The sequence below is a fragment of the Acanthochromis polyacanthus genome, chromosome 9 (assembly GCF_021347895.1).
Source record: "Acanthochromis polyacanthus isolate Apoly-LR-REF ecotype Palm Island chromosome 9, KAUST_Apoly_ChrSc, whole genome shotgun sequence".
In the NCBI taxonomy this organism is placed as follows: Eukaryota; Metazoa; Chordata; class Actinopteri; family Pomacentridae; genus Acanthochromis; species Acanthochromis polyacanthus.
The window spans coordinates 35,390,955-35,500,495 of NC_067121.1; the positions used below are offsets into that span (position 1 = coordinate 35,390,955).

At 41.9% G+C, this 109,541-nt stretch overlaps 1 protein-coding gene across 1 annotated transcript; it reads left to right on the forward strand.

Annotated features, from left to right (window-relative positions):
• The first annotated feature begins 21,878 nt into the window (after nucleotides 1–21,878).
• On the forward strand, nucleotides 21,879–97,999 carry zswim5 (zinc finger, SWIM-type containing 5). Its single transcript, XM_051953260.1, has 16 exons — nucleotides 21,879–22,473; nucleotides 73,954–74,141; nucleotides 75,304–75,472; nucleotides 77,272–77,420; nucleotides 79,338–79,488; nucleotides 80,995–81,171; nucleotides 81,315–81,491; nucleotides 82,701–82,847; nucleotides 83,915–84,052; nucleotides 86,368–86,519; nucleotides 87,258–87,360; nucleotides 87,709–87,844; nucleotides 89,436–89,593; nucleotides 89,705–89,868; nucleotides 90,477–90,558; nucleotides 92,214–97,999. The coding sequence occupies exons 1-16, from the start codon at nucleotides 21,945–21,947 to the stop codon at nucleotides 93,074–93,076; spliced, it is 3,483 nt and encodes a 1,160-aa protein (XP_051809220.1). The 5' UTR covers nucleotides 21,879–21,944; the 3' UTR covers nucleotides 93,077–97,999.
• Nucleotides 98,000–109,541: the final 11,542 nt, after the last annotated feature.

The window sequence follows — 109,541 nt, forward strand, 5'->3', positions numbered from 1 at the left end:
CTGTCAAACCAGCTCTGGAGGGAGACTTCCAGGATCTGACACAACAGCTCTGATGATATCATCAAGGCTATTTTGATTGGGCTTGGAGAATATTAATTTATTATAGAAATCATAGTTTACAAACTGAGGCTACATTCACACTGATAGATTACAATTTTAAAATACATAACTTCTGCAACATGTCTGCTTAGTGTCCACAATATTCTGGAGTCACAGGACTCAGACAGAAAAGCTGCTGAACTTTTTAGCTTGATAATTCCAAGGATAAATTTTCGTATGGTCTGGACAGGCAGAAAAGAAGACTTCTGGAGCCAATGACAGACCCTCATGTTCATGTTCTAATGGCCATCAGCTGTCACTGCATGTTCTCAGCTTCGTCACGCTCCTATCGTGGCCGTTTTGCAGAAATAAATTCAGATACCAGACATTAGTTGTGCTTGCAGCTGTCAGACAGTTCAGGAAATCTCTGGTGTTACTCATCTCTTTTTGACAAAATTACACATGTATTTTTTTTATCTAAATCATCCCCTCATGCCTTAAAATTACTTACATGAAGCTCAACAGCTCCTATTCCTGTGCAAACCCTCGTAGTCATCGTTATGATACAACTTTCTCATCTGCTTGATTTGCTGGAAGGACTCAGTGGACTGACATCTCTCCATTCCTTGCCTTAAAACTAAGGCCCCATTTACACAGCAATAGTTTTAGGATGAAATGCAAAGGTTTTGTTTTGTTGCTGCCTCCTGTTTATGCAGAAATGCCGTTTTATGTACTATTCGCATGGGATTAGTATTAACTGGTGATTTATGAGTTAAGTCTATTTTACCCAAATTTACTGACATTACAACCCAGATATGATGTCTAATCTGTGCACCTCAAATGTTTACATGGAGAACAGGTAGTGTTCACGTTGGGTGTGCCTCTACAAAGTTACATCGCTGACTACCGGTGTAACATGCACACTACAGTGTTTTCAGTCCTTCCAGCGGTCCTCGTAAATGCTTTTTTTTTTTTCACTCCGTTGTGGTATAAACCCAACAAGATAAAGGAAATACTTTTGTGATTTTGGGTGAAATGTTGTTCTGTAAACGGGGCCCAAGTACGACTATAGAATAGAGAGATCTATTCAGTCCCTGCCTGTTTCTCAACCACTCCTCTGCCACTTACTGCAGCTCAAGGACACCAGCTCTCTTTTGACTCTGCTTGAACTCTGTCGAACTACTTTGTACGACACAGTGGTAAGCTCCAGAATACTGGAGCAGTTCTGTCATACATGTTCAAACTGGCAATTCTGAAAAAGAATAATAATAATAATAATACAGAGAGCCCCTCGTTAGAAGAGGACAAGGTCTGGACCTTAGGTTTGCTTTGTATGAAACTATCTGAATCTGTGCTTTTGAGCTCGGTACACTGCTGCTTCAAGGTGGAAATGCTCAGCTGTGGTCTTGACTGCTTATTTTGCTTATAATGTGTCTTCTAGCATATAAAAGAGAAACGCCATGTGGACATGTTAAAAAGATTTTCTAAAAATCGGAACACTTAGCTTGCAAAGACTAAAACTCAGCCCTTACAATTACAGTCTTGGGCCAATTCATGATTTCTTCATCCCAGTTTGCAGACAGCCGACATGTACGGAGCTCTTTTCTTAAAGTTGGTACACACTGTTGTGTTACGCAGAGGCCCCACATGCTGAACACTGAAAAACATACGAGCCTCCTGTGATTATTTCTGAAAGGATTTATGCTTTCTATGAGTTGTGTTGATTGCAGTTGGTGAACACAACACAGGATTTCTGGAGAATTTAAGACTTCCTATTGTGTTTGGGCACCATTGATGGATGTAGGTATGAATTGAAGTACTTCTGTAACCTGGTCGCTTCTACTTCAATTTCAACTTTTTTATTTATTCCTAAATATACAGTAAAGGTTCCCGCATCTCATTCATTGTCTATGTGAAACACACCGTATTGCATGCTGGTCCAGTTGCTGTGCATTTTGAGCTGCGACCAACTTCTACTTTATGCAAATTCGATGCGGCGTGCAGCGGTCTGACGCATTACGAAACTGTCGTTAAACGTCTAAAACAGCCGTTGGTGAACTAAAACGAGGATGGAGTCAGCTGCTGCACAGGTTATTTCTCGCCTCGAATGCTTTCAGAAATACTTTTCGCTGAACTGTTTGCGTAATAAAAGAGAAAGTTTGCGACCGAGACACCATGTTGGTCCGTCTTGAAAGAAGCAGACCCAAGTCGATACGTTTGTCCAATCAGAAGGGCGACAGGAATTGAACACCCGGCTACTGGCCTCAAGAACACGTCCACCAAGCGGGCTATTTGCAGATGCTGCGTGTTTCCATGCGGGAAAAACGCGTCCAGTCGACACGCAGCATAAAGGTGTTGGTAATGGAGAATCTACTCATGCAGTCTCCCTTCAAAACAAGCTGTTGTTTTAAGCACCATTTGTTTTCTTGGCACATGCACAGTCGGCATGCTTCCAGTGCAGATTGTCCAAGTGGTTGCAAATTCTGGGCCTGTGTGGAGCCTCGGACAGCATGAACCGGCCTTAAATAGTCACATTCACATCCGCTCCAGTGATACCTTCATAGCTCAGTGTTCCTCAACACCTTGACACAGAAGCACAACCAGAAAGAAAATCCAGCTTCCCTTCATTGGCTTTATCTGATCTGCATTGCTAATTTGCCTTATTTGTCTTCTGTCAAAGAACTGTTTATTGTTGATTCTCTCAATACACTTAATCCTATTTGATCATGCAAATGAGGGAGCGAGGAACGATACACACTCATACACACACACACACACACATATATATATATATATATATATATATGAACACAAACAGAAGGATGCATTCAAGCAAGCAACACGACCGCTAATGTGAGCGCCCCACTGCACACACACCAGGCGAAAAGTGTCTCCGGCTCACACAAGCCATTTGGCCAATATGGTGGCTGATGAGAGCATAAGGCTGCTGGGTGTGATATAATGTCCTAACACACACACATCAAATCATCCCCTATCACCATTAGAGGCATCATTGAAACACACACGCAGACACACACTCCAATCTGCACCCAATGAGCCTATACGGGGAAAGAAATGGGCAGAACACGAGGAGCTGGGGGGGTTGGGTGGAAAAAAGAACGGGATGGGAGACGGACTGATTTCTGCAGCTTTGAAGTAATGTCCGCAATTTCAAATATAACTCGCTCATTTGGTGGGAGGCCATTTTGTTGGAGTGAAAGAAGCTGACTGCAGGGTTGAAATCACACACACATACACAGTATAAATATATATATAAAGTATGTTTGATGTTGTCTGTTTCAGCTTTTGCCATTCCTTTTTGTCTTTACAAAATCTGCTCCTCCCATCGACTGGCTTGACTTGACAGTTACTTTTTTGTTTTCATGACTGGAGTATTTACGGACCCCTTTTTCTTCCATCTGAGCTGCTCATCTTTGGCCACTTCTGTCCATGATGTCATTCATCAGGATGCAGCTGAAAAGGGTGAAATTACAGCCACAAAATGAACTTCCTGTGCAGGGTGTCTGGACAGGGTGAGGAGTTCAATCACTCCGAGCAAGCGTTCGAGGTCCGACAAGCATCCGATGAGGACGCCTTCTAGACGCCACTAGATCGGACATTCGGCAGAAAAAAATGGGAAAAACCTCAGTGATTTCTTTGTGAAGGCTGAGAGGCAAGCATGGGCCTCTGGTGGCGACAACAGGGCAAATTTAAGAGCACTGGGATGGGCTTCAAAGTTTGGCAAACAACAAGGGCGGTGTAAACTGTATTTGTCTCAGCAGTGACGTTTATCATTTAGGAAAAGAATGCCGTGAGTCGTCCCCAGTTTGCGTCCCGGCATGGGCCTGGGATCTTTCTGCATGGAGTTTGTATGTTCTCCTTGTGCATGCATGTGTTTTCTCCAGGTTCTCCGGCTCGCTGCCACAGTCCAGAAACATGTTGAGGTTAATTGGTAACTCTAAATCGTCCATAAGTTTGAATGTGAGTGTGATTGTCTCTATATGTAGTCCTGTGATAGACTGGCGACCTGTCCAAGGTGTGGCCTGTTCAAGGTGTCCCCTACCTTCACCCTAAGTCAGCTGGGATAGACTCCAGCCCCCCTGCGACCCTAATGAGGATACAGCGGTGTATAGATAATGGATGGATGGATGCCACGGGCCGAGAAAACCTTAAGTACAAGACATTCACGGCCAGGATAATGATACAATGCAGAATATTTGTAATGAATAACGGCCGATTAATGAATTTTGGAACTGAAATACGTTAAATGTAATGTTTTAACGACATGTGATGAAGTGTAATCTAAGTCACAAATCAAGGGCCAGAGTTTAAGACTTGACCATGTTCAAATGTTAAAGATCTTCAAAAAAATCACCAGGAGAAGTCAGTAAAGCACCAGGATTTATTGTCGACAAAAATCCAGGAGTAGTTCTTAGCAACACCCCAAGAAAAAAAACGGAGATACTGAGCTGTGGACCGTCTTTATGCTGAGAGAGTTGGTCATGTTTTCACGCCTATAGTGCATATGATAGGAGTGACAGTTTCCTGGTTTGTGGCAACAGCTTGTGTTTCTTGTTCAGTTTTTGCAATCTCTGCTAGAGAGACATTTCTGAGACCAGAGTGACGACAGACAGAGAGAGGAGGTGGATGCATCAGGCCTGAAGTAAAGCATTTCATTTAGCAATTATTGGTCAATAAAACTGCCAATAATTGGAAGAATGCCAAATATTGGCCAAAATAATCTGTCAAGCCCATAACCAGTCTGTCCAGTTCCAGTGTGGTTTCGATGTCACAGTTTGCAGACCAACGCCTGAAGCATAACACAGCTTAACACGGACCTCCTCATCCATCCTTTGCTTCTTCTCCCCTCCTTCTTCAGCCCCACAGTTTGCTTTGCGGCCCTTTTTCTCCCACTGGATGCCCCACTGGGGGCTGAGCCTCCACAAAGACCCGACACCCAGAGTGAAGCAGAAAAGGACTGCGAAAAGAGAAAAGGGGAGAGAGAACGGCGAGGAGAAAATAGAGGGTGAGAGGTCACGGAGTAGAAGAGGAGCGGAAGAAGACGAGAGCAAGCGGAGAGGAGAGCTGTAAAGAGAGCAAAGAATAGGGAGAGAGAAAGAGTGAAGGCGAAGACTTAAGAAGACTGAGGATATTGAGAAAAGGAGGCAAATAAAAGGGGGAGCGAGAGAGATGGTCGGCGGTGAAAGAGATAGAACAAGAGCGGAGAAGAGGCAGCAGAGAGGATAATGGAAAGAAGACAAAGATGTGAAGAAGAGCAAAGAGAGAGGTAAAAGCTGGGAGGGAAGGAGGGATTGGGTTTGACACAAAAGAGTATCCAGCAGAGTAGAGAAGGTGGAGATGAGAAAAGGGGAAGAGACAGACTTGATGAAAAGAAATCAAGCTTTGAATGAAGAAGGGAGGGAGCGGGTCGGTTGCCTGGAGCCTGTGTGTGAGTGTGTATTGTAAAGGATGGAGAGTCATAAGTAGCTGCTAAAAGGCTTGTGCCACCTCTGCTGGAGGAGGAGCCCTTCAGAAAACATCTCGTCGACTCGATATGTGTGTGCAAGTCGGCGTGCAATTTGGAGAGGAAGTGTTTTCAGGCTCAAACTCTGCACTCACGGGTTCAGCGTGGGTTGGGTGATTGCACACTTCCCCTTCCCCCATGACACAGACACGCAAACGCAGCGTGTTGGCCGGTCCACAGCCTGTTAACACCTCGGTCTTAATCATCACCTCCGTGTTGAGGACGACAAAACGTACCGGTCTGATCTGGTTCTGTCACACACACACGCTGCGTTTACATGCGCTTAAGAAATCAGATTAATCCTGGCTTTCAGTAGTAACCTCATTCCTGACATGCTGTGCTTGTGGCGGAGACGGCCCGAATATTCGAATCCGTTCATCTGGTCTCACGGGTCCAAATTTTGCCTTCGTTTTGTCTTCAGTTAAACTGAAGAATTCCCAAACACCGGAGGTCTTCAGCATCTTGTCTTGTGTTTACACAACGAAGTGAAGCGTGACGTCAGAGTCGGCAGCGACCTGGCCATTCGGGTGGTGTTTACAAACACGAATGGAGGAGCCGAGATGAGCCGAACACGACGGGATGAGTGGGCCGAAGGCGAAGGCAAGAGACGAGCTCCGAATATTTTCGTCTGGGGGGAGGAAGGGGTGATCGCATAGACATATGTGTATATGTCATAGACATATGTGTATATTTTTATGTGATCACACGACGAGATGAGCCGATATGAGCCAATGTGGGCCGAAGGCGAAGGGAAGACAGTAACGCTGCATATTCTTTCCGCCTGGTAACGTCCGCCGTAGTGAACAAATATTCGGATATGCGGGATATTCGGGTCCAGCCCTAGTGGTTTTCTCTTTGCCACTCTACCAAAAAGCCTTGACAAGTGAAGAGCAGACAACAGTTGTTATATACACAGTGTCTCAATCATTTCTTGTATCTTGCATTTACTCTTGTCACTCCTTTGGAAGAATCATATGTGTCTTGGTGGCCTCCTTCATTAGTCTTTTTTCTTCCACAGCCACTTAGTTTTGGTTCACGTGTGTGCCATGTTCCATCCATTTCTTAATTAAGTCAGATGATCTCCATTTTGCTAATTATGTGACTTCTAGCACCAGTTGTCTGCATGTGTGATTAATGGGGTGAATAATTTATTTTAAAGAGAATGAATACTCGTGCAATCACTTATTTTACATTTTATAGTTTTAATTATGGGCTGCACATTGACTCGGTGGTTAGCACTGTCGCTTCACAGCTCGGAGATCCCCGACTCGTGTCCAGAGCTGGACCTGGGATCTTCCTGCATGGAGTTTCTGTGTCCTCCATGTGTGAGTTTTCACTGGGTTCTCCAGCTTCCTCCCACAGCCCAAAAACATGCTGAGGTTAGCTGATGATTCTAAATTGTTCATAAGTGTTAATGTGAGTGCGATTGTTTGTAAGTGTAGTCCTGTGATAGACTGATGACCTGTCCCTACCTTCACCCTGAGTCAGCTGAGATAGACTCCATCCCTCCCTAATGAGGATTAAGTGTTGTATAAATAATGGATTGATGGATGCTTTTAATTATTTGACATTACTTTGTATAAATCTGCTTGCACTTTGAAATGAAACAGATGATTCAATGTTGAAAAGCATCCATCCATCCATTCTCTATACACCGCTTTATCCTCACTAGGGTCGCGGGGGGTGCTGGAGCCTATCTCAGCTGACTCAGGCGAAGGCAGGGGACACCCTGGACAGGTCACCAGTCTGTCACAGGACTACATATACAGACAAACAATCACACTCACATTCACACCTACGGGCAATTTAGAGTAATCAATTGACCTCAGCATATTTTTGGACTGTGGGAGGAAGCCGGAGTGCCCGGAGAAAACCCACGCATACACATGGAGATGCAAACTCCATGCAGAAAGATCATAGGCTCAGGCCGGGATTTGAACCAGGGATCTTCTTACTGCAAGGCGAAAGTGCTAACCACTCTACCACTGTGCAGCTGTTGAAAAGCAATAAAGGAGAAAACTTCCAACATTTTTTTTTTTACCACCACTGTAAAGAAACCACAATTCTGCTTTGCTTTCAGGCTTGAAGATGTGGGAAGATTTTTGTTGTTGGGCGCAACAGAATAGACATTCAGATTCAGAAAACTTAATAAATGGTAAAAGTCACATTGACATTTAAGATGCACAGTGAATTAGTTTCTTATCTCTGCCTGGCCAATGTTAACTAATAAAGATGTCAAGGCAGCACAATATTCTGTCAGTCATCGTTCATTCTTCTCATGTGTCGTTATTTGTGCTGCATCCACAATGCCTGTAGGGAGCGAAAGCTTCCTTAGCTTAGCCTATTAGAGGAGCTTGACCTCTGCATGCACTGCAACTTCTTGTCAGAGGGGATGTTTCAGGGCAGCTTCATTTGCTTTGCACGAGTAAGTAAATGGAATCATTCAAAAGACAAACTACTTGTGTTCATCACATTACATAACCGTATCCAAACGGTATTTCTCGGTGTAGCTGGTGTTTCTTGTGCAGGTTCGGCTCAGGCATCCGTGAGACGCTGCATTCAGGAACAGGGTGGATGAATTAAACAGGGGCAGGGAGAGTCCTTCACAGTAGGAGGAAGTAACAAGCCTCCATAATGACCCAGTTGTTGAGCTGAAAATGTGTCTGGGGCTTCTGAATTTGCTGTCCTGTTATGTAGTTTGTTGCTTCGGTGTTTGCTGTTAGTTCAGATTTACCACATATCTAGACAACACTTAGTAGGAGTGAGCTGTGCGGTCAGCTTATAGAAATGTCATCGTTGCTTCTCTGAAGTCTCAAACCTTCGTTCCACCTGCTCAGCTCTTAGGTTTCCAAATATGACATTTCCAGTGTGATTGAAAGAATTGAAATTGACTGCAAATATGCTGCAGAAAAACAATGCATTTGTGTGCCATAGAGACGAACCAGCTGAAGGCACCGGACATTACAGAGACTGGAATATTGGGAAGGAAAAACTCAATTAAGTTGATGTTTTTTTGGAGCGACATTTCAAGGAAATTGACAGGCAATGTTGACTTCAGCAGGGATTGCGGTGAAAAATCAATGCCAATAACACTACAGATGTGAGGAAACAGAGGTGACATGAAAAAAAATCTTGATGAAAACTGGTGAGAAAATTGCACATCAGGAAAACCTCTGTGTGATTGTTTTCTGAGCCTGCTGCTACGACATTCCTGACAAAGGTGACATTCAATTTAAAAAAAAAAAAAACAACTGAAAATTAAAATAAACTAAAAATATAGAGGAACAAAGAGTCCAATGTTTTGTTCATCCATCCATCACCTTATATTTTGCAACTTCATAACAATGTTCCTTCATTTGAGTAGCATGTTTCTGCAGCACAGGTTACTGCAGATGTAGGGCTGCATTTCTCGGACCTTTGTTTTTTGTGACAGCCCATCCATTCAACATTAGTGGGAGCTTAATGTGAATCAAGTTTTATTTCCTTGATGTTAAACAGGTCAATATATAATTGAGGGGCTTTTAAAGTCCATGGGATATATCTTGCATACATTTTTATTAAAAGTTAAATAAAATGTTTATGTGTTCATTGTGATCACGTCTTTACAAATTTCTGAATTATTTATTATAGAAACCACTTATTAATAAAAAAAATGACTGGATATCACTAAAATGTGGACTAAATAACTGTACGAATTTAATAACAACCACCTTCTAATTAGCTAAACTATGATAAAATGAGCTTATTCAAAAATTATTTTGATTGTGTTCTTTTTATTAAGTTGAGATAATCATGACAGATGTTTCTTTATTGGAAATATATCAAATTTTACATGGAAAATAACAAATTGTATCTGTCTCTGAGAAATCATTTTCAACTAAGTTCCCATCACAAAAACACCTCTCAAGAAGTGTGTTCATTGCAAAGCAAAATCTTTTCTCCGAAGTTCGAAAAAGATGGATTTGTGTCTCGGTCCTCGTCCATACTTGTGGTCGAAATGTCAAAACTAACCGTGGTTAGCGAAAAAAACTCACACATTTTACAGTTTATTACTAGTACTAAGTGATGATGTACACATTTCCTGGAATGCTTTTTTTTTAACACTGAGGAACTTGTTGAACTTTATAAATATAAGACATTTGTCAGAAAGTATTTTTGGGTGGAATAAACCTTGAAAACTATCAAAACTTGGAGAATGTTGTATTTTGGGTGGAATGTACTGTTGTAAAAAGTAAGAATCCTGAGATTTCAGTCTTTTCTTCTGCCAAAAAAAATTGCCTCATTTCATCTTTTGTTACCATCGTAGTTGCTATGGCTACTCGAGGGTGTTGTCACAATGAAATGCAAACGATTAATAGGATTAACGGGAGTTTTTTTTAAATGAAAAGACTGGTTCAAAGTTCAAATATATCGCTTTAAGCCCGCTAAATGCTTTAGGTGTCAGTGAATGGGAAAAGGTTTACAGCAGCGTTTTGATGACAAATATCAAAGATAACTGACTCAGCTTCATTTATACAATGCAATCCGTAAAACTACTGTTTGGGGAAAAGGACGCAGAAAGAAGTAGAGCTGCTGAAAAACTATTGGGAATGCTAAAACATTAGAAGGACCCTGTCAAATATGTAAATGTTATATTCATTGTTCCTGATCCTTTGTTTGACAACCTTTTCAGTTAAAAATGAAATTTTGTTGACATTTTCAAATGAATTGAGCTTTGGTTCAAGGTCTGTATGTTTCAGTGCAGTGTTGTGACAGCATTGTAGTTCGTCCCGTCACTGGCAGTATCTATTTGACAGAAAAAAATTGCATGAATTGTTCTCAGTCTCTGGTTATTGTTTGGATGCAAGTCTAAAACCCGTCCTCAGCAGCACGGTCCACTATTCACTGAGCTTTAATTTAAAAATCAGGTCAGTAGAGACCTTGCGTTTGACCAAACACAGTAACATGCTGACACAGATCTATTCTGCCTCCTGCCTCTTAATTTGCAGCCTTTATATCGGTGTACAATGAAGTGGTGGCGCTCAGAAGGACAAAACTGCTGCAGAAAATAAATTGAAATGATTATAGTCGTCGGTGCAGAGAGAGAAAGAAAAGAGGGACAGAGGGGATAGATAGAAAGGTGGATATTTTTGCTCTATTGTCCCCATGTGATGAACCACTCAAGTGGAGTGTTTATGGTGAGGAAAGCATGTACCCGAGCTGTCAGCCCCTTGGTAAGCAAGATTCTGGGAGACAAAAGGCGTGTGTGCACGTGTCAAGGCCATCGGCGCACACACACGTTGTCTGTTGAATGTCTTCACACTGTGGTGAGGCCATGTTTTGCTCCCTGCTTTCACCGGCTACACACAGATCTATTTCTATTTTTCCCTCTCCCTTCAGAACATGACTCTTCTCCCACAGAGAGTGTGTATGTGAGTGTTTGTGTGTGTGGACCCCTCGGAAGCTACATAGCGATGGCCTCAGAGCAACGAACAGAGACAACAAAGAGCACGCCTACATATTATATGAGAATACGTCTGCATGTGTGTGGTTATAGTTGAACTGCTGAATGAGTGTGTGTGCAGTGAATTTGTGTAAACAATGGCTGGATACGGTGGATACGGTGGATGCACGGTAGTGGCATCATCATCAGCATCAGCCAAAAAATTGTCAGTATCAGCCAAAAATAAACACTGACAGGCAGATACAACTTCTTAAGTACATTAAAAACAAGAAAAGCACTAAGAGAGCGCAGTACTCCACCAAGGCCGTTCATTCTCCCATATGGCATTGTTAGAAAAGCAGCATATTTTTGTAGAAATGCCGCATTTTTATCATTATTATTATCATTGTTGATGATCAGAAATCACGGCACCATAAAATGTGGCTATTTATTATAGATGTACCCACAAACAAAAAGGCCTTTTACTGAGCACAGACGTGTGTTAGGCATGTGTACAATATGTATGGATACCGAATCAAGCAACCAACATATGTGTAAATTACTCTTATAAAGGTCTGTTGATCAGTTCGTCACTTTTTGCAAGGCTGTGTTTTGCTAGTGTTAAAATAACCGCTTCCTCTATGTTTTTATTTTGAAAGCATTTTTTTAAAATGTGACAGGCTTTTATTTTTAACACCATTCCAGCAGCACAGGAATAGTTTATCTAAGAAGCGGTTTCTTGACATGACGTAGATGCTGCTGAAAAGTCAGAAAATTCACGTAAAGATGGAGGGAAAACGGTGACACTAAGAAACACTCCCACAATTTAATCAGTTGTTTCTTGTATCATTTCTGATGTTTGAGTCCTGATATGTCAGTAGTAGAATAGCAATCATGTGATCATCAGCAGGCAGCTGAGGTAGTGGTCACTTGTTGTCATGGTTACAGTGATGCCCTGCCGGCCGCTCTCTCACAATGAGAAATCCTTAACAAATCCGTGGATCCAGATTTTAAGCTGCATCACTGCCAAAATCTAATCAATTGGTCCTTGTATCATATCTGACCTTCCCTGAAAATTTCATCCAAAGTTTTTGAGTAATGTTGCTACCTGTCAGTATGCCATTACCTAGGTTAATTCCACTACAATTGTCTGCAATTGCGTGGAAAACACACAGTAGGTGCATACATTGGGATTGAGATTTTATTGAGCTAACAGTTTAGGTGATGGCAGATTACTTTGCTGGATTCTATCAACTTAAAATGACACGTTTGCCCTTTAAATTGGTATTATTATTTCGGTGAAAGTGTGAAATTGGGTTTATTAGTCCTTTACCATTGCACATCTGACATTCTTGTTCTAATTTTTCTGCTGCAGATCTTCGAGCAGGAGTACAGAAAAGGACAGAATGAGAAGTGTAACGTTAAGTTTGTGTTTTGCAAAGGATTAAGTTGGAAAAATTGGAAATTTAAACTTGACTTCTATTTAAAATATAAATGCAGCAAACTGTTAATTTGAGTCAAATGATCTAAGTACATGTAATCTAAACCAGAGGCATTAGCTAACTAAATTTTTCTAGCAGAAGCTCAACATTCTCATATTTTCCAGCTGTGCATTCATTCCTTTCCCTACAATACCTTTGTTAGCTGCCCAACACAACACAATGAACACTTTGGGGCCACTGAGCTGACTCACTGCTGCAACTGGGAATTCATTGCCTTGCTCAAGGGCAAGTTGACAGCTTATTTTCCATCCTCCTCACCTATAATTTCTAATCTAGTCTGTGTATCCTCACCAGTGACCTTCCAATCATAAAGCAGCCTCTCTAACCTCAAGGCTCCTCCACAATAACGGCAAACACGTCATTACAGACACTCCACGTTTCCACGTTCCCTGGATGCAGCCTGGTTGGATGCGTCTGTTTGCGGGCTTCACACAGGGATATCTCGAACCCTTTACGGCTCTTCCCTGCATCGGATGATATTGAGAGGAATTGCACACAATAGATCCACTTTGCACTTTGGAGTCTGGAGGGAGAAATAGCAAGCAGGAGAGACAGAGAGAAACAGGATATTTGGGGAAAAGATGGGCTAATACGAGAGGAAGAAAGAGAGGAGAGGGAGTGACTGCAGGAGCAAGAAAGAGTGATTGCCTATTGACTTGATGAGAGAGGATGCATCATTATATAATTGTAAATCCCAGAAAGATAGGGTGTAATAGGACTTTTTCTCCTCCCACTGCTGCTTTGGTAATTTATCTCTCTCTCTTTCCCTCCCTTTCTACCTCTCTCTTACGCCCTGTCACCCATCAATCTTTTTCCAATTACCTGCTCTGTCTATCCACAAATCCATCATAATCATTTCCATGGTAACGGGTTGCATCCTCCATTGGCTTTGGCCTATTGTTCAATATAATTGCACGGCAAAAAGCAGTCTTTAGAAGAGGGAAGGGGATACACAGAGAGGCTCAGATCTGGATTGTCTCTGCGCTCGGCGACTAATGTCTCTGCCTCTCCACAGAGTCAACTTCAGTGCAGATAGTCTGCTTAATTTCAACCGTGGCATCCATTCATCAGACATTTTATTAGCCATTATGTGTGGATTGCCTTTATCCTGAGCTGATGAGACATCTTCCCAGTGTCACAATTGTCACTTATTGTGAAAATGAGAAGAGTAAATGCCCATGCAAAGTCAGTGAAGAACAAAAATTGTCTGTGTTTGTTAGGAATTAATGGGAGCTGTCCAAAAATATATGGAGGTCATAATGGTAAGTTAATACACACTGGTAATCTGGGAGCCCATGTCTGTCTGTTTTCACACATAATTACTAAATAAAAAACCTTGTCACCTGAAGAGCACTAAACACATTATTGAAGGTTCTGATTGGTCTCTTGACATGTACACCAAAATTATCCATGTTTGTCCAGCAGATTGTTCTACTCCCTTTGTGATAAAAGATTCTTTTTGTGCAAACATGATGGCTCAGACATGTTATGAAGCTTGTGCAATCATGTCGTTTCTATTTAAGACATATTTCAAAGATGTAGTGGAGCAAATTTAGGTTGAGTCTTCATATACTGATTGCTGGTACTTTATACTCTTGCTTTTACAACACACAGTTCAAAATGTTGCAGATATAAGATAAAAAAAGAAAGCAGACTTTATATATTCGACAGATATTGCATGTTGCCCATTGGTTTGTAGAGCATTGTTTTTAAGCCTTAAGTTTGGCATTTCACTGTCGCCATTTTGGTCTTTTGAAACCACCTGATCTGACTGAGAACTCGAGGACTAAGGAGGATGCAACTGTCAATGACAGCTTGAAACATACTCTGTTTTATCAACTGTTTTCCTCTCAATCGCACCATAATTACCAATTTTAACATCATGCTGTATTAATCCAGAGGGAGCTCAGAATAGAGCCACTGCTCCTTTGCGTCGAAAGGAGCCAGTTGAGGTGGTTTGGACAGATTCAGATGCCTCCTGGGAGACTTCTTTTGTAGGTCTTCCGAACACGTCCACCTGGGAGGAGACACCGGAGTAGACCCAGAACCCACTGGAGGGAATATATATCTCATCTGGCCTGGGAATGCCTTGGGATTCCCCAGGAAGAGCTGGAAAGTGTTGCTGGGAGGAAGAACGTCTGGAATGACCTGCTTTGTCTGCTGCCTCTGTGACCCCAGTGAGGAGAACAAAATGGATGGATGGATGGATGGATGGATGGATGGATGGATGGATGGATGGATGGATGGATGGATGGATGGATGGATTTAACAGTCATGCAAACCTGTGATTGAGACCATAAATTAGGAAAAGGTTTATAGATCAAGTCAAAGTCCATCTGAAGACCTAAGCACTAAACCCACACATGCTTAACTGGTGATGCAGCGCTAGTGTTTGAGCATGTGCATTCATGACAGCTCCAAATGGTATAAAAGGAAGGAATGGGATACACTGTAATGACAATAAACATTGTGTGGAAGCAATGCAATGTCATTATGAAAAATATTTGAAAAGGTGAATTTGGACTTGTGTTTCATTCAGTCTGTTTAGCTGCTTAGTTTGTTAAATGCTCCGTTTGTGACATTAGTGTTCATCCATTTTAGAAGACTACTAAAGTCAGGTGGAAGAGTGGGTTGTCCACTAATCGCAAGGTTGGCGGTTTGCTCTCCGCTCCTCCATGTCGAAGCATAACTGAGCAAGACACTGGACCTTGCATGGCAGCTTTGTCGCCATTGGTGTGTGAATGGGAAACCAGTATTTACCATGAACATCTCCAAATCTTGTACAGACATTTATCTGAAAATACAGATTTCCCCCTGACATGCATGCTTGGTTGTGTACATTTTGTTGGGAGCAGTAACCTAATGCACTTGACAATGGGACAGTCCTGAATTCTCATGTACTTAGCTAGAACATGCCTCAAAGTCCATGATTCTGTGAGTGTGGAGATTAGGATTGACTTCTATACAATCATACTTCTATTTACAACCTGTGGAGTCGCCCCTTGCAGGCTTTTAGAAAAAACGCAGGTTTAAGGCATTTTTGTGTTGGCTTCACTTTTAAACGCACGTGCTTCATCTATCTTTTATGTGCAGTCTATGTATAAGATATTGTGCTGTTGTGCAAGACAACAACACAATTAAATAGCAGTGACACTCCCTGAGCTAATACAATACTAAAAGCAAGCAGGCAATTAAGAAAGGTAACAGTACTTAAGTGTAGAAGCAAGACACAAGTAGTGCAAATAAATAATGTATGGCACTTCAATCAGTAGAGAGTTCAACATAGTTCAATCAGTACAACGTGCATTTGAGCAGATTGTACAGGTTGTCGGGCAATGATCAACAATTTGGCAGCTTGAGAGAAGAAGCAGTTTTTCAGTCTTGTGGAGTTTGCGTGATTTGCCCTATATCACCCATCGATGAAGAGTAGTGTGAAGAGGTCATGGGCAGAACAACTGTGTCCCAGTGACATTTTGGGACGTCTTGATGACCCTCTAGAGAGCTCTCTGGTCCTTTCAGTGCAGCTGCCATACCACGCTGTGATGCAGTACATCAGGAAATTCCTCACTGTGGCCCAGTAACCATTTCGTGGCAGGCTGACTCTCTTTAACTTCCTGAGAAAGTAGAGTCATTGTTGTGCCTTCCTGCTGACAGTGGAGGGGCGTATGGCCCAGGAGAAGAGTCCTCATTGATGTGCAACCCCTAGAAATTCACTGGAGGCTCTTGACTAAACACTGGGCCGTGATTGATTTCCTTTGTTTTCCTGAAGTCCATCATACTGTCTTTAGTTTTCTTGTCGTTACGAATGAGATTGCCGGCATAACACCACCCTGATCAGGTTTGGTACCTTATCCTTGTATGCCGACTCATTATTGATAGAGATTAAGCCCATGGCTGTTTCATTGTGTGTGAACTTGATGATGGTATTTGTTTAGTGGACAGGAAAAGAGGGCGTGCAGGAGACAGCTCAGCACACATCCCTGCAGAAAAATGGCACTCGAGGTGAGGGTGGAGGACAGATATTGGGCTTTTCGACTGTAGAGCTCGGACACAATTCTGTTGAGGATGACAGTGCTGAACGCCAAATCTGATTTTTGTGTCTGGTCTTTCCAAGTGATCCAATTTAGTATGGAGAGCAAGGGTCATAGCATCCTAACAATCTGTTTGACATCTAACGCTGGTCCAAAGTGGTGGAGGTGATACTTTGATGTCATCCTTTCGAAGCATTTGGCTGTTACTTGGTTGAGTTCTGCCAGCTGCGCAATACTGATTGTTGATTTGAGGGACATCAAGACAACAGCATAGGTCAGGGAATGGTTGAAAACGTAGTTGAAGACCTCTGCCAAGTGATTGCTCATAGCACATGCCCTGGGACGCTGTCAGGCTTAGACGGCTTTGTTGCATTAATGGTGTGGTTGTCCTCCTATTAATAATGATGGAAATTAGCCATTCACAGAAGACAAGGCTCTGGATGTTTGATGCTGATTTGGAGATGTGCTAGAGGCCAGCATATATCAAACACCCCATTTATGCAACAATCAATGAGTGTCAAAACCAGCGTCTCGCCCCGGCTGAGACGAGGGTCACAGCAGTTTGAAACACTCATCCATTGTGTATTTTTCTTGAATGCGTCTGCAAAATTTCCATGCTGCTCACAGAGAAACCACAAAGCACAGAAACCATTGCCGTGTTTGTTTGTGTAATCCATGTGCTGCACATCCCTCCTCCCTACATCTTTTCTGTGCTTTTCTGAATTATGACATTCCTACAAATGTATCAGGCCACAGTGACTCTGAGAGACACATGCATGATGTGCATTGAGATGCAACAAGTTTTTGCTCTGCTGCACACTGTAAAGCACAATCTCCATATTCAACTGTCCAAATCATATAAATCCCCCACTGTCTATGCATACAGTGTGTTGTGAACTTGTTTGCATACAGATTTACAGTGACCAGGGAGAGGAAAATAAATGACCCAATAAATTACTTTTCTTCCAGCATGGAATGGACTTGAAAACAGTTTTCATCCATTGAATTTCTAATGATCGCCTCCCTGGTGAAGTCTTTCCACAAAGGGCTGAGCAACTGGAAAGACTAGAAGATTCTCCCACGTTTCAGATGGAAGTCAGTCAGCATCTTTATCTCAGGAATATCAGACGTATCTAGCAATCGAGCAAAGGCTGTTCGAATAGAAATCCTCTGCTCACAGCGATCATTGTCAGAAGAATTTGTTTCTAAAAGATTACATGAAAACTGTTTTATTTGTTGTTGCTGGCTTGACAAGGCAAACCCTCCTGTTTTTGATTTATGTCATCAAACGAATGCAAGAGTGTAAACATGTGAATGGAAAGTCACAGTCGAAAAGTATAAATTTAACTGGAATTCTTTGTTTTTACTGACACATCAGCTTGTTAGTCTTTGGATTTTATGTATCAACAATCTTAAGAGTAGTTTCTCATTTTTGAGGGAATAAACACAAAAGTGTCCAAGATATAGCAGTAGGGTGTCAGTATATTACTACTGTGCAACTGCTGCTTTCTGGAATTTGTTGTAGAAATTGGAATTCAGCAAAGTCAAGCTAAATACAAACATTATTTTACAGTGATGTTAGGAAAAGAGGTGTAAGTCTGAATAAACACACGGGCAGAAAACATACAGTTATCTTTAAAGCCAAAATTATTCATATTATGTAATATATATACATTTAAAGTGAATTTATATTTGAAAAATAGGCTTCTTCTGGCCAGAAATAGCACATAGATGTGACTACAGCATTATTCATATCCTTTAAAACTGTAAATTCAAGCTTCTATATCATTCTGTGGTCCTGATCATTTCTACAATGTTCTACCAATGTAATATACTACAGCTGAGAACCAGATGCAGAGGTTCTCTAGTCAGTTACGCATCGATTGTAAGTCATTACTAAAACCAAACAGTTTAGCGAGCTGCTGTTGTGGTCCATCACTGACAAACAGTTGTGTATTGTGGCTGCTCACAAGATGAGAAAAGGCAATAAAACCATAACCCAGTGTTTTCAACTGCCGGTGGCCACAAAACAAAACACAATCAACAAATGCAAGGAGACTCACACATTAAAAACTCTTAAAGGGCATGATAGGAAGCCAGAAGTGACCCTTGCACTGACAAGAATGGTGGAGGCCAAGAAGAATCCACCAACAAAACCATTCTGATCGATCCGGTTTGGTCAAACAAAGGAGAAGCATTCAACTCCAAGAGCACCATCCCCACACTCAAATGTGATGCTAGAAAAGTGATGCTTTATGGGTGTTTACCAGGCAACCTTGTCGAAGTAAAAAGCACATTGAGAAATGAGGATGATGTTAAGATTCCATTGGAAGACTTCAGGTAGTTTGCAGAAAAACAAACTTTGCTTTTGGAAGCCCTGCACCTTCAGCAACATACAGTCAAAGAGGTGAAGAAATGGTTAAAAGAAAACAGCATTAACGAGAAACTGTGGAGGAACTGAAGACTCGGGTGATGGCAAAGAAAAATGAAACCTCAAAGATCTGGAGATTATCACAAACAAAATCTCAGTGCAGACATGAAAAAATGCATGTTAGCAACTCTACCAACCATTTAATTACTGTGGTAACAAATACAGAATTAACCAATGACTCCTGAAAAAGCTGATGTATAGTCTTACACGTGATAAAAATGTAATCAAACATCTCTAACATAATGTCTTACCAGCTTTTGCCACTTGTTTATGTAACTTCCAATCAGGAAAAAAAAAATGTTGGTCAAATAAAAATATATTAAAAATCAAATGTTTCCGAAGTCTTACCTGTACTTTCACGCAAACAACCCTGGTGCTGTGGACTGACACATTAACAGACCCGCAACTGTAGACAAACAGGACCACAAATTCTGCTTTGGCCAAAGAAAATGACCATATCAGTCTTTCTTTTCATTCTATTCAGTCAGTCTCTTTGGGGTCATAAATTATACCAGGATAAAGATAAGCCCCACTGTGCGCCTTTCTGTAAATACCATTTTCTTTTCCGGATTTCTTTCTCCATGAAATTGCTTAGTTGCTTTTGAAGTCTTTAGCATTCAGGTATAGCCTCAGGTAAATGAGCAGTGGTCTCCATTCTGATGTGAAATAAGCTTTAGCCGGAGTATTAAGTTAAACCCTCTGTGTCCTGCTGAGAGAAACAGACTCCGGTCTGCATGCTGCACCCATTCAAGCCAACGTGTATTTGCTGACCGGAGGTAATTGATATTTATAGGAAACATAATGGTGCGAATTTAATTAGCAAAACAATAACTTTGTTATTCATGAGAAGAGGCTGGGATCGTTTTCTGCTGTGGAGTAAAAAATGCGAGCATGTCAGGGAACTCACTGTCATTTCAAGAGGAAGAACAGAAAATTATCCTGAAGGAGAAATCGCAGCAGAAGTTTTCACTGTTGTTTGTTTCTATACATTATGTCATATGATTGCTTTCGATGGCTAACACTCATTTGTTTAAATAACAGAAAATGTTTGAATACATGACAGCAGATCAGACAGAAGTATCTGATGCACACACTGCTCAGAGGCTGAAGTGTTTTGTTATTTTGTTGGTTAGTGACACGCAGCATCCTCCACCTCCCATCAATCTACTGACCCCCTTCTCTCTCTTTACCAAACTGCATCAAGTCGCACAGACATACAGGCGAAGAGACAGGAAACCCAGATATTTCGATTTTAAAATAAAACACTGAAAGATCGGTGCAAATTTTCAACGTGATTTTCAGCATCAGTATCAGTGGAGAACATCAAAACCGAAGAATTGTATTTATTTTAAAGCATTCAGAGACTGATGGAAGGAGAAAGCTGTGTAGAAAAGGGAGACAAAGGCAAATATGAATGATAAAAAATGACTTTGGGGTGTGAAATCAGTGGGTTCTCTGCATGGTATTCAATATTTAGACTTAAACTATGGCTTAGCTTCTTATGATCTAATGCATCTAAATAGGAAAAATAATAATAAAAGAGGAAATAATGAAATTAATTTTTCTCAAATGTTTCACTGTGCTTCAGTTAATGACCTAAACGGACTGAAAATGGTTGATTTCACAACTTTAAAAATCCCAGGATGACAAAAACTAACAGGAATTAAGAGAAACCAGTCTGATTATGGGGTTAAATATTTTCCTGTAGCTGTAAATTTTATTTTTGCATCTTTTGAGGGGCTTTCATCTACAATAAATACAAAAAATACAATAAATGCATCTGAAAATGCTTCGTGACTATTAAAAAAGTTAAAAAATTTCCCTGGGACTGAAAATGTGAGTTTTCATCTATATCTCAGTTGACTTTGCAGCTTGAGGTTTGACATCTTTAGAAATGGGTCATTTTTAAAAAAATTATTATTTACTGTAGACGGTTTCAGTACAAATAATTCTACCTTAGAGGAATAAAGGCGAGCAAAAATACAGTAAATACATCATAAAATGCAGCATTTTTTTTTGTTTAACTGCTTGAATTTGTTTTCATTGTTTCTTTAATTATTGCCGTAAAGCACTTGAAGACTCAAAATTGGATTTTTGCATCTTTGGAGATTCAAGTTCAACATATTTAGAAAATAAACATGTTTGTACTGTTATTTACTCAAGATATTGTAAGGAGTGAATAAAAAAAACAAGCTAAAATACAGCTATTATTTGCTTGAATTTGTTTGCATTATTTGTCTAATTTGAGAGTTGTATTATTGTAAGGCACTTTGTAATGTTGTTTTGAAAAGGTGCTATACAAATAAAGTTATTAATAGAATAGAATAGAATAGAATAGAATAGAATAGAATAGAATAGAATAGAATATGCTTTATTGTCATTACACAATGTATAAAGACATTGTAAAGCTTCTCCTTTTCAGCGCAAGACATCTTAAAAAATAGTGAAAAACAGTCTATTTACAAATATACATATAAATATTATACGTATAATAATAATATACATATAATATTAATATGCTGATATTTTGCGATATTTTAAGTAACGTGACACAGTCATAACATGTATGTTGCTAAGAACAATGTAGTAATAAACAGAGTAAATCATATAAACAAAGGTCTAAACCTTCTTCATCCGTTTTGCAGGTGGCATTTCATTCATTTTAATAATAAAATCCAGGTTTTCACGCCGACAAACACTTTTATTTTTACATAAAATTTCTCAAAATAGTTTTATAATGGACATATATAGAAATCCAAAACGTGCAGTGAGAGTTTTGTGTTGTTATTGTTTAGTAATATGCTGTAAAATTGTATTTGTGTTGTATTTTGCAGGGTGAGATCGGAACTCCTGCCTGAGATGCTGTGTGGTTTGACTGTGCGTGCGTGTGCGTGCGTGTGCGTGCGCGTGTGTGTGTGTGTGTATCGGCTGCCTGCCTGCTGCTGCTGCTTGGTGTCCGCTCACCGTCCGTCTCGTCAGTGTTGATCGGCTCGCCATGGCGGAAGGACGCAGAGAACAGCCGCCTCATCCTCTCCTCTCCTTACCACCGGCTAGCAAGCGACCCTGCCTTCGCCCCGCTCCCCGAGGTCCCGGTCCGGGGCCCGGCCACGGCAGCGGCTTGCCCGGCTCCCGGTACCGCTCCCCGGAGTCCCTCCTGGACTGCGCCGCGAAGGCAGTAGCGGAAAAGTGGGCCTTCGAGAGAGTGGAGGAGCGCTTCGAGCGGATCCCGGAGCCCGTCCAGCGACGCATCGTCTACTGGTCTTTCCCCCGCAACGAAAAGGAGATATGCATGTACTCTTCGTTTCAGTGCCGAGTGGCCGGCGAGGAGGGTCCGTCCGCGGCTACCGCTGGAGCTGGAGGTGCCGGGTCCGGAGCTGCCACCGCCGGTGGTAGCGGAGGATCTACCGTCGGTACAGCGGCTACCGTCGGGGCAGCCGGAGCAGTGGGAACGGGAGACGGACTGCCGTTCCGCCGGGGTATCAGGCTGCTAGAGACCGGCTGTGTGGAAAACGTTTTACAAGTCGGTAAGTGGAATAATTTTTCTTTACAGCGACTCTTTTCTGGCTCTGATACCGAGGACTGCTGGCCAGTCTCCGCCGCTGCTGCTGGATCTTTACTGGGGATGATTGATGGAAGTTTTCCCTGCCATCGCGGAAAGTATGCAAAGCGTCTCCTTTCGGTGCATTTAAGCCCACACTTGATTTTATCAGTTTTTATCACTTTATTAGACTTAAAAGTGGACATTTATTGTATATTTTGTGAGTTTTTTATCGGGCTGTGAGAAAGGGGAAGCGGAGAAACGGCTGCCTGCTAGCTTTAGCCGACCAGCTGCTGTTTAAAAATTAAAGGGCTTCCTATTGTAGCTTTTCATTACTCCGTGGCTCTACCGCGGGGTACTGCGCCGTTTAAAGCCAGCTTTGCCTTTACGGGAACTCGCTTTCCCCCCTCCCGAGCCGCGTCTGGGCAACTATCCGCACTTTTCTCGCTCCTCTCCGGGGCTCCGCGTCGACGGCTGGCCGGAGCCCGGCGGTGAGGCAGGGGGAGGCGGGGAGGAGGAGGGCTGACAGACGCGGATACAAAAGGAGCCAACGTATAGCGTCGGGGCTTTATTTTTGTTTGTGACGAATTCCCCCGTTGCACAAGCCGCTTTTTCTCAACTCCACATCGGTTGAGGGTGGCTTAGGCAAGGAACAAAGGCGGTTATTGGGTCTCTTACTATGATTAATCCAACGTTAATCCGAAAAAATCCCCCACAGCTTTTTGTTTATTTGCTGCTGCCACTGCTGCTGCTGCTGGTCGGACCGGACAAAGAGCGCAGTCGCCACCAGCGTGGAAAATACACGTTGTGGGAGTATTTGTGTTGCTTTCACAATTAAAGTTAACCCATTAGTGGCCGCTTTTAAAAAACATAAACACCTGAAATTTCCCCCTTCACTCGTGCGTTTGCCCGCAGCCTCTCAGCAACACAAAAGGTTTCCAGTTGAAATGATCGATACGCGTCTCGCATTTCCAGCGCTGCAGAGAGAGGCTGTTTCCAAACAAAGGGCCATTCCGCAAAGCTCCATCCCTACTCTCAGCCTCTCTCCCTCCGGCTCTGCACGGCCACAAAACCAGCCCAGACACTGGGGGAATTGATGGGATGAAACCGATGCATAGTCAAAAACAGCATTTTTATGGTTACCGGGAGGCTTTTCTTTTTTTTTTCCTCAGGCCATATGGTGTGAGAGCTACTGGAGCTTGTCTGGGGTTTCATGTTGCTCCAAGGTATCAGGGGGGAAAAGCTGCAAACTGTGGCTGCTGCTTTGCTCAGAGACTGCTGCTTGTAATTGCATTTCACAAATGCTCATTGATTCCACCCCCATAACTGACATTTATGAATATGAAATTTGCTCTCAGTGAGATGTGGCTTTGATAAGTTTTGCCTGTTTTTTCTGACAGTCAGTAAAAGTTGTGAAAGTCTGATTTTGACTGCCCCTGGGCTTCAAATTGTGCAAGGACTGTTTGTAAGTCACAATCAGAGTTAAAGGTGCCCGAGCAAGTTCTTATTAATGACCTACTTTGATGCTTTCTTTCATTGCAAGCACTCAGGTAGGCCATCGTTGGTGGCACATGATGCCGAATGTGTGTTCAGTGATTTGAGAAGCTGCGTCTCACTAGGTGCAAACTTCAGTTGAAAGACAAATGGAAAAAAAGCAAAACAAAGCATACACCCGTGAGCAAACACTTCCAGTCCTACCTGCCTCACCGGCGATACCTTTCCAATCTCCCTCAAGGTCAATCCTCGCAGGCAGCCGCATGGTTTTGTCTTTCTGTCAACAAAACACTAGATGGGCTAAATAGCTGTGTGACATCAAGATAAGACTTGGCCTGCTCTTTGCTTTGTGAACCATGGGAACCAGTTGCTGTGGAAGGTCTGCTGAGTGACTAAACAGGAGAACAATTGTTTGTTTTTTTATTTTTTTTTCACGGCTAGATTTCGACAGGTCGGGCAACCGAGCACGCTCACACACATTGCACTCATCTGGGATAGTGTTACACAGCTGTAAATGACAGTCCTAAGGCTGCTTACACCTGACGTTGCATAATATGATTTAAAATAGTGGCGGTACTTGCTTTTAGGAGAGAGAGGTGGACATGTCTCCTGTACTGTGTTACAGGAACTTGCAGGGGAATGAGACCAGGCTGCGTGCCGACACATGCATGTTGATGATGCATGGTTTGAAATATGGTATCTCGGGGAATTGCAGTCTGGAAGACTTGTGTTCAACTTTTGAACCACATGGTTTGCATATAAATGGTTCAGAGGGGGCTTCAAGCTACATTTATACATCAAAACAAAGCACATCTGTGGGTTATTTACATCTTTATTTAGTCTTCAAAGTCAAGACGGAGTCATCTGTCTGCATCAGCGTCGAGGCTGAGGCGGGTGATGCTACGCGTTTGACTTTTACAAATCCATCACTCGTACGAGAACTCCTTTTGCATTTGTTTCAGCGGAAAGCCAGAAAATACAGATGTGATGAGCCCACAAGCTAGGCTTTCATGAGAGCTAATATTGTCTTTAGTTTTTCCTCACAGCTATCACAAGCACAGCAGGAGCTCATGTTCCAATAAACTCCTGCTCATCTTTTGACTTGTTTTCGTCCCGTGTTGCTCAGAGTCGGTGTGCCTCGAGCAAGACTTGGAGTCGCTCTTGTTTTATCAGGTAATTTTTACCGGGATCTGGTGCTGTGGAATCCAAACTGGACGTAGCGTTTCTCTGCCAGCTCGCCTCTAGCTGCTGCTCTTTATTGCCTTCAAAGTTTGCACAATCTAACCACCCCCTCAAGCCAGCTGAGTAATACTACAATAAAAGAAAGAGTCATTTCGGTTTAAACCCATCATCTCTGTCATTAAAAGCGTCTCTGTGTGCATCGACAATTAAGAAATGAGTTGACTGGTGTGTCCCTTAGGTGCCCCTTACCCTTTGTGCATCACCAGTGCAGGCCTTTGTACGTCAGCCTCTTTTAACGATAATGCCGACGGATTGAAGCGATGTGAGCTCATCAAGAACTCATCGTCCATGTGTTCATAATAATCTATTCCTCGCTCCGAGTCATAATTAGAATAATCAAAGCAAAGCGTGCTTGTTTTTGTAACCCCCTCCCTCGCCTTATACCCTGCACACACACACATGTTCGCCCAGAAGCCCCCTTTGCCAGAGAGCCTTTATGAAGTCCTCAGAGAGCGGGAGGAAGGGATATAAGTGGAGGGAGGGAACGAGGGGGTTTCTTTAGCTTTGAGTCAAGCTTTGGGATTATTGGGTCATGCTTTGTTACCCAGCTGTAGAAAAACCCCTTGTTCACAGAAAGAAGGGGGGGGGGGGGGGGGGTGGCTGCATATGTGTGTGCATGTCACTGTCTCTGCGACGTTACATAAAGCTGTAATGGGTCGCTGACGCCTTCTGAAGCGTCGGTGACTCCCACAAAGTCAGGCAGGAAAGTTGAACAGGGTTTAAGGGTATGGGACAGTAAAGAGATGGTTTGAGATCCTGAAACTCCTTAAAAAGTCTTAAAAGTGACACTTAAATTTTGAGCATTGTCAAATGTTTCTGTTTAGGCAATATTAAGCGATGGGAATGTTTGATTTCTTTGTCATATTTTTGATTAAAAGTGACATTTTTCTACTTGGATCAGGTAATATCAGTGAATTCCCATAACTGTCTGTAAGCTGCATGCATGAATTTCCTTGTAAATAACTAGAAAACAAGAGCCAAACAGAAAGGCCCAACTAAATCATTTGATTAATGTCCAATAGAGATGGTACTCAAGATTGAATAATCTGTCAATTATACGGTACAAAAGATACCGTTGTGATGAACTCCGCCATGAAATATGGAAAAGAGCATCAGTTTGGATCAGTTTCTGTGTTTCCTATCACTTACAAATGTTTCACTTCTGCTATTCCTATGGAGATCCTTGTTATCGCTGTATTTACTCAGTGTTGGTTCAGTTTTTCACAGTGTGTGTGTGTGTGTGTGTGTGTGTGTGTGTGTGTGTGGAGGATGGTTGGTCTTGCCAGTATTTCCTCAGATGTAATTTCCTGGCAGAATGGCCGCGGGGTTCCTTGTTGTGGAAAAGCTTGCGAGCCTCTGGTGTAAATCCGCTCTTTGGTTTCTCAAGAGCACGTTGCGATAAAAGACAGAAGGAGGCGGTGAGCTCATCCTCGCTTGCCTCATCTCCCATCTTTCTTCCTGACTCGAGTCTCAGGACTAAGTCCACTGACACCGCACACTTTTCATCTTTCCTTTCACATCTCTATCACCATCCTGTCTTTCAGTTTCACTTTTCCTTTTTTTGGGTCTCTTTTCTTCTTTTCCCTCCATCATCAACCTACACCGAGCTCCATGTGTTTTCTATCTGCCTCTTTTATGTCCTTCACACACTCATCCTCCCCCTCTCTGTTTCTGTAACTTACATCAGTAAAAGATGACTCGCACTTTAATCATATTCTGTCTGTGCGCTCCCTCATGGTAAAGGGCTGTTAGTCGGGCCAAAACGAGATCTTAAAGTTTTTTTTTTCTTTACTTTCCGGCTCCCACTGCATGCTCATGTGCGAGACTGCTGCTGGTTGAGGAAGTGTTGGTGGTTTCTGACAGTAGGACGGGGGGGGAAGCTGGAAAAAAGGCAGCCATAAGTGAGAAAGATGTCTGGCGGTTGAGGACGCCGCTCTGGGTGTGCGACTCAGCAGTGTTTTCCACACTGTCGGGATGTTGGTTCTCGTTCTTCCTGGTAACCTTGAGTAACTTCCCAGAGGTCGAACCCCGGTATGAGCTGGCGGGCGGTGCGCACTTGTATTGTGTTACAGAGCTTTAACACACAATGCAACATGCACTGTGCTCACTGCTCGCTTTAACATTGCTCCTACTGACCTCTTCATGCTTATTACATACTACCTGGCTGTTAATTTGGACCTGATATGCCTATTTTGATTGAAACCTTCTAAAATAGAGCTGTTGTCCGAAGGGTCCATTACAAATTTGTCTTAATTCAGGGAATTCAGACATATACAAGGGGTCCTCGGTTTACGATGTCATTAACTTACAGCGTTTCGACGTTGCATCGTAAACAATTAGGTGGAACTAGTTGACGAGCTGAGACGATGAATAAATCATGACGCAGCGCTATAAGACGGTTTTGTTTACATTTGCCATTTGTATGCCGTGTTGGATTGTGCTACGTTCGCTAACTTTTTGCCCTTCATTGTGGCTCCCAAGCATAAGTCGGACTCTTCTGATTGCAGCGCTTCAAAGAAAAGGAAAGCCATCTCCATGGAAGTGAAATCAGATATAATAAGAAACTTGGAACATGGTGAAACACTGACAAACATCAGTCAAGTTGTAAAAACAGTGCAACATACTGTAGCGACCCTCTGTGATGAATGAGGGAGGCTTTATCTCGCTCTCTGGTTGTTTATTGAACCTTCATACAGGCTACTGTGGGCCGTAACCAACGCCAAAATAACTACAAAAAACCCATAACTTAGCTCCAGAATTAGCTGCCATTCCCAGCTCTCTTTCGCTTGATACACACACCGGCACAGAGCAACACACACACACACACACACACACACACACACACACACACACACACACACACACACACACACACACACACACACACACACACACACACACACACACACACACACACTACTGCTGACTCTGAGCCAATCAGAGGTGAGCTAACTAAACATGACAGGTCGTTCACTGACATTAGGTAAACATTGAAACCTCAGCATCAACAACAATATCAGTCTGTTACAATATTGTGTTATCTTCTTATAAAATGATTTATACATGCATGAAAGTCACTGGTATTCACTTTTCTGAAGAACTGATCGATATTGTGATGCACGTAACGGCTTTGTTTACATTTTCGTCAGAGTTCTGACTTGTGGCAAAAATCGGCTTACGTAGATCAGTAGGAACGTAACTCCAACACCAAGGACCCCTGCACATCATTTATTTCTATTTCTTCGTTTGTTTGTTTTTTGCCGGATGTCTCATTTCCGTCAACCACATGGGTATTTGTCACAGTGCACAGCAGTCAAGGTTCAACTAAATTGAATTTGACTAGTGCGCTACACTTTTGCATCGCTCAACGCAGTGACATTGTTCAGATTTTGCTTTAAAGCTGCTCTCATTGACATTTTCTTTTTCAACACTAGATAAAATTCTATTTACAATTTGAAAAGTGACAGATGCACAAAGAATTATTAGCTGCAGTTCCGGAAAAATCTAGCTTTTTGTGTTCCTTTCCTTCGTGTTTTAAGTATGTTTTGCTTTCTAATTTATGAACACCAGTATAACTTCATTCTTGTGTCTTAAGTGTGTTTAGAAAAGCGATTTATAAAAACCTGTTCTCATATGAAGAAGGAAATTTCGAACTTGTAAGTGCTTTAACCTTCATTGCAGCTGTAATTGTGCATGAACATGAATCAATAAAAGCAGGTATACTTCTTCTTTAAGTGCATTTGTTTTTCTATATCTATTCATCTGAATGTATTCACGGCATTGTAAGCCCAAACTTTAGCCCCTTAGCGCGCCGACTGGCATTCACACTCTCTCATGGTCTGTCTTCAGGCCTTCCCAAGTGCACAAAACAGACAGACAATATTTAATCAGTGTAATTAATTCCACGCCCGCCACACTCGAACAGAGAAAATCGGTAAAACAAATCATCCCTGCACTCTTATTAGCTCTTGGAGAGGCTCGTGAAGGATGAGGCCATTAGGACTCTCTGTTGTTGCACTCATCAAAGTGAGAGGTACCTGTGCGCACGTGTGTGGATGAGAGTGCACGAGTCCTGATTATATAAAATCATTAATCAGAAGGTTGCTGTTCGAGGGCTTCCTGCACCATCTGTACATCACATTTGAGACACAAACAGCGCTTATCCACACTTTCTTTTGTCTCGGCGTTGTTGCTAAGTGCTCTTGTCACTTTGACGGCGGGTCTGGTGCTGTAATCCGTTTCCTTGGAATTTTTTCTTCATTTAACACCAAGTACTGATATGGTTTGAGTGCCGAGCATGATCTGTCATCAGCAGCAAAACTAGCAACAGAAAATTACTGACAGTTCAAAGTAAGCTTGATTTTTCTGGATTTTTTTTGTTATTATCCTGAAAACAAATTTGTACAAAAGATAAATACTTATGATGAATATATGTCTACCTGTGGCTTTTTTTTCATCATCAGCATCCATTACAGCGTACATGCTCTCCTCCTCCTTTATCCATCCATTCTCTACACACCACTTTATCCTCAGTAGGGTCGTAGGGGGGCTGGAGCCTATCCCAGCTGACTCGGGCGAAGGCAGGGGACACCATGGACAGGTCGCCAGTCTGTCGCAGGACTGCATATACAGACAGACAATCACACTCACATTCACACTTACGGGCAATTTAGAATGATCAATTAACCTCAGCATATTTTTGGACTGTGGGAGGAAGCCGGAGTGCCTGGAGAAAACCCACGCATGCACAGGGAGAACATGCAAACTCCATGCAGAAAGATCCCAGGCCCAGGCCGAGATTTGAACCGGGATCTTCTTGCTGCAAGGTGAAGGTGCAGCCCCCTCCGCCTTTATGAAAGCTGCAAATTTACAGCAAATTCACAGGAAAGCTGCTCTTTCCGTCAGCAAAGGCAGTAAAAGCTCTTTGTCAAAACTTTGAAATCGCCATTGCACTTGTCTTGCACTTTTCTCCTACTTGGCTTCCTCCTTCTTATTGGTTTTAACAGCATTGGGTTTGCTGCTTCTGATATGTTTTTGACAGATATTGAAGTGCTTTTTGGCTCACAGAAAGATTGACACCCCTTTTCACTGCACTTTCCCAACACTGATCAATTTCTGTAACTTCACGAAACTCCGACAAGCACCCCCACTTCACACAGCAATTACTCAGGCGTGTGGAGGCGAGGTAGGAAAGGTCTACTCTTCCTTCATGCCCTCTGTTTTTTTCTTTACTTTTCGTGTGAACAACCAACACCTACCAATTCCTTTGAGGAAACATTGTCAGAAAGCGTGCATCGTTGTTCCCATGTGAACAGTTCCTGCCATCTTTCCTCACTTTGCAAGAAACATTCGTTTTCATCACTTTTGCTGATCCACGTAGCTGAAAGACACGTTGTAGAAACCAGTTCATTTCATTCATACTTGGACTATCTTTTCTCATTTTTTCTGAGGCTTCTGCTCAGATTCCTGCAAACGAAGGTGCTTCCCAGCAGAATAAATACAATCAGCCTTGTGTTGCTGTCTCTAAGTAGAAAGTAGTGCCTTAAAGTAATGACAAACTATTCCTTTAAAGCCAAAAAACATCTACAATGCAAAGGTATAACATCTCAACATGATTCATACCTGTATACTTGAGTTTCTCTCGTGTTGTTCTCAGGTTTTCCCTTGATGTGTTCTCTGTTTATACCTGGCCTCAGGTGTTTCAGCCACATTTTTTGCTGCGATTTCCAGCTCTGCCATTTCCACTCCGGCCCTGTTTGCAGTAGCAAGCAAAAATGGCATTCTTTGCCGTTGGTATTGTTTGCTCAGCTCCGTCCCTCAACAACAGCTCCTATTTTTTTTAACAGTTGTGTAACTGTACAACTTGTGCGTATGAAGGTTGTACCAGTGTGTGTGTATAAAATAAAACACAGTGCAAACACATTTTTACTACTCTTGTCCTGTTCTCATGCCTGCCTATCCTGTGTGTCTACCTTTAGTGCTTTTACCTTGGGTGGTGGGTGTGCAATTATCAGCCGAGATCAATGGTGGCCTTGTCCTTTTAGCTCTTGAAGCTGACAGCCTGCTGTATTCAGTTATTGCACTGTTCCACACCTGTCTTTTATTGGCTTTCTGTATGTGTACAAGTGTGTGTTTACCATGGTCGTTGTACACATTTGGCCTCTGTCCATGTCTCAGAGAGAGGCTGGACTTGAAAGGGAACAGTGAGGCTTGCAGACTAGACTATTATGTCCTCTTTTGGTTGTAATTGCCTAACAAATGTTGGGGAGAAAGGAGAGAAATGGACAGACATGCAGGAGAAGGGGGTCATTTGAAATGCAAAGTGGACCCAAATCAAACCTGGTCTCAGGATCAGGCTGTTACCTCCATGTGCCACCAGAAATACAATATTCTTTTCTACTACTTCTTAATGTAACATAATCCCATTAGTCTTCCCACATGATATTAAGTGACGCATTTCCATGAAAATACAAGCAATGCCTGTGGCGTGGAAAACTGCAGGAGGGGAAATCCAGGATGACCTAAGTGGGGGAGGGAAGCAGTGACAGGTAGCATTGTTTAAAAAATGAAAAAGGTAAACCTCTTGGGCTTAGTCCTATTTGTAGAGGATGTAATTCCTTATGGGGATTTTTTTTTTTATGTGGAGACACGCCAACCTCAGCCAAATCAGTCGACACGTGAAAGAAGTTTAGTCCTTGCAAAGAGAGTAATTTTACCCCAGATTAAAACCTATCTTCATCGTATTGACCTCAAACCTTTTTTCCTTCCTCCTTATTAAACTTTGTTCAGGGTAAAAGCGGCATTATTCTGCTCATCTCTGTCCTGCTATTGATTACTTGATGGTTGGATAGAACTCAATCAAGCAGAACCCTCTTTCAAGGCGCAAATCTTCCCGTCTCTTTTTTTTGTAAAATTGACTGCAGGAAATTTTTGTAGGAGCCATCAAAGCTGAAAGAGATGGTTTCGATTTTTTGACAGGAAGTGGTAGGACTGAGTCTGTTGGTCCTGGGAAGATAACTGAACAATTTTTTTTTCAGCTTTTAAGATGGAAACAAACTATCAAACATTTTAAACCACAACAGATTTAACCATTTATTGGGTGTACAGATCCTCGTGTTATCAAAGCAGTGATTAACATTCTTTTTCTCCCTAAAACAACCATCTATGTCTAACAAAATTTGTGCCTTTTTTAAATACATTTATGCTGAAAATAATTCCTGCCACATTGCTAAAGTAAAACCCTAATTCTGTCACAGGTCCATCCCCTAGAAATTATCTTGTGCATTTCAGAGTTATACAATTTTTCCCAGTACAGCCCAGGTATGATGTCAAATCTGTGCACATCGCAACGTGCGCTGTTGTCACGTGTTATGTGGTCGTCATGGCAACAGTAAATATGTCAAAGCACCAACATGACTTGAGAACAGTGGGCAGCGTTGTTGGGATAACGGGCCGTCAGGGCGTTTGTATTCAGCCTGTTGAAAAATAGACCTAGAAGAATGTTTCTTACCGCATGCTGCTACGCATGTTATCCATCTCAGTATCCTCTGAAATTTTCCTCTTCTTGTTGATCTGATTTTGCCATTTCTGCAAATGGTCCATAGACCTGTTGTGTATAGGCCTACTCCCACATTTGCACCTAAAATGCTGTCAGTCATTTCCACCGCAGCCTCCATAATTCAACCGGGAAAGAAGTTGAAAAAGGCGCACAATTCAAAACAGGTAAAATACCCCCCCTGTAACTGAGATGCAGATTCTCACAAGACGTCAGTGTTTGGCGAAATATGATTGGTAATTTGCGGTGGAATTTTTACTTCACAAATTACTGGGAATAAGATCACTGACACCTTCCACAATTGTTACAAATCACTATCGGTCCCAAGTTAATGCTAATCCTGTACGAATAGCGCTTTAGATGTAACTACACTGTTGCTTATTCCAGAGCGAGCACACCAGCTCACCTACACCTTTGCTCAACCACTTCTCTAGGCCATAAGCCATACGTGTTAGAACTGATTTTGAAGATGAATGATAACATAGAAAGTCCCACTCTGCAAGTTGCCGAGACTGATTCCTTTGGGGTTTTTTTACACTAAAAACCCCAGAAGTCTGAATCCATTATTTAAATACTATCGTCAGTACACTGCACTTTTCAGGTGATAATGCTCAGCCATGGAGTTGACTGCTTATTTCGCTCATGCAATGTCTTCCAGCACATAAAAACCACCATATAGACATTATAAAAGGTAAAAACTTTATCTATGAAGCAACAGCCAGCAAGTGTTTATCTGTACTCAGTAAGGTCACCACCACACCAAATTTTACAAATAAAATGTGTAAAGACTTAAAAGTGCTAGTAGCTATATCTTTTGAAAACTTCAGGAAATGCCATCCCAGCTGATTCCTTGTTGCCAGCCTTCATGCTAAACTACCTGTTGACTTTAGCTTAGTTTTCACCAACAGATGTGAATGCTGTAAGTGTTTGACAATGCAAAGAATTCCTGCTTTTACAGTTATTGTGGCGTCTACAGGAGTTCGCTTGAAAGACTCCATTGCATTTGTAGTTAATAGGTCCTATCTATGTATTTGGCTCAAGTGAACTTGGGGAGGTGACAAAATATACATCTCGTGGACCCTTGCACATTCACTGATGCTGAAAGTATTACAGTCGTCTAATTCAGCAAGAAATTTAATGAAAGCATTCCTTTAATAGTCTAGTCATTTTTAATTTCTCTCTGCCTTTAATGCGTTCTGTCTTACTCTCTTTGTATGATAAAAGAGCAGGTACAGAGACTGAACAGAACATTGAAAAGATCAGGGGTTTGTCAAGCCAATTAGATTATATTTCACCTTTTACATATTGGGCTGTGGCCCACTCATGGTTTGATCTGTGTGTCAGACCACTCTGCACATTACAAACGTGCACGGCGTTATATATGGCAACAGCTGGAAAGGAATCCCTTTTAAGTAGTGTGTTTATCTTTTTGGGCTCCACATCTGTAGCATTTTCAACACAGCACTCCACTCGCTTTCACTTCTAATGAAAATTCCTCTCCTTTCTGTTCCCATAAAGCTTCACTTTGCGTTAGCCAGTCCTGACAGTTTCTTGATCTCTATGCTAATGCCTTCCATCTTTCTTTTGAATGCAGTGAATTTGGTGCTGTATTGTGTTGCCCATCTCCACTTGGAATGGGCAGTCGTAGATCATAGATTTCAGGCACAGATAGTCATCGGCCTTTTTTTTTCCACTCTCCTTTTGAATACGCACACGATTGTGTATTTCAGCGAGTGCCTGTATACTATGTGCTTTTCCAATCTCAGCAGCACTCAAAGCCCTTCATAACAACAGTGCTATTACTGCCAGCAAAACACACAGGGGCCCATAGGAGCCTGTTGTGTGTGAGACAACCATTATAGTTGGATTAGAAACTATTTCCATACATTTGGCTGACTTTGATCTCAGGAAATGGGAGTCAACAACCGTGCTGAATATCTTCTTTTCTTTTTGCATGTGTGCTGCTTAGCGTCGTCATGGCCAGCAGATGTGCTCCTTCTCTCCATTGTCCTGCCATGTTCCCTTCAGATGAAAACATTTTTCTCCCTGCTGCATTTCACAGTTAATATGTAATTCATCAGCGCTGACCTCTTCAAATGATTTTTGGATTGTGAAGGTTTGCCTGACTCTGGTAGTGTTGCACTTTTCATCGCTCTCTGTTTCTCCGTCATTGCTAAACGTGTGGCTTAGGTTTTAAAGGAAGCACTTAGCACTACAACTACGAATAATTATATCACTTGGAGACCAAGTTGCCTATTATGGTGATTCAGACTGTCAGTGTGCATTAGTAAATGGGCCTGGGCCTCCTGTGCGGCTGAATTATTCGGAGTCGTTTGCTGCGTGAATTTGAAATGTGACCAGCGCACCATTGTTTCACCTCTCCAAAGGTCCAAAAGAGTCTCAGCCACTTCCATTTTCCTTTGTTTCTCTAGCTGTGTTCATATACAACTGCTCAAACTCTACAAGTATCTCAAACCTTACAAGGAAACAAAGAGTTCAGGTAATCCTGTCACCATTGTATCAGAATGTACCAGCCGATCTCCATGTGTTACAGTGGAAACTTGTGCATTAGGTCCAGCGTTAAGCATATCAGCAAAATTTGAAAAAACCTTCCAAAGATCTACTTAAAAAATTCTAATGCGAAGTTGCATAAATTGTTTTTTTAAGTCGTGAACATTTAACTAACACGACTGATCAGCTGTTTTCCACTTCTTTCATGGTCTTGAAACGTATTCAATAGCTGCTGAAATTAAAGAATATTAATTATCCAGATTCAAGAACAACTCCTTAAGAGTTTTCTTCATCAGGTGGGGCAACATCATTTGGATCCATGTTTCGGATGTAAGTCTCATATTCATTGCAGTCCGGTTTTGGTCTCCACCAACTACTGAGAAAAATGTCTGACTCATTAGCTGTTAAATGCTCTAGCTAGCTAGCTAAAATGAAAAATGATTTTCTAAAATGGAACCTGGCAGTAAACAGAAGCAGTCAGATGGTTATACAGGTTTTAAACATGAAGTTGGTTTAGTGTCCTTTTGGAACTTCTTCTTGTGTCAGATAAGCTAAATTAAGTGAACTCTTATGTTAGCTTAACTTATTTGGAAAATAACCATCCACTGTAAAGCTTCTGATTGATCTACTTCGCTTGCCATAGGGATGTGCACAGTTAGGACTGCAGGTTTGGGTGCGTTCATGATAAAGATGTTTAGATCTTTTCGTTGGCTTTTAGCTTGTTTACTAGCAGTCAAATCATATTAAGCTAACATTTCTGGTCTTGTCTTCGCTCTTCATATCACACTGGTGAAATTAAATTATCTGTATATGAGCGTATTTCACATCAGTGCCCTCATTACAATGGAGGTGTGTATGTATTAGTCGTATCTCTTCAGCCTTCCCCTCAGTCTGACTCACGGATCTGTTCTGTAAGAGGGCGTTGGGTCATATCGCTCTATTATTGGCCTCTTCTTCTGTAAACAAGCCAGGCTGCTAACTGGTAGAAGCGGACAGATGCATAATCATCAGGCTGGGGATCTGAAGATGCCTCCTCAGCACTTGTTAATTGAGCGCGGCATTAAAATGAATCACCCCAGTTTACCTTTTCTCCCCCCCTACATTGTTCTGCAGTGTTTTCCACGATTTCCCTGCCTCATTCGGAGCCCGTCCGTTTGCCTCCCTCTTCCCTTTCTCTCCTTGCTTGCTAATAACAGCACTCTGTGTGGGTTTCTTTAGTGAAAGGCCTGCTATGGCCCATTAGGCCGCCGTCTCACCGACAAATGAATGGCGAGATGACTGCAGAGCGAGGAGGTGGAGGAGGAGGATGAGGATGGGGATGAAAAAGGGCCAGGGCTGGAGATGGGATGGGTGAGAAAAGAGGAGAGAAAGATGAGGGAGTAGAGGGTGTGAAGGAAGGAGGAATAGATGGAGGATGGGGGAAGAGAGGAGGTGTGATGCAAGGAAGAGGCGACAGGAGGGAGGAAGAGGAGAGCCGAAAGGCAAATGTAAGAAGTACATAACCAACCTGTCACCTCTGGCTTCTCCCTTCCCCCTCCTTCACACACTCCACAGTCACAAAAAGCCAAAGGGGAGGGAGGGACCTCATTAGGCTCTCAGCAGTCCATCACACACAGGGAGGAGAGACTACAGCCCTGTGGAAGGGGGGATGGGGGATGCCCGGAGAAAAGAGGGGAGCAGAGGGAGGAATGAAATTGAATTGATAGGAGCAGTCAAGTGCAGCAACACACACAGGGGACAGAAGGGACGAGCTCCCACCACACACACCGCCTCTCTCTCTCTTCTCCATGCAACATGATTAATGTGGTCAACAGCCGTGAGGATCAGTCTGGTCGAGACCTCTCACCCTCTTACATGCACACACACACACACACACACACACACACACACACACACACACACACACACACACACACACACACACACACACACACACACACACACACACACACACACATACACACACACATTAAATGCCCTCTTCTGGCTCTTCTGTTCACCCACCCGCCTCACCCCAACCGGCCGTCTGCAGCCTCCTCGCACCCAAACAAAGATGGAGGACACAGACCAGACAGTGTTTTTGTTGAAGCTTCCATCGCGTGCGGTTGTAAAGGGCTACACTAACCGGGCACGGCAGATGTTCACGTCTAAATTTTATAAAACTATTCTCAGACTCACTCGAGGAGAATCATGTGTCATTAATCACGGCGTTATTTGTAAAGCAGATTAAAGCTTTATGGTCGAATTTGGTGCCATTTGTAGTTTTTGCATGGCTTCAAAAGTGGACATGCAAGTTCTTACTCATGCTTGAATAGATATGCATTTCCCTTCATATGAAACACATAAGAACACACAGGGTTGTTGTGAATGTTTCTGCAGGTCTGACTGTGACTTTGCACTTTTTAGCAGTGATTATTCTTCAGGTTTGCTAAGCAGAATATAGAACTTCTTACTGTGTTTGGACATCGTCAGTGTTCAGATCAAGTCACCTCAAAAGTCCAGCAGTGACTACTTCAGTTACAAGTCTTTTAAAGGTGAATTTTAAAGGCGTGAATGATGGAGAATCTTTTCCTGGCACCTTTGCAATTGCATTCTTACGGTCACAAATTTTGTGCGGAAGACGCTAAAAGACGCGGAAACCACGATGAGGCATTTTGTCCATTTGGCATGAAAATTCACTCCAAGTTTTATTGGTGCTCCTTTCTTTTCTCTCTGCTCAGTTTAACATGTTTTTATGCACATTTTGAAGCATTACATAAGGTTAATGGAAACTGCAATTCTGAAAATCGCTTACGGTGGTTGTTGAGTTTTCTGAAAAAGAGTTAATGGCTGTATTAGGAGATGGAAACACCATTTACAGATAAGTTCTGACATGCAAATATTTGACTGGCACAATCGACAGAAATAAAAATGGCCAAAACCAGCTCACAAGAAAAAATAACCACAACTTTCCTTATGGAAATTTCTCGTTGTCTTTCTCTTTGTGGTGTTTTAATGGATGTTAAATGATTTTGTTCATCTCCTGTCAACTCTATGCAGCCTCCAACCCAGATAATGGAAACAATCCTCTTTTTAAAAAACTCCATTTGAAACATTTTAATAGTTTTCTTTAAATTTGTTTTCATTTGATTACATTCTTCACCATGACTGTTCATTTTGCTAAAGAAAGGGAACTTTACATAACTTACATTTGATCTAATTTGCCTTGCAGTGGTGAGAAGAATAGTGAGGATGGGCAACATGACAGCCATGAGCAGCTGTAAATACATTTCTGCAGATAACATAATGAACAAATGGATCTTGGGTTAAAAGAAAACCCTTTCTTGCTAATGTAGCTGTTTGAGACATTACCTTCGTAAGATGGTCTCAAGACGTTTGAACCCAGACCACTTAAACTGTCAGCTCAGATGAGCAGAGTAAATGTCCATCAGTGGGAGCGCATTAAAGGTTACTAAATGTCCACTTTCAGGCTGTGAATTATTTCCTCTTCCTTTGCAGCGAGCTTCTGTGGGTGTGCATGTGTGTGTGTGTGTGTGTGTGTGTGTGTGTCTGTGTCCAAACATGGACATTTATCACTGAATGCAGGGTTTCTCGTAGTCGTCATGGTGTAACAGGATTAGGTGCCTTCTCTGCTGCCTTACACCACACCGCCATTGTAGTGTGTGGGTGTGTGTGAACGGGGGTCCATTGGTGGAGTTGTGTGTCTGGGGGTCTTGCTGTCCTGTAAACCCAGGGGGTGGGCAGCATGCATGTTTTATTCCTGTACTGAGCGTCTATTCAAGGCTCGAGCAAACTGGTTTCTAGAAATCTGCTGAGCATGTCCTCTTTTTACTGGAAGCAAATCGTTTTTTTAATGGTGTAAAGTTAAAGTTTGGTGTTTGCTTTTCGATTTGTTTGTTTCTGATTTTACTTACAGTAACGTTGAACACATGAAATGGTCCAGCGTCCTGACCGAAATTCTCCTCTTTGCCTTCCTCTTCTTTAACTCTCTGTTCCTCTCTCGGCACACACATCAAGCGTGATCTGTGTATTTCTTTCTCTTTTGATTTTAAAGTCTAATTTTCACCTAGTTAAATTTTGCCTCAAAAAGGGAGCATGCAGCACGCTAAGCACTTTTTCTGCCACGGCAGCAGAAAGTGAATCTTTGTGTGTGTGTGTGTGTGTGTGTGTGTGTGTATACACAGTGTCTATACATATAATACATACACTTTGTGTGTGTGTGCAAATCAGTGTTCAAAGTGTTGTGTGTTATCAGTGGGATGAAACACCACCGCTGTAACAATAGGATTAAAGCTGCGCTTATGAAAGAAGCAATTAAATGGTATCTTATCTCATCTGCTTCTAACACCAAAAAGCACTTTCATATTTTTCAAGTTTTCTCCTCTTCCTCTTCTCTGGAGGCGCACATTGCTGATTGGTGGACGGTAGAACTGCCCTTTCATATGATTGGTGATTTAAACATGTCAGATATGGATTTGCTACACAACTTTGTACTTTCTTTATCCACTGTCTTTGCTGCCATTAAAGGAAATCACCAGATTTTAAAGCAACTGAGTTCATACTTTACAGCATATACTTGCTTTTCTTGACTCTTTTTTTTCGATTTTAACTTGTCCAACAATGAATTCAAATGACACTCTAACGCCTTGTATGTTGACTTAGAAATCAACACTGAAAGTTGGATGACGTCAAGTGAGAGAAGATGTGCTGAAGCAAGTGAACTGTCAGTACGTTTATATACAGTCAAAAACCCTTTCTTAACCGGAATATTAGCAATAACCTGGTTGCGTATGGCCATGTAAACACCCGCAAAAACCCGAATATGCTCATATTCGGGTTTTTAAAAACCCGAATAAGACCCCTGGGTTACTCCTTTTCTAACCCGAATATCTTGTCATATAAACGCGCATCGGAATATCCCGATAGAAAGAGACATTAGTTTGCGTTCTGCGCATGTTTCATCCGAAAGGAATCTTGGTCTTTTGAGTCTGACAACTACTTGTATACATGTTGTATCTGCGTCTGGCACGCGACCCACCGGAAATACACAAAGAGAGGTAAACAGACATGGCGAAACCCACACGCGGCACCACAGCGCCACACAGCGTCAGCACAGAGTCACACAACAGGAGTAACTCTGTCTGTTTATCCATGTAAACGGGTTATTCCAAACGTTTCAGAAATATTGACCTTAACCCGAATATTGACTGCATATGAACGTACTCAGTGATTGAGTTGTAGTGTAATAAAAACATGCGTGTCTTTTTCCCAGACAATACCGGTCTGATAATCAGGATTGAACCAATGATTGGACAAGAAACCATTTAGGATTTCATCAACTGGGAGATTTTCTTCTGACCAACAGTCCTAAACTGAAAGATGTTCAATTTATAGTGAGTTTAGCACCTCAGTGAATAAATCAGGTAAAATTTGCTGAAATAGGACGTACGTAATTGTTTACTAAAATAGTTATTGATTATATTTCTGTTGCTTAAATAATGGTTCAGAACTAGTCTGCGATTCCAACCCTCATCTCCGGTCATGAGCTGTGGGTAGCAAAAGAAAGAATGAGATCGTGGATACAGGTAGCCAAAATGGGATGAAGTGAGAAACTTGGACATCTAGAGTCCCTGTTTTTTCTTGTTGAAAAGAACTAATGTAACTTGTTCAGGCATCGCATTAGGTTGCCCTCCTGGATTGTGGGTGCCTCCCTTTGGGGTTTTTCCAGGCAAGTCTGGAAGGAGACCCCATGACACATCCAGAACTCACTGAAAGGCCCTATTTACCTTCCACCACTGCAGCTAGACACTATTTGAAAAAGGATGGATAAATAATGGTTTATTGGACTCATTTTTGCAGCTCTAGGATCGAACATAATTGGAAGTTATAACATTTCAAATTAGCTACTTAATTTTGTATCTGGACTTATAAAAATGATTTGTTCTTAATTAAATTTTGACTCCACTTTGCAAGCTAATAAAATGTTTAAATGACAGTGGAAAGTTGGGAAATGTAGACGTAAAGATATAAAGCCTAAAAGATATAAACTCCATCATCACTTTGAAAAGTTGTCATTGTTTTGATCTAAATCTTACTCAGTGCTCTTTGTTCTATCTGTTCATATCCATTACGTGACACATCTTGATGGTGAGATAACAAATGAGCTGTTCCGAAGGTATATTATGCATTTTTCATCGCCCACAATGAACGGACAAAACTCCTCACCCTGTGCTCTCTCGCACTTCCTCTCCTCCCCTCTAAAGGGAATAAAAAAGGCGCTAACAGGGTGTATTCACGGCTATTACCTTTAATCATCTTTCATCTCTTCATTCTGAGCGGTGGGAAGGATGAGGAAGACGGATGAGGGAAAAGCAAAGAGATGTAGCGGAGGGGGGGAAATGGCCGTGTGATTGAAGAGGGTTTCTCAGGATAATTCTCTCTGATTGGAGTTTCGGTCTCCTCTCGCGGTAGTATCAGAGCTGCTTAGGCTTGACCTGGCCTCTTTGTCCTTTGTGTTATCCCTCCCTCCCTCGTTTCTTTGGATGCCTCTGTCCATCGAGGCCCAAGTTTCAGATAAAAGAGGCAGCGGGAATGTGGATTTTCCAGGATGGCGATGTTGAATTTGGTGCTGAAGGTGATGTCCTCCAAACAATGGGTTAGTTTAACTATTCATTATTTTGGCTTAAACTTGAGTTCGGATTCAGTGTAATGAAATATCTAAATAATAAATTGTTTTCGAGAGAATTTTCCTTCAAGCTGGATGTGATGACTGAGCTTACCGGAGGTTCAGATCCAGCTGGCATCCGGCAGCCGATCGCAGGCTGTTTCCAGCACAAACCTTCCTTCAGTTGGAGAGACTCTCAGAGCAATGCAGATTGTGTTTCATTGACCTGACCTGGCTGAGCTGCAGCTGACAGGCTTTTGGTGAAAGAACTTATTGAATCAATTGTGTGTAGCTTTTTTGGATCTGAAGATTTGTATTCTTTGGCTTCTAAATGTGGCAATCCTGATGTGATTATTTATCTGTTTATCACTTAAAAGGTGTTTCCATTGTCGAGGATCATTAAGAAGTCATCATGATCTGATTTTTGAGACAGAACAGCTGCTGTTGATAATGTGATTTGGATAGCACAAGCAAATGTTTGCACCTGCACAGAGCAACATTGTCATTCATTTGGAGATGCTTTCTGGCCACTTGATAAATGTTAATCCAATATTCTTTCTACCAAGTCCAAAGAAAAATGCTACAATGCTTCACTATGGGAATGGCTAGTGTAATGTCATGGACCACTTCCGTGTCCTACGCCGCGGCGCACCAAATGAAAACACAATGGCAGTAGCGAAAGAACCGGTCACCTTTTTCACTGTGACATCTTATTTTGCTGATTTTCCGAAGTCGGTAAAGCGAGGTCTTAACTCTTACAACTCAAACAGAGTTGTAAATGTTAGTGTGCTGGCAGGTGGTTTTAAAGGGAAAGTCCAAGTCACATAGACCCATATCCTAGTCAAGTCGAGTATTTTGGGCAGATTGGTCAAGTAAGTCCAAGTCCCCAAAACTGGGACAAAAGTCTCCCTCGGCAGACTTTATTCTTATAAATTAAAAGTATAAACTTATTATCAGAGACTTTAATCTCGACCACTTTTAGTTTCTTTTGTAATGTGTCCCAAACACTCCTCGTAACACAAAAAGATAACATGATTCAAGCGGCTAATACTAGCTTGCGCACGTTAGCTCCCGGCACTAAATGTATTTTCTAAGATTAGAAAGCCGACTACCTTATCAGTGTCAGCCGTCTTCTCTTCTCCTTTTCGTCCAGAGGAAAGCGGTAGAAAGATATCGTTTTATTTACATCATTTCTATTGTTGCAACACGTGACACAACACAGCACCATTATATCGTTGGTTTGGTAGGACACGGAAGTGACATTTTTGGACACGATGATGTAGTTACTAGCCATCCCCATGTTCCCCAGCTAGTTGCTAACTTTGCAAGCTAACAGGAAGAGTACAGTTACAGAGATTCTTTTACAGTAGTCTGCTGCTACTGGAAGCCAGGTTTAGTAGAGGGCTTAAATGGAACTAAGCGACAACAAAAACAACAAAATATGAGTCAAAAGAAGGCCTCTGGAGAACTGCAGAGCTAAAGAGTTGTAATTCTCTATGGGTTCTACCAATAGCAGGCAATTCTGCATTACATTTAGATAATTGATCCAGAACAAACATAAAAAATATTTCTTATTGCAGCTTTAATGTAGAGTGGGAACTGAAAAGAAAATCTGTGCATTACAAAAAAACTAGAAATATGACAATATTGTGAATTTTGAGAGTTGTTTTCAGTCATCTTTGGCTAATATACCATGTGCAGTAGCTGTTCTGGGTGCAGCTAGCAGGCGTTCCCTCGGTTTTTGGGGTCATGAGACAGATAACAGCAAAGGCCCCGCAGTAACAGACGCCTTTTCACATCCATTATTAGTTATTAGTCGCTGCCCCTGTGGCTGCCACGCAATCCACATATCATACGGCCAGCACACCACATGCACACTCACTCCCAGACACATACTACATTGTGGATTTGATACAGTCTCATTTTTGTGCAGATACTCTCTAAACAGACAGTACTTAACTACACACACACACTCACATTGTGCATACATCAAGTGACCCTGGCCTACACACCCTAGGGGGGTTCCCATGCTATTTAACCACAGCTTTTGTTGCAGGGGTCCATAGCTTAGCTTGGCACACCTTTTAACTTACAAAGATCATTTCATTGGAAGCCAGTGGTTACTGAGGCCCAGGGGCACTTTGTGTGTGCGTCTTATGGTGGGAAAACCAAAACACTATGATCAGAACCTCCTCAATTGTCCAGTTCCTGCTCTTTTCATTCAATTTTTTGCAGCCTCCTTCTCTGCACCTTTCTGTTCAAACTAAATGAAACCAATTCAGGTCCAAAGGTCCTTCAGTTTTGGCTGAGCTCTTCTTGCTCAAAGCCGAGGTTTTACTGTTGCGAAAAGAATTATGTGAATCAACAAATAAAAAAAATTGAAAGCAACCCACTGTGGCGGTTTTAAATGGGGTTGCTATGCATGCTAGTTAGGAGAACCTTTGGTAGTCTGAGTCGGTGTATTGAATCTCTGAGGTGAAACCAGGCACTAGTTTTTACTGTGTTGCCAGGTGACTAATTCAGCAGGCTAAATAGAAGGCAGCGCAACGGTAGCTGACGGGCGAGCAGAAGGCTGAAGAATGCTTTTGATATCGAACACCACAAAGCCGGGAAAGAGTCATTTTTCCAAAAGCCAAGAAAGGCCACGTAGGGCTTGCCAGGACCAGCTCTAAATGCTGCTGGCACCCAGTGAAAAAGTGTTACTTTCTTATTATAGAGGGCTACATTTCCCATGGCAACAAGATTCAGAGATGAATGCCATAAATGATGTACAATCTTTTGAACTCCAGAGGTGCAGCCCTTCTGGCCATCCAGGCTGAAGACCAATGGCTGACATCATCCTTTGAGAAAAGCAGAAGCAGGAAGGATCTCAACTTAAAAACTTGTCTAAACTGTTTTGAGGCTAAATGCTTATACTCGACTCTTGTTTTTGATCTTTTTACTGTTCTGTTTTTCTTTTAATAATTGCCCTTGTTTTCTGACTTCTGTTTTTGATCTTTTTACTGTCTCACCCTTTTTTTTAATGATTTCATAAATGTTTTCTTTTGTTTTTCTTTTAATAATTGTCATCCTCTGTCTTAATGTCTTTGTAAAGCACTTTGAATCGCCTCGTTTTTGAAATGTGCTATATAAATAAATTTGCCTTGCCTTGCCTTATATGTTTGATTCATAATACATTCATAAAGAAAAAGATGCTATCATAAAGAAACCATTAATTCACTAGAGTTACACACTCTTCAATAAATACACCCAGGTCCAGGCAGCTGTTGGAACTGTTATGTAAAGGCCGTGGTTAGATTACTTTAACTGTATTAAACTCATGATCTGCTTTAATACAACACAATTAACACACCTCGATTATTGCAACTACATTTTTACTAGGAGATGCTGAATTGTGTTAAAATGAGCAGAGCAATCTGTCTTTTATTTAAGATGAAATTAAATTTTGATCATCAATCTAATGAGCTATTAACAAAGCTACATTTGTTTTTTCATCTTTCAGTACATTTTCAATTTGAAAACATCAGTTGGTGCTTTGAATTATGATCTGCATTTTTGACTTTTTGGGCATCTTGTAGACTAAATAATTGACCGGAAAATAATCAACATTTCAATCATGTATTGTTTTAGCGTTTATGTTGAATGTTGGAATATAAAGTTGCACTTACCAATACTTTAAAGTGAAATTAAGTTGGTTGCAGGGATGAAACCTGGTCACTCTTATAACTACAATCCTCTCAGCTCTTCGGAGCTCTGAGTGTCTTTCAGTTGTGTTTAGCAGCCTACCTACCTGGCACAGAAAGCAGCAAAAGTAGCTCTGATAAACCCCCTTTACAGACATTAGCAACTAGCTGGTGAACACGTAGCTGTGAAGGAGCCAGATGTTTTCATCAGGAGGTGGTGGAGACCAAAGTTGAGCTAAAAGAAGGGTGAATGTAGGTCTTTTGTAGACAGTATTTGCATTTCTGTACTATATGTTGTATGGATTTTGGAGTGGGCGACAGTGTGTGTACATAAATACCATAATAGCTAGCAGACACTTCCAAAAGAATTTTGGTGGGGCTCCTATGAGATGTGACTCTGAACTGACATGAGCAAAAATGAAAATCTAAGTCCTGTTACTGTTACTTAAACCTGATTATTCACAGAAATGGAAATTTTCTCCAGGACTATAGACACAGGGGTCATAAACTCATGTATTCCTTCCTCCTTTTAGCCCAATTCTTGCCTTCTCAGTCACGTTGGCTCCCAGTGGTATTGTGTCATGGCTGTCTGCTAACTTAAGGGGGAGTTCCCCCGTTCGTCTGTCTCCTCTCCCTCAGGTCCTCACACTGAAAGGACCTCTTCTTTTGTCGTAAATTGTGTGTCTGTGTGTGCGCACAAGGGCAGGCTGCTGTGACATTTCTCCCTATTGAGTTCAAAGCAGAGAGAGGGAGTGTTTATGACACAAGAAAGCTACTGGACGATGTCAGTGTCTGAATCTGTCACTGCTTCACACGTGCACACACACACACACACACACCCAACGAACCTGCCTCACCCCGAGGCTTGAAAACTTAGAGCTCGTCTTTGTGGTCCATCTTGTGCCACGGCATTGTATGGTATTTCATTCCTAGCTAATGATCTCCACATTGACTTCCTATTATAGAAACACAGTCAATGGGATATTTTTTTCCTGTAAAAATACAATAGGAGATATTTGAGCTGCTAACAGAGCTTGGTTTGGACTCACACACACACTCAACAACACACGGTACCAACCTTCAGAACTGATCAGACGTTTTTATTCCCCCGTGGGTTTAAAGTGAGACCAGGTTGGCTTTGTGTCAAAGGAAAGATATTTTCATTCATACAGGGGCAGGTTTAGAGCATTGTGTGCACAGCAGCTATGCACGAACACACGCTGAAATCTGGTCAGTCACCTTGTGTGTTAGTGTGCTTGTGTGAGCGTCCCCTTTGATGATTGTACAAGAAAGGAAAAAAAATCCACCTCATCATCAAATCCTTCTTTTAATAACTGTAGTGCTAGCCAGGGGCTTACTCTCACCATCCTCATCTTCTTTTTACTCTCTTTGATAATTCCTTTTTAACAGTTAAAATGCCTGAAAGTCCTGAAGGGTGTTTGCTTGATTCGTTCCATCACTTGTGAATTTGATTGATGTGCTTAAATCCTTGTCCAGAAGTGTACGTTTAAAAGTGTGCGCCTATGCATTTTCCCTAGAGTCGACCAATGCTGGATTTTTTTGGGCTAAGACCAATCGTAAGGAGTAAAATTCCTTATATATATATGTCAATCTGTTTACCAACTTAGCATGAAGACACTGCTTGACTCTGCACCACCATTTACTCAGCTGTGATTCCAGCTCTGCTACATGTGCTGCAGATATTGCTCAGAGGATTGTAAATGATGAAGTTACCTCTGTGTTTGGAGTTTGTCCAAATACAGTCAGAATACAGTACAAGACTGGTTACATCAGGCATCTGTTGGCTTGACCTAAGTAAAGTTAGCTTCCAGTTCTTGGAGTCCAGTCGATTTATGCGAAAAGTGATGATGAAAGAACGACAAAAGAAATACACACAAAGAGCCTCTGCTGTAAAACACTCGTTCTCTGTGGAGTTTACCTTTATTCAAGCTTTTTATAGAGCTGCGAGTCTGATAAGATGAAACTTTAATGGCCCCAGTGGGGAAAGTGAGTCTGATCACAGATTTACCCTTCACATCACCCTACATTACGTTACATTTAGCATTTACTTCAGGTATCCAGGGAGACCTATAACAGGGTTTCTAGTTTGTCACTGTCAAATGAAGCGTTGCATTTTTTTTTTCAGTTCAGCTTCTCCGTGGTCGTACATCCATTTGAAATGAGGAGGGGAAAGTCCACGTCTATGCTATCCAGTGTTTCTGCTAATTTAAGCGAGAGCAAGGCAGAGACCTGTGAGCTCACTGGCCTCCATGCAGTGCCGTCGCCGAGAACTCCACACTGTCTTTCCAAGCTCTATTCATTAATTCATTTCTTATTGGGACGGAGATAACAGGATTAGTGCTCCAAGCATCCAGGAGTCAGCAGGGAGGGAGGGGGGCCCTTTAACCCTCTTCCCTCCTGCAGACAATGGCCATGTGTGTGTGTGTGTGTGTGTGTGGCTGTGATTGTGTGTGGTTGTGTGACTTTGTGATTGTGTGGGTGTGTGTTTGTGTCCTTGCCAAATGGGACCAGTGCCTCTTCCAACTAAGAAAATCAGCAACACACACACTCACAGCACATTCTCGGGCTCTCATCTTTCTTCTGGTGTGTGTCCAATCATCCACTTCTCTCTATTGTCTGCAGGCCTCCAGCAGGGCTGTGTCGACAAAGCCTTATATCCCGGTGATTTTCAGCAAATACTACCTTTATACTGATTGATTTAGGCGCTGATTTAGACTTTTTCCATATATGACCAAACAGAAGCAGCCATGTTTCATTTAGCTGTGTCCCAGCTCAGCAACTGTTGTTCAGTTTTAACATCGCCATTAGAGGCAGCAGTTTTAGGATGTATTACAATATTACAGGTTCGATTATAGAATCATAACAGTATTAAAGTGTTTTCTTAACATGCTTTAGTTTCCAGTTAAGTGTTCCATTAATGGACGTCTTATAATTCAGTTTAATGTTCACATCTGAAAAAGCGATTCTTGCCGAAAATACAATTAACTAAAGTCAAAAGTCAGTCTCAGTATTTTCATGATGCTACATGTTGTGTCTTTAAAACAATGCTGTAAGAACCCTGCCTCCATAAATGATGTTCCTATACAACCGAACTGCATTTCCTCAATTACGTTTTGAATGTGATTTAGTTTGGAAATAAACGTAATTTGTGAGCATCCCGTGGTGGATGAAAGACCATTAGTGCCATAATTAAATTTAGCTTTCCTTTGTTGTTTACTAAGGTTTAGACACCATTGCTACATGGATAGGTTTAGGACAATGTCATGCTTTGTTCGATATTTTTATGACTATGTTGAAAAATAATGCAACATCTCCTGGGACTTCTTCTGGTGAGGCCAAGACATCTTTGAAGTATTTTTGTATGTGGTTAGATTTAGGAAAATATCACGTTTTGTTAGACACTTTTACATGTTAGAACCCTGGTTAAGGTTAGGCCCCAAGGATAACAATTAGGAAAAATGAAAATACCATTCTTTTACTCTGTACTTGAAGCTTTTCCTCTACTTTCTGGGTTACCAGGGTGAGCAGTGCCGGTCCAACTAATACACGATTAGTTGCCTGAAAAGCCATGACAGTAAAGCGATAAGACTCACTGAGAGACGTATTTGTGACATGTAAATAGTTGTTTGTGAAGGGTTTTTTTGTCGAGGTTGCATGTAAAAGAGCAGGTCGTGCTCACGCTGCCCCCCTGTTTGCCCTTCCATTTGTTCTTCCTCGCTACAACAGCGCTTTCCCCCCTCGTTCCTACTAGTCCTCCATCCCCGCCCTCCGTCGCTCTGTTGAGACAGACTCTATTACCTCCTCTCACTGTTACTGTGGAGAAACTGGCAGCATGCGTCCCAGGAATGCTAGCGTACACCACATTCCTGCACACACACACATACACACACACACACACACACACACACACACACACACACACACACACACAACCGTCCAGTGCCCTGCCAGCTTTGCGGGTCATTGTGTTTGGCACGTGGCCACTATCTCCCCTACACTGCACACACACACAGACACACAAAACACACACTCGCCCCCTGCCTGACTCCTGCCTTGGCAGACAGCTCCTGCTGAGTAAGGAGGCCCTCGCTCTCTCTCTCCTTTTTCTTCCTATCTCCCTCCCTCTATTTCTGTACCTTTAGCTCCTTTTTCAGCTCCCTCCCTTTATGTCCACGCAGTCGTCTCATATCGCCTCTTCCTACATATTTAACATGTCCTCGACCCGCGGAGAATGAGCAAACCCGAGGCGCTCCCATTTTGGCCCATTATTCCTGACGCCAGCTCCTGTCCTCTCACATCTTTCAAAGGGTTTTACCGTCAGCTGTATTGCGGCACCGCTAAGCCCCGCTGCATGCTTTTGAATTGACACGTCGTAACTGGATGTGAAGATTTAGCTTTGGCCATTACTCATGTCTTTATTCTCCTGCTGGCAGTAATGTCTCAACAAATAAGAATTAGAGGTGGGGCGCCTGGGATTCAGGTAGCTACATTTAGCCTTAAGCGATAGACGATGTTTCACAATGGCAGCTAGTGTACGGCTAGCTTTCTCAATCCTCTCACAGTGACTCAGAAATTAATTATCAACGTAAGCTGCTGCAGAAACAACAGCATACCTTTAGATGGGCCATCTCACTGTGTGCAGACTGTAGCTAAAGAACAGTTGCGTCAGCATCAATACTGCGACTACGACTGTTGATTAGAGGATATGTTCACTGAATGACATCTGAGTCACCGGGACCAGTGTTAAGCTGTTTTCCGTACAATGACTACTGTTCAGTAAGCCATATGATAATAACAGTATTTCGGGCTGGTGGAAAATGGGGCAGGCAGTGTGCTATATTTTTTTGTTTTTCTGCACTGTCCTGTCTGAGCTGATTGCGCTTTCTATCTGAGTGCATGTTTCTGGTATGAGAAGTATGGTCAAAACTCCCTCTGGCTCATTCTTGGAGAGTCGTTGGAAGGAAGAAGGAGGAGGAAGCGCTCCATATTTTGGTCGATAATTAATGCTTTGATAAACTTGCCATACCCCTAAGAAACCTTCGTGAAACATGTTACACTCCACTCTTTATGGTGCTTGTGTGCAGAGACGATGCTAACAAAGCCATCTGCCCAATACAGATGCTGGTGTAAATTGTTTAAATATAGATGCTTTGAGTGCTGATACTAACTGAAACCTGTTTGCTCTTTTCCCTTATTGATCCTCTGGCAATTTTGTAACACATAGTAGAATTGTGAAACATCCTCATCAGTACGTTGGAAAATGTTTCATGTTTTCTTTGATGGATAATCAAAGCCTCTCCTTTTCATGATTGGCACGAGAACAATGTGTGATTGCCTTCCAGGAGACACCGTCTGTACGTTTGTGCCCCTGTATCTAAATGATATCACGCCTCCCTCTCCTCTGTGATGGCCAGCTTTACGGCCCACTGTTGAGTGTGGCTGTTACCGTCAGATATAAACATAGATTTCTGACAGATTGGCTCTCAATCAAACTGTTACTGGACACGGCAGCCAAACGTGGTTGTCTAATGTTTTTCTGTTGAGCATGAGTTCGGTCTCTCTGATACAGTTACATGAAGAACATCAAATTAAAACACTAAAGGGGATTTAGGTCTTTTTGCTTTGTTTACGGTCTCTTTTACGGAGGTTTTGTCAACTGTGTGATTGTAGCTGGTGCATGGACCTGGTACCACCGCTGTAGAGCTGATTGTCGATGCCTCCTTGCTGATGATTGTCTTCTGATCTGTGGCCAACAGTTCCAATCAGCTCCTCGAGTCAGTCACCCTCATATTGCTTCTCAGGAGGTTGGAGTTCTACTGTAAATACAAGTATAACCAGTGTCAGTTTTTGAAGTTGTAGCAAGCGATAGCAGGTGGAGCTGACATGTGTTCCTTATTAGTTAACTGATTTCCACAGGGAATCATGTAAGACGCAGGTTTGCCAGATAATGGACTGAGATCACAGAAAGCATTTTTACTGATTGATTATGTTAGTGTTTGTCCTTCACGAGGCTGGAACTTGCCAGGCCTTGACTCGCAAGTTCAAAATCAGCTTTCTGCATTTCCCATTCACTCACTACCCGGCACTGCACTTGAGGTAAAAAGCCTTTCCCAAATATTGGTCCAGCTCCCTCCACAGCCGCCAGCTGAGTCTCATTCAAGTTCCTCTGTGTTTCTTATCCCCACTCTTGTGTCCAAGATGAAAAGAGGATCCTGTTGTGTTTCTGTTTTGTAGCCCGGCACTGCCTCTTTTCACCGGGATCTGATGAACACAACTCGTTTTAACTGCCGAGCCTCTCTTTGGCTGCACTTTTCTTTATACCTGAGAAGAGAGGGAGAAATGTGTGTGTCTGTATCCACGTGTGTTTTCGCGTCTGTGTGTCTATGTGTGCGTTTCATTGTCATGCCAAGGACAAGCGGGCTTGTCCCGTGCCAAGTGGTGCCAAGCCAGCTGGCTGTCGCTCATGCTTTTGTTTTGCGCTATGCTCTGTATTCAGCCCACGACACACATTGTTGTGAAGAGTCTTTCACTTGCTCTCTCTGCCTTGTCCTCTTTGTGTGTGTGTGTGTGTGTGTGCGCTTGTGTGTTTGTGTGCGTTTGTCTTTTGTGGCAGTGACCTTGATGTGGAAAGAAAACTAGAAACACAAGTGGACTAATAGAGAGAATTAGAAATTAAATGCTGCTGCGTGTAATTACCTACTTAATAGTCACTGGTGTTTGACTTTGGATGTGCAGTAACTCTGGTTTTCATCTGTTGTTACACCGCAGAGGTGAAGGGGCGCAGCTGTGGTCAGATCCAGACTGCCGTTGTTGGGCATCTTGTATGTGACTCCCAACTTTGTGCTCTGTTGTAATACAAGGACCTAGAAATACCCTTAGAATGATCCATTACCAGATTTTGCTTTCAGTGGCCAAGCTGAAGTGCACTTTTCTGAATAAGTTGTTGCTCTTGAGCCTAACATTAAAGCCAAATATGGTTGCTTGTTGGATTTTCAGTGCCAGAAAGCTCACTCTGCTGCATGCAACAGCTTTGTGACTTTTTGATGCTGACCAGTTGTTATGGCCACAGGTGTGCCGTCTTGTTGTTGGAGTGGATTCCTTTTGGGCTTGATGACTCCAAAGTAGACGACCTGTGCTCCAGCCTTGTTCTCCCCACCTCCCGACCTGTCTGATTGGGCCACCACCCAGTTCTCTTCCACCTTCAGCCAACCAGGTGCAGCCATCACCGCACCTGAAGAGTATATATCTGCAACCAAGCTCTCAGTCTTGGTGGCTGGTTTGATGTAACCAGTTCGTCCTGGTGCCTCTTTGTGATTTGTGTATTTTCTGGTATGGTCAGTCGGTTCCGTAATCACTGAGGGGTAACTACGGACATTTAGAGCTTCTGTTGGCAGCTGCTAATTCGGAAACAGTTTTCTATCCAAGTGTGTAGCGGTGGAAAATTCCCTCTGAAGCTCTTGTTTTTTAACCCACTTTTTTATAAGTACAACTGCATAAATGCATCCAGGGTGAAACCATCAAAATGCTTTCGCCTTTATCCCCATTTGCAAATTTTGTCTCTTCTTGCCATCTCTTATTACCAGAAGTATTTTTTGCCCAGCCTTCACGGTAAGACTTTTAGAACTTTTGTGTTTCTTCTTAAAGTGCAGTTTTTGTTCAACTTTTAAAGCTTGGCCTCACCAGGAAGTTGCACAGCAATGGTTTGTCTTTACAAAGCATGTGGTCCTGGAAGCCTGGTGAATACCTTGGACTACCTGCAGCGCTGGTTGGTATCTATTGTATTTGGCACTGAACAGCTAACTTGGTAGCGATCCTGCAACATGCTAGTGCCTGTCAGCCACAATAACTGTCAGAGCTTCTTTTTATTTGTCTGTGCAGCAGCATTATTTCCCCATGGCATTTTGTTATTAGGCTTGTACATCATTTTATTTAATAAGGAGTTATTAAGGGGAAAAAATTCTATCTAACTTGACAACTGGGAGCTTGGCCGCTAACAGGACAGTAATTCAGCAATTTACATGTTTTATTTCAGATTATTGCCATTTAAATGCTAAATGTGACCACATTTCTGAACTTACAAACTTTCAGTCTTGTAGAAGTCAAAATTGAGATTTACTTTTTGAAAAGAAATCAGTCTTTTGTCAACTTTTGTTTGTGCCAGACAGGTAGATCTTTACTGTTATGCAACAGTCATATTTTGAAAGGCTTTTCATTGTACAGTTTTTGCTTTGGCAGTGCCATTTCAATAGTCATGCCAAACAAGAAAACAAACTTCACAGACTTGAACTCCTGTGGCAGAAAGAAAGTGTCTCAAAAGAAGTTGATTGGCTGGTTCTCCCCGTGCGGCGACCTGTGAGAGGATATGTTTAAAGTGTCTGTTCATCAATATTCATGAGTAGAGTGCGACACTGCCACCCCCTCCGCTGGCCCACCTCCTGCTGCCTCATGTGTCCAAAGCTGTTTTTAAATCTACATAATTTGGGTTGAAGTGCCTTTCAGATGGCCTTCCCTGTTCTAACACTTTCCGGAACCAAGGCAGAGACACACTTATTAATCAGGCTCTCATTGTGTGCGATAGTTTGTGTTGTGTGTGTGTGTGTGACCGACAAACAGGGATAGACGGCTGCAGAGGAAAACCCACTGCCGAAGAGCGACAGGCGATTGAATGGGAGAGAATTGGCGAGGAAGAAAAAAAAAATCCCTCAGAGGTAGTAGTGTGTGTGTGAGAGTGAAACAGACCAAATGAGATGAGGAGTCGTGCTGCATTCACATTGTGGCTTAAAAAAGCGAAACCAGCTGGCATGGTGAGACGTTGGTCAACCGCAACAGCAAACTACCACGGTGGTTTGAGAAAACAAGATGTTCGACTATTTCGTGCACATCCATGCTATTAAAAGTGTTCTCGATCTCCGCTAGCTCTTTCGAGCGCTTTATCTTGACTGGAAGAGGAGACGACGGGAGCAGGATGCTGAAGAATTCATCCAAAATCTTGAAGCTCACTGCCACAGATCTGATATAAAACAAACAAGATGAGATTGAGGTCTACACTTACAGCTTTATTTTAAGGGGTTTAACAAATACAAACTGTTCAGGAGCCCATGAACATCACCAAATCAAGTTTCCTCCTTGAAGGTGGTTCACAACAACCACCTTCAGTTTCTGGTGGTTTGTGGGTCTTCTGCCCTCAGTTTTGTCTTCAGTAAGGAAAAATGTGTTCGGCTGACTCAACCATTTGAGAACATTTAATTTCTTTGCCTTAAGAAACTCCTGCATTGCCTTCGCACTGTGTTTGGGGTCATTATCTGTCTGTACTGCAAAGCACCATCCTGTCAGCTTGGCAGCGTTTTACTGAAGCTGTGCAGAAAGTGTAGCTTGATACATTCAGAAGTCATCCTGCTTCTGTTATCAGCAGCCACACCATCAGTAAACACCAATGACCCAGATCTATAGGCAGCCATACATGCCCATAGCATCACACTGCCTCCCCAGGTTTGACGGATGATACGGAGGACCTTGGACGTTTGCTCGTCTAGTTACGTCTGTTCAAAGAATCGTGTTCCAGAACTGGGCCACCTCTCTTAGATGTTTTCCAGTAAGGTCTAATTTCGTTTCTCTGCTCTCCTCTGCTACCTTGGCTTTTCATCTTGAGGTAAATCCTCGGTCTTCACATCAGTGAAAGCGTCTCTTGAGTGTACACACCGACCTCCTTGAGAACGTTCTCGACTTGGCTAGATGTTGTTGAGGGCTGTTCCTTCACCAATAAAATAAGTCTTCCATCATCCACTCCAGTTGTCTTCCGAGTCCTGAGGTGTGGCTGAGTTTGTCATTGCATTTATTTTAACATATTTTTTAAAAAATTGACCAAATGATTGAGTTGACCACTCGTGAAGTTTCTCCATCTCTCTGATAGATCTGTTTTGTGTTTTCAGCCTCGTGATGACCTCCTTTACACCAAATGCAAATTCAACACTCGGTACCAAGTTCAGATCTCATCTCTTCTTAATTTGCCCAGAAATAACAGACCACGCTCGGCCATGAAACCACTTATCAGTTAGTTGTCCAATTACTTTTAAGCCTGTGAAAACAGAGGTGCTATAAAACAGCAACATTTTTTCCAACCTCTTGAATAAAAACCGAAAGTCTTTAGTCCATTTTAGTTTGATTGCTAATTTTAAATCCATTATGGTGATTTGCAACAGCAAAATTATGAAATTATGAAAAATGATGGAAGCTATCTGTTTTCATGTCCTTTTTGCCAATCAACCCTGCCAGAGTTTAGTATTATTCTCCAGTTGAAACCCATTAACACTGTCATTTACATTTCTGAGTATCCAGCACTGGCACAAAGAGACTGTACTTTCTGCCATTAAATGAGTCTCCACTATAGACATAAGAATAGACCCACAGGCGTTCTCTTTTCTTGCCAACATCAGGACAACCATTTTACTGTTCTCTGCTCTCACCTGTAAGAGGCCAGTTACCTACCTTGGTTTGGCTGAATATGTTGGGTTCAACAGTGCCACAGCTACATTTACACCTGAATTCTACACTTTTGTTGATGCCCAATCAACTGGAATGTGCCTGAAATGAATAGATATTCTGGATGAAGGTCATCCAGCAGGAGATCTGAATAAACTCTCATTACACTCTATTTACTGCAAGTAACCAACGAAATGAGGCGGATAAAAGTCAGGTATATAGCTGGGCCTTAGTTGTTTGGAGACGAGTTTGTCAGTGAATTCTCTGAAAGAAATAGCTGAAGCGTAAAAGAATGTAGGGCCAGGTTGCTTTTCTTTAAGAAGTTTCACAATAGCTGTTTTCAGTGCCAGGGGGAAAATACCAGGAAGAAGACAATGACTGACGAATACCAGTGCTTCATTCTCTTGACAACTGAACACCCTGAAAAGGTGGTTTAAATAAGAAGGGTTTGAATTGCATTTTGACCTCTTTTTTTATCAACAGCTTGAAAATGGTTCATACAGGTTTAACTCAACTTGAGTGCTCCTCGTTCTCCGATTTTCAAATGTTTTTTAATTGATTTTGTGAAACATGAAACATTTGTTTGAGCTCAGTGTTTGAAACCCTGCATCGCACATGCTGACACATATACTGTATATACAGTACATTCACACACACACTCGCACACAACTTCAGCCTCAGGGTTGTTGTTACTGGCCTTTCATTGTCCATACAGAAGGGATTGGAGGGTTTGCATCACTGTTGGTTCAATCTTAAGCCGTCCCTGCACTGTGTGAATCCAGGCTATTGTGATGGCCTGTGATTTGTGTGCGAGCGTGTGTGTGTGTGTGTGTGTGTGTGTGTGTGTGTGTGTGTGTGTGTGTGTGTGTGTGTGTGTGTGTGTGTGTGTGTGTGTGGTGCCATGCTGAGCCAGGCCAACGAGTGCAGCACGATCGCTCCTATCTGCCCTATATATTATCAACTCGTAGAAAAATGACCCATGCACTCGTAATGAAAGAAGCCAAGAGCAGAAATAATAAAAAAAAAATACATTCAGGAAGATGGTTTATTTCAAAGCACATTCATGGAAAAGAGGAACAAGGAGAAAAAGAGCAATTGAATGACTGAATAGAGTAAGCGAGAGAATGGTCTGCCTGGCATTGTGTGTCTCCTAGTGCATGTCGCAAAGGCCTCCCTCACCCCGACCATGTGTGTGAGTGTGTGAGTGTGAGTGAATGAATGTCTAGCGATTGGAAACCTTTTTCTTTTGTAAACTCAAGTCTCTGCCAGAGAGCATTGTGGAGCGTTGTTTACCAGCCTCCCCTCCTTTGTTCTGACACTGTGTGTGTGCGTACATGTGTGTGTGTGTGTGTGTGTGTGTGTGTGTGTGCGTGTCCTTGTGCGACAGTTGACATTATCAGATGATTGCTCCCACGACTTGCTTGTGTGTTCACGCACACGCATGCCTGTGTGTGGTTATGTACATGACAGCTGACATTATTGGATCGCCACTGGTGTGTGTGTGTGTGTGTGTGTGTTCATGTACAGCTGCATGCTTGTATGTGTGACAGTTGACATTATTGGATGATTGCTTGTGCATGCATGTGTGTGTGTGTGTGTGTGTGTGTGTGTGTTTATTTTCCATTCAAACACGGCCTGTGGTTTGACAACAAGATGATCCAAAGCAGCAACACTGAGCGGCCTGTAGGAGTTTCCTCGTGCGTCATTTCTTCATTCATTTGTTCTTGACTGAGATACGCAAACTCTTGTTAGCGGATTCCCAAACTGCTTTTGGAACCGCCATGGTAGATTGTGTCCATTGCGGTCGTTGTTCCTCCTTCAATTCGTTCGGTTGTCATTCATTGTAAACCTTCTTCAGCCTCATAATATCGCATTTTAAATCGTAAAACCGTGGGCAACTGTTTTAAAAACACAGCAGACACCTACTGACTTTGACTTTCACTTGGTGGATCCATTGTACAGCCATGATAAAGAATATCCTGCACTTGACGATGATTTTAACAGCTGCTCAAACAAAAATAAGTTAGCTATGAAGAGTTAGCTCCAAGCAGTTTCTGGGCGTTTTCCTGCTCTTGTCACATTTTTACTGACGGTGGGCTCATTTTTCGTAGCAATGCACCTCTATGGAAACAGCACAACCATGACTAGAAATAGAGAGAACACAAAAATATCTTTCATAATGGCATAAATGAATCCTTGTCTCCTATATGCTCTGTGTTATCACAGCCTACAGTACAGCTCAGTTTAGCCAAAAGTTTCTTGAATTTTTGTCATGTGACTGTTGGTTGCAACTAAGTCAGCAATGACTTCATAATTGCAGCAAGGAGCACAGAATTTTTGGGTTTTTACAGAATCTGGTTAGAGCAAGCGCTATATTTTTGGTATTTTTGTTTAAAAAATGAGACATATAGAATAAAAAATGTTTGATCAAATATCAGGACGTTTTCCCACAGAACAGCACGTCACAGGTGAGTATTTCAAGGATGGTTGATAAGCTGGATATCATTTGTTTCTGGCTCTGATAAATTATTTAATTTTGCCATATTTTAGTGGCAACACTGCTTTCAAACCCACCAGCAGGTTTTGGTATTCAGCAGGTTAAATAGTAAAGAATTGCAGGAATTTGGTGCAGCAGCAAGCTAACCGGTTACACATCTGCCCATTGGATGTTTTTAAAGTTACTTAATGTCCAGACAGAAAATAGCATCGCGTTTATGTTGCTACAGGTAACACAGTAGGGAGATAATGAAATCGTATCCATTAAGTCGAAAGGCAAGATTTTTCAGCTCTTGGAAGTTCACAGGAGTCGTCATTTTGTCCCCTATTATCGTAATAGCGAGACAAACAGCAGGAAATGCAGCTCTTGCCACAAAGTAAGTGCAAATTTATTTGCTTGGTGAGTGTGGAGATCTTCCGAGATGTGTTGAGACCCCCGCTGTTTAAGCACAGGTTGTGGCCTGTTGAAGTGATGCAGATTTTTTTTTGAACGCACTGCTAACGTGGGTCTGAACGCGACCTTACTGTAAACCTCTGTGACAAGGCCTGGCTGCAGTGACAGATGCTGCTATTTGAAATAAATAAATGAACCTCCACTGGAGAATAAAGCTCACTTTGTTAAGCTTGATCCCAGCTTTAGATGGCAGCTTCAATGGAGTAGACAGCCTGTGTCCAGTATAATGCTGTAGTGGCTTTGTGAGCAGAGTTTGCATCATTCACGCAGCCCTTTTCAGTTTGTTAAGCTGTCCCCCCTCTTCTTGCGTATAGTGTATTGTTTTTTTTGATATGGTGAATTCTGTTTATGGTACTCAGTTTCCCCTTTTCTCCTCTCCTTTCATCTCACGTTCATTTCAGTAATTAGGTTTATCATATGTGTTTGCTTATGCAGTGAAGATGACTCTCTTTCCTCTGTCCTCCCCCTCCAGTAGCTGCTCTGCTCTCTCTCTCTCTCCCCCGGCTTCCTCCACAGGGCCTCCTGGCTGCTGCCTGCCTGCCAGCCGCCTCTCACCCATTGTGGGCTAACAATGGCAAGCGAGGCCCCAGCCTCGAGGCCTACAGCCTGGGCCTCAGAAGGGGTGTCGGGGTGGGCGGTGCTTGGGGAGAAGGGGGTGTGCTCGCCTGTGAAAGGCTGATTCTATGGGGGCAGCCAGTAGGGGAGGGAAGCCAAGAAAAAGCAGGTCACACCCAGATTAAAATTCAATGTATGTGACTGCCTACGTCAGCAGGCCGGCCTCGGTGCACGGTGTGAGCGCTGGGAGGCAGGCAGGGGATGTGGGGAGGCGGGATTCTTAGGATTTTCAGGGAGCCACGTGAGAGACAGAGGAAGGGGAGGCTAAAAATTAGAGAGGCAGAATGCAGTAAAAGTGTGTGGATAGGAAACAGGAGGAGGTATTAATGAGGGTGTCTGGTCCTCCTCTTTGCCTTGCTTCAGCTGTTTTAGCTGAGCACACCTTCAGGCTGTGTGTGTGTGTGTCTGTGTGTGTGTGTGTATGTATGTGTGTGTGTGTGTGTTGGGGGGTCTTCTTAATGGGGCAGCAGTAGCGTCATAATGCATGCAAGACAAAGCTGATTTGGTGATGCATGCTTCCTTTGTGTTGGTGTTGCATTTGCGAATGGGAGGTGGTCTCTGTAACACACACACATGCACACACACAATCCAGTCCCCCTCTGTTTTTGGCCCCATCCCCATATGGTGGCTTGGCTTGATGAGAGCTTGATGAAGTCAACCAGAAGTCTCCCCCCCACCCACCCATCCCCATCCCCTCTGCGAGTGCGTGTGTCTGTGCAAATTTGTGATTGCTTTTCAGCTAATGGATAAATGAGAGTTTCACCCTTGCAGAGCCATTGTGTACGAGTGTGTGAGAGACGGAGGAGAAGGGGCATGTGTGAGTCGTCGGCTTGTATATTGGCTTGCAAGCTGTTTTCATTATATTTCATTATTCATGTTTCATGCATGATTGTGCAAGGCGAGCAGTGATCAGCTCTGTAGGGGTGGAGGCTAATCAGGGGGTGGAAAGGTTTCTAAACACAGACATGCAGACGGTCCAACAAAACCACAAATGTCATGACCTTTGCATTAGACCAATTTTTTCCCAGAAAGTCTTGGAGAGAATATCTCGGGGAACCAAAACATCACATGAAAACTGCAATCAGTATTTATTTTCAGATTCGCAGAGACATAAAGCGCCAGCAGGGACTGAACTGAGTCCATGTCTGAAATTTCTTTTGTTCAATATGAACCTCAGCGGGACGAGCTGTTACTATGGTAAACCGGCTACCAGATTATCCAGTATACCAACAGCGCTTATTTTCACTTCCACGCTCGTGCTGAGAAACCAAACAGTGATTCACATTCAGTCGGTCTTAACATCTAAAATTAACTGAGGTTACTGCCTGCAAATGAGTGGCAAGTCAGAGAGTGTTTTTGCACCTTTGTTTGTCAGGAATAAAGCTGAAACACAGCAGCTTCTGCCGTGAGACACTGTTGACATACTGTACTGAAGCCACTTTTAGTCACCGCAAAACATCAAAAACTTATTCAATTATTCATACTCTGTGTAGTTTTGCTAATTTTATGTGCTCATGCCTCCCACTTTGCTTCAGAAGCTCCATGAGAGTGTGGCATGTGCTTGACAAGCCAGGGTCAGTATTCTCTCCGTCTAGAAGTTACTTTTGCTCAGTCTTCAGACGGTGATCTGGCAGCTTTCATCAGATCTTGGCGTTTAGCTGTACAGTAAACAAAAAACACTGATTAATAAAGCTGGATTTGTATTTCAAATGTTCAGCTTTGTGCTCAATTGTGTTTATGCTCAAGCTACAAATGCTCGGCTTTGTGCCTCCTTCCTCTGTGTGCGTACACAAACAGCATCACAGTGAGCCTTTTTCCTTCTTGTCTGTTTTTGTTGCTACCTCGCCATTCCTTGTGTTGTGTCCGCCAACTCAGAATGGAGCCATTTTGTCTCCTTCAGTTCCTGAAATGAAATATAAGCCTCTTAAATGCATACTTATCTTGCCCTGCAGACTGCGCTTGAAGAACAAACACACATGCACGCACACACACACACACCAACTAAAGAGGCATTGTGATGCCAGCTCTTGTTGTTGCTAAGACGGCGGCTGCATGCATATGGCAGATGGTTGTGCCTTTGCTTTGCATGCCGCCATATTAAACAAAAACCATGGCTAAGGCCACGGCTGGTTTAGGAAAAGGGCAAAGTGCGAGAGAGGCAGAAAAAGACGAGACAAAAGAGCAACAGAGGGAGAGACTGAGACAACAGGCCTGGCATACGTAAACACAAGCAGGAAATCCATGTGTGTCAGCGTGCATGTGTGTGTGCATAACCGCATTAAGGTTGCATGCGTAGCTTACACAGATGCATACACTCACACACACGTTTTCAGAAATTAACACAAAGATAACCAGTATGTACACATACATTCTAAATGCTGCAGGCGAGGATCTGTGCATGCAGCAGATATCATATGTTGTGTGCTGTCATGTGCATGGGTGGTTAGACTCCCTGAAAAAACACCATTGCATGTGTAGATGAGTATATATGTGTGCATGTCTCGGTGAGCTAATTGGGGGGTAAATCCAGTGCAGTGACCTTTAACAGCTGTTGGATCCTTTTATTGGTTTAAATGTTGGTGTGTCTTGTTGGTGTCCTTATCATATTATGGTTTGGTCTTCCACTGCGAGGAGGAAAGGTGGCAATACGCTGACATGATTATTTTCAGTGCGTTGTCAACACTTTTCCCACTTTTGGCTCCAGTTAAGCTTCCAGCTCTGACAGTAGCAGTGGAATTGCTTTTTGTTAAAGTTGTACAAAAATATGTAATTTTAAAAAATATAATCTGGAGGAGGAGAAATTACAAATGAGGCAGACAGAGAATGTTAGTGATGATGATGATCCAAAGTGTTGCTGCGAATTAATTGCAAGGTTTTAGTCAAAATGATGCCTTTGTCATGGTAACATCAGATGTGTGTTCACCGCTGTGGCAGCCAGGTTCAATGACACATCTCATGTTGTGCATTAACTTCTCACCAGACTCACCAGATGTAGACTGCAGGTAAAGTCTGCCACTGGCCACACATGTCACACGGCTTTCTCCTCCCCTTCCGCTGTCATCTTGTTACCATCCCCATCACTGCAGAAAACAACAGCCTTCCACCAGCAACCTACACACTGAAAATGTCAAGTTTTGCAGAGGATTTGGATTGTGTAATGAAGCAGCCGTGCCGTTTCCTTTTAGGTTTTTTTTTTTTTTTATTATTTTTTCATTTGAATGCCAGTGCTTTGCTTCTTGCATGCAAGTCTTCCACTAAAACAATCCCCCGTCACTGTTTTGAGCATTCTTACCAATGCTCGAGACAGATTGGCTTAAAGAAATGCAAACACACCAGAGCTTTTTTTAATCTTCTACGATGATCATGAGTTGCAGTCAGATCATTCTACACAGCACCGTGTCATCACTAGAGAATGGTCTAACTGTGTCTTAAGACTTTACTTTCCCTTAACCTCCTCAGCTAATTGTTTGAACATTTTCCCATAATGTTTTGTGCTTCTATTTTCACATTAGCTACATCAAAAGGCCAAACGCTCACGAAACGTATCACCTCAAACAAGCATAAGAAGAATTTGTGAATCAAGGATGTTTTTTTCATCTGCTACTGCTTCCTATTCTAATGCAATACTTCAAAAATACACAGTGTAAACAAGGCAAGTGACAACAAACACATTGCTCAGAGGCTTAAAAGCTAATTAATAACTAGTAACTATTAACAAATGAAAGCTGTTTCTGTGTTTGTTAACTCGGCAGTAAAATTAGCTTGCAGGCCACAGTTGTGTCTGTTTACTACCATGTGATTTAACAAGAACATTAATAGCATGGAAACTTCTCAAAAGACAAGAATATAATTGGTTGTCTCATGTGTATGAAAGCTGTTTTTTTTATGTTAATGTGAACATACATTTCACACACTGTCATCTGGCTTTATTAGTGACGTTCACACACAGTGATCTTTTTGCTCATTAGTCCAACGTACAGTATAACTAACACAATGTGACTGTTAATGCTAACTATTAACCTCTTAACATTTGTAGATATTGAAGGAGTTGGTTGCTAATCAAAAAACAATGTACTGTCACACCAATACAAAACAGTATTCCACTAATCACACTGACAAATATTTAGTATCACAACAGATACAGAGAGGCAGAGTGTGCCACTGATTTCGTAGCCTTCAGGCATGTTTCCACTTTGGTTTGCTCGGACCATCTTATTTACATACTCCGCTCCGATTGGGTGATAGGACACTTTGGTGCATTCGTGTTCTGTGGGAATTAACACAAGTGCCATTGTTTCAAACAAAGTGTCGCCCAATGAGGCTGTGAGGCATTTACATAAAGTAAAAATGTTCTCAACTCCCAGTTGTTGTGCTGCTTGAGGCTGCTTTGCATCTTCTGTGTTGTCTTGTCTAGCAGATTCCCATCGACAATGACTGACATCCATCTGCAGTCTGTTTGTAGCTTCCTCTGTGGATTTAGCATTACACTGCTAAAGTTTCACCCACAGGAAAAAAAGAAACAAAACTGGAAGTCTGAGTTTCCAACTAGACAGTGAATGTAGGCTTTATCACCTGCAGGGGAGGGACATGAGTCTCTCTCTGAGTGTTTGCAGTTGATAAATTGCTTTTGCTTGTTTCTTTGTGAGCGTGGCCAGACAAGGCCGCAGCACAATAATGCCTGTACACTGAAAACTGTGCAAACAACAGGCCGGAACAAAAAACACAGCCTTCTTATCTCTCATTTAGCCTTGAGTGAACAGGGTTCACACACACTAGAGAAAGGACAGCTCCCGTGTATGACACATGCACCAAGGCCCTTTAACTCGGCTTCACCTCGGCACAGCTTCAGCTTTGTGTTCCTCACAATGTATTTCTTGTGTTTGTATGCGAATGTTCGGGCTCCCGGCGCTCTCAGGTTTCTGGTCCTGTATTCTCCTGCAGAGCTGAAAGCAGCATTTATGGCTTTTCTCTTTGCCGAGTAACCTTCATTCTAGCATTGCACACGCTCACAATGGTATGAATCGACCAAGTGACTCTCCATTAACAGCAGAATGTATGCAAGTCTTGAATTGAACCACTTCAGCTTGCTTTCATATTAGACAGATGAAGTCCTTTAAATTTCAGGCACGTCAAGCAAAGGATGCCATCCATCCATCCATCCATCCATCCATCCATCTGCTTTTATCTCAGCTAAGATGCCTCCACCTGTATGTGCATCCAAACACTGGTACTATCTTATGTGTTCTTCCTCATTCTGATGAATTCCACTGCTCTTTGTCCGTCTTTATCTCTGTTTGTCAAACATTTTGCTGAATGCGTTCGTCCTTTCAGAGTAATCCAGTTTATATCAAGCACTCACTCCCAATCTCTTCTCTCTGTTTCCTCAATTTTTTTCATTTTTTTTCTTGCCCTTTGCTCAATCCGGTTTGGGACTCGGGGCTGACACGTCAGCTGATTTCCCCCCGTGTCAGCTCCGTCAGATCTGCAGTTTCTCCTTCTTTCTCGTTGTTTTCACGGCGACACATCAGCTGAAAGGGACTTGATTAAACCTTTTTCTCTCCCACCTCTTTCTCCTTCTTCCTCTTTTCTCCCCCATCTCTCTCCTCTCCGTCTCCCCCCTGTCTCTCCTCCCCCCGTCGCAACAGAATGGAGCAAATCAGGGAATCAATTCAATGTAATCATGACAAATGAGTCCCGGCGGTTAGCAAGAATTTTTTTTTATTTTTTTTTTCTGCGCTCGTGTGTGTTTGGGATAGGGCTGCTGGGAAATCACAAATGAATCAATCAGCTGTTTACGCATCAGCAAACACCGCGGGAGGGAGGGATGGAAGGATGGATGGGTGAATGATGGATGGATGGATGGATGGATGGATGGATGGATGGATGGATGGATGGGCAGAGGGGAGGAAAGATTTGGTGTACTCAGTGTGTTGGTGTGTGTGTGCACGCATGTACACGTCTGCTGTGCAGAGATAGATGGCTGATTGAATACAGGGCCAAGTGGGTGTCTGTGTGTGTGAATGAGAGGGAGCACGGGGGGTGCTGTGTTAACCTTGGAGCTGTCAGAACAGATGGGAAATGGGAAGGGCCACAGGCTGCGAGGGATGTGTTGGCTGCTGGAGGAGGATGAATCCTCGGCTACTTTTGGAAAAGGGGGGAAGTGAGATTAGAGAGCCAAAAAAAGGTGGCGGTGTTTTCTTTTTTTTCTTCTTTCTGCTGGGCGTATTTCTGCTGAGATGCAGTTTCTTGATAAAAGTTACAAATAACAATGTGTCATCGCAGACGTGAACGAGGAAGCGGAGTGAGAAATGTTCAGACAGCAGAGGACAGTTGGCGTGAAGAGACAGGGAGTTTGTGGGTGGCAGGGGAAGATTCGTATTGTGCCAGTTTTTTCTTTTTTGCTGTCCTGTATGTGTTTATTTAGGTGTCTTGTGAAACTAGAAACAGCTGAGATCATCAGTCATTGTTGACAGCTAAACCAAATTAAAAAGAAACGATATAAGGACAGATATAAATCAAAATTAAACAGGTGATCTTATATCAGTGCTGAACTTCACTGAGTTTTATTCGCTCTTAGGTTAATTTGTGCAGCATGAAGTATGGAACTGCAATGATTAATCGATTTGATGCCAACTTTTAGATTAATCACCAACTATTTTGATCATTAATTAATCACCTTGAGTATTTTTTTAACAAAAGTCAAAGTGATCTGATTTCACCTTCTCAAATTTGAGTATTTTCAGGTTTCTTTACCTCAATATCTTTGGGTTGTGGACAAAATAAGACATTTTAGGATGTCATCTTGGGTTTTGGGGAACACAAGTGGACATTTTTCACCATTTTTTAAGATTTTATAGACTAGCCTTCAGACTGTTTGACCATAAAAATAATTATTTGCAGCCCTCGTGAATGTAAAAATTGCTGAAATGAGCAGGACAATTTACAAAATATGTATGTGACCAACAATTAAAATATACTGAGTATGAATTACCTTAAACAAAGTAGATGTAACATTTTTGCACTGCAGTTCTTTGCTAGTCATTGGATATCATATAGTCACAATAAGTACAGTTGGCTGTATTATTTACCAACCAGTGTAATAAAAACTCTCTGTGCCAGTTTGCGCTTTGTTTGTCAAGGTGCTGACTCCATACAGACTAATTACCACCTCAGACCATATCAGACACCATGACTCTATGTGACGTGGTGAATGGACTGAATTTATGAGATTTCACTTCCAAAGGATGCAACTCACTTCTCTTTTACAGCCAAGTTACACTGATAGTAACGTATGAAGTCAGCCTTGCAAAGTGAGGATTTGTTGTTGGAGCTGGATGGTGATAAAGATAAAAGAATAAACTGAATAAATGGGTGCAGAAATGTAATAAATGCAGATGATCCTTATAGGCCCCAAGGGGTCACTGAGTTGAATCAAGGCCTGACAGATTGGATCACTTATGGACGACTTTGGTTTCCAAAATGCCAAAGGGATCAACACCTAATACGCATTCTGTTGGTTATTCCTTCAATTGGCCATATTGCTCTACAACACGGGGGGATGTGTTGATCCTGAGTGGGCGTCTAAATGTAGGAGTGTCTGTTGGCAAAAGTGTGTGTCGTGTAGGCACAGCGCTGTGGGGAAGGTAGATGAATGGATTCAAAGATGGTCTCCTCCGTAACTTTAAGGTCCGGTGGGAGGGGTGGGTGGAGCTCGGCCGCCCGTCTGCCCGCGTCAAGGCTTTAGTTGAATATTTTGTGTGTGAGCGTACATGCACTCTTTGGCTCTCCGCCCGGCTCCATCTCCCCAGCTGATTAGGGGTTAATGGCCTATGAGCGTGGGGTGCTCTCGGCCTCCTCATTGGCTGGCTGCCTCCTGTGTGGGCGGGGTTGCCATCGAGTGACAGATGGTGTAGAAACAGGGAGGGAGGAGTGTGCATGTGTGGGTATATATACATGGCAGCAAGAGGGGGGGTATCTAATTACAATAGAGAGATGTACAATGGTGGTCTCTGCAGTCTCCACGCTTTTTGTGTTTTTTTTTCTCACGCATCGCTGTCCTGGCAGATTTCACCCACTTAAACATCCATAAATAACATTACACTTTCCCACATCCGTTAATATATGCATGTTGATTGAAATGAAAATAATCCAGATTAAATCCACACCCCGAATCTGAATTTGTGCATTCGACAAGAGAGGTGGGGAAACCGCTGCGCTTTATTGTGTTTCCTCTTTGACTAAACAGAATCAGAGTGAGGATTATATGTGGGGTTTTAACGCACGCAGCTCGATATGTGAATCTAAATGATGCACAACCTACACAATGAAAGCCACAAATACCTCACACACACACTTTCTTTCAGCATTAAGGATGTCAGTGTGTGTGGGTTTTCAGGACAGGCGTGCTTACCTGCATCAGAACAGACAAACCACACACACACACACACACACATGTACAGTATAGACACACACACACACACACACACAGGGCCATGTGATTTTCCCAAAGGATTAGGCCAGATCGTTGTACTTGGCAACACTCCCAGTTTACGCACACCCCACTCCCGATTCACCTTTGTTAGAAATTCATCTGTTTTGCTGAACCAAAACCCGTAGCAAGCATGCATGAAGTGTGTGTCTGTGTGTGTGAGACAGAAGAGAGAGATTAGCCATATCTGCTGTGAGTATCACCGACTAGTTTGCACCGTTTCGTCTCTACGCTCGCTGTGGCATTAAGAACAAAAGCAGACAGGCTCTGAAAAGGTTGTTTTGTTCACTGTTTGCGTGTGTGTTTACGTGCATGTGTGTGTTCTCGCAGACTGTCTGATGCAGTGTCTTTTTATCAAGTGTCATTGCATCCCCATCTGCTGAAGACACACTGTCTCCCTCAGCCTTGACACTCGCTCACAAGCACTCTGTAGCTGTGTTTCCATATAATTGCCAATTGAATTTGAAGCAAACTTTTGAAATCTGTCAAACACGGGAAAAGCGAAAAGGCTACATAGTCTTGTCAGAAGGTGGCAGTAGAGGCTATGTTAGACATACCTGTAAACAGTAGAAGAAGCTAGAAATAGAATCAGCTGTTTGCCACGTGCTACCTACTAAAATCTTCTGTTTTCAGTTGGTAAACCGTAATCATTATTAGCCATGTTTAATGCTGTCCGGAGACAAAGACAACAAAAGAAGCACAAACAGCTGATTTGTCATGCTGGTTAAATGTTTGTTACTTCAGAACTTGGGCAAAAAGATGTTTCCATTTCCTGTGAAGTGCTTTGACAAGTCTAAAACTGACACAAGCAAGCATAAAAACCTTTATAAAAAATTTGAGGTAGCTTTTGTTGTCATTTCCATTAATTTTGGAACACCAAGCAACATTTGATGAAAGGTAGAATGATGTATACTTTGTGGTGGAGTACCACAAGGATTCACCATAGTTCCCCTTCTGTTTATATTGGATGTTGTTTGGGGACAGAGGTTTGAACCAAAATGTTTGTGGATTTTGGATTTTTAGCCATTCTGATTGCATACAGGCCTCTTTTTTTTGCATAGGTTTGACCCCATTAAAAACAAGCTGCTGCTAGTGTCATGTAGCCAAAGTAATGATTTGTTTTGGGAAATCGGTTCTCAGTTTATATCGATTATTAGTGATTTTAGAAAATTAACTTGTTGTCTTGCCCAACGTCAGCTGAGAACATTGATATCTCTTTCACATATGCACTGATGGCGCTAGCTTAGGGTGACGACTGGAAACAGTGAGCAACTGCTAGCCCCAACCGAAAGTTGACAATGACTGTATAGCAACACAAAATTAACTGGTTAACACATTATATCCTGTGGTTTTTGCACCTGAAAGCGGTGACTTCCTGAAGTCTCTCAAGCTGTGACCCCATGTTTCCACTTTTAATGCTAAGCTCAGCTGCCAGAAAGCTATTAGAGTTGTGTTGATCTTTCAAAAATGTCAGACTATTCCTTTAATGAATGAGCCACTCACAACAGACTTAAACACTCACATGAGTGTTACCTAATCAGTCAGGAATGGCTCTGTTGTTGTGTGGCAAGAGACTCCACAGAGGTGTGAATGCCAAAAGCTGCTAACTTAGCCTGATAATTAAAGCCAGCAATGATGTGGGTTTTATGTGGAAAACTGGCAAAAGATAGAGAGGAGGGGTGCCAGACAGATGGACTGTGAACTGTGTCTGAGCCATTTTAGACTTGATTGAAAGTGAAAAGAGCAGCAGTGTCACCATCGCATTCATCCCTGTGGCCGGAGCAACAATAGGCTTTAACCTGACAGACACAGACGGAGAAAGAAAGGGGAGATCGGTCCGAAGCCAAGAAAGAAACAAGAGATCTGTGCTCCCAGCTGTGGGAAAGACTTAAAACTAAATATCATCTGCTGTCAAAACTTGTACCTTCATCCGAAATGCGAGGCCGGAGTTTAGGAGACAAGTGCAGCGATGACTGATGACTGATGACTGACAAGACATTATTTAGACGACTCGGAGGGAAGATAGCTCTCAACTGTTCCCCTGATGCTTTTAAGAAATGCACTCCCCTGATTTTTGCCTGATCTTTGGCTCTCCGCTGCGATGATTTCGGTGCTGGAAGATCAAATTTGGACTCCCTTACGCTAAGCTGTGGTTAGCACAAATTGGCTTTCCAGGTATATCCATTATAGAGACGGAGGGGAGGAATGGAAAGCCATTTCTGACATTTACAATATTACTGCACTGCGAGACACAAAGATTGGTTGGACAGGCAGACTCAGTGGGAGGGAGAGATTTCAACAATTTGGAGGACTCTTTATGTCTATCACTGGCAGATGCATCAGCCTCTTTCTCTCTCTGTCCCTCTGCAGTCTGTTCCCTTCACAGCGTCTCACTTATCTTTCCTGTCATAGTCAGATGCCTCGTTCGGTTCAGCGGGCAGCTCGTCCCGTCCTGTACTTTTGTTAATCGATCAATGCGCTGGTAAGCTGACAATATTAGATTGCTCAGTCGGCCTGTGTGGGCATGTGGTGAGCAGGATCCTGGTTGGTTGAAATGCAGCCAGATTGTCAGTATGTCGGCCAGCAGTTCAGCTGGTGGGATGCATGTGGCCGTGGTGGGTCAGTTGGCATTTAGATATGTTTGAAAATAGAGCTGAATGAGAGAACATAATGCAATCCAGGAAGTTCATGACATACAGGAGGTCCTCGGTTTAATGAATCATGAGTCATAGCAAACTTCACTTCTTTACTGTGCCTCTTGATACACAGTACAGAGTGAAAACTGCAACAAAAACAGAATACAACAACATAAATACATGTAAATAAATCCTTTTAACTGAACTAGTAAGTCCAAAAATTAAGTTAAGAAAAGTATGTACCTGTGTAAAGCTAAACTTCAAAATAGCACACAGGAAGTGACAACTGCCAACAGACAACTTCAAAATAAAGGCTTTTTCAAAATCAAATACGTACATTAATCTTACGTCAGTAATTCTGCTTTAAGGGCAACACACCATGGAAGCGAAATTAGATTTAATAAAATGCTTGGAACAGAGCAAAACACCAACGAACACCAGCATTATTAGATCAAGTTGTAAAAACAGTGCAACATATTCTGTTATCTTCTTGTAAAATGACTCATACATGCATGAAAGTCATTGTTTTTCGCGACTTTTATGAAGAACTGATCAATAACGTGATGCACTTAAGGGCTTTATTTACATTTTCACCGAAGTTCCGACTTATGACGGAAATCAACTTACATCAATCTGTAGGAACGGAACTCTGATGCAAATTGAGGACCTACTGTAGTTATGGCATTGCAGGGGAAAGATTGTACATCCTTTAGAAGTCATCAGAAGCTGCTTTACCACGAGGCAGGTGGTTGGTGCATACTGGTGTGAACTCAGTCTTACTTGTTGTGTCTGTAGTTTGGAGCTCCTCTGTTGACCTGAAGCGGAAGCCATCAGCTTGTATGTTTGCAGGATGTGGCGAGTTCACAAGTTTCATCTCGATTTAGAATCTACTGTGGTCAGTTGGTGTGACAGTTTGTGGGTTCGTGCTGTCTTCTCCCTCGCTCTCCTTTAGCTCTTTATCTTCCTTTGTCTTAGTGAGAGCAGTTTGCAGTTGATTGGATCTCACCATGTGTGTGTGCTTCCTTATGTGTGCTCACAGCATTTGGTTTGGAAAAGCCTGTTGTGGGATTTTGCCAGGGAGATGGCTTAAAACACGCTTATTAGGCTTCTCTACCATGCTGGCCCATACCCCAGAATTTAAGTGTCTGTGTGTGCGTTTTTGTTGCATTGGTGTTTATTAGTTTGTCAGAGCTTTAGATATGTACCTTTTTCTTCAATCCAGGTCTAAAATAGCCATATCATTGCTTTCCAGTTAGCGAGCTCCCTTTATGGCTCTCCCTCGTCTTTTTTAGCTGGGAAAGCAGCGCTGGTGTTGCTATGGTTTGGGGAGATACAGTAATCCAATGTGTATACACACACACACACACACACACACACACACACACACACACACACACACACACACACACACACACACACACACACACACACACACACACACACACACACACACACACACACACACACACCTCAGCTCATAAATAATTGACCTGTCACAGTGAGACGACATGACAGACCAGATACACTCTCCCCTCCTCTATTCTCTTTTCTGCTCTCACATTTCTCCTCCTATCTCCTTTATCCTCTGCTTCCTCACCCACAATTCTTTTACTCAGACCGATTTTTTGCTCCTCTTTTCTTTAGTTCTTCTTTCTTGTCACATTATTTCATTTAGCGCCAGGAACAAAAGGTGTTTGGATTTTTAAAAAAAGGCCTTCATTTGGTCTGTGCTTCAAGTGATTAAATTAAAGTTTTAATAAGTCAAGAGCTGCTCTGTAGACAAAATATGACTGTATTCTTATTTACTGTTTAAAAGGTAAAGTTCAGCAGCAGTGTCTGATAATGATAGGAACCAGTTAAGAAAATTATATAAAAACACAACTGCTATTTTTCGGTAACATTATTATCAGAAAACTAAGTGAAAGTAAGGCGCAAGGGTTAATGAGAGGTGCTATGTTGTCAAACTTGATTAAATTATTAGACAATTAATATTTGACATCTGACGGTTGGTATTTCCTGAGTTTGTGTCAGAAAAAGACGTCATTTTAACAAGTGGAAGCATTTAGATACAAAATTAGAGAGAACTTAGAGCAGAGCCCTGAGGTACACCACAGTTCTTTGTTTTCTTTTTAGCTAGATTGTGGATTCCTGGTGTTACACATACATTTGATAACCTTTTAAAAAGCAGCAAAAGACACCTTTTTAAGCAGTTGTTTCTTCTTTCTGTGTGAAATGTAGCATGAGAATATATTTCACGTATTTCACGTAAAGTCGTCTCTGTTAGTCTTTGATAGTTGCCTTTTAGCGTCAGTGTTTTCAGCACGACCCATATTAAATGGGTCACCTTTCCAAAGTTGTGCCACTAAAGGCCAGCGCAATCAGTTTTAATCTTTTGTTAAAAGTTCAGTTCAGTTCAGTTAAACACCATAAAGACCACAGCTGCTGTGCAGCTGATGGCCAACATGCAAGTCAGTAGTTGGTGCTCACAATCCATCCAGTGTGTGAAATTGGCCCATTGGCTACTTGTAAGGGCCAACTAAGGCCAACTACGCCTGACATACCACAAAAAGAGCAGGAAATGCTCGCCCACAGACACTCAACAACAGCACCAGAGAGGCCAGCAGTGAATAGTCAGCCTGGTGCGTGAGGGCCCTAAAGATTAACTATGCAAGGCAGAGTTGGAGTTTATTTATCTAGCCAACTATCCATACTATCCTGGGGGCAGTGTGAGTGAGTGTGTGTGAGGGCAGGAAGTGATCCCACCCTAGCAACCCCTTTTTTCGCTGCTCACACAAATGCAAAAAGACTTGCAGGGAGAGTATCGGATGGCACCGTGCCCTGTCGGAGAAGTCTCATTAAGATGTGTGTGTTTTGTGCTGAAGGTTCACTCTGTATGTTTGTAGAGGCTCAGATTACCACAGATGCTCCTTTTCTTCTCCCCTCGTGCTTTTTTCTCTTTAACAGTCCACACAGAAGGAGCTAAAGATTAAAGCTTAAACAAAGGAAGCAGTCGAAAGAAGTTCAATGTTTGAAAAAGAACGCACAACGAGGCATATTATATTCTTTATATCGCCTTTAATGGAGATATTTTAATCTCACTCCTCTCCTCTTTCTTCCCGTCTTTGCAGGATTTCACCTCAGTGGCACAGTAACCGAACCTGCCACGACGTCAGAGCCAGAGGTCACCCACAAGGTGGCCATCAGCTTCGACCGCTGCAAGATCACTTCTGTCACCTGTGGCTGCGGGAACCGAGACATTTTCTACTGCGCGCATGTGGTGGCACTCTCTCTTTATCGGATTCGCAAGCCTGAACAGGTAATAACCACAACACAGCATATGAAGTGTATCTTTGAACCCCCAGCATTAGACTGACGTCCCCTTTGTCTTCAGTCAAACCAGAACACAGTCAGCATGAGTCTGTCCAATGTGAGCGGTGATAGCTTCCCTTTGTGTGTATTAAAGAGCCCATATAATGCTTGTTCTGGCTCTCATTTTCCTTTTGTGTGTTCTACAGCTGCATTTTTGTGCATGTAAAATGTCTGCAAATTTACAGAGCCCAGAGTCCACACCAATGGGACACTGCTCTTCACCTGCCTGAAACACCTGATTTGAAATTTGGGATTTAAATTTTTATGTCCTTGACCAATCGGAGCACATTAGAATTTCAGGTAGATGGCTATTAAAAAACAGGAGCTGAAGGAAAGTGTTGAGATGAGGTGCTTCAGCAATGTACAGCATAAAGTGCAGTAGCAGAAAACAACGTGTTTATTTATCATTAAAGCATGTTAAGCCTCGTCTAGCACCCCTCAAAAATACAAGTATAAGCCTTTGAATTTGCATAATGTGGGCTCTTTAAGTGTATACATTTATACATCTGTTTTGAAATTCTTTATAAAAAAGCATTCAATATCTTTTCAAATGTTGCCTTGAATGCAGAAGGTTACAAAAACATATTTACTGTATATAATAATTTATTATGCAGCCTGATGCCAAAAATGCAGTTCCAGGTTTGTCACCCAAAACTTGATGGAAACTATAGTTCCAAAAGTTATAACTTTAATTAGGTGAGGTATTTTTTTTTTACGTAATGAAAACCTTTTTAAAAAAATCTGTAAGGTATAAAATGTCCTGTGACAAGATTCTTACATGCCTTAAATGTTGACACAGTCCTCTATGTGCTAGCATATAGATAACTGGTGTGTTAAAATGTTTTGAAATACAGAAATATTCATAATTTCACCTAACTTTGCTGTAAAATGTGTTATAGAACGTGCATAGTAGCGCTGGATGATTGCTTATAAAGTGTGCAGTAAATAAGTGATGTCTTTGAGCACATAAGACCAATTTTAATTCCAACTGGTCTGATTATTAGAACGCTGCCACCAGGCTAACTAGCTATTTAAAGACCACCAATTTAAACTACTGGAATGCATATAGTGACATGTCATACAGCAGCATTCATGTGCGTCTGATGCAGGTGAAGCTACGGTTGCCCATCTCAGAGACGTTGTTCCAGATGAACAGGGATCAGCTCCAGAAGCTGGTCCAGTATCTGATCACAGCCCACCACACTGAGGTGCTGCCCACCGCTCAGAAACTAGCCGACGAGATCCTCTCCTCCAACTCCGAGATCAACCAGGTTCATGGTGAGACCACAACCTGTTCCTTTAATGTTTTTGAATGATTGTGAAAGCTCACATGAATCAGATTTTGCAACTTTGGTGTTTCGTCTATCCACAAAATCCATCTGCAACACATTTTTAATGCAGTATTGCAGCAAATTGGAAAGTACATTGCTTTTCTCTAGTCTTGAAAAGTTCTCGCTCTGTGGAGGTGCTGTCCATCCCTCTGCAGTGATATCTTCACAGCGACAGGCCAGACTTGAAAGCCTCCAGACTTAAAACATGCTGCATGCGAGCCTACAGGCTGTCATACGTCAGAGCCCCTGATTACTCCGGCGAAGCAGCAAGCCGGGCTTCAAATGGCTTGTTTGATTTCTTAGTTCCCACTCTCCAGTCGGTACCTCCTCCCACTGGCAGGGGTAGGTTGAAGAAAGCAGGAAAAAAAGGAGTCGAATGATGAAATGGATGCAGGAGAAGGTTTAGAGGGAGAGGAGAGGGACACTGAGAGGAAGAGACGGGAGGAATGGCACTCGGGGAAATGGGCGAGAGGAGAGGATAGATGAAAGGGTCGGAGAAAGTACCGAGATGAAAAAGACGAGGAGAACCACAACAGTTCTGCATCGGGGAAACGACAAGCTAGACACATCCTTTCACCAAACAAAACTCTTTATCTCGTTCTCTATTTCATCCTCTTCGCTAAATGTTGACATTCTCCAGCTGTCCCGTCCAGGAAGCCCCGCGCTGTGCTTCCTGTCTGTGTTTGACAAGGGGGATCATGGGGGTTGAAGTTCAGCTGATCAAGGAGCGAGCCCGTCTTTGATGGAGGAATGTTCCTGTTTGCTGCAACGGTGTTCTCCAAGCCGGTTGGAAACACATCTCTGGGCTTTCCTCGGCTCGCTTCCTGCTAGATCAAAGCAGCTTCCCCCTTCGGTGCACATCTACATTTCCCCGTAGTATTAGTCAGACACACACACTCGGAGCCAAACAGCAGAAAAATAAAGTTGGCCTCATAGTCCCTCGGTGCATGATTAACCTAAGTAAAGCGGCATTTCATAAATGTCATGTAGGTACACAATAGGTTACATGTAAAGCAAAGTGAGGATTAAAGCTTAGATGAATCATCACTGAAGCTCAGGGAATAGTAATGATTTTGCCGGTGAGGTTGCAAGTTAACTCCATTTACTGCAGTCACCGTCTGTTTAATTTTTTGCATTGACTGTGTGAATAAAGAGCTGAAAGGAAATGAATGTCCAACTGGCATTCAGTTTCCGTCTTTAATGAAAACACAGGGAGTCCTCGAATTATGGTTTCCGTAAGTTGGAACTCCGGTGAAAATGTAAAGAAAGCTGTTACGTTCATCACGATATTAATCAGTTTACAGTATTTGCACAACTACGATAACAACAAACAGTCATTAGCTCACACTGAAACACAACTCGGTAGGAAAACCTGGACAAAATGTAACCTATAAGTCTGACTTACGCTTGGGAGCCATAATTAAGTTAGTGACTGTAGCATAATCCAATGTGGCGGCAAATGTAAACAAAGCCGTCTTGTAGTGCAGCGTGACTACTGAACATACAGTACTAATCCGCTCCACTCACCACGTGACAACATATTCGTCCGCTCGCCAACTAGTTCCACTGAACAAGTTTCGACATAACGACCAAACGCCATAAGTCAAGGACATCGTAAACCGAGGACTTCCTGTGCTAAAATTTTAGAATGCATCTGCCCTTTAGTTGTTGTCTGCATACATTTCTAACACTGCTGGGTTGTGTCTACTTGTCATTAACCGTTTGTGTGCATGCGTGTGTTCTCAGGTGCTCCAGACCCGACTGCAGGCGCCAGCATTGACGATGACAACTGCTGGCATTTGGACGAGGACCAAGTCAGGGAGCAAGTCAAACAGTTTCTGTCCCAGGGAGGGTACTACGGCTCTGGGAAGCAGCTCAACTCCATGTTCGCTAAGGTTCACTTCACCACTTCTTACGTCTGTATCATTATGAGATCTAGTGTTTCTTTGTCTTTAAGTTAGGAAGTAAAGTAGCTACCACAAACCCTATTTCAGCACACCAGTGATCACTTTGAAACCACACTGAAAAGCGACAAATAAAAGGAAGAATCTGAACCCTTCATGAAAAGATTCAGTCAGTCTGTTGTGGTGGCGTGATTTAGGTCCACTTATCTGCTGAAGCCTTGATTATATTCACTTATGGACATCTGCAAATACCCACGGATACATAGTTGTTGTTTATCTACTACTTCTCTAGTTCATGAAAGTCAGCTTGGACAACTCTGTTGCTCACCTGCACGGTTGCTCATATCTACTTAGTCCATGAATGCACCCGACTGCCTTTGCAGTGCAGTTGCCACATGGATTCTTGTGGACTTGGGGAGAAATTTGCATTGTATGAACCATCACATACTCTTAAAATATTTTTATCCTGATGGTCTCTTTCAGGATGACAAAGGGGGCCACAAGGGGTTGAATCAAAACAATGTAAATTATATTCTGCAGCCTTCACAGTCACTAGATCTCAACCCAGTTGAACACCTAAGTTATAAGAGATTGTAGACCAACGCATTAGGCAGCATCAATCCTGAAAACACCAAATAAGGGAGTATATTTGGAAGAATGGTGTTGGTCCCTCCAGTACACTTCCAGACACTTGGAGAATCAATGACAAGACACACATGTAATGCCCCAACACCAAACGAAGCACTACACTGTGTTATGTTGTTTTTTCCTTTAATTTGTCACCCATTTTTATGTCACTTCAATAAGAGGGAAAATCAAAACGGTACAACTTTTTATAGAATTTAGTCGTCAGCAGAATATTTTTTGGAATAAGCCCAAAATAACTCACCTATAGCTTTAATCAATCGAGGGATTGTCTGTAGTGCTCAGCTCTGCAGTTCCTCTCAGGCTTCAGTAACTTTTTAGCATCTTTAAGCTCGTTATTTTGGTTTTATGACGATAGGTTTTAGCCGCAGCAGGCAGCTGTTATCAGCAAAGAACAAGAACTTTGTAGTTTGAATTGAGCAGCAGTTTAGTTTTAATCCTCCATAAATTTGGGAACAAATTAAAAACAGAATGTTCAAAAATCTCTACATCTGACAAACAGACAACCTGGCTTGAACAACAGCCCAGTAGCCCCATCTGACATTTCCCTTAGTACAGCTGAATAAGGTCTTTCATCGGGCCCTTAGCGGCTCTGCATGTCCTGACAATCACCGCTAAGATCTGTCTGAGAATATCTTTACCCTCTTCAACTTCAGTTTTTCTCCAGGCATTAACAGATCTTGAATATGGTTAAATATAGCTTTGTAAATCCTCAAAGTGACTGTAGAGGTTTTCTTTGCACTTTCTTACTGCTCTTTGTCTGACTGAAACAAGTCCACTTATCGCATTGAGATATACTGAAGCTCTCAATTTCAGGGCCAAGCTGCTTCTTTTCTTTAGTTTGAAGTGGCATTTAGAAGGTTTCATATAATCTTAAATGTAACACGTGAACCTTCTGTATGCTGCGTGAAATGAGTGTTCCCATTAGACGTGCTCTTTCATGTCTTCATCTAAGTTAGAAGTGCTCACGTGTCATAGCTGGATTTTAGACACTTGCTTCTGTTGTCTAGTCATATTCAAACTGCTGTCTTTAAAATTTTGGGAAATCTCTCATTTTATTGGTAACAGTTAGCACAGGATACCACTCTGGTGTTTATATTAACTTAGCAAAAAGACAGGGAATAGATAGAAACAGCTAGCCAGAGGAAGCTCATGAATGTTTACCTGAGCTGTTTGCCTTCTTCTTTTTGTATGATTTGCTTCCTTTTCCTGATTGCATCTGTCTGTTTATGTGTAATATAATCGAGCATGTTCCTTTTCCAGGTTCGGGAGATGCTACGAATGCGAGACTCCAACGGTGCCCGAATGCTGACGCTCATAACGGAGCAATTTATGGCAGACCCCCGGCTGTCGCTATGGAGACAGCAAGGCACGGGCATGACGGACAAATGTCGGCAGCTATGGGATGAGCTGGGTGAGAACACAGCGGCGTAAAATACACAAAAAACACGAGCAGGCTTCATTTTCCAAACTGTCAGGTCAGCTTGGTTGTTCCATCAGTTCTGCAGGTCAGACAGTTTAGCACAAGTGTCCGTTTGACTCACGGTTAAGACAAGCATCAAGTCGCCTTGTCGGGTAAACGTTCATCTCGCCGGTGAGCTATTAGCTTATCCAGTGAGCTGCCGCTCCTTCTGCCCAGGCCTCTGCTTCCGCTCCCCTCACAGAGTGAATGATAAAGGCTGCCGATCAATACGGCTGCTCAGCTTCTCTGCAATCAATCTCAGCATTTAGGAGGTCAATAAGAACACTTCCCGGGTGAGCTGGGGAGATCATGACACAGACGCAGACAGAAATAACAGCCAGACGGTCGGGGTTTGACCGCCTGATCATTTCTTCTTTCCAAGAGACGCAAATGTCTGGCAGTTGACACAGGTGGAGGGTTATTTATGTAGAACAGGTGAGTTTAGCGCAGGTCAGCGGAGAAGGCCACCGAGATGCCTGTTGGGAATACTGATATCATTTTAATTTCAAAATGTGACAAACTCTTTGGGACTGATGGACGACATTTCATCTGTGGAGCTCGGCAGAGTTACTGGCTGAGTCTTCGTCAAGATTGAAATTTTGTACGGGGTTTGATTTTGTGAAACCTTCACTTAAAATGGCACGGTTGTGATAGTTTTCAAGGTAGTTATGCAATAAAAAAGCTGCACATTCTTCAAATTTTCAGACACAAAACATGACTGTATTCAAAATGACTCACTGGGTTGAATTTAGGTTTTAACTGCCAGTAGATTTTTTATTCTCAGTATCAGTTTATCTGGTATTTCCTTTCTTTATTAGATCATTCATTATTTAGTCTATTAAACATGTGAATAATGTTTAATTAAAGACACACATCACAGTTTCCAGCTTAAGGATATCACCAATTTGTTTGTTTTGTTCTAACAACAGTCCACATTTTTAAGATGTTCAATAGACTATATGGTCACTCAACAGATTATTAAATGATTTTCTGTTTTTCGACAGTGTTTTAAGCACAAAACTCCATATTTGTGAAGCATTCAAACTCAGGAATCACAATTACTTTTCATTATTTTTAGTGCAGAGTCACAATAACTTGCAACAAATACTCTGAATTATTAAAAAGATGTAACCAAGAACAAACCAAAGAGCTTTGTTGTTCTACAATTGCATAGACTGAAATCAGTTAGCCAGGTAGCGCCCGGTTTGCTAGATTTCACTTGTTGCAACTCTAGAATCGTGGTGTGTCATTGCTTCCTTTCTTTTCTGGTCATATAGGGCTGTAGGAACACAAAAAATAAAGTTTTTGCAGCATTTCAACAATCAGGCCGACTCTAACATAATGGCGGCACATAAACAGCTCCTGCTCAGCTCACTCAGTTAGGATCACCCTCTGAAACAGCACTCCAGAGCCTCTGCCACCGATGCATCCTGACCTCTCACCACCATCTCATCCCAGGTGCATTGTGGGTGTGCGTGGTGCTAAACCCCCACTGTAAGAGCGAGGAGAAGAGCAGCTGGCTGAAGCAGCTGAAGAAATGGGGGGACATGGACGTCTGCCCGCTGGAGGACGGCAACTACGGCAGCGAGCTTCCGAACATCACCAACGCTCTGCCGCAGAGCAACCTCGCACAGGGTCAGCGTGGAAACACACACTCACAAATATGGATCCATTATAATGAAAACATGCTTTAAATAGAAGCAGGAGCACAAAGTATGCAGCATATGTGATTATTTTAGGAGATAATCGCTAACTTTAAGCCGCTCGTGTCGTGTCAGACTCTCTGTCCAGGCCGAGGAGGACGGTGTTCAGTCGGGCCATCGAGGCCTGCGACCTCCACTGGCAGGACAGCCACCTCCAGAGAATCATCAGCAGTGACTACTACATGTCTCCGTCCTACCAAAGAGAGGGAGAGAGTCTGCTGTTCAACCCACAGGGCCTGCCGCTGTGGCTAGGTACAAGCTCAGAAAAACAACTCTAGTTACCTGGGTCAGCATATAACTGAGGGACTTTTGAAGTCCATGGGATACATCTTACATACATTTTTATTAAAGGTAAAAAAAACACTTTTTTGTATTCATTATGATCATGTCTCTATAAATTCCATAATTATTTATTATGGAAACAGTCACTTATTAATAAAAAATGACTGGATATCACTAAAATGTCAACCAATTACCTATCTAAATTTAATAACCACCTTCTAATTAGCTAAACAAGAATAAAATGAGCTTATTCAAAAATAATTTCCTCCTGAAGAAAAGACTGGAAGTCTCCAAGGCTTACTAAGTGATTTAATATAAAGTAGTGTGCGAGTCAAGTGTGGATTTATGGCATGTCAGCAGGTTTACTACAATATCTTCATAAATAACTTTCAATTTTTCTCACTTGTATATATAATATTTAGAAGAATCTTTCTGTAAAAAATGCCACGTGGTGTTTGGTCATAGGCGGCCATGTTGATTTTAAGCCTGAAAACAGTAAAAATGTCGACTATGATACCTGTCAACTATGTCACAAAAAGTCCTGCAATTATATATTGACCCACCTAACGCATCATTTGCACTGTGCAGTATGTAAGCGCAAGCATCTATTATGATTTATGTGGTCAAATAATATCCATATCTTTAGGCTACAAACATGCATTGAGCATCACACGTGCTCTTTGCATTACAAGGGTATTAAAAAACTTCATTTTCAGGCTGAAAGATAAGAGTTTGTGCGACAGTTTGACACACACACACAATCTCTAATTCTACTGAAAGCTGACCCAAACTCACACTCAGTCACTCACACACATAGGCTGTGTGTGTTTGGGTCGCTGATCTGCTGATATTGAGGCCAGTATCTGCAGTAAGCAGCTTCCAGCTAAGATCTGTCAGATTCTGCAACTTAAGCCAGCTATCAGACACACACTGGCTTTCTGCTGAGACCGCACTGTGTGTGTTTGTGAGAGAGTGTGTGTGTGTGTGTGTGTGCCATTACTAAGTACACTGTATGTCCCTCAGTGTGGAACCGAATTTGTGTGTCTGTTAGGGAGAAAGTCGGTGGTAAAAGTTTGAAAGGAAAATGCGTGTGACTGATTGCAGGAAGGTGTTGTTTAACTCTGTGTTTATGTGCGTTCGCTGTGCTGACCCCACATTATCGCTCTGACCACCGCACAGATCACGTCCCGACAGCGTGCGCTCGCGTCGACGCCCTGCGTTCCCACGGTTACTCCAGGGAAGCCTTGCGATTGGCCGTCGCCATCATCAACACCCTCCGCCTCCAACAGCAGAGACAGATGGACATCTACAAACACCAAAAGAAAGGTAACACAAGCTGTGTTTCAAACATTTGATGTATTACATTAGAAAAAGTGACTGGAAATGATGAAATTAAAAAAGAAACTTGTCAAAAAGGTATTTACATTCACTTGAGTTGGGACATGGAGACACTTTTTTCAAATAAGTTCTTACAGAGAAAACATTTAGCTCATATGACTGGTCAGCTGTTTCTACATGTTTTATTACCTTTGCCTCCGGACAGCATGATTTTCTGAAGACTTCTTTCCATTTTTCTCCCACAAACTGCCAAAGTTTTGTTTGTTTTATATTATTCGTGTTTTTCAGGCAGTTCAAAGTCGGACGAAGGCCGTCTTCTACTCTATGTATCACAGCTGCATATTTTTTACGTCATGTAAAGAGTTTGCTTTGAATTTACATCACCATTATACGGAAACACGGCTACACACAGGCAAATATAAACAAATAATCACATAATTCATCTTGTAGAAGCAACACTTGCTACAGCTCAAGTATATTCACTCAGGAGAAATCTAAAAATGGGTAGTTTAGGCAGAAGCATCCTGAGATGTGGAGATAAAATCAAAACCGCCAACGTGGCAGTTTGATTGACATCATGCTTATGCCTTAAGCTCACAAATGTTGTCAAATACATATTTCTAAGCACGATAAATGACAGATATGATCGAGGCACGATGAAACGATTTCTGGTGGAGCAACATAATACACACAAGTCATCAAATAAAAACGTGGACACGAAACAAAGGTGATTTTTCCGTGGCAGCGTTTTAAGGTTTTTGTAACTCCAAAGCCGCATTTGAAGTGTCCATACAGCGAGGCTGAACAAAAAAAAAAATCATTTTAATAGCAATAATAATAATCTGCAGTCCTGCATTTGGCAAGATAAATGCAAAAAGGTGGCGATACAAATTGTTTAAAGAATGTTTTGAGAGAGTCTTATTAATTTTGGGGAGTGTGCTCGGTTCTCTTATTGCCCAGTCTCTGAAAAGCACTGTCGTGTCTGTTTTCCGGAGTCATTGCAGCACCTCAGTCGTTCTAACTTCGACTTTTCTCCCTGCCTTTTCCATGCTCAGAGCTTCTCCAGAGAGGTGTTACCTCCACCACTAATCTGGAAGGCTGGGTGGGTCATCCCTTAGACCCGATTGGATGTCTGTTCGTGACGCTGACAGAAACGTGCCGTGTGGATGACGACAACACCATGGATATTGGAGGTATAAAAACAAGCATGTGGTTCTAGTTCGTTCTTTTCACCAAACACATTTATTTTAATGCTCCTGAAGGGCACAAAAAGGACGCCATCCTTTATGATTTCACTTCACAAACTACATTTATCGTAGGGATAGCAAATTTGACAGATTTTTTACATGTTTACAAAGAAAAACAGCTGTTGTCTTTCCTTCTTTATAGTACTTTATTGGTAAACTAATGTGAAGCACAGAAACTATTCATAAAATAAGTGGAAAGCTGACTGAAATTGCCAACAATTCTACTGATAAACTACATCAGCAGTGCTTTAAAATAAATGCTAATGTCATGCTGTGACAACATTTTCAGCCAGTATAATGTTTATAATGCATATATCCTGATTGAAATCCTTCACCCACTGTTTAGTCTGCACTTTAGTCTACCTGCTGTCCTTTAAACCTACACGGCAACACAAAGTCTGAACTCGAATACATACCCAAACCATGAATCTGCCCCCAGGCTTCTTACACGACAGTACATTATCTGCTAAACACAAGGTATAACTCCTGGCACACTTCACCAGCTGATGCACCGTAATCCTGAGCAGGGGTGATCGTGTTCACCAGCAGTGACTCATCACACAACAGACTCCACGTTCTTATAGGAGGATCAGGCACCATTGTGCTGCAGACGGCCATAAACTAGCAGAGCATGAATGGATCGTGCTGGAACACCCTGCTCATTTAGACCACTCTCCTGTTGTGTGTGTGTCGGGTATGTATAGAATCCATCACCATTTGCATTTCTCACTCTGCCCATAGGTTTTTTTTGCACCAGTGACCACTGCCACGGAGCAGAATAGGGGCTGGGTTTTCCCATTGTTACCAGGCTACAGGGAACTATTGTCAGTTCAAACAATGCTGACCACTGGCACACTCACCAGTGCATATATCAGTGTGTGTGTGTGTGTGTGTGTGTGTGTGTGTGTGTGTGTGTGTGTGTGTGTGTGTGTGTGTGTGTGTGTGTGGTGGAGACAGAACGACAGAAAGAATTATTGTCTCGTGTTGTTTTGGGAATCTGGGGAGGGCGGTATGATAATTTTGCGTGCTTGTGAGTGTAGCCCGGTCACCATGCTTTCATTCCCCATGGAAGACAGCTGGGAACATCTGTTCTAAAGGGGGGCAGATCTGGACTCAACGCCACCCAATCCACACGCACTTTTCTCTCTGAGCTTTTCAAACCGACCAATCAATCGACTGGCCGTGGGCAACAGAAAGGAAAACAAAACGAGCGGTGGGGTTGAGGCTGCAAGGCCAGTTTCCACTTTTCCCTAGATTTCTACACACACACACTTGATACTCAGATATCCTTGGAATAAACAGGATTTAGAGGGATCTGTTGCTCAGAGGGGATTTAAGCAGAGTGATGGGGGGAGCAAGAGGGAACAAATGGACACCAATCAACAGCTGAGGCTCTCATGGCATCTGTTCTCAGTTATAGTTGTGAAGCATTAGCGCAGGGCAAGCAGCCATCTTAGATTTGTGAACACAATCGGCCATGCATGTCACACTGATAGTACACCACACACAGCTTTTATCCAACATGAACGTAAGTCATCCCAGGCTTTGTCTTCTCAAAGATCTTCACATCATGCCTCTGCGCCGGTGTGGATCTCAGGAACGCCTTCGAGGAATTTTCTCACAGTTGACACAAACATTCACTTGGACTCGATCATAAACTGATTACATTCTCGCGGTCAAAAGTCACTGTGACCTCCCAACGCGTTTTTGGCCGTAACTCAAGAATTCATACGTTAATTACAAGGAAAATGTGAGGTGATGACATTTTACATCCACAACATCAAATGTGAGCTTCACTGTAACATCACAGCGTTCTTCAAAAACACCTTTCTGGACAACTTTCAACTTCACACATTTCATCTGATATTGAACTGGGTGCTTTTTTGTATTATATCGGTGGTTTTACACAGCAAGAACTCTGTGCCAATCCTTAGCTCCTCTCATTCATGTAGCAAAACAGTAATTAAAACCAGACTGATAGATATTTTTACCCATATTTAGATTTATTCTGATTGTAATTTTCATGCCTAAAACACTTCAAAACTGAACACCATAGGCTGTAAGCCAGAAAGGGGCAGTATGTGACGACTGAAATGTATTTTTCTGACCTTTTCTGTTCTCAGTTATACCTTTTCAATGCTTGAGTCTTTGTTTTCCGCCTCCTTGTTTCTTGGCTACTTGAATTAAACAAATGAAGCAGAATGAATCTGCCACACAGAGCACAAGAAAAACCACAGTTTTCTCTTTCTCTTTCTTTTTAGAAGGTGACCCCAGACCTCCAGTCTACCACCATGTGCCAGTGTGGGGGAGTCCAGATGGGGGGGAGTCCTACCTGACCCTGGCCTTGGAGGTGGCTCTGATGGGGATGGGCCAGCAGAGGATAATGCCTGAGGGACTGTACGCCCAGGATAAGGTAAAAATATATGCATTTTTTAACATGATCTGTAAGTGTTCAGGCACTAAACTCATTTTTTGTTAACCCTCATAGGGACCAGAGTAATACTGGAATGTTTTTCTTGCTCACTAATGCTAGCTGAAACACATTTGTGGTTTATAGAATACTTTAAAATACCTGATGTGAAATTGCCTGTCGCAGACGATGTCGCCATGATAGAAAATCACTATAATTTAGCGTCTGTTTGAAGTAAATGCCAGGCAAAAAAAGAGAAAAGGTCGCGGCATTTTTGTTTCCAGAAAAATAAGCAGAAAGTCACAGTAGTTAAGTTCACAGTGAATTAGAATAAATCCAAGGAACATTTCTTTGTGTAAATGGTAATCTCCTTTAGAGGGCTTAACACGGCCGTCACAGACCTTTCTTAATGTCACCCGAATTAGCAACAATATTAATGTTTTAGGCAAGACTTGCATTTAAAACCAATCACATGTGTGAAAGAACCAGATCTTTGGCTGGAATCAATTTCTGTCATGTGTTCTGTGACAAAAGATATGCTCAGATGTAAGAGTGCGAGGTTTTGAAGTTCTCCGCTGGTCCTTTAATGCCTTTAAATCAAAATCTCTTCTTAAAAAGGCAATAAAACTTCAAAGAGTTGAGATCTTTTCTGCTACATCATAAATGTGACTTACTGCATGTGTTGGAAATCGACTGTACGGTTACAGTGAATGCTATTCGTGTGTTTTCGACGTGTTCTAGGTCTGTCGTAATGAGGAGCAGATTGTTGCAAAGCTGCAAGAACTGGAGCTGGATGATCTCCTGGTTCAGACGCTTCGGAAACAGGCAATACAACTACTGGAAGGTACAGATACCACAACTTCCTCTTAAAAAGCGTGTTTCCTCTGTGTTTGAGCACCCAGCTGTGTACATTTTCTTTCAAATTTCAAATTTTGAGTTTGAGAGGCCGCTTATTTCAGTCATTGTTTGCTGATATTTTTATTTTTTTATGGCATTACTTCAGATTTTGAGACTTCAGAAATGTTCTCACAGTGTATCTGATCCATTTCTATCGTGTGGCTAAAAAAACTTGATCTATAGTAGCGATTAAGCTAAATCAGTGCGCCACCAAGACAATGCCTCACACTGAACGGTACACTTGGCACACTTATAAAGATAGATCACACTGATTTTGTCTTTCTCTTGGCTCCAGCTGGCCCGTTCAGTGGTCTCGGTGAGGTCATCCACAGGGAAAGCGTTCCAATGCACACCTTCGCCAAGTACCTCTTCTCGGCCCTGCTGCCTCACGACGCAGATCTGGCTTATAAGGTGGCTCTACGCGCCATGAGGTCAGTAGTTTCCACTCACTGCAGAATTTAACAGCTTTGGATTGAACCTGCTTTATGCTGCGTGTTTAAACATTAACATCCAGTTTGCCGTTGTCAAATGACTTGACATGATACCCGTCATGCAAGCAGGGCCACTGTCAAAATGAATAATAGGCTTTATCTCGGGACGTAGCGTTGTAAACTCAATTGTCTCCTGGCACAAAGAGGATCTTTGCCTCTAAAGTCAATGCATTCCTAATTGCTTTGCTTTAACTCAGACGATAAATAAGTTCGAAGTGATTATGTTGAGACAGCTGAAGTTTCATTTATGCTCAGATTACAAATGTTAGCCGTGTGCACTGGCACACAATGCAAGATGAACATGAATGCAGGAGCCCTGCAATAAAACCTTTAAATGTTATTTATTTGATCAGGGACCATTCAATTAACATAGAAAACGTGTGATGTCTTGCGTATAGAGTGTATCGCATTGAGCTAATTTTCAACTCCTGCCCGTGGTTGGGCTTTTCAGTAAAAGTAAACAGAGAACCAACAACACGGATAAAAACAGCACAGACAACATTACACACACACATAATGACACAATCCACAGTCAGTCAGATCTTAGATGTCATCGGTGGGTACTTTCTTCGCTTTTGCTGTAAAAAATTTTTAAATCAGCAAACATGTTAATTTCATTTGGTAATGCGTTCCAGATGTGACAGCCTTTGATTGAAAAGGCTCTCTGTCCAAATGCAGTTTGGGGGTAGAGAGGTTTAAATGCTCATTTCAGGGGCTAATTTACACACAAAACCTACAAATTGTAGCACAGGACTATATTAGTATTTGCTAGGTTGCTAGGTCTAGATACATCTAACTAGAGTGTACAGAGGTGGTATAGTCTGGTAATGTCTTTGTTTTGGTAATTACTGTCATGAGGTTTTAATGAATGCAGTGTCTGAAACTTCTTAAGTTTTATGTTAACTCTTTGAAGCCCAAGCAGTTTCTGCGGACAGTTTTTTGCTCCCGTCACGTTTTTACTCACTGTGAGCAAATTTTTCTCTGCAGTATAAAGTCCTGCACATTTATGGAAACAGCACAAGCATGACTAGAAGAAGAAAGAACTCAGAAATGTCTTTTGTACAGTACGATTCAGTTTTGATGCCATAACTGAGAAAATAGAGAAAAAAATCTAAAGTTGAATTCATCGTGTGCATTTCCACGTGCCCACAAGTGTTACTGACACTGGAAAAAAATAGTGGCTCAACACACTACAGACATTTGACTACTTAACTTTCCTGCATTACTCTGCACATCAGCCCTAGAAACATATTTCACAGTGCTAAATGTAGTATCTTCCAAAAACTTGCTAACAACACACTCCTCTTTACAGCATTTTTTAACTATTCTGTATTTACTGTATTGACTGAGCATGTTTTAACTTTGCTCTGTCTGTTTCGCCTTTCAAACGTGTCACTATGTTTTCAGAGAGTTGATGTTTCTTTGCATTTTTCTCTATTTTCGTGCATATTTTAGTGGTAAAATTCATCTTAGATTCCATTGTAAGCCTGAAATGAGCACCAAATAAACGTTGACTGGTTTTGTCCGTCAGGCTGCCGGTTCTGGAGTCGTCGGCCGGTTCCGGAGACGTCGGCCACCCTCATCATGGCATCTCCATAGTTCCAAGCAGATACCCGCGCTGGTTCACACTGGGACACTTGGAGTCCCAGCAGTGCGAGTTGGCCTCAACTATGCTCACTGCTGCTAAAGGTACCGTCAGCACATCCACTTATCACGCAAATCGCCCACTCAGGTGGTACTCTAACGCAATCTGCTTGTTAAAAATGCATCAAGATCTTCCTCTTTATTTCGTGTCTGCAGGTGACATGTTGAGATTGCGGACGGTGCTGGAGGCCATCCAGAAAAACATCCACTCCTCTTCCTTAATCTTCAAACTGGCCCAAGATGCCTTCAAGATTGCCACGCCCGCAGACAGCCCGCCTGATATAACCCTGCTCAACGTGGCACTGGAGCTGGGACTGCAGGTACTGAGCGTGCACATGAGAGGGAGAGTGAGTGTAGGCGGAGTGTGAGGGCGAGTCAGTAATTTTCACAAATCATTTCACCGCAGAAAAGATCTGAGCATTGGTCACCAGTCAAAACATGCAACGGTTTCCTTCAACTTGTAATTTTTGCAGGCCTCCACAGCCCCACTACAAATTAACAGAGAAAACATCACACAGAGTTTCACCGTGTTTGATGAGGAGAAACCACATAATTTATGGGTACCACAGTAAACACAGGAAAACCCTTCAGATGATCAGGCAGCAGTGTCACTGTGGCTTCTCCCGCCTCTTTCTCCTGGTATTTAGAGTATCGCCAGTATTCCTGTCAGCAAAACTGCTAATAAAGTGCTCAGAATGGAAGGGTCACAATTAATCATGTGCAATTATGAGCATTTTCTGGATACATCTGTCATCAGAGGAGACGTCGAGCTGCGCTAACTGCTAAATTATGGAAACCACACATAGCATGGCTGTGTCACATTCCCCAAATGCCAGGGAGGTATTGAAATGTAAATAGTTTCTCATTCCCTTTGTACTAAAGAGTGGGATCAGTAAACATCATATTCCCTTTGTGGTTTTTTTTGCAGGTGATGAGGATGACTCTGTCCACTCTGAACTGGAGGAGGAGGGAGATGGTTCGCTGGCTGGTAACCTGTGCCACTGAAGTCGGTATGTGCCAGCTCTTCACCCACACCGCCGACATCCCGCCAGTAAAACAGGATTCACGCTCTAATTACGGCCTCCATCGTGTGTTAGGAATCCTCTCTTTGGGCTTTAAGGCCGACTCTGACTTTGAATTGAATGAAAAACCCAGCAAGTGTCTGGCTGGTCCACCACAAGGAGAGAGAAATACCATTTTCCCACAAGTTATTCCCTCTTTGATATTTTGATGATGGTGCAGCAGAACTCTGTCTGGCACGTCGCTCTGTCAGCTAAGGAAGAGGTCACGTTTATGACTGCGTAACCTTTCAGCAGCAGAACCTCAAATGACCCAAAGTGTAATGAAAAGATTAAATGAAAACCAAATCACATTTATAGGAGACACAAAATGCCCAGCAGTCTGGAAGGCGGCTGTGATTTCAGCTGCAGCATCCAGCAGCTTGTGGATGGTACAGAGACAATTTTGCCTCACATTTCCATTAAAAATAACATTTTAGAGAAGCGATATGGTTTCTGTACCCTCACATATCACTTAATTATTTACATGCATGTGTAAAGATGAAGCAAGTTGGATGGTAGCTTCAGTGTAGAAAACACTACAAGAAACAGCAATGGTGAAAATTAAGACCAAACATTTTCTCAGCAACATGTGGAACTAATTTCCATGCAACAACTGAAAAACATGGCGTCAAATTGTCAACTTGAGACTTAAGAACTATTTTCTGGTTAAAGCATGTATAGGTGAATTTCTTCAATATTATAACTTGCCATTGTGTTGGGCAGAACATGCAAGGACTTAGTAGATCTGTACATTGCAGAATTAGAAACTGTGTTAATTTACATCTAAGCCATTGTAAGGAAGAAAGGAATTATTTATATTATACACAACTTTATTACATAGAGACGAGTACAGAGAGTCCTTGACTTACGTCGGAGTTCCATTCCTACAGATCGATGCAAGTCAATTTTCGCTTTAAGTCGGAACTCCAGTAAAAATGTAAGCAACACCGTTATGTGCATAATGTGTATATCTAACAGTTCTTTCGGTTTCTTCGAAGCACTGCCATCAGAAGAGTTTGACTGACACTGGGAGCCATAATGAAGGGCAAAAAGTTAGCAAATGTAGCACAATCCAAGGTGGCTACAACCAGAGAATGTAAACAAAGCTGGCGACATAATCGCCCGCTCCACTTGTCAACTGGTTCCATGTAACCGGTTCCAACATAATGACGAAATGCCGTACATTAAACCTGGGACCAGCCCATAACCAGTTCCAATGAAATGCCATAGGTCGATGATGTCTTTAACCGATGACCCCATTTTTAATGGCTTAATCAATGACCAAAGAGGGACTTTAAAATCATTCAGAAAATAAACATGAATATCTGCATCATAATTTCCAGAAGTTTTTGATTTTGTTTGCTCAGACTAATAGTCAAAGGTTTTGAAACTCTGACAGAATGAGCAGCGTTTCTTCAAGTATCTGTTGAAGGTGTTCTAAAGTGCGGAAACATACCAGAAGTTATTTGTTTTAAAATTAAACATATAAATGAGGATGTAGCCTACATACACAACATAAATGCGTGGGTATTGCTTTGTAACTGAAGGAAACAGGTTCATATCTCTTTAGAGGAACTCTCATGCTGACCCCCATGTCCCATCAGGTCTGCGGGCTTTGGTGAGCATCCTACAGAGCTGGTACACTCTCTTCACACCGACCGAGGCCACCAGCATCGTGGCGGCCACCGTCATGTCCCACAACACCATCCTGCGCCTCAGCCTCGACTACCCCCAGCGGGAGGAGCTGGCCAGCTGTGCGAGGACCCTGGCTCTGCAGTGCGCCATGAAAGACCCCCAGAACTGCGCCTTGTCAGCTCTGACGCTGTGCGAGAAGGACCACATTGCCTTCGAGACGGCCTACCAGATCGTGATCGACGCGGCGTCTACGGGTATGACCTACTCACAGCTGTTCACAATTGCGAGGTACATGGAGCACAGAGGGTACCCGCTGCGATCCTTCAAGTTGGCCTCCCTCGCCATGACACACCTTAACCTGGCCTACAACCAGGACACACACCCGGCCATTAATGACGTGCTCTGGGCCTGCGCACTCAGCCACTCTCTGGGGAAAAATGAGCTTGCGGCCATTATTCCCCTGGTGGTGAAGAGCGTGCATTGTGCCACGGTGCTGTCCGACATCCTGCGGCGGTGCACCATGACGGCGCCGGGTCTCGCCGGCATCCCCGGTAGAAGGAACTCTGGGAAGCTGATGTCCACGGACAAGGCGCCGCTGAGGCAGCTCCTGGACGCCACGATCTCAGCATACATCAACACCACGCACTCTCGACTGACGCACATCAGTCCGCGGCACTACGGGGAGTTCATAGAGTTCCTGAGCAAAGCACGGGAAACTTTCCTGCTGGCACAGGATGGCCACATTCAGTTCGCCCAGTTCATAGACAATCTGAAACAGATCTACAAGGGCAAGAAGAAACTGATGATGTTGGTCAGAGAGCGCTTTGGCTGACCTTACCCCTCCCTCACAGAGACCCTCTACCTGGGAAGTAGTTCAACTTATTTGTTCCTATTTAAAGTTTGTTTTTGATTCTTTGTATTTTTACTTTTTATGTTGAGCCATTTGTTGACTAAGTCTTAAGTTTTTGTCCTGTTTTACTGTTTTGTTTCTTGAATGTGAACCAGGAAGTGTTCGCAGTACATTGCTCTACTTCACTGAGACTGCAAAAAGGGGGGGAAACGGCTTGAAATGTCAAAGAAGCAACAAGAAAAACAAAGGATTTTCCTTCCAACTAATGTTAAATCTAGTGTGAAAAAGTCAAAAGATTGTGAGGACAAAAGTAAATGGAACTTTTGTCTTTCTGTGGCACATGTAAAACCAAATGATGTTGGATGGGGCGTATACTTTGAGCCAGGAGACGCTTTCAGCTGGGGTTAAGAAGAAGAAAAAGAAGTGGTTTTAAAAGTGGAAGAAACATGTCATTCCAACAAAAAAAGCAAACCACTGAGGTCAAAAACACGCGTAGTGTTACTGTCATACCTCGACTGTATTATTTGTCAGCTTTAACTTCTCTGTCAAAAAAATGGCCTCTTGTTTCATTCAGGGCATCTTAGCGTAGAGAGGGCAGAATACAGAATTACACATGTGTGGGTCTCTTTGTAGAAGAAGTCAGCACCGGCAAATTTACCAACCTTCACCTGCTGGTTTCCGAAGAATAGCTTAATAGGAGGAACCATGATGCTTCACAGAGTGCATGTTTTTAAATCCAGAAGCATGACGGTGACGTTACTCAGGCCGCTCTAGCAAAGGTAGAGTAGTCTAGCCTCCATGTGCATATATACTTAAATATATATACAGTATATCTCTCATGTCCTCCTATAAGCTTGTTAACAGTGACAAAATTAAACTGTGATGAACAGTGGGGTCACAGTATTCCCATCTCCAGAGACACCACTGCACTGCTGTTCAGCTATTTGTGGCCAAAACTCTTTGAAACGTGTAAGACTCCAGCGGTCACTTTCCACTCGCTAGGTCAAGATTTAGTCAACAAGCAATATAAGTCAAGCCTCTGCTTCATGTTTATCGCTTAGCGGCATTAAGTTGTTTTCTGCCAGGAAGCTTTGGAACCTGTCGGGACTTCGTTGATTTCATTAGCTGTCTGTTGCTCGAGCCTCTTTTCCATCACAAGAACCTTTCAAACCTTCTCACTGTAGTCTGACTCAACAGATGTAGACTGCAGGTATAAGCCTAATTTCTCTTTTTGCTCTCTCGTGTTACCTTTTTCATTACGTAAAAAAACCCAACAACCTCAGAGTTCTGGTTTTGCAACAAATTTAGATCGCACTAAAAGGTAGTTCTGCTATTTGTTGCCTAGTGAATCATCTTTTAATGAAATTTCTCAAATTCTTGTGTGCAAATGCAGCAAATTTGTGTTTAAACCCAGCCGGCATTATCAGAAATTATACTAGCTGTAGCAAGTGATAGCATTTTTTGTGCCTGAGGATAGGGTACAACATTAATAGCTTTTAAAGGACATGGATGACTTGTCTAGCATCAAAAAACAGTTAAAATAATGTTAGTTCTATGCATTTATACCCCGCTTAAAGCTGAACTAATTAATATTTAGATAAACATCATCTTTTTGACAGCCTGAAAATTTACCTCATTTCGACCTTCAGGTTTTATGATACTTGCAGAGCACCAAACAGTCAGAATTAGTAGTTAGCCAGCAAAGGTTTTAGCTTCTTTAGGGGCAAATATTTTCCTAAGTTGTCAATAGAAACTAAAACATGGCAATTATAGGAATGAAAATTGAACTTACATTTGTTAGGTTGTCAGAAAACTATCTCTACATGATTGCTATTAATGTTAACATATTTAGTAGCAACTGTTTGCTAACATGCTAACTAAGCTAACTTTATAAGGTGATAATACATTAATGTAGCATTTTAGCGTATTCTGCCTTCTAAAAAAATTCAACTTTGCCTAGATTTTTAAACCCTGCATATTTACTATTTTGCTTCAAACTGCAAAAGAAGAGAAATTACCAGCTAGCTAGTGAATATAGTGAAGGTTTTAGCTTCATAATTGTCAAATGTGTTTCTAAGGAGTCAACAGAGACCAAACTAGAGCTAACATGAGAATAAAAAGCGCTAGGTGGCCAGAAAATCATCTCAATGAATGCTAATATGGTTGCGTTGCTGTGTAAATTAGCAAAGGTTTGGTAACATATTAGCTAAACCAGCTTTATAAGGGGATAATACATCAATGTAGTGTTTTAGCATATTCTGCTGCCCCAAAATCACTTTTACAGCCTGCAAATTCACAACTTTGCTTCAAATCACAAAAAAGTCACTATCAGCTGGCGAACATAGGATAAGTTTTAGCCTCTTAGAGGTCACATATTTTTTCTAAGCAGTCAATAAAGACAACACTATAGTGCTAGGTGGCCCTAAAAACATCTCTAAGTGAATGCTAAGAATCCTTTATTGCTGTGTAAATCAACAACTGTTTGCTTACATGCTAGCTAAACTAAGTTTACATGTCAGTGTTGGGGTCCTAGCTTAATCGGCTGCCAAAACACTAAAAGTATTGATGGTTTAAGTCATGCTAACTTTTAAATTGATAAAAAAAATGTAGCAAAAGGCTACTGCATTAATTGCACTTTTCTTTATTTCGGCTAAAGCAAAACTAAACATGTTTAATTTCAAGTTTTTTGCTCTTGTGATGGAAAAGGGCTGAGAATCTACTGGCTGTGATCATTGTGGACTGTGAAGATGAGTGTCTTTCTCAAAGGGTTGCAGACACACAGTGCAAACACTAGAACTACCGTATATTTTTTGACTTCATCGTACGTATGCGAGACCACACGGCTTGGCACAGGAAGTTACTATTTTCCTCCTCACGCTCCCTTTTCTTACCCAGTGGCAAAGTGTTGTTGTTAACGGCAGTATACAGTACAGCAAGAGCTTGAATTCTTTACTGGTCGGACTAAACGTCATCGTACAAGCACTTCACACAAATACCTCTTCAGTACGTTCCTGCCTGCTTCAGCATTTATTTATTGATTGTTTAATGACTTTGTATGACTGAATAGGAATCGCAGACACTCAAACAGAACCGGGGGATATTTTCAAAGATGAAGAGAAGAAGGATTTTTTTTTAACAGAGGAGCATTTCCTTGTCTGCTTTTACATTCCATGAGAGCTACCTTCACCCAACTATCTGGGTAGTCAGTCACAACTCTGGGCCTTTTTTTGATCTGAAGAAATGCAGATAGAAGAATGGAAACAAGATTTAAAAAAAAAAAGGAAAACTGAGCAAGAAAAGAAAGAAAAGAGAGGCTAAACTCAGTTCTCAGGGACATCACTTAAAGAAACAAAACAAAAAGTAGTAGCATTAAGCATTTAAGATATTGTAAATATTAAAGTGTCAATTCAGAAAATTGTAAAGTTATAATTATTTATGATAAGTATGTTACGTGTTTGTTTTTTCTTTATTTTTATGTTTTTCGGCGGGGTGTACTTGAATTGTTTTGGACGAGGGGAATTTGACAGCGTTTTTTGTAAGAGCAAAGACTTCAAGGCATTTCTCAGGTGCTCCGGTGTACATTTCTTTCCGTTTGTTTGTTTGTTTTTGCTATAACAACTATTATTATTATTTGTACTTTCTTTGTATTTTTTTTTTAATTTTGCAAAGAAAAAAAATCTGTTTTCCAAAAGGAAGCATGTAACTTTGGAGGTGAGGAAAACTGAGGAAGGCATTCATTTGTAAACAGATTCGTACTAAACCTATGCAGAACCACTTCGATGGTCTTGTCACCTCTTAAAGATCCCCCCTTAAAAACTTAGAGTGGACTGAACCACTGTTAAACAGAAAGAAGGGGAGGCCGGTGGATAAAGACGAGACCCGACATGCTTGTATTTGGACAATTGCGCTGCAACATTTAGAGGAGACGAAAAATGAAAAACGGTGGAAAATGCCTTTGTGACCGATCAATGTACAAAGTTTATTTTTTTGCTTTATTTCTGTATTGTTTTTTTCTATTATTTAATCAGGACTCAAGCCTTTAGTGTCTTCTCAGAGGTGTCGTGTTGTGTGGTGACACCGCAGTGAGACAGAACAACACACAAATGTCAGAAACAGCGACTATATGAACAAAAGAGACGGCCTGTGGACGACCTTGTGTTCATTCCTTGTCATAGTTTTTTTTTCTCGATCGCTTTCTCGGCTCCCTTCAACCTTCACCTCTGTGATCTCATTGCCATAGATTTATTTTTGACGTCGTGAATTGCCTCAGTTCCTCTCACGTGGGGAGGATTTTGGATTTGAAGTGATGCATCGAGGTTTTCAGTGCTTCCTCAGTGCATTGCAGCAGCCTTTCTATCCACACAGAGGATAAAAAAAAGGATTCCTTGGCTACTACGTTACAAAAGAGGAGTATTATCTTACCACTTGCTTAACTCAGAAGCTCCAGTCACCTGCCTTTACGTGATGCATTCACTGACAGCGTTACAAACAAGTTCCTCCCTCTGTGTTCACCGTGTCAGCCAGTTCCTGAGGTTTTTCTTATTTTTCCCTGTCTTTTTGTTTGTAGGAACGTACTATTTGCTGGTAGAGATCTAGTTCACCTACTGTTTCCCAGTTTGTTTGTTTGTTTGTTTTTGGATTCTTTCTAACTTAAGGGAAAAATGAAAGTGTTTGTTGCCTCTTTGTGCTACTGATTATAAAAAAAGGTATCTCCAGTATTTGTTGCCACAGAAGTATCATAGCTTATCATCAACACTTTTTTTTTGTAATTTTTTTTGTGCGACTTCTTGAGCTACTGTCTATAAAGCGAGAATTTATTACTATTTATGTAACGCTACTACCATTTTATATTGATTTGTGTTGGAATCTCAGTGCTTTTCTATGAATAAAGTGTGAAACACGTTACTCTGACCTCTTTTTTGTGTTTGTGTAGAACTACTTTAAGTTTTTACACTTATGTCTTCTATTTTATTACATTATATTGTAATTTTAAGTTAACTACACTATTGTTGTCACGTTTTTAGACAACTGATTGAAATCTGACCAATATAGAATTAAATTTTGAGTGAAATCTCCCAAGAAGTAAAATAAATGCAGATGAATTAGCTAAAAGGCAGAACTTCTAATAGGCGAGACTACGGTAATCAAATGAGGCACTTTCACAATTGCGTCTTAAGTGTTAACTTCCTTAAATTTGTTCTGTTTTTGCTCTCACTTTCAATTTATTTATTTGTCAGATTTTTGACACAAATTGAATCCCACACTTCTAAAGTCGCTTTTTTTGCAGACATCAAGTTTAAATCAGATCAATACGGAATTGAATTTATGTCATAATAATTGGGTAAAATCTCCCAAGAAGTGAGTAAAAAATGGACTAAATGCAAAAGACACAAACCAAAAGGCAGACTACAGTGATCAAATGAGGCGCCGTTGCAAAACTGTGAGTGGAAGTTTTATCAATTTTTTGTTTGCTTTTGCTTTATTCATTTATTTGACACAAATTTAATTCCATAACCTACTTAATACTTCTTTCAATTCTCCATCTGGACGCTGTACCTTAAAATGTCACAATATAATCAATGCATATTGATTTCTGCATGCTTGATTTCCTAGAAAACCAGTACAGAGAAACAGTGCTGAAGAAAACACTCCATGGAAACAGTTCTTTTTAAAAAAGCAAACAGAGACAACAAATGGTGATACACTAACTTGTAGGCATTGTCATAAAATAAGAAAACAAATCAATCACATGGAAAAAGTAAGTTCATATATCACACCTTTGAATCAGAGATTCCAGATCATGTTCTAATGATTAGAACTTCCAGTTAACTCTTCCTCTGAGACTCTGTTCTACTTGGACAACTTTTATATAACAATATTATTGTTTTTGTGGTATAACTTATCTACTCAATCAGTTCTGAAAGTTACAGGAAAATAACTTATTTTTCATTTTCGTAACCAAGTATTTAATTGTTACGATCCGAACTCTAGGGGTTGGCTGGATGTAACAAAAAAACAGCATGTTATTGGTTCAGGTGAAGGGATTCATTGCTTAGTAGCAAATGGAACACAGAAGTGACAATAAAGAACACAATACTGGTGAGTGTTGCTAAATCAAAGGCAGAATACAATCAAATGAAGGTGAACAGAATCTCTAAAGTATCTGAACACAAACAAAGCAACTCAACTCCCTAGCCAAACATAAGTACATCAGCAACACCCACCACAAGTAGCAGAAACTAATACAATCATGCACAAAACAAGCTAAACAAAGCTGGTGCCTCACACTCACTGATCACACAGTTCACAAAGACTTAAAACACCGAGTGGCTTCTTCGCTAAGTTGGCGGACTGCTACCTGGAGCCTCAGTCTCCACACCAAAGCAGCCGCCGCCAACAGAAACCCGAAGTGTCTGTGGTACCCGCCACACACACCTACAGACTGAAACACAGCACAGCAATACAACAAATTATCACTCACAGAGAGGCACCAGGGCAGACTGGCCACAGATACCAGCCGCCCAGACTAACAACATGGTGGCAGATATGTATTCTACAGGTGTGGTGACGGCTGCGTCCGATTGGTTAGAGGTGGAGGGGAGCTGGAGGGTGGCCCAATCAGGAAGGTCAGGAGGCGGGGTGAACAAGGTTGCAGTGCAGGTCGTCAACTCCTGAGTCGTTAGCTGGAACGGCTGGCAGCTGGTGTTTCTGGAGAGACTCTGGAAACAACCACAGCTGAACCCACACATGTAATCTGCCCCACACAAAGGGCTAACAGGACGCCACCCAGAAACCAGGCGGCACACCAATAGACCCTTTAATGACCCACGTCACGGATGACGTCACAGCTTTAGCTGGAGGCAAAAGAGGAAGCCCACGGCCGTGACCGAAAGGCGAAAGACTGAGGGACGAGGCTCTATCAACTTTTCTAAAATGTCGTCCTGCTGTGTTTTTGGATGCCAGAATAGGAGGAATGACATTGGCGAACGCAAATTAAAGTTTTATAGGATTCCACCGAACACTTGTGCTCAGAGGGAACGAAGACAGTTGTGGTTAAATGCACTGAGGCGAAAAGACTGGACAGAGACGATCAGCTGCAGTCAATTCCAGCCATTTTCAGTACAAAAAATCGCTAATATTCTATTTGTAAATAAAAAAAATATTCAATTCAATTCAGCTTTATTCCAGACACTGGGTCTAAATACACACACCATAAGAACAAGGACACAACAAGACACAGAAAAAAATACAATCAAAAACAATAACCCGTTAAATATGACGAGAAATACAGGGAATATTGGACGCGCATCGCGAGGTGCATTTCCTTGAAAACGACCGATTTGTGGATTTTATACCGACTTCAAGACGTGTTTTGGACAAAATAGTTTACTGGCTTGTGTCGTCTGGATGTAAAAGGTTGGATTATGGTCGTTTTTGTGGAATATTTTCATCTCTGTGTAATAATGAACCCGGAAATGTGAGTCGCGCTGTGTACGTTGAAGCCGTGTATAGAGAACGGATGGATGAATATTCATTGTTTGTCGGACAAGTGTGTTTATATTACCCGCTGTGGTAGTCACATCTGAAAGTGGTTTATACCGGCAGATTCATGAGAATCTAAGCTTTCCATCGGCGTATAGTGTTTGTATAATCGCGTTTGCAGCCTTCGGACATTCTTTAAATTCCTATGCAAATTAGTAAGTGTACCGCCGGCGGTGCACTGAAGTTTAACGGGTTAAAAATGCTCGAGTTTGCAGCGCAAACTCCCAGCGCAAACTATATACTCCCAGTCCCGCTTGACTTCTCGCTCCGCTTTTGCCTCCAGCATAAGCCCCGCCCACAAAAAATGTCACAATGTTTGTAAACAAATAAAGGGTCTATACCGGTGGCCGTAACATTGATATTAAAAAGTATTCTGTATGTTTTGTTTTGTATTTTTGTAAAAGTATTTGATGTATCAAGCTAAAATTTCCCAAACATTGTTAAGTATCCACATTGTTTTTTGTTTCATTTTTTAAATTTAAGGCAAATCAGAGACAAACAAGCAGATTTTTTTTTTTTGAAAAATTTAATGATTTGAGATTTAATAACATTTTGAACTCTTTTGATAAATCTCCAAGTTGGCCTGGTGTCCTAAACTCTGTTACTAAAAGTGACCCAACAACACCGAGATTTCAAAAACTGTCTAAAAACCCAGTATTCCACGGCCAGTGTGGTCCAATCCTTGCATTTACATCCATCCGACCAATTTGCATTAGCAATAAATGAAGCACACGGAGGCCGATATAGTTCCATCAATCTTTCACTCATTCGTCTCTAATCAGAATATTTTTCTTCAGTCCCTCCTTCACCGCTTCATTCTCATTCATTACGGATTTCTGCAGAGCCATATAAGCAGACAATCAGCCCATCAAGCAGCGCTAAGTGTGTGTGTGTGAGTGTAAATCTAGATTGATTGGCTGATGATAAATGAGCAGATTTATATTAATTATCCAGACAGATAGATGGAGCAGTGATTGCTATATGCTCAATCTTTTTCTCCTCAGTTTGCACTGTGTCCCCCAATCTGTCTCCCTCCTCCTCACACTCAGACTCACCCACCGACAGAAACACTGAACACACAAACAAACTGTACCCTTTAGTTTAACATGAAGAGGTTTTTAACCAGTAAATCTTTGTGTCCTGTTTGCACATTACTCTACATGCACTCATTCTCCTTGGCGACTGAACTGAGTCATTTTTTTAGCCGAATTAGTCGTATCTTTTGATATTTTTTACAATCTCAGACTTTGCTGATCTCTGTAAAACAAACTGTTGTTGCTGAAAGGAGGTACAGCTGTTGCATCGTCTCCTTTCAGGTTCTGGTCCTGATAGCTGGTGCACTTTCCATGTGATTCTAAATTCATGATAGGTGTTAATTTAAAGCATCCATGGTTGTCTCTCTTTATGGATGGATTAAATGGATGGATGGATGATCGATGGATTAAATGGATGGATGATGATGGATGGATGGATGGATGATGGATGGATAGATGATGGATGGATGATGGATGGATGATTGGATGGATAGATGGATGATGGATGGATGATGGATGGATGGATGGATGGATGGATGGATGATGGATGGATAGATGATGTATGATGGATGGATGATTGGATGGATAGATGGATGATGGATGGATGATTAGATGGATAGATGGATGATGGATGGATGGATGGATGGATGATGGATGGATGGATGGATGGATGACCTCAATCATTTTCCACAATGCTCTGTGTGCATTTGTGAGTCAACCGTAATCCAATAATTTCAATGAGAACCTTTGTGATCTCTAATGTGTTGGCGAAACTCCTCCTCCATTTATTTGGAATTTGCCTGAAGCACATCGAAGAATCTGAGCTTTCACAGTGGACTTTGGAGAGACCGCAGTGTCTCCCATCATCTGTCCACTTTATTCAGCTTATCCAGGGGCTGGTTGTGGTTGCAGCTAATGAAGCTGGTCCTTCTCAGCCTCCCCTCCCAGTTCCTCCTGGGGGATTCCACTGCGTTATTAAGCTGACTGACTCGTCCATTTGGAGTAACTGGCCATTTGGAGGTGCAGTGTTGTGATAGAGCCTTGTGTCAGAAAAATTTGTGAGCAAAACTGGAAAAAAAGTGCAGAGGAAAAATCCCAGTTAGTGAACAAAAGAGTCTGATAACTGATGGTGACTTTGAGATTGTTCTTTGCTTTCTTTAGATTTTCAGTCACATTGCATTTATTTATTGTCGTTTGATTTTTGTTCAATTATTTTGACACAAATCTAATCCAGTACAGTCAGTGCTGCATGTCTAATGTGCAGTAAGTCTTAGAAACCCACCGTCCTCCCACACTTTTCCAACATCTGACTCATGGCAAATATATATTTTAATTTTCTCAAACTGACACAATAATTGTCCAGCCTTGTGGAGCAAACCTCCAGGGCCAAAAAAAACCAAAGCCAATAAAGTGTCAAAAACTGCCGTTCCTCAAATGGCCACTTGAGGCTGCCTCTGAAATACAATCTCCTCAGACACCCCTGCTCAAATGTGTAACTTTGCAGCAGAAATAATCACGTTTACAGCCTGGTACAGGAAAGAGTTTTGGTCTTATTGGTAATTTTCCCATTCAGGAAAATGGTAGTTCTGCAGGAACTACTGATAAAGTCCCAGTTGGTTCTTTTCTAGCATGATGGCAACAATTTCCTCTACTGACCGGCTCTTGGTGGCAATCCAGAGAGATGATGCTATGATAAGAGATGTTCTACATTTGGGTGAAAACTGAGGTTCATCTCAACATGACGGACACGTCGGAATAGAAACGCATCGTCAGCAGAGAAGGACATTCGCAGGTGTCAGCATCTGCATCAGTTTGACGCATCTCAAGGTCCTCAGACTGCAGCCAGAGTTTCACTTTCCGCCTCCCACCGCGCTACCACGACGATAATAATGCCCATCAGTCTCTGTCACAGTGGGCTGTGTGTTCATTCATGCATGTGGTCATTGAAAGATATGCTGGTGTGTGTGTGTGAGTGTGTGTGAGTGTGTTTGGGGGGTGGTCACTGATAAAGCGCTGATAGTGTCCATCCATGGCAGATGATGTACAGCCTGCTGTCTCTCCAGGCAGATTGGATTTTCAGGCCTGCTGATTTGCTGAGAGATGGAGCCTGGACCTCCTTCAAAGACACACAAAGCGCGCGCACACACACACACACACACACACACACGGAAACACAACAACCACGCATCCACCTGTTCAATCTCTGCACACAAAATAAGCACATAAAAGCCTCCCATGCACACAAAGACACAAAATGCACACACAATGAGATGATTCACACACACATGTACGCGGCAGACACACAAACAAGGACACAAACGCACACAAAAACACACACACTTACATATTATTCTCCTGCCAAAGCCTTTAAAGGCGACCATGTGGAAATTGATCTCCATTTCTAAAGAGCACAGATTCATTGTTGCAACCTTCTCGCATACACAACACACACACAAACACACACACACACTCAGCTTGTCACTTTATTCCCAGATGGCCCAGTGACACACAGTCCCATCCTCTTCAGTCTTACCTGTCGACAATCAGCGGTGATTTTTGTTCATTTGTCTTCGCTATTTACGCAATATGGAGGCCACAACAAAAGCCTCTCTGTGTGTGTGTGTGTGTGTGTGTGTGTGTGTGTGTGTGTGTGTGTGTGTGTGTGTGTGGTGTGTGTGTGTGTGTTTTTATGGTACTACAGCAACACAAAGGACAGAGATGAATGAAAAGCCCGCTGCGTTTCCCCTCCTCATCAGCTGCTTTGAGCTTTGTGTGTTTTGGTTTATATTAATAACCCTCACTGTTGTACAGTCTTAATTATTTGGAGGCTTGATTTCCACTTTTCATTTACCTTCCATTTTAAGCTTAAGTGCGCTCAGCAGGCGGATCAACAAAGGACAGACACACGGTTGCACCGGAGGACATGTTTCTTTATTACAGCAAACACACACACACACACACACTGCAGTATATTGTGACTCGGGCTCATGTACGCCATTGTGCTGCAGTAAATACTCACAAGCTCAACAAATTATTCATATTTGGTAGCTAAAAACAGTCCGAACAGATGCACTAATAACAGGAAAAGCACTCAGAGAGCACAGTACTCCTCCAAGGCTGCTCAGTCGTTGTACAATTTGCTGTTCACTTGTTGTCATAGTTACAGTGACGGCGTGCAGCTATCTCGCAATGATACAGAAATCTTTCAAAAATCTCCTTTTACTGTTCACAATCTGTCCAAAATGAGTTAGATGGCTTAGAAAGGTTTCAAAAATGACTAAAAACTACAAAAACAAATCCAAAATGACTCAAATTTGACCTCATAAAATATTTGTGCTCCCTAAATGTTTTCAAAATCTGACAAAAATGACTGGAAATATGTGCAAAATGACTAGAAATGACTTAAAATCCTCCTTAACTTAATACAACAAATGTTAGTATTCTAACCAAATGTATGTCATTTTTTGTGTTATTAATAAATCAGTTGATTCATTTTAATTCATTAAATGTTTTAAAGGGATTATCTGTCCAGTTTGGGAGGTTTTTAAATGATACAAATGTTTAAAATTGACCATAAACCATGAAATCCATCCCTGAATTTTCATCTTATTACCTAAATTAAGGCTCTTTGATGTTATAAATCAAAGGGATGGAGTAAATGGGGAGTTTTTAATCCCTTAAAAAGCCCATAAATCATACATATAATCCATTAAAATACGATAACATGTCACTAAATCCCCTCCATCATGGCGCTAAAATGTTTTAACAACGCTGTGGTCTCTTCGCTGCTGTCCAGTGACCAGTCTGATCACATGACGTTTGCTGGAGTCCAACACAACAACAACAACATCAGCAGCAGCAGCAACAACAACAACAGACGGATTTAGCAGAATCTGCTTATCTGACGTTCTGAGCCGCCTTCCAGAGAAAAACACAATTTTGGATTAACTGATCTCTTCTGTGAGCTGCTGTGATGATTACAGCAGCGATGCACACGATTTGTGTGTAATAAACGCGGCGCCGTGTTTACCCAACATTTAGCAAATTGCTGAATTCACATGGAGACAAAAGAGCTGAAGGATTGTGATTGGACGCTGCTGCCTGCTTAGATTATTTCTCGCAGCGTCTCATTCGCTACTGAGTGATGAGTCCTGACTGCTGGAGATTATCTTTGACTTTAACACCTCTGCGTGTCCTCAAACGATCCTAAAACCTGGAAGTTTTCAGCTCAAAGAAGCGTCAACTCTTTGGTCATGTTGGTGTAAACTTATTGAATGTGCATCCTGAAGGCAGTTCTAGTAAAATAAACTCAGAGAATAACAACATTAAGCCCATTTTTCACCATAATAAACATGAAAAAAATCATTCTTCACTCTCCTGTTGTTTTCGTTTACGGGCACCAAAAGTATTATTTCCTTGTCTGAAAAAAAAATCCAAAAATTTAGCAAAAAAAAAAAAATTTCCCCAAATTTCTGAAAATTTGCTTTCAGGAAGAAAATTCCAATAATTCCCTAAAAGTTTTCCTTAAAAGTTTTATTATAAAAAGTAAGCAAGAAAATTCTTGTAAATATTTTCAGAAAATGAGTAAAAATCTTCCAAAAATATCCTAAAAATATCTAAAGTGATCACATATATATCAGTAAAACTTGTAATATTTTCTTTCAGAACATTCACATAAAAATCAACCAAAATCCAGTGAATTTCGCTGGATTTTGGTCGGTTTTTTGTGAATGTACTGAAGAAACATTTTAAGCATTTCTTTTTTTCCACCAGAAAATGTTCAAAGATTTCTCAAAAATGTTGAAAATGTGGACATCAGAAGTTTCACTGTGGAAATATATATTTTTTCCACATTTTCAAACTTTAAAGCGGGTCAGTTTTGACCCGCAGGACGACACGAGGGTTAATGGTCAGAAAACTATTCTGAAGGCTTCCAGTGAGACTTCTGAACTCAGAGGAACAACACTTCCCATTTTAATGTGGAGTTGTCATTGGAAACCATTTGATAATCATGTTTTTTTTTAACTACTAAAAACTACTACTGCGTGGCTGCCTTGAACATCGGTCTCGTCCGGGTTTTAACTCTAAATCAACCCTGCTGGTTTCTGGATTGAGTCCAGACAGCTTCTTGGACTCGGTTCAGTTACATTAGCATGGAGGTGAACCTTCATTAGAACCATTAAATGTTCACTGATGTAATGTTTCCTGGCAGAGTTTTTCTGCAAAATCTTAAGTTTAATTAAAAAAACACAGCAGAGAAATCCAGCTCTGAAATGAAGCCTGATCTGCTGTTTTTGTAGGCGTTCATCCAGATCCTGTAACTCACAGTGTTTAGTCAGACAGAAAGTCTTCTGCTCAAACATCTCTCATTTATTGAAGCTTATTTTTTATCGATCTTTTTTGTGAACTTTCTGAGATAATTTGTTTTAAAACATCCAAACCTCAGCGTCTTGTTTTGCTCATTGAACTTTGAGTTTTTCTCAGGATCTACTGAAAAATAAAAGTCAGAGATTTTAATGTTATTTCTCATCATGACATTGACTCAGAATTCTTGTCATACCTGCTTCATCGCTTCCAAAAGCCAACAAAAGAGTCACACACACTAATATTCTGTTGGACTGCCTTTAGCTTTGAGTTCACTGTGGCTTCGTTTCAAAAAGCTTCTGCAGTGTCACGGCATTTATTTCTGTCCAGAGATGCATTCATTTTTCACCAACATCTTATATTGATGATGGGAGAGTTGGACTGCTGCGTAAAGAAAAAAAAATCAGGCAAAAATCCAATGAATTTCGCTGGATTTTGGTTGATTTTTATGTGAATGTTCTTAAAGAAAATATTAGAAGTTTCACTGATATATTATGTAATCATTTTAGATATTTTTAGGATTTTTTTGGTACGATTTTTACTCATTTTTTGAAAATATTTACAAGAATTTTCTTGCCAAATTATTTTCTTTAAATAAAACTTTTAAGGGAATTTTTTAAGGAATTATTGGAATTTTCTCCTGAAGGTTTTACAAATTTTCAGAAATTTGGGGAATTTATTTGATGAATTTTTGGACTTTTTTTCAGACAAGGAAACAATATTTTTTGGAAGACAACAGGAGGATTAACTGGAGGTTTTTTTTTTTCCATCTCTGCAGAACTTAGTCGAGTCTGAAGACAAATTATAGAACAAGTTGTCAGAACGCTGTAAACTCATCAGAGCTCTCAGGTTTCTTCAGGTGTTTGCTGCTAGAAAACACTCCAGGATCATTCAGAAACAGGCCAGCGATGCCTAAAGGTGCTTTGAACAGATAGTGTGTAGCCTATATATTTTTATTCGAGCTGATTCATTGTGTTAAACTCTTCCGTTTGTGCTGCTCCAGAGGCCACGCTGTGCTGCACCGTTGGAGCTGTTTATTTATATAGATCTTCATTACAAAGCTTCTCTCAGAGGAGCTCAGGACGGCCGATAAAAACGTGTTCACACACCTTCAGGCAGGACACCGTCTCACTTCTGTCCCACTTACAGCCGCCGTCACTGTCACGTCTCTGTCCCATTTTCTGGGCCTCAACTCAGCCTCCAATCACAGTCTGCACATAGGACATTAAAACAAAGTTTAAAAGTGCTCATTTTTTAAATATTCTGTTGAATATTGAGGCTCTAGTGTCCAATGAGCTTCAATTCCTCACTGATTTGTGGTGCAGTTACCAAACTAAATCATGCAAATGTCAAATAAAAAGTGATCTTACAACATCTGGTGCTGAATTTATACATGGCAGGAAATAAACCCTCTTATAAGTGCACATAAAGTGACTGTTGCTTATAGCTGGACATAATTATCTACACCTGTGTGCAGCTAATCAGGAAAATTAAGGCAAGTATGAGCGGAAGTCCTTGATGATTCATTAATTCATTTTTTTAAATTATGTTGCTAAAAATAGAAATGATAAATATATACAGTCAAGGAAAAAATGACTAAACTACCCTTGTTTTCTTCAATTTCTTGTTCATTTTAATGCCTGGTACAATTAAAGGTACATTTGTTTGGACAAATATAATGAAAACGACTAAAATAGCTCCTAAGAGTTTCATTGGAGAGCTGACATCAGTCCCATTTCCCCACAGTGTTCACTCATTTTTAAGGTCCCTGGAGGTCTGAGGACAATTCCTGACACAGGAACAGAGGAGTGACGGTCATCTGGTGGATAGAAAGACGTTTCCTGAGCAGCTAGCAGTTTGGTAGAACCATGTTGGGATTGTTCTTTTTGGTGTAATGAACGGCTGTCTTGGAGATCTTCAGTTTTTTCGCTACCTGTCTCTCACTCATGCAGTTTCCCGCAGTGCCAAGATGGCTGCCTTTGTGGGTTCACATAATTCTTTAGGTGTTATGTGAGAGCTGACAACTTCTGAACTGTGCTACAACTTGAATGTCAGCAGGAAACCACTCCAGACCTTTACATGTGCTGCTGATGACATGACATGGCCTCTTATACACCCCCTGTCAAAAGTTTTAGGACGCTGTCTCATTCAAATAAAGTAGAACCTGTCCTACAACTTTTGACAGGGGGTGTATTTCATCATATGGATGTGATCAGGGCAGGACTCTGATCATACATGTAAAGTTTCAGGCAGATTGGAGCATGTTCAGGACATTTACACAGCATTTAAAATTTCATGGTGAAGGATCAAAATTCCAGAGGCCGCCACGGACACGCCCTTTGACTTTGGAAAAAGATTTTAATAACTTTGGATCATTAAGGCCTCCTGTATGTACTGGCCGAATTTGAGGTGAATTGGAGTTTCCCCCTAGGAGGAGTTCGCTCTAGAAAAAAATGAAAAATGGGCAAAATCTGACATTCAACGCAAAGTAGCTCACTTCCTGTTGG

Excerpts from the sequence above, each read along its gene's own strand:
- zswim5 (XM_051953260.1), top strand. The coding sequence starts at position 21,945 with ATGGCGGAAGGACGCAGAGAACAGCCGCCTCATCCTCTCCTCTCCTTA. Across the intron at positions 87,845-89,435 it reads GTGGCTCTACGCGCCATGAG|GCTGCCGGTTCTGGAGTCGT; the intron begins GTCAGTAGTTTC and ends TTTGTCCGTCAG. Across the intron at positions 90,559-92,213 it reads AACCTGTGCCACTGAAGTCG|GTCTGCGGGCTTTGGTGAGC; the intron begins GTATGTGCCAGC and ends ATGTCCCATCAG.